The sequence below is a fragment of the Drechmeria coniospora genome, chromosome 03, assembly GCF_001625195.1.
Source record: "Drechmeria coniospora strain ARSEF 6962 chromosome 03, whole genome shotgun sequence".
Classification (NCBI taxonomy): Eukaryota; Fungi; Ascomycota; class Sordariomycetes; order Hypocreales; family Ophiocordycipitaceae; genus Drechmeria; species Drechmeria coniospora.
In genome coordinates this window covers 467,157-611,335 of record NC_054391.1, presented here as the reverse complement: position 1 = coordinate 611,335, position 144,179 = coordinate 467,157, and the positions used below count along the sequence as shown (strand labels likewise).

The 144,179-nt window shown below is 49.7% G+C and overlaps 16 protein-coding genes and 1 pseudogene across 16 annotated transcripts in view; 10 read left to right on the top strand and 7 right to left on the bottom strand.

Annotated features, from left to right (window-relative positions):
- DCS_06024 (uncharacterized protein) overlaps positions 1-1,732 on the bottom strand; it is a gene marked incomplete at both ends in the record, with an annotated part of 2,046 nt that extends 314 nt beyond the window's left edge. The window contains one exon of the mRNA XM_040803316.1: positions 1-1,732. This exon is cut by the window's left edge and continues 314 nt beyond it. Within this exon, the coding sequence (XP_040653420.1) occupies positions 1-1,732 (1,732 nt within the window).
- Positions 1,733-2,233: 501 nt separating this feature from the next.
- On the top strand, positions 2,234-2,644 carry DCS_06023 (uncharacterized protein; the record flags this gene model as incomplete). The annotated part of the gene is made up of 1 exon (XM_040803315.1): positions 2,234-2,644. One exon carries the CDS (start codon positions 2,234-2,236, stop codon positions 2,642-2,644), a length of 411 nt encoding a protein of 136 aa, XP_040653419.1.
- Positions 2,645-2,666: 22 nt separating this feature from the next.
- DCS_06022 (uncharacterized protein) lies at positions 2,667-5,391 on the bottom strand (the record flags this gene model as incomplete). The annotated part of the gene is made up of 4 exons (XM_040803314.1): positions 2,667-2,881; positions 2,928-3,215; positions 3,266-4,729; positions 5,283-5,391. 4 exons carry the CDS (start codon positions 5,389-5,391, stop codon positions 2,667-2,669), a joined length of 2,076 nt encoding a protein of 691 aa, XP_040653418.1.
- A 2,189-nt stretch (positions 5,392-7,580) lies between these two features.
- On the bottom strand, positions 7,581-21,953 carry DCS_06021 (uncharacterized protein; the record flags this gene model as incomplete). Its single annotated transcript, XM_040803313.1, has 1 exon — positions 7,581-21,953. The coding sequence occupies one exon, from the start codon at positions 21,951-21,953 to the stop codon at positions 7,581-7,583; it is 14,373 nt and encodes a 4,790-aa protein (XP_040653417.1).
- A 4,420-nt stretch (positions 21,954-26,373) lies between these two features.
- Positions 26,374-28,495, bottom strand: DCS_06020 (uncharacterized protein; the record flags this gene model as incomplete). Its single annotated transcript, XM_040803312.1, has 3 exons — positions 26,374-26,548; positions 26,587-28,281; positions 28,338-28,495. The coding sequence occupies 3 exons, from the start codon at positions 28,493-28,495 to the stop codon at positions 26,374-26,376; spliced, it is 2,028 nt and encodes a 675-aa protein (XP_040653416.1).
- Positions 28,496-29,760: 1,265 nt separating this feature from the next.
- On the top strand, positions 29,761-30,045 carry DCS_06019 (uncharacterized protein; the record flags this gene model as incomplete). Its single annotated transcript, XM_040803311.1, has 1 exon — positions 29,761-30,045. One exon carries the CDS (start codon positions 29,761-29,763, stop codon positions 30,043-30,045), a length of 285 nt encoding a protein of 94 aa, XP_040653415.1.
- Positions 30,046-31,388: 1,343 nt separating this feature from the next.
- DCS_06018 (uncharacterized protein) lies at positions 31,389-32,733 on the top strand (the record flags this gene model as incomplete). The annotated part of the gene is made up of 4 exons (XM_040803310.1): positions 31,389-31,486; positions 31,540-31,818; positions 31,961-32,388; positions 32,438-32,733. The coding sequence occupies 4 exons, from the start codon at positions 31,389-31,391 to the stop codon at positions 32,731-32,733; spliced, it is 1,101 nt and encodes a 366-aa protein (XP_040653414.1).
- A 36-nt stretch (positions 32,734-32,769) lies between these two features.
- DCS_06017 (uncharacterized protein) lies at positions 32,770-33,659 on the top strand (the record flags this gene model as incomplete). The annotated part of the gene is made up of 3 exons (XM_040803309.1): positions 32,770-33,076; positions 33,163-33,287; positions 33,384-33,659. 3 exons carry the CDS (start codon positions 32,770-32,772, stop codon positions 33,657-33,659), a joined length of 708 nt encoding a protein of 235 aa, XP_040653413.1.
- A 1,194-nt stretch (positions 33,660-34,853) lies between these two features.
- On the top strand, positions 34,854-35,192 carry DCS_06016 (uncharacterized protein; the record flags this gene model as incomplete). The annotated part of the gene is made up of 1 exon (XM_040803308.1): positions 34,854-35,192. The coding sequence occupies one exon, from the start codon at positions 34,854-34,856 to the stop codon at positions 35,190-35,192; it is 339 nt and encodes a 112-aa protein (XP_040653412.1).
- Positions 35,193-50,283: 15,091 nt separating this feature from the next.
- On the top strand, positions 50,284-53,165 carry DCS_06015 (uncharacterized protein; the record flags this gene model as incomplete). The annotated part of the gene is made up of 7 exons (XM_040803307.1): positions 50,284-50,557; positions 50,798-51,049; positions 51,302-51,847; positions 51,929-52,069; positions 52,184-52,237; positions 52,316-53,107; positions 53,158-53,165. 7 exons carry the CDS (start codon positions 50,284-50,286, stop codon positions 53,163-53,165), a joined length of 2,067 nt encoding a protein of 688 aa, XP_040653411.1.
- A 2,497-nt stretch (positions 53,166-55,662) lies between these two features.
- On the top strand, positions 55,663-57,687 carry DCS_06014 (uncharacterized protein; the record flags this gene model as incomplete). Its single annotated transcript, XM_040803306.1, has 4 exons — positions 55,663-55,753; positions 55,811-56,002; positions 56,053-56,335; positions 56,400-57,687. 4 exons carry the CDS (start codon positions 55,663-55,665, stop codon positions 57,685-57,687), a joined length of 1,854 nt encoding a protein of 617 aa, XP_040653410.1.
- Positions 57,688-68,957: 11,270 nt separating this feature from the next.
- On the top strand, positions 68,958-82,946 carry DCS_06013 (annotated as a pseudogene).
- A 7,640-nt stretch (positions 82,947-90,586) lies between these two features.
- Positions 90,587-100,084, bottom strand: DCS_06012 (uncharacterized protein; the record flags this gene model as incomplete). Its single annotated transcript, XM_040803305.1, has 11 exons — positions 90,587-90,637; positions 90,800-90,859; positions 90,917-90,970; positions 91,028-91,081; positions 91,133-92,524; positions 92,576-92,643; positions 92,836-92,857; positions 92,909-93,190; positions 93,242-93,523; positions 93,575-93,856; positions 93,908-100,084. 11 exons carry the CDS (start codon positions 100,082-100,084, stop codon positions 90,587-90,589), a joined length of 8,724 nt encoding a protein of 2,907 aa, XP_040653409.1.
- Positions 100,085-120,780: 20,696 nt separating this feature from the next.
- Positions 120,781-122,196, top strand: DCS_06011 (uncharacterized protein; the record flags this gene model as incomplete). The annotated part of the gene is made up of 1 exon (XM_040803304.1): positions 120,781-122,196. The coding sequence occupies one exon, from the start codon at positions 120,781-120,783 to the stop codon at positions 122,194-122,196; it is 1,416 nt and encodes a 471-aa protein (XP_040653408.1).
- Positions 122,197-127,544: 5,348 nt separating this feature from the next.
- On the bottom strand, positions 127,545-127,877 carry DCS_06010 (uncharacterized protein; the record flags this gene model as incomplete). The annotated part of the gene is made up of 1 exon (XM_040803303.1): positions 127,545-127,877. One exon carries the CDS (start codon positions 127,875-127,877, stop codon positions 127,545-127,547), a length of 333 nt encoding a protein of 110 aa, XP_040653407.1.
- Positions 127,878-129,682: 1,805 nt separating this feature from the next.
- Positions 129,683-136,465, top strand: DCS_06009 (uncharacterized protein; the record flags this gene model as incomplete). The annotated part of the gene is made up of 2 exons (XM_040803302.1): positions 129,683-136,150; positions 136,217-136,465. 2 exons carry the CDS (start codon positions 129,683-129,685, stop codon positions 136,463-136,465), a joined length of 6,717 nt encoding a protein of 2,238 aa, XP_040653406.1.
- A 289-nt stretch (positions 136,466-136,754) lies between these two features.
- DCS_06008 (uncharacterized protein) lies at positions 136,755-143,272 on the bottom strand (the record flags this gene model as incomplete). Its single annotated transcript, XM_040803301.1, has 3 exons — positions 136,755-136,814; positions 136,960-143,065; positions 143,130-143,272. 3 exons carry the CDS (start codon positions 143,270-143,272, stop codon positions 136,755-136,757), a joined length of 6,309 nt encoding a protein of 2,102 aa, XP_040653405.1.
- Positions 143,273-144,179: the final 907 nt, after the last annotated feature.

The following is a 144,179-nucleotide window of genomic DNA, read 5'->3' as shown; positions in this document are numbered from 1 at the left end:
GCTGGTTCCGGTGGCGACGCTCCATGTCGCCGACGTCGCCCTGCAGGCTCGTCGTCCGGTCCAGCGCCGAGGCGAGCTTGGCCTCGAGCGTGGCGATGGTGCCGTCGCGGGATTCCACCTCCTTCCGCCGCTCGTCCTGCGTCTCCCGCGCCTCCCTGCCCTCCTCGTCGAGGCGCTCGACGAGCCGTTCGAGCTCGCCCATGTCGCGGACGTAGCCGTCTACGGCCCCACGGAGACGATGGTTGGCGACCTCGAGAGCCTCGACCCGTGCCTCGCCGTCGCCGATGCGCTCCTCCGCCTTGGCCAGCTCACCCCGGAGGCCGTCCATGGCCGACACGCGCGCGTCGAGCTGTCGGCGGAGGCACCGCTCAATGTCGTGGTACTCGTCAATCGTCGCCTCGTCCTCCCGCTGCCTCTTGGCCATGGTCCGGAGCCGGCCGAGCAGCAGGTCGAGCACCTCGGCCCCGTGCGCCGTCAGCGGCAGCGCAACCTCGCCGGGCGTGAGGTACTCGAGCTCCAGCCGGGCCGTGCGGAGACCGGAGCCGAGGGAGGCAATCATGTCCCCCGCGTCGTCGCCCGGAAAACCCAAGGCCGCAATGGACGCGCCGAGCCGGCCGAGCTTGGCCGTGCCGTCGCTCATCGTCCGCACGAGCGCCTCGACCCGCCGCTCGAGCCCGTCGAGGGGTGCGTCGAGGCCCGGCGACGGCGTCTCCTCGGCGGCCACGACGGACGAGAGCCGTTGCGTCAGGCGCGCGCCGAGGTCGCGGTACGACTCGAGCGTCGCCGTGAGCCTCGAAACCTCGAGCATTAGCGACGCCGTTTCCTCCTCCAGCAGCTGCTGCCGCGTCGCGTCGGCCAGCGACTGGCTCGTCTGGACTCCGGCCTCGGGCGCCGTCACCGGCGGCGTGCACCGTCCGAAAAGGGGCGTCGCCGGGCTCGTCGCGGGGGGCGTCGGAAACGACGACAGCGCCCTCGACGGTGTTTTGCACGGCGTGCTCGCCGTCAGGTGGGCCATGGTGTCGTCGCCAAAATCGTCACCGTCGTCGGCCGTCGTGTCCATGAGTTCATCGGCCGTCACATCTATAAAGTCGTCGGAAAAGGGGTCGCGCGCTGCCAGAGTCCAGTCGTCGCCGTCGTTCCTCACCTCCGGCCGCCGGCCGAGCGCGTCCTCGAGATGCTCAATCTGCTGCTCGAGGGACCAGATGCGCTCCGTGTCGACGACGACTGTCGCGTTCTGCAGCTCGTATATCTCGCGATCCCGTGACTTGACCTCGGCTCGGAGCTGCTGGATCTCCTCTTGGGCCCGCCTGTCGCCGCGCTTCCTCTGCTCCTCGAGCTTGAGGAGCAGCGTCCGGAGGTTGCCGCGACGCACTCGCCGTTCGACGCGCCCGTCTGCCGTGTGGTGCAGGTCTCGGCCACGACCGCTGCTCTGGGCCGCCGCCCTTTCTGTCGACGCCGCAGGCCGGCTCCGGGTGGGCGTCGAAGCGCGTTGCCGTTTTGGTGTGCCGAGGGACGTCCGCCGAACCATGGGCGTCAGGCCGCTCGACGTCGACTCGGTTCCGTTTGCCGTCAGCGAGGGCCCCGGATCCGAGAACCGGACCGTCCTCTTCTGCCTCCGCGGCGTCCGGATCAACGAGGCTGGGCTGGCTGGGACGGTGTCTTGCTCCGCCTCGTGGCCGACATGGCTGCGACGTGGCCGCCGAAGGGCGATCGGGAGCTCCGTGTCGGCCATCGGGTGATTCGATCCTCTGCTGGGACGATGAGAAGAAGGAAGAGGCCGAAGTGAAGAGGGAGAGGATGACGCAGCTGTTCGTCGGCAAGAGCGGCGGAAAGGTATAGTATATAATTAGTGGCGAGTGGACGAGACCGAGTCGTGCGGGTGCTGGGAGGAGGATGAGTTCGGTGGAGAGGTTTGTTTACACATTTCCGCATGAGGCTTAGCGCCCGCTCGCGTCCGGGGTGGCCCGGCCCAGTGGGTCTCGGCCGAGCCGCAGCCAACCAACCGTTGCGCGCCGACCGGGGTGCCGAGGCGCCGGGATTCACCCGCGCCCCACAATTGTCGCCGGGGTGGGTCGGAGGCACCGTGAATCGCCGGCTGTGAATCACGGCAGAAGATTCACGCCGTGCCAGGTGGCCTGATGCCAGCAGACGGGACATTTTTGTTGTTTTTTTGATTGCTGGCGCCGTGGCGCTCGACTGGCTGGCGACGAGAAATGCACCTGTATCGACAACGATGACGACGGCAACGTCAACGACGACAGCTACGACGACTACAACGATAGTTGCAACAACGATAGCTACAACGATAGCTACAACGACAGTTGTAACAACGGCAACGACGACAGCTACAGGAACGATAGCTACAACGACAACGACAGAGACAGTTATAACGACTATAGCTACAACGACAACGACAACGACAACGACAACGACAACGACAGTTAATGAGAAGGACAGCTACAACGACAGCTACAGCAACGACAAAGACAACGACAAAGACAACGACAGCAACAACGACAACGACAGCTATAACGACAACGACACCAACGACAGCTACGACGACAGCGACGACGACAATGACAACCTGGACCAGCATCAAGCCTCAAAACAGAGACTCAAAGCAGAAATATGCACAAGTACGTGACAGCCAAAGAGCGGCTTCAATTTCACATGCTGATCCCGCTGGTATGGATTGTTTGAATCACACCCCGCAACCACTCGACCCGTTCTTCGAAGCCAACCAACCCCCTTCGGCTCTCCGGATCCTCCATTTCCTCCTTTGTTTCCCCCCATGCGTCACCCTCTGTTTCCTTGCAACCATTCACCCGACCGGCTGCGACTTGCTCCGTCATGTACGCAACAACATACCCATGGGATAACCCTAACCTGTCACGACAGCAGCGAACCCTCCAGCTTCCAGGTCCAACTTCCCCTGTCGAGCCGATAGATGAGCAGCTCCTCCTTCGAGGCGGCAAACACGACGCCCTCGTCCGTGGTCGACAGCGCGCGAAAGGCAACCTCGGTCTTGATGCCGGCCCCGTCTTGCCGAGCCGCCCCCGCCGCCACATGGCTTTCCTTGATGCTGCCGTCGGCGTCGAGATGGACGAGGCTCGTGTCGTACCTTGCCTCCTCCTGCCGGCCGGATCCGCCGTCGAGCCGAACCCACCCGAGCTGTCTCGGGGCCGGGCCGAATCCGAGCCCCCTTCCCGTCTCGTCTGTCGGTCGTGAGCGGCCATCTTCTCGTCGTGTCCGGAGAGTCACTCACCCTGCAGCGTCTCCGTCTCGCGGCACCGCAAGTCCGCCCCGGGGGGTGGCCAGTTGTTCACGGAGCACGCCCAGGCCACGACGCCAGCCTCGCCCCATATCGCCATGAGCAGTCGCCGTTCGCTTCCCTCCTCCGCACCGACCGACGCCGGCGTCGACGGCCAGTCCCCGGCGAGGGAGAAGCGGGCCAGGTCCGTCTGGCCAGGCACGGCCGTCGGCATCGAGGTGACGTCAAACGCCTCCCAGAGGCCCTCGCCCTCGGGCCTGTCCGTCGCGACGAGCCGCATCGTCTGCTGCGCCGTCTCGTACGCGAGCACGAGCAGCCGCTCCCCTCGCCGCCCCCCGGGCGAGTGCCAGGCCGCGGAGAGGGGCGAGAACTCGTCGGGGATGACCGGCCCGTGGGCCGTGACGAGGTCGCCCATCCTCCACCTGCCGGCGGCGGCCTTGACGAGGTGGACGACGGCCCCCTTCGTGTCGAGGAAGAAGAGATGGACGACGCCCGATTCGCCGGCGACGGCCGCGAGAGACGTCCCGTGCTTGGCGTCGACGAGTGACGAGCCGAGCTTGTCGCGAAGCCGGCTGTGCGTCTTCTCGGTGCCGGCCACCCACTCGGTGACGACGAGCTCGCTCTTTTCATCCTGCCAGACGACGAGCCGGCGACGAAGCTCGACGTTTCCGTGCGCAACGTAGACGGATGCGAGGCAGGACGTCTCCGATGGCGTAAACGGAACAAAGGTTGGCTCGACCGCCTGCGTGCTCGCGAGAGAGCGCGTTCGAGCTGCCGAGGTGGACGCTGTCCATGTCGACGCCGAGGGCGAGGACGGCGCGGCGGATGCGGTTGGGCCACCTTTGTTGTTGTGGCTCGTCAACGGTGCAAGAATCGAGCGCAGAGTTTCAATCTTGGCCGTTTCGTTGACCGGCGGCATCGGCCCTCCTGTCTCCGCAGACGAGGAGCTGTGGCTCGAAGACGAGGAGCTGTGACTTGAAGACGAGAAGCTGTGGCTCAAAGACGAGGAGCTGTGACTTGAAGACGAGGAGCTGTGACTTGAAGACGAGGAGCTGTGACTTGAAGACGAGGAGCTGTGGCTCAAAGACGAGGAAGCTGCTGGCGTCGTGGACGTGTGTGTGGACGTGGACGCCTTTGGCGACGTCGTCACCGCTGCCGTGGCCAGCCCCGACTTGCCAGCGTCTGTTTCTGCTGCCTTGTCGAAACGTGCGACTTGATCCCGGCGTAGCACGACGCCGAGGACGACGGCGCAGATGGCCAAGACGGCCAGCAACGTGGCCAGGCTGGCCCAGAAGAACCAGGGACGGCGATACCACGGCGTCGGTGCTGGTCCGTCCGAATAGTAGTAGTTGTTGCTAATCATCTCTCGCCCCGGCTGCATCGGACTCTTGCGATAGTTTGGGGGCGGCGTTATGGGGGACAAGCCGCCATTGTTCGCCATCTCCTCCTTGATCTTTGCTGTCGACGATGAATCGATTCGGCCGAGTGGATGAGAAGAGGAGCGAAAGCGTCCCCGAGACAGGCGTCGTCTACCGTTGCCATATTTATATCCTCGTTTCGATATCGGAGTGACGAGGTTCCACCATCGCCCTCGTCATCGGTTTATGCAGAGTCGGCTGAAACAACGAAGCCGTCGTTGTTTGCGTGTACCGACCGTCGACACGGGGTCGCATGATGACCCCCCCGTGCGACGCGCCAGCGGCTCGGCCAGAAGCCATGCGTCACGCTTCACAAGAGATGGAACATCCGTGTGCCGTTGCCAACACCACGCCGGCGTGCGGCCGAAGCACAGAGGCTCACGCCTCGTCATGAGAGCAACGACGGTATTCACGGTGCGAAGAAATCGGAACACGACCTTTGCCGCAAGACTGTCCACCATGGAGCTGGAGGACGTGCTACGCATGCCCGAATTGCACCATCACGACGTTTCCAGCGATGAGCGACGAACCATGGAACCAGACGCCGTCACTTTGTCGTCGATTTGCAATAAACGGCACGCAGTGGCACATACGGACCGGACCGGCATCTCCAAATGCAGTGGCCGTAGTGGACAGAGAACCTTCTCGAGACGACTCCATGGCCCGGGGCGTCATGACCGCTTTCCGCGTCGTAGCGGTCATGACGGTCGAGTGGCGTGGTGCAGAGGAGCTGGCCATCAAGGAGAGACCTCACACGATCCCAACCGGACCGTTTCTCGCCAAGGAGGGCGGAGATTTGTCCGCACGGCCACCTTGTACCATGGTGAAGGGTTGACGTGGTACATGCGTTGGACAGTGGTGGAGGCTGTGAGGCAACATGACGGGCCAGAATCGCTCCCGAAGACGGTGCGGAAATAAATACATCACGAACCAACAATGCATTGTCCACGCTGCCGGCGAAAGCGACATGGATGGATTCGTTACCCGCCAGGAATTTGACGGATGCGGCATCTGATCTGACCGGACCTAGTCACTTCGAAGCCGGCATCCCTTGACGGTGGTTACTGTGCGCAACTACTCCGTACTGGTTGGGAATCTGTGCGGCCAACCGATCCACGCAACCCATGGCAGCCAAGTCCATGCATTACGAGTACGGTACCGGCTCAGACCGACAGAGGAAAGGGGCGGCGGCTGGTTCCAACGTGAAGCTGTCGTGATGGATACCAGAACCGATCGAATGAGTTTCGGGCACAGCCTAAAGGAGAGTCAACTTGGAACTGTCCAACGGATCGGCAACTCTCCAACAGGACTCGGACTTGAGCGCAGAGATGAGGGGGTTACGGACGAGGCTACGGAACTGGCTACATCGTAGCTCACACAGGGGCCGCAAGTGCAGAGATGATCAGCAGCAAGATGGAAAAAGGAACGGTCATGGCCAGGGCGGCATATCCGGGACACGTACAGAAAACGTCGACTCAGAGGAGCAGGCGATCAAGTGGACGACAGAAACGGGAGCGGACATTTTGCAGCGAAGCAATTCATCCATTGACCGCACCCTACATTGCCTGGCAGCTAATTAATAGGCCTCTTCGGAGCTCGCCCAGAAACTACCAACGGTGATCCGAGGCATGAGCATGGAGAAATCAGCGCTGGCCGACGGTCCACCAGACACTTTACTCCGACAGAGCTGTGATGAACCCAACGATTGCTACCTTGGTCACGGTTCCAGCTACGTTGGAGCCACAAAGGCCTGCACAATCCACCGGAGGATTTAACCCACCGGAGGATTTAACCCACCGGAGGATTTAACCCACCGGAGGATTTAACCCACCGGAGGATTTAACCCACCGGAGGATTTAACCCACCGGAGGATTTAACCCACCGGAGGATTTAACCCACCGGAGGATTTAACCCACCTTGTCCGGCTGTACAAGTAAAGCGAGTCTAGATGATATACCTAATAGTACTGGCTTGAAGCATGCAAAGGGGATGATCCTCCCACCCATCCGAGCAATCAAAGCATTTCTACCAGTCTGGCTTGAAGCATCTAAAGGGGATGCTCCTCCCGCCCATCAGAGAGATCAAAGCATTTCTACCAGTCTGGCTTGAAGCATCTAAAGGGGATGCTCCCACCAACCCGAGCAATCAAAGCATTTCTACCAGTCTGACTTGAGTTTCTTGACTGGCCGTCTTGTAGGACAAGAGCGTCATCGTGGAATGGTATAGTCTGAGAGCAATGTCCGACGCAAGAGCGTTGAGTAGGAACTGGCGGAGACGATACGTACAAATGCCTCTGCTGAAGTACTGGTGACTGATGAGGGGATCTACGAGTTTGATTGGATTGCTCTACTACATGGCATATCTGGTATATCTGGTACGTCTGGTCGTTTGGTATAATTGGTACGTCTGGTATGTCTGGTATGTCTAGTACGTCTAATACATCTAATACATCTAATACATCTAATACATCTAATACATCTAATACATCTAATACATCTAATACATCTAATACATCTAATACATCTAATACATCTATGATAACCGACTCATGGGTCTGGAAAATTGCCTTGATGGCGTGACTCGTTCGCACAACACACACAATGCCTCCTGGGTTGGAGAACACACACAATGCCTCCTGGGTTGGAGGCAATGGGGAATCCATCCGCTCCATTCAAGTCACTGCAAACGAAAGGCACACGGAAATTACATGATTCATTCATACTTCAAGCGTGTACTAGATTACACGCCACAATGTAGGCTGAGATTCATACCAAGAAAATGACATTACATTCGTCAAAATAAAATTCTTCATTACGCATAATCAAACGGATAACCCCTGATATCGAGTCGCTTCACAAGGCTGTGGTATAATAATGGGACATGACAAAGCCCTAAGGCGTGTCTGTTGCGGTCGGAAGAACGCTAACAGTGGTAATGTTCGGATTCGATGCGTCGATGCATCTCGCTCCGTCATTGTTTTGTGTTGTTTGATTCGTCGTCGACACAAGTTGAAGCGGCCCATTGTTGACGATATCAATGCTGTAAATATTTCCAGAGACGTTGTCGGAACCGTAGAGGTAGCCGTTGTTTGATCCGTAGACGGCTCCAATGGTATTTCCAGCAACGCTCCCCAGGTTCTTGATGATCGTCCAGGTATGGGTTGTCAGGTTAAACTGAGCAAGATTGATAAACGTGCAGGATGAGCCGCATCCGACGAATCCGAAGCCAAACGCGTACATGGCATTCCCACCACCGGGCACGTACGCTATGTCGCTCACTTGGAACGTAGCATGGCGAGCTTGTCCCGAAGCCACGACGGTTCCAAAGGTGGGCAACAGGTTACTGGACAGGTCGATTTCAGACCAATCGTAATTCCCTTCCGGCAAGGAAGCCGTTCTTGCACCACCAAGGACGACGTAGCGACCGCTGGGTAATATATCCCCCGAATTGGAGCTCTGGTACGGGATGTTGTACGGCAATGGCTGAACCTGACCGCCAGCTCCGATTCGAACCAGTTGTCCTCCGCGAGTGGCTCCGTAAATATAATTGTCCTGAGAGTTGAATCCAATGGAATTGATGAATCCAATGCCAGTATCTCCGGAAACGTTTCCGCCCAGAAGATTTAGTTGACCCGTGGCCAGATCCACGCCAAACAGTTGGATGGGCGCGTTGTCGTTGCTCTTCTGAATCAAATACCCGGATATGGAACAGTTGAGAGGAGGAGGTGGTGTTTGCGTAACCACTACAACGACACTTGTGGTGCAAGGATGCGTGCAGCCCACACTGGGGTTGACGGTTGTTGTGGTACGGGTAAATCCAGAAGTTATTGTTGTAGTTAGCACAACATCCATGGGCTGAGTGATGACGATGGTGGAGGTGCATGGATGCGTGCAGCCAGCCGAGGGAGGAATCGTCGATGTTCCATAAACGGCCCCGGCGGTGATGGTAGTCGTCGTAGCGACATCTGACGGCTGGGTAATGATGACGGTAGAGGTGCATGGATGCGTGCAGCCTGCCGTGGGAGCGACTGTTGTTGTTCCATAGACGCCTCCGGTGGTGATGGTAGTTGTGAAATACACATCTGCCGGCTGGGTAATGATGACGGTAGATGTGCACGGGTGTGTACAGTCGGACGTGGGAGCGACTGTCGTTGTTCCATAAACGGCTCCGGTTGTGATCGTAGTAGTGAAATATACATCTGATGGCTGGGTAATGATAACAGTAGAGGTGCAGGGATGCGTGCAGCCGGCCGTGGGAGCAATCGTCGTCGTTCCATATACCGACCCGCTGGTAATTGTAGAGGTGAAATACACATCTGACGGCTGGGTAATGATGACAGTAGAGGTGCATGGATGTGTACAGTCGGACGTGGGAGCGACTGTCGTTGTTCCATATACAGCTCCGGTTGTGATGGTAGTAGTAAAATACACATCTGATGGCTGTGTAATGATGACGGTAGAGGTGCATGGGTGTGTGCAGTCCGATGTAGGAGCAATCGTCGTCGTTCCATATACCGACCCGCTGGTAATGGTAGAGGTGAAATACACGTCTGCTGGCTGCGTAACGATGACAGTAGAGGTGCATGGGTGTGTGCAGTCAGACGTAGGAGCAACCGTTGTTGTGCCATAAACGGCTCCGGTGGTGATGGTAGTAGTGAAATACACATCTGACGGCTGGGTAATTATGACGGTAGAGGTGCATGGATGCGTGCAGTCGGATGTAGGAGCAATCGTCGTCGTTCCATAGACTGACCCACTGGTAATGGTAGAAGTGAAATACACATCTGCTGGCTCCGTAACGATGACGGTAGAGGTGCATGGATGTGTACAGTCAGACGTGGGAGCGACTGTTGTTGTTCCATAAACGCCTCCGGTGGTGATGGTGGTTGTGAAATACACATCTGCCGGCTGAGTAATGATAACAGTAGAGGTGCATGGGTGTGTACAATCAGACGTAGGTGCAACCGTCGTTGTTCCATAAATGGCTCCAGTAGTGATAGTAGTAGTGAAATACACATCGGCTGGCTGAGTGACGATGACGGTAGAAGTGCATGGGTGTGTACAATCAGACGTGGGAGCGACTGTCGTTGTTCCATAAACGGCTCCGGTTGTAATGGTAGTAGTAAAGTACACATCTGATGGCTGAGTAACTATGACAGTAGATGTGCACGGGTGTGTGCAGTCAGACGTGGGAGCGACTGTTGTTGTTCCATAAACGGCTCCAGTAGTGATGGTAGTTGTAAAGTAAACATCTGATGGCTGGGTAACTATGATTGTAGAGGTGCATGGATGTGTACAATCAGATGTGGGAGCAATCGTCGTTGTTCCATAAACCGATCCGCTGGTGATGGTAGTAGTGAAATACACATCGGCTGGCTGCGTAACAATGACAGTAGAGGTGCAAGGGTGAGTACAATCAGACGTGGGAGCGACTGTCGTTGTTCCATAAACGGCTCCGGTTGTAATGGTAGTAGTAAAGTACACATCTGATGGCTGAGTAACTATGACAGTAGATGTGCACGGGTGTGTGCAGTCCGATGTGGGAGCAATCGTCGTCGTTCCATATACCGACCCGCTGGTAATGGTAGAGGTGAAATATACATCTGCTGGCTGAGTAACAACGACAGTAGAGGTGCATGGGTGTGTGCAGTCGGATGAAGGAGCAATTGTCGTTGTTCCATACACGGACCCAGTCGTGATGGTAGTTGTAGTAGCAACATCAGGCGGCTGGGTGATTATGATTGTAGTCGGGCAGTTACCAGCACATCCAGCTGAAGGTGGTATTGTAGTCGTACCCGGCAAAGGCCCCGTGATCGTCTGAGTGACATATCCTCCAGTCACGGTAACGATGATACTAGTAGGACAGGAACTAGAGCATCCAAGAGATGGCGGGATTGTACTTGTGCCAGGATTCGGCCCGAAGATTGTTGTTGTGACAAAGCCCCCAGGAGTTGTAACGAACGGGGGAGCAGTTGTGTTATCGCATGAGTACTGGACTAGATATGGGTTATTCGTCGGCTGGTTACTAGCAATAACACTGCCGTTAGGATTAACGATACTAAAGGTCCAGGTACCTCCATTCTGTGCCTGGCCGTAAAAAAATCGAATAGGTATGTAGGTATACTCCGGAACAAAAAAGCTAAAGAGGGCACTGCCGGCAACATGAGCGGGCTGATTATAAATAGCTTTCGCATCGGCGTTGGCATCGGTCCAACCAGAATAAGCTTTTGGACCAGTCCACAAGTAGACAGCATCGTCAACATTAGTAATACTAATATTATACACGCCAGATATGCAAGAAAAGAGGTATCCGTAATGGTTGATGGCAAAATTGAATAGTTTGAATATGACCGTGGAATTGTAGATAGGTCCAGTTGGTGCAGTAACGTAGTTGCCCCCTACGTAGTTAGTAGTACCTACGTAAATTGGCGTCACATTTTTGAAAGACTCCGGGCTGAATGAGGAGTAGGTTGCGTCAACATTTATTGCAGAGTTATTATAATACGCCCAGGTAAACCCAAGATTGTTACAGGGTACTGGAGCAGAACATATAGTTGGAGTCTGGACAATAACGGTTCCTGCATTGGTGCCACTAGGCGGTGACGTAATGGTTGTAGTTATAGTACCGGTCCATGGCTCAGTAGTAGTAACATAAACGGGAGTCACAGTGACGATAATACTAGTAGGACAATTGCCAACACATCCAGGGGAAGGTGGAATAGTACTTGTACCGGGATCGGGACCAATTGTCGTTTCCGTGGTATAACCTCCCGTAACTGTGACAATAATACTGGTAGGGCAATTACCAACACACCCAGGTGAAGGCGGAATGGTACTTGTGCCAGGATCGGACCCAAAAATGGTTTCTGTAACATATCCTCCGGTAACTGTAACAATAATACTGGTAGGGCAATTGCCAACACACCCAGGTGAAGGTGGAATAGTACTCGTACCAGGATCGGACCCGAAGATCGTCTCCGTAACATAACCGCCCGTAACCGTAACAATGATACTGGTAGGACAGTTGCCAACGCATCCTGGCGAAGGTGGAATAGTACTGGTACCAGGATCGGACCCAAAGATAGTTTCGGTGACGTACCCACCAGTAACAGTAACAATGATACTAGTAGGACAGTTGCCAACACATCCAGCAGTGGGCGGAATAGTGCTTGTTCCAGGGTCCGATCCGAATACAGTCTCGGTAACGTAGCCACCAGTGACGGTAACTATAATACTAGTAGGACAATTGCCAACACATCCAGCGGTGGGCGGGATGGTGCTTGTTCCGGGGTCTGATCCAAATACAGTTTCTGTAACATAACCGCCAGTAACGGTTACTATAATACTGGTAGGACAGTTGCCAACACATCCAGCAGTAGGTGGAACTGTGCTCGTACCAGGATCCGATCCAAAGACGGTTTCTGTCACGTATCCGCCAGTAACGGTAACAATGATACTAGTAGGACAGTTGCCAACGCATCCGGCGGTAGGTGGAATGGTGCTTGTTCCTGGGTCTGATCCAAAGACGGTTTCCGTAACGTAGCCACCAGTAACGGTAACAATGATACTTGTAGGGCAGTTGCCAACGCATCCAGCGGTAGGTGGAATGGTGCTTGTGCCAGGATCCGATCCAAAGACGGTTTCCGTGACATACCCGCCAGTAACGGTAACGATAATACTGGTAGGACAGTTGCCGACGCATCCAGCAGTCGGTGGAATTGTACTCGTACCAGGGTCTGATCCGAATACGGTTTCTGTAACATAACCACCAGTAATGGTGACAATGATACTAGTAGGACAGTTGCCGACGCATCCAGCAGTAGGTGGGATTGTGCTGGTACCAGGATCTGATCCAAAGACAGTTTCTGTAACATAGCCGCCAGTAACAGTGACAATGATACTGGTTGGGCAGTTGCCAACGCATCCGGCAGTAGGCGGAATGGTACTTGTTCCTGGATCCGATCCGAATACAGTTTCCGTAACATAGCCACCAGTAACGGTTACTATAATACTGGTAGGACAGTTGCCAACACATCCAGCAGTAGGTGGAACTGTGCTCGTACCAGGATCCGACCCAAAGACGGTTTCTGTCACGTATCCACCAGTAACGGTAACAATGATACTAGTTGGACAGTTACCGACGCACCCAGCGGTAGGTGGAATGGTGCTTGTGCCTGGGTCTGATCCAAAGACAGTCTCTGTAACATACCCGCCAGTAACGGTAACAATGATGCTGGTAGGACAGTTGCCGACGCATCCAGCGGTAGGTGGGATTGTACTTGTACCAGGATCCGATCCAAAGACAGTTTCCGTAACGTACCCCCCAGTAACAGTAACAATGATACTGGTTGGGCAGTTGCCGACGCATCCAGCGGTAGGTGGGATTGTGCTGGTACCAGGATCTGATCCAAAGACAGTTTCTGTCACGTAACCACCAGTAACGGTAACTATGATACTGGTAGGGCAGTTGCCAACACATCCAGCTGTAGGTGGAATTGTACTCGTGCCAGGGTCTGATCCAAAGACGGTTTCTGTAACATAACCACCAGTAACGGTGACAATGATACTTGTAGGGCAGTTACCAACGCATCCAGCGGTAGGTGGAATGGTACTTGTGCCAGGATCCGATCCAAAGACGGTTTCCGTGACATATCCGCCGGTAACGGTGACAATGATACTTGTAGGACAGTTGCCAACGCATCCAGCAGTAGGTGGAATTGTACTCGTACCAGGGTCTGATCCGAATACGGTTTCTGTAACATAACCGCCAGTAACGGTGACAATGATACTAGTAGGACAGTTGCCAACACATCCAGCAGTGGGCGGAATGGTACTTGTTCCGGGGTCCGAACCAAAAATCGTCTCAGTAACGTACCCGCCGGTGACGGTGACAATAATACTAGTAGGGCAATTGCCAACACACCCAGCAGTAGGCGGAATGGTGCTCGTTCCAGGGTCTGATCCAAAGACAGTCTCCGTGACGTAGCCACCAGTAACAGTAACTATGATGCTAGTAGGACAGTTGCCAACGCATCCAGAAGTAGGTGGAATGGTGCTTGTTCCGGGGTCCGATCCAAATACAGTCTCCGTAACGTAACCACCAGTCACTGTGACTATAATGCTGGTAGGATAGTTGCCAACGCATCCAGAAGCAGGGGGAATGGTGCTTGTTCCTGGGTCCGATCCAAATACAGTCTCGGTGACGTACCCTCCAGTAACGGTGACAATGATACTGGTGGGGCAGTTTCCAACGCATCCAGAAGTAGGCGGAATAGTACTTGTTCCAGGGTCCGATCCAAAGACGGTTTCCGTGACATATCCACCAGTAACAGTAACAATAATACTGGTAGGACAGTTGCCAACACACCCAGAAGTAGGCGGAATAGTGCTCGTTCCTGGGTCGGATCCAAAGACAGTTTCTGTTACGTAACCACCAGTAACGGTAACTATGATACTGGTAGGGCAGTTGCCAACACATCCAGCTGTAGGTGGAATAGTGCTCGTTCCTGGGTCGGATCCAAAGACAGTTTCTGTTACGTAACCACCAGTAACGGTAACTATGATACTGGTAGGGCAGTTGCCAACACATCCAGCTGTAGGTGGAATAGTGCTCGTTCCTGGGTCGGATCCAAATACAGTTTCCGTCACATAACCACCGGTAACAGTAACAATGATGCTGGTAGGGCAGTTACCAACACACCCAGAGGCCGGTGGGATAGTACTCGTACCAGGATCGGATCCAAAAACAGTTTCTGTAACGTATCCGCCAGTGACGGTGACAATGATGCTGGTAGGGCAGTTGCCAACACACCCAGCCGTAGGTGGAATTGTACTGGTACCAGGATCCGACCCAAAGACAGTTTCGGTAATGTAGCCACCAGTAACGGTTACAATGATACTAGTAGGGCAATTGCCAACACATCCAGAGGTGGGTGGAATGGTGCTTGTACCTGCTTCTGATCCAACTACGGTTTCCGTAACGTATCCACCAGTAACAGTAATGATGATGCTGGTAGGACAGTTACCGACACAACCAGAAGTAGGAGGAATGGTGCTTGTCCCAGGGTCGGATCCGAAAACGGTTTCCGTCACATATCCACCTGTGATTGTAACAATAATACTCGTCGGGCAGTTGCCGACGCATCCAGAAGTCGGAGGAATAGTGCTTGTTCCTGGGTCCGATCCAAAGACAGTCTCGGTAACATAGCCGCCGGTAACAGTAACAATGATGCTAGTAGGACAGTTGCCGACGCATCCAGAAGTAGGCGGAATGGTGCTTGTTCCAGGATCGGATCCAAACACAGTTTCCGTGACGTAGCCACCTGTAACGGTAACTATAATACTATTAGGACAATTGCCAACACACCCAGCGGTAGGCGGGATGGTGCTTGTTCCGGGGTCTGATCCAAATACAGTTTCTGTAACATAGCCGCCAGTAACAGTAACAATGATACTGGTTGGGCAGTTGCCAACGCATCCGGCAGTGGGCGGAATGGTACTTGTTCCTGGATCCGATCCGAATACAGTTTCCGTAACATAGCCACCAGTAACAGTTACTATGATACTGGTAGGACAGTTGCCAACACACCCAGCAGTAGGCGGAATTGTGCTTGTGCCGGGTTCCGTGCCGAATACAGTCTCTGTAACATAGCCACCAGTGGTGGGGGTTATCAGACTGATACTGTCAGTGGGATTGAAGTCAGACTGCGTAGCAAACGGTTCAGTGACAATTATCGTCGTGGTGCAACTTGACAAACAACCCGATGCTGGCGGAATCGTACTAGTTCCAGGCAAAGGACCAAATGTTGTCTCGGTGATGATGTCGCCTGTAATGGTGACGACAATTCTTGTTGGGCAGTTGCCTGTACATCCCGTGGCTGGAGGAATGGTGCTTGTGCCCGGCACTGAACCGAATGTTGTCTCCGTAGTGATAGCGCCTGTGACGGTCACGATAATTCTGGTTGGGCAGTTGCCAGTACATCCGGTGGCCGGAGGAATAGTACTGGTACCTGGCACGGGACCAAGTGTTGTCTCTGTAACTATATCCCCTGTGATGGTAACAACAATTCTCGTAGGACAATTGCCAGTGCATCCGGTGGCCGGAGGAATGGTGCTTGTACCAGGAACTGGGCCAAACGTTGTCTCTGTGGTAATAGCGCCTGTAACGGTCACGATAATTATCGTTGGGCAGTTTCCAGTACATCCAGTAGCAGGAGGAATAGTACTGGTACCTGGCACCGGACCAAGTGTTGTCTCTGTAACGATATCGCCTGTAATAGTAACAACAATTCTTGTAGGACAATTCCCAGTGCATCCCGTGGCTGGAGGAATGGTGCTCGTACCAGGCACTGGGCCAAATGTTGTCTCTGTAGTAATAACTCCTGTAACGGTTACAATAATTATAGTGGGACAGTTGCCTGTACATCCAGTGGCTGGCGGAATAGTACTGGTACCTGGAACTGGACCAAGTGTCGTCTCTGTAATAATATCACCTGTAATGGTAACGACAATTCTCGTAGGACAGTTCCCAGTACATCCTGTCGCCGGAGGAATGGTGCTCGTGCCAGGCACTGGACCGAATGTCGTCTCGGTTGTGATGGCGCCAGTAACAGTAACGATGATTCTTGTAGGACAGTTGCCAGTACATCCAGTGGCTGGAGGAATAGTACTGGTTCCTGGAACTGGACCAAGTGTCGTTTCTGTAATAATTTCACCTGTAATAGTGACGACAATTCTTGTTGGGCAGTTGCCAGTACATCCCGTGGCCGGAGGAATCGTGCTTGTTCCAGGAACTGGTCCGAATGTTGTCTCTGTAGTAATTGCACCTGTAACGGTCACAATAATTCTCGTCGGGCAGTTTCCAGTACATCCGGTCGCTGGCGGAATAGTGCTGGTACCAGGAACTGGACCAAGTGTGGTTTCTGTAATAATGTCACCTGTGATAGTAACGACAATTCTAGTTGGGCAGTTTCCAGTACATCCCGTGGCTGGAGGAATAGTGCTCGTACCAGGCACTGGACCGAGTGTTGTCTCTGTGGTGATAGCTCCTGTAACAGTTACAACAATTCTTGTTGGGCAGTTGCCTGTGCACCCAGATGAAGGTGGAATGGTGCTCGTACCAGGCGCAGGACCAAAGGTTGTTTCTGTAACAATGTCACCTGTGACAGTAACTACGATTCTCGTTGGGCAGTTGCCTGTGCAGCCTGACGATGGTGGGATAGTACTTGTACCAGGGACTGGACCAAATGTTGTCTCTGTGGTAATAGCTCCTGTAACGGTCACGACAACCCTTGTTGGACAGTTGCCTGTGCACCCAGATGAAGGTGGAACAGTGCTCGTACCAGGCGCAGGACCAAATGTCGTTTCTGTAACAAAGCCGCCAGTCTCGGAAACAGTATCCGTGGTAGACGTGGGGAAGATTAGAGTAATGCTATCTGTTGGATTGAAGTCGGACTGCGTTTCAAAGGGGACAGTAACAATTATTCTCGTCGTGCAATCTGATGAACATCCAGATGGTGCCATTGTGCTAGTTCCAGCCGAAGGACCAAACGTTGTTTCCGTTATAATTGCGCCAGTCACGGTAACAACTATTCTCGTCGGGCAGTTGCCTGTACACCCTGACGCGGGCGGAATGGTGCTTGTCCCTGGGACCGGTCCAAATGTTGTTTCTGTCATAACGTCACCTGTAAAGGTAACAATAATTCTAGTTGGGCAGTTCCCTGTGCATCCAGACGACGGCAAAATCGTACTCGTCCCTGCCGTCGGTCCCATTGTGGATTGCGTGATGACTCCAGTGGTCGGCAAAGTTACAATGATGGTTATGGGGCAGTTGCCGACACACCCTGATGATGGCAATATCGTACTAGTTCCGGCTGTTGGGCCAAAGGTGGATTCTGTAATGGCACCCGTGGTGGGAACGGTTACAACAATTGTCGTAGGACAGTTTTCATTTCTTCGTACAATGCCACGGCGGCGCATTAAATCTGCATCGGGACATTCGGAATTCGTCGGTAATATTGTACTCGTTCCGGCTGATGGTCCAAACGTAGACACTGTTACTATGATTCCTGTTGCCGTGACGATAATTCTCGTCGGGCAGTTGCCGGTACATCCTGATGATGGTGGAATAGTGCTGGTACCAGGCGTCGGGCCAAATGTGGTTTCTGTAATGATGTCACCTGTAATTGTGACGATGATTCTTGTTGGGCAGTTGCCTGTACAGCCGGCGGACGGTGGAATCGTGCTCGTACCAGGTGCTGAACCAAATGTGGTTTCCGTAATGATTAGGCCAGTTACTGTTACGATAACCCTAGTCGGACAGTTGCCCGTACAGCCGGCCGAAGGTGGAATCGTACTCGTACCAGGTGCTGGACCAAATGTAGTTTCCGTAATGATCATGCCGGTTACTGTAACGATGATTCTGGTCGGGCAGTTGCCTGTGCATCCGGATGATGGTGGAATCGTGCTAGTACCAGGCGTAGGACCAAATGTTGTTTCCGTCATTACTGCTCCAGTAATGGTAACAATAATCCTTGTCGGGCAGTTGCCTGTACATCCGGATGATGGTGGAATCGTGCTAGTACCAGGCGTAGGACCAAATGTTGTTTCCGTCATTACTGTTCCAGTAATGGTAACAATAATCCTTGTCGGGCAATTGCCTGTGCAGCCAGCGGAGGGAGGAATAGTACTCGTACCAGGTGCTGGTCCAAAGGTCGTTTCCGTAATGACCATGCCGGTTACTGTCACGATAATCCTAGTCGGGCAGTTGCCAGTACAACCGGCAGATGGAGGAATAGTGCTCGTACCAGGTGCTGGTCCAAAAGTCGTTTCTGTAATGACCATGCCGGTTACTGTTACGATGATCCTAGTCGGGCAGTTTCCTGTGCATCCCGCTGATGGAGGAATCGTACTTGTTCCAGGCGATGGACCCAACGTGGTTTCTGTAATCATTCCGCCAGTTACTGTGACGATAATCCTTGTCGGGCAGTTGCCTGTACAGCCAGCGGAAGGTGGAATGATACTTGTGCCAGGCGTTGGTCCAAATGTCGTCTCCGTAATGATCATGCCAGTTACTGTAACGATGATCCTTGTGGGACAGTTGCCTGTGCAACCAGCGGACGGGGGAATAGTGCTTGTACCAGGTGCTGGTCCAAGGGTGGTTTCCGTGATGATCAGACCTGTCACCGTCACAATGATTCTAGTCGGGCAGTTGCCTGTGCAGCCGGCAGAAGGCGGGATAGTACTTGTACCAGGCGCCGGACCAAAGGTCGTTTCCGTAATGATCATGCCAGTTACTGTAACGATAATCCTAGTCGGACAGTTGCCTGTGCAGCCGGCGGATGGAGGAATAGTGCTCGTGCCAGGTGCTGGACCAAAGGTGGTTTCCGTTATGATCATGCCGGTTACTGTTACGATAATCCTAGTCGGGCAGTTGCCTGTGCAGCCAGCGGGAGGTGGAACAGTGCTTGTACCAGGAGTTGGCCCAAGCATGGTTTCCGTAATCATTCCACCAGTTACAGTGACAACAATCCTGGTTGGGCAGTTGCCAGTACAGCCAGCGGAAGGCAGAATTGTACTTGTACCTGGCGATGGTCCAAACGTCGTTTCCGTCACGATCATGCCCGTCACGGTAACAATGACTCTAGTTGGACAGTTGCCTGTGCAGCCAGCTGATGGAGGAATCGTACTAGTGCCGGGTGTTGGACCAAAGGTCGATTCCGTAATGATCATGCCGGTGACTGTAACTATGATCCTAGTCGGGCAGTTTCCAGTGCAGCCGGCGGCCGGAGGAATAGTGCTCGTACCAGGTGATGGTCCAAAGGTCGTTTCCGTAATAACCATGCCGGTTACTGTCACGATAATCCTAGTCGGGCAGTTTCCTGTGCACCCCGCCGGTGGAGGAATCGTGCTAGTTCCGGGCGTCGGACCCAAGGTGGTTTCTGTAATCATACCACCAGTTACGGTGACAATGATCCTCGTTGGGCAGTTTCCTGTGCAACCGGCGGAAGGTGGAATTGTGCTTGTACCGGGCGCTGGGCCAAAAGTCGTTTCCGTAATGATTCTTCCTGTCACGGTAACAATGACTCTAGTCGGACAGTTGCCTGTGCAGCCGGCGGAAGGAGGAATAGTACTTGTGCCAGGCGCTGGTCCAAAGGTCGTTTCCGTAATGATCATGCCGGTTACCGTCACGATAATCCTAGTCGGGCAGTTGCCTGTACAGCCGGCAGAAGGAGGAATAGTACTCGTGCCAGGCGCTGGACCAAATGTAGTTTCCGTGACGATCATGCCGGTTACTGTTACGATAATTCTAGTCGGGCAGTTGCCTATGCAGCCTGCCGAAGGGGGAATTGTACTGGTGCCGGCTGTCGGGCCAAGCGTGGTCTCCGTTACCATTGCTCCAGTTACGGTAACGATAATTCTGGTTGGGCAGTTTCCTGTACAGCCGGCGGAAGGAGGAATAGTACTTGTGCCAGGCGCTGGTCCAAAGGTCGTTTCCGTAATGATCATGCCGGTTACCGTCACGATGATCCTAGTCGGGCAGTTGCCTGTACAGCCGGCAGAAGGAGGAATAGTACTCGTGCCAGGCGCTGGACCAAACGTCGTTTCCGTAATGACTCTGCCAGTTACGGTGACGACAACTCTAGTTGGGCAGTTGCCCGTGCAGCCAGCGGAAGGCGGAATAGTGCTTGTACCAGGCGATGGACCAAGAGTGGTTTCGGTGATGATCATGCCCGTTGCCGTAACGATAATCCTAGTCGGGCAATTACCTACACAGCCTGCCGATGGAGGAATTGTACTGGTGCCAGGTGTTGGGCCAAAGGTGGTTTCTGTGACCATTCCGCCAGTGACTGTGACGATAATCCTGGTTGGGCAATTGCCTGTACAACCGGCAGAAGGTGGGATTGTGCTTGTTCCGGGGGCTGGACCAAAGGCTGTTTCTGTAATGATCCGGCCCGTTACTGTAATAATGACTCTGGTCGGGCAATTGCCCGTGCAGCCCGCCGGTGGAGGAATTGTGCTAGTACCAGGTGCTGGGCCAAAGGTGGTTTCGGTAATCATTCCACCAGTTATAGTAACGATGATTCTGGTAGGACAGTTGCCCGTGCAGCCGGCGGATGGTGGGATCGTACTCGTCCCTGGCGCTGGACCAAACGTCGTTTCAGTGACGATTCTTCCCGTTACAGTAACGATCACTCTGGTCGGACAGTTGCCTGTGCAGTCGGCTGGAGGAGGAATCGTGCTTGTACCAGGCGCTGGGCCAAACATTGTCACTGTGATGATCATGCCGGTAACCGTAACAATAACTCTAGTCGGGCAGTTGCCTGTGCAGCCTGCGGATGGAGGAATCGTGCTCGTCCCTGGCGCTGGACCAAACGTCGTTTCAGTGACGATTCTGCCAGTTACTGTAACAATCACTCTAGTCGGGCAGTTGCCTGTACAGCCAACGGGAGGTGGAATAGTGCTTGTACCAGGAGTTGGCCCAAGCATGGTTTCCGTAATCATTCCGCCAGTTACCGTAACAATGACTCTGGTCGGACAGTTGCCTGTGCAGTCGGCTGGAGGAGGAACCGTGCTCGTACCAGGCGCTGGACCAAACGTTGTTACTGTAATGATCATGCCGGTAACCGTAACAACAACTCTAGTCGGGCAGTTGCCTGTGCATCCTGCTGGCGGAGGAATCGTACTTGTCCCGGGCGCCGGACCCAAAGTGGTTTCCGTAATCATTCCACCCGTTATGGTAACAATAATTCTGGTTGGGCAATTGCCTGTACAACCAGCCGAAGGTGGAATTGTACTTGTGCCTGGCGCCGGACCAAAGGTCGTTTCCGTGACTATTCTCCCGGTCACGGTAACAATAACCCTGGTCGGACAGTTGCCTGTGCAGTCGGCTGGAGGAGGAATCGTACTTGTACCAGGCGTTGGACCAAACGTTGTTACTGTCATGATCATACCAGTAACTGTAACAATAACTCTAGTCGGACAGTTGCCTGTGCAGCCAGCGGAGGGAGGAATTGTGCTTGTACCAGGCGCTGGGCCAAAGGTAGTTTCCGTAATGATTCTGCCCGTTACAGTGACGATTACTCTGGTCGGACAGTTGCCTGTGCAGTCGGCTGGAGGAGGAATCGTGCTTGTACCAGGCGTTGGACCAAACGTTGTTACTGTCATGATCATGCCAGTAACTGTAACAATAACTCTAGTCGGACAGTTGCCTGTGCAGTCGGCTGGAGGAGGAACAGTGCTTGTACCAGGAGTTGGCCCAAGCATGGTTTCCGTAATCATTCCACCAGTAACTGTAACAATAACTCTGGTCGGACAGTTGCCTGTGCATCCTGCTGGCGGAGGAATCGTACTCGTCCCAGGCGATGGTCCAAACGTCGTTTCCGTAATGATTCTTCCTGTTACGGTTATGATAATTCTTGTCGGGCAGTTTCCCGTGCATCCTGACGATGGCAAAATTGTACTCGTTCCTGCTGTCGGTCCAACTGTAGATTGTGTAATGACTCCAGTAGTAGGCACAGTTACAATAATCGTCGTAGGGCAGTTGCCAATGCATCCTGATGATGGCAAAACCGTACTAGTTCCGGCTGTTGGGCCGTATGTCGATGTCGTGACGACGCCTGTGGTGGGAACGGTCACAACAATTGTCGTTGGGCAGTTTTCGTTTCTTGGTACAATGCCACGGCGGCGCATCAAACTTGCATCAGGACATTCGGAATTCGTTGGCAGTATCGTACTGGTTCCAGCTGATGGTCCAAACGTGGATACTGTTACGATCATGCCTGTAACGGTGACGATGATTCTAGTCGGACAGTTTCCTGTACACCCGGAACTTGGACGGATAGTACTTGTTCCAGCTGTCGGTCCAACCGTTGTTTCGCTAATCATTCCACCAGTTACCGTAACAATAACTCTAGTCGGACAGTTTCCTACGCAGCCAGCGGAAGGTGGAATTGTACTTGTCCCAGGCGCCGGACCAAACGTTGTTTCTGTGACAATTCTCCCAGTTACCGTCACGACAATCCTCGTTGGACAATTACCTGTGCAGCCAGCGGATGGAGGAATGGTGCTCGTGCCAGGTGCTGGACCAAAAGTCGTTTCCGTAATAACTCTCCCAGTCACCGTCACAATGATTCTCGTTGGACAATTGCCTGTACAGCCGGCGGATGGAGGAATCGTACTTATGCCAGGTGTCGGACCAAGTATAGTTTCCGTAACGATTCTGCCAGTCACTGTAACAATTATCCTGGTAGGGCAATTACCTGTACAGCCCGCCGGTGGGCGGATCGTACTCGTCCCGGGTGCTGGGCCAAAGGTAGTTTCTGTAATCATTCCACCAGTTACGGTGACAATAACTCTGGTTGGGCAGTTTCCTGTGCAGCCAGCGGATGGTGGAATCGTACTCGTCCCTGGCGCTGGACCAAAAGTCGTTTCTGTAATGAATATTCCTGTTATGGTAACGATGACTCTGGTCGGGCAGTTGCCTGTGCAGCCTGCCGAAGGAGGAATTGTGCTCGTACCAGGTGCTGGACCGAATGTCGTTACCGTAATGATTCTGCCGGTTACCGTAACAATGACTCTGGTCGGGCAGTTGCCTGTGCAGCCGGCAGATGGTGGAATCGTGCTCGTCCCTGGCGCTGGACCAAACGTCGTTTCAGTGACGATTCTGCCAGTTACTGTAACAATAACTCTAGTTGGGCAGTTTCCTGTGCAGCCAGCCGATGGAGGAATCGTACTCGTCCCTGGCGCCGGACCAATGGTAGTTACCGTAATAATCCTTCCCGTAATGGTGACGATGACTCTAGTCGGGCAGTTGCCCGTGCAGCCAGCCGATGGAGGAATCGTGCTCGTACCTGGTGCCGGACCAAACGTCGTTTCTGTAACGATTCTGCCAGTTACTGTAACAATCACTCTAGTCGGGCAGTCTCCTGTGCAGCCAGCCGATGGAGGAATCGTACTCGTCCCTGGCGCCGGACCAATGGTAGTTACCGTAACGATTCTGCCAGTTACTGTAACAATCACTCTAGTCGGGCAGTTGCCTGTACAGCCGGCGGAAGGAGGAATTGTGCTTGTACCAGGTGCTGGACCGAACGTTGTAACCGTAACGATTCTGCCCGTCACGGTAACAATGATCCTCGTAGGGCAGTTGCCTGTACAGCCAGCAGAGGGAGGAATTGTGCTCGTACCCGGCGCCGGTCCCAACGTTGTTATCGTAATGATTCTACCGGTGACTGTAACAACCACTCTCGTCGGACAATTCCCTGTACAGCCAGCGGAAGGAGGAATGGTGCTTGTACCCGGTGCCGGACCAAACGTAGTTTCCGTCACAATTCTACCCGTGACTGTAACGATGACTCTGGTTGGGCAGTTTCCTGTGCAGCCAGCCGATGGTGGAATCGTACTCATCCCCGGTGCTGGGCCAATGGTCGTTATCGTGACAATCCTTCCCGTGATGGTAACGATGACTCTGGTCGGGCAGTTTCCTGTACAGCCAGCGGAAGGAGGAATCGTGCTTGTACCGGGTCTTGGACCGAATGTTGTTACCGTTGTTATTCTGCCTGTGACCGTAACGATGATTCTAGTTGGGCAATTGCCCACGCAACCAGCCGAAGGAGGAATCGTGCTTGTACCAGGCGTTGGGCCAAACGTTGTTACTGTCATGATCATGCCAGTAACTGTAACAATAACTCTAGTCGGACAGTTACCTGTGCAGCCGGCGGATGGAGGAATCGTGCTCGTGCCGGGTGCCGGACCAAACGTTGTTTCCGTCATGATTCTACCAGTAACCGTGACGATGATTCTGGTTGGGCAGTTGCCTGTGCAGCCAGCAGAAGGAGGAATCGTGCTTGTACCAGGTGCTGGACCAAACGTTGTGATGGTAATGATTCTACCAGTCACGGTAACAATTATTCTAGTCGGACAGTTGCCCGTGCAGCCAGCAGAAGGAGGAATCGTGCTCGTCCCGGGTGTTGGACCAAACGTTGATTCCGTCATGACTCTGCCTGTTACCGTAACAATCACTCTTGTTGGACAGTTGCCTGTACAGCCTGGAGACGGTGGAATTGTCGAGGTGCCAGGTACAGGCCCAAAGATGGTGTCAGTAACCATGCCGCCCGTAATTGTGACGATGAATTTGGTAGGACAGTTCCCGGTGCATCCAGCACTTGGGAATATCGTACTAGTGCCAGGTGTAGGACCAAACATGGTCTCCGTGACCACCCCGCCAGTTATGGTAACAATGATAACAGTTGGGCAACTTCCAACACATCCAGACGATGGCAGAATTGTACTCGTACCTGCACTTGGTCCCAAGACGGTTCTCGTACTGAACCCCCCGGTTTGGGTGACTTCCGGAGTCGAGGAAGGCTCCACTGTGCTTATGCTGAGTGTGGGATTTACGTCGGACTCTGTAATAATCTCCGCCGTTATGGTTACAATAACCCTTGTAGGGCAGTTGCCTATGCATCCAGGAGATGGCGGGATTGTGCTCGTGCCGGGCACAGGTCCAACAGTGGATTCTGAAATAATTTGGCCCGTGACTGTTATGATGATCCTCGTTGGACAGACACCTCTACATCCAGGCGATGGTGGAATCGTACTGGTGCCAGGCGTATTCCCAAATGTCGTCTCGGTAATGAAGCCGCCGGTTTGAGTAATGATAATTCTTGTGGGACAGTTCTCCGTGCAACCGGCTGGTGGCAGCACTGTGCTTGTACCAGGGACTGGTCCGAATGTCGTTTCGGTAATGAAGCCGCCAGTGTGCGTGATGATAATTCTGGTTGGACAGTTCTCCGTGCACCCTGCTGGTGGTAATACCGTACTCGTACCCGGCACTGGTCCGAATGTCGTCTCCGTTATATAGCCGCCTGTGTGCGTAATGATGATTCGCGTCGGACAGTTCTCCGTACAGCCGGCAGGTGGCAAGATTGTACTCGTACCAGGGACTGGTCCGAATGTCGTTTCGGTAATGAAGCCGCCTGTTTGCGTAATGATGATTCTTGTTGGACAATTCTCCGTACATCCCGCGGGCGGCAATATCGTACTCGTACCTGGGACTGGTCCAAAGGTCGTCTCGGTGATGAAGCCGCCTGTGTGCGTAATGATGATTCTTGTTGGACAGTTCGCCGTACATCCTGCAGGTGGCAATATCGTGCTTGTACCCGGAACTGGCCCAAAGGTTGTTTCGGTGATGAAGCCGCCTGTTTGCGTAATAATGATTCTTGTCGGACAATTCTCCGTACATCCCGCGGGCGGCAATATCGTACTCGTACCTGGGACCGGCCCAAAGGTCGTCTCGGTAATGAAGCCACCGGTTTGTGTAATGACGATTCTTGTCGGACAGTTCTCCGTACATCCCGCAGGTGGCGGTATCGTACTTGTGCCCGCGACTGGTCCGAACGTAGTTTCGGTAATGAAGCCACCAGTTTGTGTAATGACGATTCTTGTCGGACAGTTCTCCGTACATCCCGCGGGTGGCAGTATTGTACTTGTACCAGGGACTGGTCCGAATGTCGATTCGGTAATGAAACCGCCGGTGTGCGTGATGATAATTCTTGTCGGACAGTTTTCAGTGCAGCCCGCGGGTGGCAGTATCGTGCTTGTACCTGGAACCGGCCCAAAGGTTGTTTCGGTGATGAAGCCGCCAGTCTGAGTGATGACAATCTTTGTTGGGCAATTTCCCTTGCAATCAGCAGGTGGCAGTATCGTAGCCGTACCAGCAACGGGCCCAAAGGTTGTTTCCGTCGTGTAGCCACCCGTCAAGGTAACGATGACGGAAAACGGACAATTTCCATCGCATCCAGACGAGGGTGAAATCGTGCTCGTTCCTGGTGTTGGTCCAAAGGTGGACTCGGTAACGTAGACTGGCGTTTGAGTAATCACAATTCTGATCGGACAATACCCGGTGCAATCAGGCGGAGGGTAGATGGTACTCGTTCCCGGCACATCTCCATAAATCCTCTCCGTGTTCAAGCCACTATTCTGCGTCACGATGATTCTAGTCGGGCAATATCCGGTGCATCCCGGGGAGGGCATCACGGTACTCGTTCCAAGCACAGGTCCAAATACTGTTTCCGTGAGAAGCCCCTCGTTCAGCGTGACGACAACTCTCGTCGGACAGTAACCAACGCATCCCGCGGAAGGTGGTATGGTACTGGTTCCGGCCAATGGTCCAAATGTGGTCTCGGTGCTGATGCCGACGTGTTGAGTCACGATGACTCTAGTAGGACAGTAACCCGTGCACCCGGACGAGGGAAAGATTGTGCTCGTACCCGGTACCGATCCAAAGGTTGTTTCGGTTTGGATGCCGCCAGTTTGAGTGACGATGATTCTAGTGGGACAATTCCCAACGCATCCGGGAGATGGCGGGATGGTGCTGGTGCCTGGCGTCGGTCCAAAGGTGAACTGCGTCGTGTAACCGGCCGTTCGGGTGACGATGACCTTGGTAGGACAGTCTCCAGTGCAACCGGCCGAAGGGGGTATGATGCTCGTGCCCGGGGTAGGTCCAAATACCGTCTCCGTCCTGTAACCGGCTGTTCGGGTCACGATGATTTGCGTAGGACAGTCACCGACACAACCAGCCGAGGGAGGTATGGTGCTCGTGCCAGGGGTAGGCCCAAACACCGTCGCCGTCCTGTAGCCGGCCGTCCGGGTGACGATGACTTTGGTGGGACAGTAACCGGTACAACCAGCCGAAGGCAGCACGGTGCTCGTGCCCGGGACAGGTCCGAATACCGACTCGGTCACGAGGCCGGCGGTTTGCGTCACGATGACCCTCGTAGGGCAGTATCCGGTGCAGCCAGGCTCGGGAAAGATGGTGCTCGTGCCCGGCACAGGTCCAAACGTCGACTCCGTCACGAGGCCCCCGGTTCGAGTGACGATGATCTTGGTGGGACAATACCCTCTGCACCCGGGCGGCGGCGGTTGCGTGCTCGTGCCGGCAACTGGCCCCCAGGTCGATTCCGTCACGAAGCCGCCGGTCTGAACGACGATGATCCTCGTAGGGCAATGCCCCGTGCATCCAGGCGATGGCAGGACGGTCATGGTTGTGGGCGTAGGCCCGAAGATGGACTCCGTCACGTACCCCCCGGTTTGCGTCACGACCACCTTGGTAGGGCAGAATCCCACGCATCCAGGAGGTGGTCGTATCGAGCTCGTGCCGGGCGTCGGTCCGTACACCGTCTCCGTCAGGTGGGCACCAGTGATGGTGATGATGATGCTGACGGTACAACCGGTCGTGCATCCTGGCGGCGGCGACACCGTACTCGTACCCGGTACCGGTCCCGAACTGATCAGTGTCGTCGTGCGTGTGACGGTCAAGGTCGATTCCGGCGTGAGAACCAGCACGGTTCCGGTTTTGTCCGTGCCAGACGGCGGCAACGATACCGTAACTGTACGGCTGTTGGTCGCAGCGGCGGTGACGGTCGTGTACGGACCGGTGAACTCGCCGGTTCTTCTCGGCCGAAGGACGATGACGGTGCCGGTGGCTCCATCACCCGTAGTAAGTATCGTTATGGTCGACGGCGTGCTGCCCGTGCCGATGCCGGTGACGGTCGTGAAGAATGCCGTCGTCGCATCCGCGTATGTCGTGTACGTTCTGGGGGCAACGTTAGCATGACGGTGCCGGGAACCGAAGGGGCGGGCATGTCATACCGAGCATGCTGACTCTGCAATGTCGTGCCGGAACATATTATTTCAAAAGGCTGGTAGTCGACAAACACCGTCCCGAATCGGTTGATTTGCTCGACTCCTCGGACCAAGTTGATGAACAGATGAACGAAGGCTACTATGGCGAACCGTTGCGCATTCATGGTCTTTTTCGAAACGGAATGCATGAATGAGGAAAGGAAGTAAGAAGATACTTCGAATGGGCCAACTTTACTTTCATGTATACATAGCGTTATGGTCAGTATGCATGTAGATGTTTTACCGCATGGATGATGGCCAAGTCACGGAGTGTGGTAGCTGACAAGCCGTATGTAGGTGCGTTGATCGGTAGAGTTTGCCCTCGGCAAATGTATATAAAGAAGCAAAACGACAACCGAGAGCCTAGAATATAGTTTTTTAGGACAACTGCGTGGGCAAAGCGATGAATGCTTGGTTCGTTAGGCCCATCAGATCTTTACCCTGCCGTGGCATAACTCCACAAAGCTAAAGAAACACGCCTTATCGAACCATGGGAGGACGGGAGAGCGGTAACCAGATCTGGGCAGCGTCGAGATCGTATCACCTAGACGGGGAAGGCCGGTCGAGGACCCTAGAGTAACGCAAGCGCAGCGGGCAGTCCAGTAACGTCGCACATGAAAGCCTAATTCTTCCCTAACCTGTTTGCCGGCCTCGAGGGCGCGAATGCTTGGTCGGCGCGAATCATCGCTGGCAGAGCATGCCGAACGATACGGCGACACTGGTCGACCGGAACTCAAAATGCAAGCGGTGTCGAAGGAAGGGGAGTCTTGCCGGAAGTGAACTTTCGAGGCCAGCCTGTCGAGGCCAGCCTGTCGAGGCTCCGAGATGGAATTTCGAAGCCAACGTCTCTAGCATCGGTGCAGTATGCGACTGAAACAGGTTGCGACGAAAGCGGAAAGGTGCCCTCGAAGAGTGCTAGGAAGGCCTGCTAGTGGGAGATAGTTTTGCATCTAGGACGGCGATGAAGGAGGCGGGAGTATGATTAGCAAAACCTTGTCGTCGGGCGCACGCCACGCCTTCCACCACACAGGTCGCCGTCGATAGTTTGGACAATAAACAAGCAGCAGGGGACTGAGCCGACGGGAGAAGCGTGGACGGTGCGGCGGGCAATTGTGTCCAACTCGAGAGGCAGGGCGCATGCCTTCGATTCCGGATCGCCCCCAGCACGGCCAATTCTTGATATAAAGTTGGCAGAGCGCCGTACGGTTCCTCGACGTTGCGGCGACGAAGGGGGGGTGACGGACATCGCGGCACGGATGGTCAAGTCTCGGAGGAGCAAAGCACCGCCTCGCATCGCCCGATTGCCACCGGCGTAACCCACGCCGACAGGTGCACAATCTCGGCCGAGGTCACCCTACCGGTGGCAGCCGGCTTGCAGATGCATCACGTCATGGTTCCCACGAACTCGGGGGTTGGCACGGTCAATTTGCCATTCCACCGGACCGGGCAGAGTTTTGGTCGTCGGCGGGCATCCTGTCTGGTCGTCGGCGACATCCAACCGGTGCCGAACGGCTCGCCGTGCGTTGGGTTATTCGAGGAGAAAACCAGAGCCAACGACGCGTCGAAGGGCGCACCCACTCCCGACCGACCTCGCGATGCATCGTCATCGTGGTCGAAAGCGCACCAGGTAACCTCGTCGGCAGCCGGAAACCCAAAGACTCGGGCTCCTATGTGAAGCCTCGCGACGCTGCCTCGGGATGGATTGTCGGTCCGACACCCTTGGCCCGTCTCGCCATCACGTCACTCCGGCGAGCGAGGACGCGCAGCCTTGACGGTGCCCACGGGCAGCATCGCGTCGAAGCTCGCCGCCGCCCATTGGTCGGCCGTGGATGCACTGGATGCGGGCCAGGATTATTGGGGCGGCATCGGAGCCCAGATGCTGCCCGCTCGGCTTCGATGTGGTCCGAGGTGGCAGGCGAGCGAGGCTGACCTGGACCTTTCCACGCCGATGCTCGAGGCAAGACGAGGGCGACCGAATGAGCAGCGGGCATGCCATCGGCAGACCACCCTCCCGGAACCGTGGGAGGCGGTGTATGCCTAGTGAGGAACATGCGTATCTGTACTTGCTTGCACACGTCAGAGGGTCACCTCTGCTCCGTGACAAACACACGTCAGAGGGTCACCTATGCACCATGACGAGGGCAGCGGTCGGAGGCACAGGTGATGGATGCCAGCACGGGAGATGAATGCCAGCACGGGTGATGAATGCGAGATGACAGCTCGTACGCTACCGCACGCCAGCCGTTCGTTCTAGGCCAAGCCACGGGGGGTGAGGAGCTCGGTCGACGCCATTTCCTGGGCCCATGGATGGAATAATCGCGAGGTTAAGTTGGGAGGGGGGCGGTGGGGAGCACGGAGAAGCGTATTATACATGCGAGTAGGGAGTACATACTTGTAGTAAGTAGATGCAGGTATGGGGTATGGAGTAATGCCGTGTTATGCATGCAGGCAAGTAAGTACATGTACGGAGTACACGTACCGGATTAGTTTACACACACAAGTACTTGCTGGTACGGGGCGCTCATGTACGGAGTACGTGCGAGTACATGAAAAGGACGAAGCATCGCAGGGTGTCGCATGGCAGCGCACATGTACACAGAGGTACACAGAATGTAGGGAGTACGGAGGACGGGTTATGGAGTTATGTTACTCAGTAATACCGTGTCGCGGTACTCCGTACACATGCAAGTACTTAGTACATGGCAGTACTCCGTACGACGTACTCCGTACTCTGTACGTGTTGTAGTATACGCCCTACAAGTACATGCAGGTACATGTCAGCACGGCGGCGTAATAGAAGTACAGTATGCATGCAAGTACATGGGTATACGGAATACTTGCAATCCCGCGCTGCACCATGCCTGCAAGTACAAGTAGGTGCAAGTACATGGAAGCACAAAGTACTCCGTACGTACTCCGCACAACGTAGTATGTGCTTAATACGTACATGCACTGCGACGCACATGCAAATAACGAGTACATGTTGAGCACGTGCTTCCTGCACTGCAAGTACCCATCATGACATTGACCGCGAGCCGCAGCGCCGCAAGTATGGTGTCGCAAGTACCCCGGCAAGATAGGTACATGCGTGGCAAGTACTTGTGCATGTACTTACTGTAAGTACTTACTCGACCTGTACTTGTGCTGTACCTACATTACGTAAGTACAGCACAAGGACGATGGCCAATGACCGGGAGGTGCAGATGCCGCCCCGCCCAGATAGCCGCATCCCTCCACGATCTCTCAGCCGTCACTCCACAGCCTCGACCCATCCACACCCCCTCATAGATGCCTTTACCGTCTCCCCACCGTCCCCCTCCGCCGTCCCCCCCTGTCCCTCCCCTCGAGAGCAAGTCGACGGCTCGCGGCGGCCGCCATTCGTCGCGGAGGGCCGCATCGTCGAGGAAGCGCAGCAGGTCTGCCGCGCGGCTTCGTCCAGGACCGACGGGTGCGTTCAACGTCGGCAAAGGGCAGGCCGGCCGCGCCCGAGCGACACGCCGACGCCGTCGCGCATCCGAGGACTTTGAGCATCGTGCCGACGGGCAGAAGAAGTGACGGCGACGGCGACGGTGCCGACATCCGATGCCAAGGGGGTGGGCCGCGTCGATGGCCGAGTACCGCGACGATGCAGGTGCCGAGACCGCAGCCCTGCCTGGGCCCTCGTTGGACTCTAGCCTCCGACGCGCACTGCAGGCGGGGGTGACCGAAGACGCTGGCGTGCCCTCGCTCCCACGGGCCAGGAGACCGGCGGTCACGCTGCAGGTGTCGCGGCGTCGGGCCAGGCACCTGTCTTGGCCTCGTGGAGCCAAGCCTCGGCTGGCGGCCGACCCAGGAACGTGGACGAGAGGAATAAGGTACATGCCTTCTGGCCCGGCCGACAAGGCTACGGCGCATTTGGGCGTGGGGTGCGAGCGTGTCGATGGCGGCCCTGCTTGCTCCCCCCCCGCCGTCCGCATCAGGAGGCCGGTCCTGTCCCTCTTCCCGCGAACCAACGGCCGGCCGCGAGGTGGCCGGAAAAGTAAAAAAGAGCGGGGACGAAGCCGAGGATGCGGCTTCTGGAATGCTAGTCGAGGGAAGCCGATCTAGGCTCACCCCTGGTCGGGCAAGCAAGGTTTCGATGCGCCGCGCCGCGCCGGTGTCCACGGCCAAGACGGGGAAGATTCGATGCCTCTCATTGGCCACGTCCGGCAGCCTCGCGAGCCGGCGACTTGGCCACCGGGCCCCCTCTCCTGCGTCGTGGCCGACCCGGCAGACCCAGGAGGGCGGTAGCTCGTCGGCCGAACGAATGACGGCCTACACTTTGGCGTGCAAGACGTCCGTGTACGCCATCCCGGATGGAACCACCGCCGCTGGCGCCCCCTGAGGGGAGAACGTTCGCGCGCCGCACCGCCATATAGAGATGCAGATGAGAGGCGAGGGATGCGGCACGGCGTGCGAGAGGTGCAGCATGGCAGGGGAGAAACCCAACGACGGCCAGGGCCTGGCGAGGCGGGAGGAACCGGTGCCCTCGACCCCGAGCGGCGATGAGAAGCGAGCATCGACGGTGACGGAATGGAGCGGCTCGTGCACAGCTTCGTTCGAGAGGCGACACGCCGACACCTCTCGCCCTGCAACGTCCATCATCGACATTGTCGACATTGGCATCGTCGACATCGGCATCATCAACATTGACATTGTCGGCATCTGCACCGTCCGTCATAGGTATCGTCGACATTGGCATGGTCAATATCGGCATAATCAATATCGGCATCATCAACATTGACATTGTCGGCATCTGCACCGTCCGTCATAGGTATCGTCGACATTGGCATGGTCAATATCGGCATGGTCAATATCGGCATCGTCGACATCGGCATCGTCGACATCGGCATCGTCGACATCGGCATCATCAACATTGACATTGTCGGCATCTGCACCGTCCGTCATAGGTATCGTCGACATTGGCATCATCATCATCTGCATCGTCAATTTCGGCATCGTCAATATTGGCATCGTCTGCACCTGCATCGTCAGCCATCTGCACCGTCTGTTTCGACAACATCGGCATCATTCTCATCGGCACCGTCAACAATGCTCAACATCTGCATTGCCAACGTCAGCATCTGCATCGTCAACATCGGCATCATCCTCATCTGCATCATCCCCATCTGCATCATCCTCATCTGCATCATCCTCATCTGCATCATCCTCATCTGCATCATCCTCATCTGCATCGACACCATCTGCACCGTGTGCAAGGGTGCTGTACCGTCGCCGATTCGGCATGACGTGGCCAGCCGCCCAGCGTAACGAGGGTGAGACGAAAGGTGCCCGGCCTCGCCTCCGTCTCGAGGCGCGCCCATGCTCGTTGTCTGCACGTCCGTCGTCGCCCAGATGCTCGAGCGTGTGCGTGCTCGGCCGTCGTGTCGTATCGTATCGTGCGTCGTCGTGCCGTGCACGAGGCTGCTGGAGAATTCCATGCCCACAGCTTCGGTGCAGGACACGTCCGAGTAGGTGAGCTCGCTCACGTGCAGTCGTCGTCATCCTCCGTACTCGAGCTGTGCTGACGCAGCAACGTTCCGGCACCGTGCGAGAGTACGAGGCGCCGTTGGCCGGACTGTGCGTGGACATACCTGCTGCCCCGGCCATGTCGTGCGCCGGAGCTGGCCGGGAGCGGCGACGGCCCTCTGTGTTTTATTTTGCGCAATATTTCGTGCCATATTTTGTCTCGCGCCGTGGTCTTTTTCTCATGGAACTGCGCTCGAGGAAGCATCCTCCGAGCCTACGGGTGGGTGGTGGTGCGCCGCCAGCTGGTGTCTCCGGAGCCCAGCCGTCGCGCACCGTCGCCCCGCGATATTCGCACGGACCGGTGACGTGACGCAGCCTGGCGGGCTTCTGCCTGAGGCAAGCGTGGCAGCTGTCGAGCCTGTCCGCTGCGCAGCACCTGGAGGGGCGAGGCGAGGGCAGCCGCGGTTTCTTTTGCACCGACTTGCCCGCATCATGCCTCTCGTGCATTCGTGCATGTCGATGATATCCTCGGCCTTTCACAATAGCCCGTCAATGTCGCCTCGACTCGCCCCTGGCGGTGGCATGGGAATCAAGTGGAGTCGCCGGCAACGTTATCGGCGGTCATGCTGCCTAGAGGCAATGCCCGCCTATTGGGATGCCCGCCTATTGAGATGGACCCCGGCATGTGCAAGTACTTGCTCGAATGTACTTACGGTAAGTACTTGATGGTTCGGCTCCCCGTGCAAGTGGAAGCGGATCCGATCCGGAAACCAACCAATCGGCGTCGATGTGGAGTGGAGCGGCTTATGCCAGAAAGGCGAGCGCATCGTTGTAAGAGAACTCCAAATATGCACTTATCGCGGCCTGCTCCGACTATGCACTTACTCGACCTCCGACTATGCACTTACTCGACCCAAGTACTTACTCCATCCATGCACGTAGTGCGACCTGGCAACAAGGTTTCCTCCGCCTCCCCACCTCCGCCACCCATTACGCATGCCCGCCCCAAGGTCGCCGTCCCATCCCATCGTGCCACGGACACGGTCGGCGTCGTGTCATGTGCCTCGTGCCCTGCGTGCCGGCATCGAGCGTGCGACGGATCGCCTTGGCACGGCCGACGTCGAAGCCTCCGAGCACCGTGCCGAACCGACTCGTCGTCGGCCGTCGATCGGACAGGATGCTTCAGCTCATGAATTTTGCCTCGGCATCGAGACCATGATTCGGCGATATACGATGAAGACCACTACGTTTGGAGCATCAAATCCGTGCATGTCAGTCGTCAATGGGACAGGATGCTTCCAGCTCATGAATTTTGTCTCGGCATCGAGACCATGATTCGGTGCCGATATACGATGACGACCACTACGTTTGGAGCATCAAATCCGTGCATGCCAGCCGTCAATCGGACAGGATGCTTCCAGCTCATGATTCGGTGCCGATGAACGAGGATGAACACTTGATCGAATCCATGCATGCCAGCCGTCAATCGGACAGGATGCTTCCAGCTCATGATTCGGTGCCGATGAACGAGGATGAACACTTGATCGAATCCATGCATGTCAGTCGTCAATCGGACAGGATGCTTCCAACTCATGAATTTTGCCTCGGGTATCGAGACCATGATTCGGCATCGAGACCATGATTCGGTGCCGATGAAACGATGTCGACTACGTATGGAGCATCGAATCCGTGCTGCCAGCTGCCGAACGGACAGGATACTTCCAACCCATGAATTTCGCCTCAGCATCGAGACAATGATTCGGTACCGATGAACGATGACGACCACTACGTATAGGGCATCGAATCCATATATGTCAGCCGTCGATCCGACAGGATTCTTCCAGCCCATGAATATTGCCTCGGCATCGGGACCATGACAATTCGGCGCCGATGAACGATGACGACCACTTTACGTGTGGAACATCGAATCCATGCATGTCAGTCACCGATCGGACAGTATGCTTACAGCTCAAGAAATTTGCCTCGGCATCGAGACCATGATTCGGTGCCAGACTACGATTCGGTGCCGATGAACGATAACGACTACGTATGGAGCATCGAATCTGTGCATGCCAGCCGCCAACGGACAGGATGCTTCCAACCCATGAATTTTGTCTCGGCCTCGAGACCATAAATTCGACCTCGAGATCATGAATCGGCATCGAGACCATGATTCGGCGCCGATGATCGATGACGACCACTCCAGGCATCGAGCATCATATCCGCGCATGCTCGTGGGGAAATCGGCAAAACTCGGCAGCATACTACGCTCCGAATCATAAAGGACCTACCTTGCACGTTCCGGTGCGAAACCGGGCTCCGGACAAGCACGGCGCCGACGGAGACGGTCACCACTTCGCACCAAGAGGGGCACGCTTATTCCGACACAATGATACGGTTCGAAATAGGTCCATGAATGAAAGTGCAAGGAAATGGCATCATCATCATGCCAGGTCATGTACCTTGCTGCATCGTGCCGCACCGTGTCATCGGCACCCGCTCCAGTCGGATCGAGAGAGTCGACGCGACACATCTTGCTCCGTCGTTGTTGATGGACGATTGACCTGTTTGTGTGACGAGTTGCATCGGTTCGTTGCCAACAACGTTCAGCTGGTAGATGTTGCCAGAGTTGTTGTCCAAACCGTACAGCGCCTATCGCGTTGCCTCCGATGCCACGACAGTTCCAAAGTTGGCCGATGAGCTGCTGGATAGGTCCATCTGCGACCAGAGGTGATTGCCTTTGGGGAATCCACCAGCATTGGTTCCGAGCACAATGTATTGGCCGTTGGCATCGATATCTGCAGCCTCGATATTTGTACATGAAAGTGACCAGTCGAGAGATCTACTCCATATAGTTGGATGGCTGCATTGCCATTATCCGTCTTCTGGATCGGATATCCGGACATGGAGCAGTCCAATGGCAGGGTGCGGTTGATGATTAGATCGATTGTATCGATTCATCTTGCTCCATTGCTGATTGCCGATTGACCTGTTTGTGCAACCAGTTGCATCGGCCCATTGTTCACAACGTCCAGTCGGTAGATGTTGCCGTAATCATTATCTGATCGGTAGAGAGCCGTCACTTGTTCCGCACACTGCCCCTATTGCGTTGCCTCATGCTGCTGGACTTTTAATAATACTCCAGGTATGAATCGAACTTGGCAAGGTTTGTGCTGGTGCAAGTGGAAGGGGGGGCGGGATTGCACCCAACAGCTCCGATGCCAAAGGTACGCATGGAATTCCCACCTCCTGGGACATGACCTATGTTGCCGACTTGGAATGTAGCATGACGAGCTGTTCCTGAAGCTACAACAGTTTCAAAGTTGGCCGATGAGCCATCAGACAGGTCTAATTGCGACCAGTGGTGATTTCACTCGGCAGATCCACCAGCATCTGACCCAAGGACAATATAGTGGCCATTGGGATCGATATCCGCAGCATTAGTATTCGTATATGGAAGATATAACCTCCGTTCCTCTTCTCTATACAAGTATTAATGTGGATTTCAGCTTCACCACCCGCTCCGATTCGTGCGAGTTGACCGGCCCGTGTGGCTCCATGGATATAATTATCTTTCACATTGAAACCGATATCATTGATAAACCGTGTACCAGGAGCAACGTTGGCATTGATCATGTTTACGTGCCCCAATGCTATATCAATGCAAAACGATTGAATGGGGGCGCTGCCGTCATCTGCCTTCTGAATCGGGTAACCAGATATTGTGCAATTGAGTTTGGGTAGTGGTGTGAAAGTAGACGTCACGACAATGCTCTCCGTACAGGGAATGGTACAGTCGGGAGGTGGACTGATGGTAGATGTGCCGGGAAGGTTTCCCGAAACTGTCGTGATGATGACGATAGTTGTCAGTCGAGCAACAATGATGGCTGTCGTATGGGGGTATGCAATCCGACAAAGGAGAGGTCGTGCTCGTTCCGGGAGTCGTCCCAACGACTGCAGTGGTGGTGGCAGTACCTGGAGGCCGCGTCACTATGATTGATGTAACGCAGTTCACGGTGCATCACGACAATGGTAGTTATTCAGTTGGCAGTACAACCTGACGGTAGTGGAATCGTACTGGTGCCTAGGGCAAGGCGGCCAGTAGCAGCAACAATAATGGTAGTAACCCAGTTGCAGCCTTGTTTGACAACAGTAGAGCAGTATCGATGCCGTTGAAAGAAACCATCCTGCCAATGTTCGATGGAAACGTTATGTCAGCTTGGGTTGGAACGCAGGGATAACGCTCCTTTAACATCCCCAACCTCCTTGCTGCAACGCATAGAGCAAAGTAGCTGGCTGTATGATCATGCGAACTTGACATCAAATCTCAGCAATGACCGATTGGTTGTCCGCAGATTTCTTTGGCTGCCTATCCCGAGAGACTCGGAAATCAATCAGCAGCCATGGAGCAAGGCGGTCGTTTGATGATTTTCGTTTGGATTCGAATGGAATGGATGGTAGCTGACCATGTGTTGGCAGCATTTCAACCGATGCCTACCCTGCGCTGACGGGCACATTGTACACCGTTTCTCTCGTACGAGGGGGCATTTTCCGGCCTCGCTTGATTTTGCGAATTACAGAATCTCTCGTTCGCTCAAGACTCTTCGGCGCCAATTCGGATAGTTGTTTGCGTTGTGTGCCTGTACCCTGTCCAGGTCAACCCTATGTACATGGCATTGTCGTCGTGGTATCTCCTCACGCTTCGTACGCAGTATGCGCCGTTCTGCGCCTGGGCCAAGAGCACAAGGTTTTCTCACGCAGAAGCGCCAAGACCTTTCGCGCATGACGACGACAAGACGATGGAGGCTGTATACCAAGTCGGAACACGCCGTGTCCTTCCATTTCCGAATGCCAATGGGCGATGCCACTACGCTGCAGCAGCACGTAAGCGGGTAATCCGCTGCCTATAATTGGTAGCCTTCGGGATGCTGGTAGTCGACGGTCCTCTCGTCATGCTGCTTCGCCGATGAGCCAGTACCGGTCATGGCATTCCATACCGCTGCGCCAACGTTGCCGTAGGTAATCTTCGGTAAATCGATAACCTCTCCTTTGCAACTGGCCACCTTCCTGCGTGAGAAGACCAAGGTTGACTTCTCCGAGCGGTCCCCTGCTAACTGTTGCAAGGTCGGTATCTTCTTTGGTAAATGGCCGGCTTCGACCTGAGTAGCAATCGCCTGAAGACCCGATAGCATGACTGCCCGTGAATGGACCATTGCGCCGCCCCTGCAATGGTTGTAAAATACGACTTTGAAATCGATTGTCAAACTGGTCCTTAGGCAGGTCCTGCTCCTGCTCGCGTTTTTATAATGCATCTGTCATTATTGCCACGTAACTCGCTGCTGCAAGTAGGTGCCTCTTACAGCGATTTACATCAGAGTCTGTGTTTTCGACGTCGGAGGCCGGAGCTGTCTCATCGGGACAGGAGTTGGATTCGTACCTCGTTCGATCCGTTCTCAGCGACCCTCATAATTGCAGGACATTGATCCATACCTAGCGAGAGTTGGGAAAATGCTTCCATTATTTAACCCCCGTTGCTTTAGGCCATGGTCCCCGTTATCAGTTGAAAGGTATCCCACGAGTACGGTCATGGTTTGCAGCATACCTGCTGCGTTCAAATAGGCAGCAGCCATAGTCTACAGGGTTTCGTCAAGTCGTGTGCAGAAAGGGTACATTGGTCAGATAACCTGCCAATAGACCTCTGTCGACTTGCAGTTGCCGTTCCTTTCACCTCTAGCATAGCAGCCAGGCGCTGCAGAGCAGTCTAGGGCCGTCAAAGCAGTTGGCTTTAGTATTATGGCTCGCGCTGGACTGTGGTTTGGTTCCGCCGACGTAAGTGTGACCATTTCGTACTGCCGGGTCGGCCAGGCCTTGTTGTTGCTGATTCTGTGCCCATTGCTGTAGTGCGGCCGCGCTGCTGTGTCATTTCGATAGTCGCTGCGGCTTTGCGAGGTGGATTCCTGCTCGGAATGCTCTATTATCTGTTGAAATTGCTGGTCCCGACCTCGTCCTCCTTTCAGCTCCTCCTATCCGACTCCGACTGACCATTTCCGTGCCGTCCAGATCCCAAGTATGAAGCGGAGGTTTACGTTTTCGATGTAAACTACCATTCTAGGACCGACAGTGCCCTTTATCATGTGCTCGTTGTGGTCCATAATTCTGCCCTTCTCTCCCAATGTACCGAATAAAGGTCATCGCTCCTCTTGTTGATTTTGCCCAAAGGTCGTTGGGGGTGCCGTCCGGCTTTGCTAAATAGCACCGCTATTCTTATGACCTAGTTCTTTTGAGATCCGAGCAGTCACTGCTTTGTATGCACTACTGGCATACGGTCTGACTGGTCTTCCTACCGGGGCGATGCTTTCTCTCCAATAGCTCCCCTGCTGAATCAATGGACAATACTACGAGCGGAGGTGGCTAGGACACTCCAACAGTCATTTTGGTACGGGCGGTACCGGTAAGAAAGACGTCATCGTTGGCACCTATCATGTCGGTCGTGACTGAGACGTATGCCTCTGGATGTAGCAAGGAGAGACTAGAATAATGTGACAGGTGTAGGGGTGAATGTCGGCAGACTTATACGAGTATTCAACATCATGGAGCCACCTGAACTGTATATGTTGTAGAAGAGGCTGCTTCTTTTGGGCAATATTTTTCCCATGGTTCTATATGTAGCCTACATATATCTCTTCATTCGAATCTGGTACTCTTGTTGATCCATCCACAGCATGGCTTTCTTCGGCTGCATCGGGCTATCGTGATCAAAAACGACATTAATGCAATGCCTCTAAATTATTTGCAAGGTGGGGCCCAAGTTATTCGAGGCCAACAGCATTGTATTCTTAACCCTAGGGTCTGTCGCTGAATGGAAATGGCTGCATTTTGGAGTGGGTGTTTGGCCAATGGATGGACTGAAAGACATCATCGTTGGTATCTATCACGTCGGTCGTAACTGAGACGTATGCTTCTCAATGTAGCAAGGAGAGACTAGAATAATATGACAGGTGTAGAGAAACATGCCCGTATCCAGGGTCTTGACGATGGCAGATTCCATTCGACTTTGTTATTGCCGACTTTGATACAGCAGAAAGCCGAGTATCGATGGAATATATCCTTTGGTCATATCTATATACATGACATGTCGAGAAAAGCCCAACAAGGCCGCTCGTGAGCAATGGGAAGGGGAGTAGCGATTTGAAAGGCTAGATTAATACACGTTGGTAATCTGATCAATCCTCATTGCGTTGTCAGGCGAAATAGCGATGGGCAAGGCGCAGGACAATAAGCAAGTGGTCGTAGGAGCAGACTATATAGTTTGAATATATTCGTATCCGTGTTAGCCCTAGCCTCATATATTTTTACAGTATACATTCCGCCGTGGACACAGCAGGTAAAAGCGTGCACCGTGATGCATCGAATTACGACCATAAAACGACTTTGCCTTGAATATTCTTTCATGGTCGCTGACGGTGCTTGACTGAGAATAGTAGCGCCCATCTTTCGGGACCATAATGCCTTGGATCTCTAACAAACGACTCTACAGCGGCAACATCAAGCTTGTTCGGCATAGAAGCAACAAGTAACGGTAATACGCAACAAGTAACGGTAATACGTTGATTTATCCACTTTGTCAAGACGCCCTCCTCAGTCCCATTTCGTGAACTGGAGAGAGTCGAACAAGAATGACCGTGTCAAAGGTGACAGTCTCAATCCACGCCTTGCGCAGTTATCCCCGTGCGCATGGCGCAATGGCACAATTTCGGCTTCCTTAATACAGTGTTTTGGTCAGCTTGGGCATCAAGCTGCCAACTTCGCCTATGCTGATGCGACCGTCGTCTCTTTTGATCCGTATTGACATCTGAACGACCGATGATTGAGTCTGATCCGATCCAACGGATTCATGGCACTCAACCCCACACCCACCCTAGGCACCTTGGGCGAAATACAATAACTGTTCCTCAAGAAGCATCATCACGAGCCGTGCAGTTTCAACAAAGGCCGCCGGCGCCGTGGCAGATGCAACCCCACAAGGTTCCTGCTGTTAATACCGCTGCTCTTACAGAGTTCGATAGCTCAGCCGCAAACCGGAACCTCCGGTATACAAGGATTATCAGTCAAATACAATGGTACTATAGTATGACAGAAGATGCAACCGCGAGAGCCGGCCAGGTTCGAGCCACGAACCTTACCGACAGGCTACAACAAATTTATCGCGAGATGCCCCATATTCCCCGACATTGCCAGACAAAGCCATGTCTGACCAGCAGGATATGGGCATATAAGAAAGCCAACCCTGCTGCCGCTGCCATTGGCGTGGTTGTTGAGTGGTTGTTGGCGGTAATGTGCTCCGTACATTCATCTCTAATGCTTCCGCCATCGCCGCTACAGATGCCCAGACGGCACACGGCATCTGGGCCTCGGTGCAGAATAATAGAACGTATACAAAGGCAGATACAACAGTCATGGCAAAAGTGCCATGTCTTACGCAAGTGGCGGCACAAACAGAAAACATAGTTTGAATAGCTTCGCAACCGTTGTCGTTAATACCCTTCTAGCGCCTACCTTGACGGGGTTGACGGGGAACCTAAATAACTGCACAAACTTCGAGGGCCAATGACCGGGGGCCTATCAGGCCTAATCGAGTTACGACACCGCGGAACAAGGGGCATAACGCCGCCGGATTAGGGTTATCCCATGGTCTGATTCCATCCCGTTGACTAGGGCCCTATACAGTACATTTGTTCACCACGCTAGTTTCGTGGGTCGACGCCCCCAACAATGAGACATGTATTTAGGTATGCCGAAGATATGCTTGGATTGGTCCTAATGTACGGAGTATGCGGAACGATACTGTGCAGCCTGGCATACTTCTGTACGGCACGTACTGCCTGCTCTGTGTGTGCGTGTATTAACTGGTTCCTGGGCTCCATACGGCATCGAAAATGTAGCGAGCCCAATAATGGTAGATATATGTTTACCGGATTACTGGTATTCGGCATGTACCTTGCCTGGCGATCGAGCCACGCAACAACATAACAAACTTGACCGATAGCAAGTACATGGACAAGCTGATGATATGATGAGCACAATGGGATGTGAACTGTGCAAGTACGAGTAATGGTGGAGTCAAGAGACAAAGTTTAGCCGGTGTAGGTTGTCAGTAAGGGGACGAACGGCCCACACCTCCGTTGACTGAAAGCAGGTAAACCGCAACTGCTTCGTACTGTATGAATCTTTACGAAGCCTACGGAGTATGGTCAAGGCAGATTTACATGTTCATGTGGTTCATGTACCTAAAAGTAGTGCGGGCCACATTCCGGGCGTAACGCCCCCTGACAATTTAGTCAACCTTGGCGTCCATGCAGATTGCATGCCACAACCTGGAACCGTACCAATAGATCCAGCAGGCGTGTCCACTGAGGCAAGCTCGGAAAAAGGCTATAGTGAGTGGGGTGGCAAAAGTGTCGATTCACTTGTCATAGTAGCGGTACCAAAATTCGTCACTCTGTTTAGTGACTGATATCGAGTACAAGCTGGAACAACTCCCTCGCCTCGGCGACAGTAGAATGACGATAATGAGTATACATATTTAGAGTGTTGATCTTGGGGAAAAAGGGGGATGCTGTGATATTTCTGGGAGCAGACCCTATGCGCGACCTACAACACTATTAGCGTAAAAAATGTGACATCCGATGGGCCTGTTCCGGTGCCCAATGATTAGCTACCATCTCACTGGTTCAAGATCACCTTTGCTGGTGTCGGTAGGTGTTCGATGTAAGGTGTTCGTTGTACGCTGTTCCGTCCGAACTTCTGCACCTCCATATCGGTTCAGTGGCAATCCTATGGAGCACCTCGTGCCATCTCACAAGAAGGCTGCACGCGCGAGCATGTGCGACTCCTCTGACCAGAATGTGTTGCTGTCGCAGCAGAGTCTTTGTCAACGAGCTCACCAAGGCCAGATGGTGTTTGTGCCTGCGCGAGTACATGGATGCCACCCGTTGTGGTAGGAGCCATCATGATCAATCAAGATGCTTCCACATTCTCCGTCCTTTATTGTGATCAGCACTCCTGTTCGAGAGCACAACAACAGTGTTCTTCTGTGACATTTGGGACCCCGGCAAAAACAAGAAAATAGAGGCAGCGGGGGCGGGCGGAAGAGGGGAGATTGCTGCTGAAGAAGTCAATAACCATTGCCTCAAATAGCATCGATGACAAGCAAACTATGACATGGCAGGACTGGCGCAACGTATAATAGCTCCTTCATACGAGGACAGAATCCTGAGTCTTTCCAAAAAATCACCTGCGCCGGCCGTACAAGCAACTGCTCGTTGTCGATGCTACAACCGGTCAAGGAAATACAATGGGCGAGTTTGCCGAACTGCCCATTGCGTCAAAGGCATTAATAGTAGGATAATGCACAGCGAGGTGGCAATATTAGATGGATAATTACGAGAAATGGGGGAATATTCCGAGAAGGGGATAGCCTAAGATCTGCCGTTCAACCACCGTATCAATTATGCAGATCGGCAGACTCCTTGTAGTGGGCTTTACATAGTGGTAGGGAGACTCACATTCCAAAGAAACCGACGCCGTCAGGTACTATTTGGCCCGTCAAGATGGAGAACCTATGGCCAGTGATAGGGCAGGTAGCTTGGCAAACTTGAATCGAGGTACTCGTCTAATTAATAGTTAGGCATGATGTTAATATGGGCAAACCAAAGTTTGTGAGCAAATATGACGTGTAGTTCCCGCCGGAACTAGCAAAAAGTAACTTTAGCGATCCGTGATCCACATATAATAGCACTGTGGCACATCACTGGCGTCTTGACGCGTTCCGCCTTCTTTTAATTCTCAGCAGTCCGATGTTCTACTTGCAATTACTATCATTCTGAAAACGCCTGTGTGTAGCTCGCTCGCTGCCATTCTGTGTCACTGGTTGAGACCAGAGGACTTTGATATTGTGTTTTTTCTCATAAGTCCCAGTGTTGCTTTTAACGCTTCTTGAGCCAAGCCAAGAAGGAACTGTCAAAGTTCAGGACTCTTTGGACGTGACCAGAAACCATTCGATTCTAATACTTTCGTCCATAGTCGATCTCCAATCTCTACACCATATGGGACTTGCAGTTCTGCATTTCCAACATGATCCGTCCTTGGCTACAAAGTATAGCACTCTGCTCCGGCCTCCTTGGTCTCGGGTTCAGCAAACGCCATATCTGTGACCAAGGACTTGTTGTTGTCGAATACCAACCATTACAAGCAGTATGCTCTGGTGTGACAAAAGAAGAGGTCATCTTCCGGTATATCCCCTCCACAGAACTCAAAACGCAGATAACATTAACCAGTACGCAGGACTTATACCAACTGCATCGCAGCCAGCATTACGGTGCAGTCAACGACGACTGGGCCAATCGCCGGAACGACAACAATTCTACCACCGCCTGACTGCACTTCGAGTTGTGTCGCGACCGTCGTCGTAACAGTAACAGGCGGATACATAACTGAGACAACATATGGCCCGACACCTGGAACGAGCACTATCTTGCCACAACCAGGATGCACGACAAACTGTATCACATCCATCATTATCACCGTTACCGGCGGATATTTAACAAAGACTACGTATGGCCCGATCCCTGGAACGAGTACAATCCCACCCGATGTGGGATGCAGGTCCAACTGCGTTACTACGATTATTGTGACCCAAACAAAAGTTCGGACGGTTACAACGGGGACGACTACAACAGCACAGCCGACTGATACAGCTATAACGACAACCATACAGGGTACCCTACCGGGGACGTCAACTCTTACTCCGCCTCTTGACTGTACACATCCATGCACGACGAGTATCATTGTAATCACAACACCAGGACAGCCACCAGATACAGCTGTAACGACCACAATGCCGGGAACGTCGCCTGGAACGACTACTATAAACCCACCAGTAGACTGTACGCATCCATGTACGACAAGAGTTATTGTAATCACAACACCAGGACAGCCTCCAGATACAGCTGTGACCACCACGATACCGGGAACGTCGCCGGGAACGACTACTATAAACCCACCAGTAGACTGTACGCATCCGTGTACGACGAGTATTGTTGTAGTTACAACACCAGGGCAGCCGCTGGATACAGCTGTAACGACGACGATACTGGGAACATCGCCGGGAACTACCACAATAAATCCACCAGTGGACTGTACACATCCATGTACAACGAATGTCATTGTAGTCACGACACCATCGGTGCCACAAGATACAGCTGTGACGACCACGATACCGGGAACGTCGCCGGGAACGACTACGATTAATCCACCTGTAGACTGTACGCATCCGTGTACGACGAGTATTGTTGTAGTTACAACACCAGGGCAGCCGCTAGATACAGCTATAACGACCACGATACTGGGAACATCGCCGGGAACGACTACGATTAATCCACCTGTAGACTGTACGCATCCGTGTACGACGAATATTATTGTAGTTACAACACCAGGGCAACCGCCGGATACTGTCGTAACAACTACCGTGCCAGGCACATCCCCTGGAACGTCTACAATTACGCCACCGGTTGACTGCACCCATCCATGCACGACAAGTGTAATTGTCATTACCCTACCCACCCAGCCGCCTGATGTAGCCGTGACAACAACAATCTCAGGAACATCACCGGGAACTTCCACCATCACGCCGCCGGTTGACTGTACACGTCCTTGCACAACTAGCATCATCATAGTAACAATACCAGGACAACCGCCAGACACGGCCATAACCTCCACTATCCTGGGCCTGACCCCAGGCACGTCCACCATTACACCACCAGACGACTGCACGCATCCATGCACGACTTCCATCATTGTAACGAGGGCCTTGGGGCTACTACCAACTGCAATAACCACAACCGTACCGGGTACCGTGCCAGGGACCAGTACGATCACGCCGCCGGAGAATTGTATCCCTCCATGCACAACGATAATCATCATAACGACGACACCAGGGCAACCGCCTGATGTTGCCGTCACGACTACCATACAGGGAACTGCACCCGGGACGTCAACCATCACTCCGCCACCCGACTGTACACATCCATGCACCACAAGTATTGTTATAATGACCACGCCGGGACAGCTGCTTGATACCGCTGTGACAACTACCGTACCTGGTACTGTGCCTGGGACCTCTACCATCACACCGCCCATTGACTGTTCCCATCCATGCACAACAAGCATTATTGTAACTACAACGCCTGGGCAGTTGCCAAATACAGCGGTCACCACTACAATAGTAGGGACATCTCCAGGTACAACTACAATAAACCCACCAGTTGATTGTACGCGGCCATGCACAACAAGCGTCATTATCATAATCACAACCAGACAGGAGCTCGATACTGCTGTTACAACTACCGTAGTGGGCACCTCGGCAGGGACATCAACAATTTTGCCGCCGATGGACTGTACCCATCCGTGCACGACCAGTTTTATTGTTACGACTACCAACGGCCAGCCACTTGATACAGCCATTACAACGACAATCCTGGGGACATCACCGGGAACTTCAACAATTACTCCCCCACTTGACTGTACCCGCCCATGCACAACGAGCATCATTATCATCATTACGCCGGGGCAGCCACCCGACACTGCCATCACTACAACTATACTGGGTACGTCTCCTGGAACATCTACGATCGTACCGCCGGTGGACTGTACCCATCCGTGCACGACAAGAGTTATTGTTGTCACTACACCCGAGCAGCCGCCTGATACGGCGGTGACAACTACAATACTAGGGACATCACCAACAACCTCTACAATCACGCCACCAGTTGACTGTACACATCCATGTACCACAAGTATAATCGTTATTTCAACGCCTGGCCAGCTGCTTGATACGGCCATAACTACTACAGTGACAGGGACACGTCTCGGAACGTCAACCATTACTCCACCAGTAGATTGCACGCATCCATGTACAACAAGTATTATTGTGACGACAACACCAGGTCAGCCGCCCGATACAGTAGTAACAAGGACAACTTTGGGAACATCACCAGGAACATCTACAATTGCTCCACCAGTTGACTGTACTCATCCATGCACAACAAGTATAATTGTTTTCACTACACCAGGTCAACCACCAGATACTGCTATCACGACAACAATATTGGGCACATTGCCAGGCACATCAACAATCACTCCTCCTGTAGACTGTACGCATCCTTGCACAACGAGCGTTATTGTTACTATAACACCTGGGCAGCCACCTGATACAGCAGTAACAACTACGATTCCTGGAACGTCTCCTGGAACCTCAACAATCACTCCACCAGTTGACTGCACTCATCCATGCACAACAAGTATAATTGTTTTCACTACACCAGGTCAACCACCAGATACTGCTATCACGACAACTGTACCAGGCACGATTCCAGGCACATCTACGATCACGCCACCAGTTGACTGTACACATCCATGCACAACAAGTATCATTATCGTTACCACCCCAGGGCAGCCGCCAGATACAGCGGTAACAACTACAATTCCCGGAACATCACCAGGAACGTCGACAATCACTCCACCAGTTGATTGCACTCATCCATGCACAACAAGTATCATTATTATTACCACCCCAGGGCAGCCACCTGATACAGCGGTAACGACTACGATTCCTGGAACGTCTCCTGCAACATCTACAATCACGCCACCAGCTGGCTGTACTCATCCATGCACAACCAGTATCATCGTTGTTACTACCCCAGGCCAGCCGCCTGACACAGCAATTACTACAATTGTACCTGGTACCATTCCAGGCACGTCTACAATTATACCCCCACTAGACTGTACACATCCGTGCACAACAAGAATTATTATTACTACTACGCCTGCACAACCATCCGATACAGCGGTAACGACTACAATACCAGGAATATCTCCTGGAACCTCGACAATTAATCCCCCAGTTGATTGCACTCATCCATGTACAACAAGTATCATTGTTATTACTACACAAGGACAGCCGCCTGACACCGCTATCACTACAACTGTATCCGGATCGATTCCAGGTACATCTACAGTTACACCTCCTATAGACTGTACGCATCCCTGCACAACTAGTGTTATTGTTACTACAACGCCTGGGCAGCCGCCGGATACAGCAGTAACAACTACAATTCTGGGAACATCACCTAGAACATCTACAATCACGCCACCAGCCGGCTGTACTCATCCATGCACAACAAGTATCATTATAATTACTACCCCAGGACAGCCACCCGATACTGCTATCACATCGACAATGCTCGGTACATCTCCGGGAACATCTACAATTACACCTCCGATAGACTGTACACATCCGTGCACAACGCGTATTATTGTAATTACAACGCCTGGGCAGCCGCCTGATACAGCAGTAACTACTACGATTCCGGGAACGGCTGCACTAACAACTACAATCACTCCACCTGTTGATTGTACTCACCCATGCACAACAAGCATCATCGTTATTACTACCCCAGGCCAGCCGCCTGATACAGTGGTAACAAGTATGGTTCCCGGAACATCTCCAGGAACGTCTACAATCCCTCCACCAGCTGGCTGTACCCATCCATGCACAACAATTATCATTATAAGTACTACCCCAGGTCAGCCACCTGACACAGCAGTAACAACTACAGTGCCAGGAACATCTCCTGGAACCTCAACAATCACCCCACCAGTTGATTGCACTCATCCATGCACAACAAGTGTTATTGTTATTACTACCCAAGGACAGCCACCTGACACTGCAATCACTACAACTGTACCTGGCACCATTCCAGGTACATCTACAATTACACCTCCGTTTGGCTGTACACATCCTTGCACCACGAGCATTATCGTTACTACAACACCCGGGCAACCACCTGATACAGCAGTAACCACTACGGTTTCAGGAACGTCTCCTGGAACCTCAACAATCACACCACCAGTTGACTGCACTCACCCATGCACGACAAGCATCATCATTGTTACTACCCCAGGCCAACCACCTGATACTGCCATCACCACAACTGTACTTGGAACAATTCCAGGAACATCGACGATTACGCCTCCTGTAGGATGCACACACCCGTGCACCACAAGTATTATTATTACCACAACGGCTGGGCAGCCACCTGATACGGTGATAACGACTATGATTCCAGGAACATCTCCAGGAACCTCAACAATCACTCCGCCAATTGACTGCACTCATCCATGTACGACACGTATTATTATTGTCACTACACAAGGACAGCCGCCTGATACTGCTATCACTACAACTGTACCTGGATCGGTTCCAGGTACATCTACGATTACACCCCCTGCAGACTGTACACATCCATGTACAACTAGCGTTATTATTACTACAACACCTGGGCAGCCGCCTGATACAGCAGTAACGACTATGATTCCAGGAACATCTCCTGGAACGTCTACCATCACGCCACCAGTTGACTGTACACACCCATGCACAACAAGCATCATTATCGTTACCACCCCAGGGCAGCCACCAGATACAGCTGTAACAACTACGATTCCCGGAACATCTCCAGGAACTTCTACAATCACTCCACCTGTTGACTGCACTCATCCATGTACAACACGTATTATTATTATTACTACACAAGGACAGCCGCCTGATACTGCCATCACTACAACTGTATCTGGATCAATTCCAGGTACATCTACAATTACACCTCCTATAGGCTGTACGCATCCTTGTACAACTAGCGTTATTGTTACTACAACACCTGGGCAGCCGCCTGATACAGCAGTAACCACTACGGTTCTGGGAACATCTCCTGGAACATCTACTATCACGCCACCTGTTGATTGTACTCATCCATGCACGACAAGTATTATAATTACTACTATTTCAGCACAACCAACTGACACTGCTATCACTACAACTATACCAGGCACGATTCCAGGCACATCTACGATCACGCCACCAGTTGACTGTACACATCCATGCACAACAAGTATCATTATCGTTACCACTCCAGGGCAGCCGCCAGATACAGCGGTAACAACTACAATTCCCGGAACATCACCAGGAACGTCGACAATCACTCCACCTGTTGACTGTACTCATCCATGCACAACAACTATCATTATCGTCACTACCCCAGGCCAGCCGCCTGATACTGCCATCACTTCAACAGTTCTAGGTACGTCTCCTGGAACATCAACAATTACTCCGCCGATAGACTGCACACATCCGTGCACAACTAGCATTATTGTTACAATAACGACTGGGCAGCCGCCGGATACAGTGATAACGACTATGATCCCGGGAACATCTGCAGGAACGTCTACAATCACGCCGCCAATTGACTGTACGCATCCATGCACAACGAGTATCATTATCGTTACCACCCCAGGGCAGCCGCCAGATACAGCGGTAACGACAACGATTCCAGGCACATCTCCTGCCACAACTACCATCACTCCACCAGTTGACTGTACTCATCCATGCACAACAAGTATTGTTATTATTACTACTCCAGGCCAGCCTCCTGATACTGCAATTACTACAACTGTACCTGGCACAATGCCAGGAACATCAACAATTACACCTCCTGTAGACTGCACACATCCGTGCACAACAAGTATTATTATTACTACAACACCTGGCCAGACGCCTGATACAGCAGTAACCACTACGATTCTGGGAACCTCTGCAGGAACGTCTACAATTACGCCGCCGGTTGACTGTACACATCCATGCACGACAAGCATCATTATCATTACCACCACAGGGCAGCCGCCTGACACAGCGGTAACGACTACAATTCCGGGAACATCGCCGGGAACATCTACAATCACACCACCGGCTGGCTGTACTCATCCATGCACAACAAGTATCATCATTGTTACAACCCCAGGCCAACCACCTGATACTGCCATTACTACGACTGTACCTGGTACTATTCCAGGCACATCTACAATTATACCGCCTGTAGACTGTACGCACCCATGCACTACAAGGATCATTGTTACTACAACTCCTGGCCAGACGCCTGATACTGCTATAACTAGTACTGTAGCGGGTACCATTCCTGGCACATCTACGATTACTCCCGCAGTTGACTGTACGCACCCATGTACCACAATCATCATCATTACTACAACTCCTGGCCAGCCACCTGATACTGCTATAACGACAACTGTACCAGGAACAATTCCAGGTACATCGACAATTATGCCTCCTGTAGACTGTACGCATCCTTGCACGACAAGCATTATTATTACTACGACACCTGGGCAGCCGCCTGATACAGCAGTAACGACTACGATTCCAGGAACATCTCCTGGAACCTCAACAATCACTCCACCAGTTGACTGCACTCATCCATGTACGACGCTTGTCATTGTTATTACAACCCAAGGGCAGCCACCTGACACTGCTATAACAACAACCGTACCTGGCACAGTTCCTGGAACATCTACAGCTACGCCTCCTGCAGACTGCACCCATCCATGCACAACAAGCATTATTGTAACCACAACACCTGGGCAACCGCCTGACACTGCCATAACTAGGACGGTACCTGGAACGATTCCAGGTACATCAACAGTTACACCTCCCGCAGACTGTACTCATCCGTGCACAACAAGTATTATTGTCACCACTACACCTGGACAGCCACCCGACACAGCGGTAACGACAACGATTCCAGGCACATCTCCTGCCACAACTACCATCACTCCACCAGTTGACTGTACTCATCCATGCACAACAAGTATTGTTATTATTACTACTCCAGGCCAGCCTCCTGATACTGCAATTACTACAACTGTACCTGGCACAATGCCAGGAACATCAACAATTACACCTCCTGTAGACTGCACGCACCCGTGCACAACTAGCATTATTGTTACTACAACGCCTGGCCAGCCGCCTGATACGGCAGTAACAACTACAATTCCAGGAACATCACCTGGAACATCTACAATCACGCCACCAGCCGGCTGTACTCATCCATGCACAACAAGTATTATTATAATTACTACCCCAGGACAGCCACCCGATACTGCGATAACGACTACCGTTCCTGGCACGGTTCCTGGGACATTTACAATAACGCCTCCTACGGATTGCACACATCCATGCACAACGAGTATTATTGTCACTACAACGCCTGGCCAGCTGCCCGATACTGCTGTGACTAGTACTGTATCTGGTACTATTCCTGGCACATCTACCATCACACCCCCAGTAGACTGTACGCACCCATGTACCACAATCATCGTCATTACTACAACTCCTGGGCAGCCACCTGATACTGTTATAACGACAATCGTTCCCGGCACAGTTCCCGGGACATCTACTGTAACACCTCCCGCAGACTGCACCCATCCATGTACAACAAGAATCATTATTACTACAACACCAGGCCAGCCACCCGATACCGCAGTAACAACTACGATTCTGGGAACATCAGCAGGAACCTCTACAATCACGCCACCAGCAGGATGTACTCATCCATGCACAACAAGCATCATTATTTTTACCACTATAGGGCAGCCACCCGATACTGCCATTACTACCACTGTGCCGGGAACAATCCCAGGTACATCGACAATTACACCTCCTGCAGACTGCACTCATCCTTGCACAACGAGCGTTATTGTTACTACAACACCTGGGCAGCCACCTGATACAGCAGTAACCACTACGATTCCAGGAACGTCTCCTGGAACCTCAACAATCACTCCACCAGTTGACTGCACTCATCCATGCACAACAAGCATCATTATTATTACCACACCGGGGCAGCCACCTGATACAGCGGTAACGACTACGATTCCAGGAACATCTCCTGCAACATCTACAATCACGCCACCAGCTGGCTGTACTCATCCATGCACAACAAGTATTATCGTTATTACTACCCCAGGCCAGCCACCTGATACTGCTATAACGACAACTGTACCTGGCACAGTTCCTGGGACATCTACTATTACACCTCCACCAGATTGCACCCACCCATGCACAACAAGCGTTATTATTACTACTACTCCAAGGCAGCCTCCTGATACTGCTATCACTACTACTGTATCCGGCACGATTCCAGGTACATCTACAATTGTACCACCCACGGATTGCACCCATCCATGCACAACGAGCGTTATAATTACTACAACTCCCGGCCAGCTTCCAGATACTGCCACAACTACTACCGTACTGGGTACAATTCCAGGCACATCTACAATCACACCACCTGCAGATTGCACCCATCCGTGCACAACGAGCATTATTATTACAATAACACCTGGTCAGCCACCTGACACCGCAGTAACTACTACAATTGCCGGAACAAGTGCAGGAACGTCTACCATTACTCCACCAGTAGACTGTACACACCCTTGCACAACCAGTATTATCGTAACGACGACACCAGTGCAACCTGTCGATACTGTAGTAACAACAACTGTTGTTGGTACGAGCCCAGGAACGAGCACTATTACTCCATCTGCTGGTTGTACACACCCTTGCACTACTAGTATCATCGTCACGATAACGTCATTGCTACCCCCAGATACAGTAGTAACGACGACTGTACCTGGTACCTTACCAGGAACGTCCACCATTACTCCACCAGCAGGCTGTACACACCCTTGCACTACTAGCATTATCATAACAACAACACCATTGCAACCGCCAGATACAATAGTTACGACGACCGTATCTGGCACATTGCCAGGAACATCTACTATTCCGCCTCCAGCAGGTTGTACACACCCATGCACAACTAGTATTATCGTAACGATAACATCATTACAAGTACCTGATACAGTTATTACCAGCACTGTCACTGGTACCGTACCAGGAACGTCTACTATTACACCACCAGCGGGCTGCACACACCCATGCACTACTAGTATTATCGTAACGATAACATCATTGCAACCACCTGATACAGTTGTAACCACCACCATTACTGGTACATTACCCGGAACGTCTACTATTACTCCACCTGCTGGCTGTACACACCCATGCACGACGAGCATTGTAGTTACAATAACATCTTCGCAACCACCTGATACAGTTGTAACCAGCACTGTCACTGGTACCGTACCCGGGACATCTACCATTACTCCACCGGCGGGCTGTACACACCCATGCACAACAAGCATTGTAGTTACAATAACATCATCGCAACCACCTGATACAGTTGTAACCAGCACTGTCACTGGTACCGTACCAGGAACGTCTACTATTACACCACCAGCGGGCTGTACACACCCATGCACAACGAGCATTGTAGTTACAATAACATCATCGCAACCACCTGATACAGTTGTAACCAGCACTGTCACTGGTACCGTACCCGGGACATCTACCATTGCTCCACCGGCGGGCTGTACACACCCATGCACAACGAGCATTGTAGTTACAATAACATCATCGCAACCAACTGATACAGTTGTAACGACGACAGTAACTGGTACATTGCCTGGAACATCTACTATTACTCCGCCAGCTGGCTGCACACACCCATGCACAACGAGCATTATAGTCACCATTACATCATTGCAACCACCAGATACAGTTGTAACTACAACGGTGTCTGGTACATTGCCAGGAACGTCTACTGTTACTCCACCGGCTGGCTGTACTCACCCATGCACAACAAGTATTATCGTAACAATAACATCATTACAACCTCCCGATACAGTTGTAACTACTACTGTAACTGGTACATTACCCGGAACGTCCACCATAACCCCGCCAGCAGGCTGTACACACCCCTGTACAACAAGCATTATCGTAACGATGACATCATCGCAACCGCCTGATACTGTTGTGACTACGACTGTATCTGGTACATTGCCAGGAACGTCTACCATTACTCCACCGGCTGGCTGTACGCACCCTTGCACAACCAGTATCATCGTAACAACGACCCCATTACAACCTCCAGATACAGTAGTTACAACTACCGTGTCTGGTACATTACCGGGAACGTCTACTATTACCCCGCCACTTGGCTGCACACATCCTTGTACAACTAGCATCATCATTACGACAGTAGCACAACCCCCTGATACAGTAGTTACCACAACCGTATCCGGTACTCGTCCTGGAACGTCTACCATTACTCCACCGGCAGATTGTACGCACCCATGCACAACCAGCATTATCGTAACGACAACACCATTACAGCCTCCAGATACAGTAGTCACAACCACCGTATCTGGTACATTGCCGGGAACGTCCACCATCACACCGCCAGCAGGCTGTACACACCCATGCACAACCAGCATTATCGTCACAACAACACTACAGCCTCCAGACACTGTAGTTACAACTACTGTATCCGGTACCCGTCCGGGAACGTCTACTATTACCCCACCGGCAGGCTGTACACACCCATGCACGACGAGCATTATCGTAACAACAACACTAGCGCAACCTCCAGATACAGTAATCACAACAACCGTATCTGGTACGTTGCCGGGAACGTCTACTATCACTCCACCGGCAGGCTGTACACACCCCTGTACTACTAGCATTATCGTAACAACTACAATACCGCAACCTCCAGATACAGTAACTACAACCACTGTTTCTGGCACTCTCGCTGGGACATCCACCATTACCCCGCCGGCAGGCTGTACACACCCGTGTACAACAAGCATTATCGTAACCGATACTACTTACCAACCGCCCGATGTTGCTATTACTACAACCATCGCTGGTGTTAGCTCAAGGACCTTTACCGTTACTCCAGCAACAAACTGTATACATCCATGCACAACTAGGATTTTTGTTATTACCGTACCCCCTCCCCCTCCGACGGCAACAACTACAACTGTAATCGGTACGATTCCCGGAACCTCTACCATAACCCCACCAGGAGGTTGTACCGCTGGGTGCACAACAACTATTATCGTAACGGCATCATGTTTAGCACCATCAGGCTCAACTACACTATCTGCCATAGAATCAACCGGTACTACCACGACTTGGACGATTCCTACATGTGTTAGAAACCTATACTTCGAGGTCCTCGGTGGTGGAGGTGGTATGTCCGTAAATGGTGTCACTGGGGGCCGAGGGGCATTGATATCTGGTCATGTCCCAGTAACGCCCGGGCAGTCGATATTCGCTGTTGCCGGCGGCATGGGCGGCACTGGTCCCTTTATTAATAATTCTACATCTCCCCCGGGAACAAGTTGGTACGGAGATGGCGGAATCGGTATGCATTGCTCTGGCGGCGGCGGCGGTGCCTCTGCCTTGTACCTGGATAACGTCTTACTTACTGTTTCGGGTGCGGGTGGAGGTGGGAATACTGCTGTGTCCAGCACTGCAGACTCAAGCAACCCTTTTGACTTTCTTCTCCTTGGCGGTACATCGCGCGGTAATGCTGGAGAGATGGGCCGGGTTACATACTATACCTACACTGATAGGTCTCAGAATATCTCTGTAGTTTATGGCGGGGATCCTGGAACTGTGTTGAATCCAGGTGCTGGAGGTTTGTGGAGTGGTAACTACACCTTGGCTGTAGGCGGCAATGCTGGAACGGGCCACGTTGGTGCCGACGGCGTAGTAGTTGCCAGTTACCTGGCCACCGATGGCGGCGGATCTGGAGGCGGTGGCGGCGGTTACTTCGGCGGCGGTAGCGGAGCATCTCTTTACTACGATACGCAGAATAACGTCAGCGATCGTTGGGCTATTGGGGCGGGTGGTGGTGGCGGATCGAGCTTTCTGTTGAACACCGTGCTCAATCCATCACAAGGCCTCCCCCCAGTACTTGCCGCAATCGCACCCGGATATGTTATAATTTCCTTCGACTGAGTCACCTTATCTTATGAAAGCAGCGGAGATCAAGGTTTACTATACATATTTAACATTTCTAGTCGCTTTATCTTCGTAGACTCCGAGCTACAAACTAGAACATTAGGTATGCCATTTTTCGCAATTCAAAACTATTGCAAACCAAGCAGACCTCGACCAGATGATTGCCGTTGCGTAATATCAGTGTAGGTAGCTTAGCTAGATACTCCTTGTAGCAATGCATTTGATCGACTTTAAGTACGAGCTGGTCGTCATTGTCCGGTCTTATTCGCGTGTGATGCCTGTGTATTGATAGTAACAGTAGCTCTATGTGTATCTGTGTGTTGTATGTATATAGTGGCCAATAGTAGACTAGGATCACGTGATCGTATGGGGCACGATCACAGAGAGGATAAAAGTGGCCGCTCAGGGGCAGCCTCTTTTCCCTCCTTTCGTACCAAATTGAATCCATTGAAAGAGATCTCTTGTTACCAGTTTCCCCCAGAACCGAACCAACACTAATCAGTGCTGTGTGTAAAGAACAGCGCAGATTGGCAAGGCTTGAAGAGGATCACGATACTACTACCCGTTTCCTACCATAGAAGCCTGGTAGCAGTACGCGACTAAAAGGGTCAGATTCACCGGGTATCCGTTCGTAAATTCAGCAGACGGGCCTGATACCTAGAGTTTGATTGCTACAACAAGATAAAGACTATCTTTTCGTCTACACCTCAGGCCATTAGATATATTTACCTTGTGCCTAGAGACCTATTTACTAGATTTCTAGGAGTGTCATATCACACAAACCAACAATCCCAGTACGACCGTACATCATTGCCTCCGATTACCCCGCACCGAAATACGTCATAATACTGCACAACCCGCAATAAGTGTACGCTTCCAACAAGGACACGTAACCCACTTCCCCACTCGCTACAGTACCAGTACAACAAGTCAGAATAAAACTACAATACAGAAAAACAATTAAAAACAAATACAAATAATAAAAACAATAAATACAATAATTACAATGGATGCATCAAGTGACTACCAACGGTCGACACCAGAAGACCAGGAAAGAATAATGGCATACGTTTTGGAGGGTGCAGATTGCGATCAGACAATGGCAAAGCTAATAAAGGCCGAATATATCGACATTGACTTAGTCCCTGATAAGAATGCATCAGTACCATTTTTAAACACCTATGCTATTCGAGCTATTGCAAGTTACCGACGGAACAAGAAACTATCAACAGAAGCAGCATATATCGATTTCCAGACAGATTTTAAGGACTGGACTATAGATATGTTTGAACGCCTCCATGTTACGGTAAGAAAACTACTCCGAAATGCATTACGCTATAACGGTATATATACAGGCACGATGCGCGCAGGTATATCCCGTCAGCTAGTACAGGTAATTAACAGTACAGATTTAATGGAATGGGATATTAAGGATCTAAAGAGCTGTCTTATTGATTGCTCACCTTACTTTAGGGACGTTATTAATGAAACAATTAATAATAGCAATAACCAAGAACTATCGACTATTATTGTTAATAACCCAAGTCGTAATACAGTAAGTAACTCAGCTAACAGTACAGTACCACAAACCCCCGATTCAAGGGATACAACAAGACAATCGACCGTACAACCGACCGATAATACACAGTACGATACTGTACGACCGACCGAGAAAACACAATACGATACATCGTACCGATTCCGAACAGCAGATACTACAATTCCAACAAATACAGCAAATACTACAATTCCAACAAATACAGCAAATACTACAATTCAACAAAATACAATTCCAATAAATACCACAAACCAAGAAAATAACAATAAATCAATACCACCAGTATTGCAAATTTACCGCGGACAGAATGAGGGAATTGACTACCGGAATTTTATTCAATTCCAGATGATATGGAAATCGGAACATATGTTTTCTGGACAAATGTATGATATATTGGACGATAAAGTTAAGTATTTCCAGCAGATATGTAATACAATTGGAATACGACCAAGCCAGTATCATACAGTATTTACAGAGATACTGAAAGGAGACGCACATATCTGGGCTATACAGAATATACAACAAGAATGGACTTTTGGACAAATGTATGATGCACTGAAACAGGAATTTGAGACAGAAATTAGGTTCGAAGAATATTACAACAAATGGTCAACAATTACATTTGCAGCAATTAGGGACCAGGAAGAAAATACAGGTAAAGACCTACAGGATATTCTACGAATGGTAATACAGAGGATACAAATATGCCAACGGGCATTAGGCCAGGAATTCTTAGGAGAACGTCCATTAATTGCTACAATAACCCGTGCATGTAAACCAGTACCAGAATTAGCACAAGCATTTATAAAACCAGCTAAGACATTCCAGGAATTATATGCAGATTTACGTACTTCAATACAAGCATATAAAGAAAATCACATACAACAAGGAAACTATTTTGTTGATCGGAGATATAATAACAATAACAACTACCGTCACCAAGGTAGTAGGCAAGGCACCTACCAAGGCACCTACCAAGGTAGCAAGCAAGGCACCTACCAAGGTACCGACCAAGGCACCTACCAAGGCAGCAGCCGAGGCACCTACAAAGGCACCAATCAAGGCACCTACCAAGGCATACCAAATAGGCCACAGCAAAGGTGGAAGAAAAAGTGTTATATCTGCAACAAGACTGGGTGCTGGATGCGGAACCATACATTAGAGGAACAACAACAAGCCATTAGTCGATGGAAACAAGACCGTAAATTCTCAGGCAATAATACACAACAGTTCGCATTATATCTTACGGAATACGAAGGTGGACTAGATAATGACGATAGTGACGAATGCACTACAGGTACTGTAACACCCGAAGATACAGCAATTATACAGTACAACGATTAGGTTCAGGATTCCTTCTTAATACAAGCGTACCTAACTACCCAAGCAGCATACCATGCACTACTAGGCAAGGTACCTCCTCCTAAGACTACAGATACAGTAGTCCAGGTACAACACTTCCTTATCGACAGGTATTCAGACCATCAATTCCAAGGCATCCTTCTAGATACAGGAGCAGCAGAACACTCAACTGGAGGGTATAACCAATTTCGGGCACTGCAACGAGAAACTATATTACAACTTGACCAAACACGTGTAGGGGAAGTAACTGTACAATTTGGAGATGCAGAACCAATTAAATCTATTGGTACTGTTAAAGTCAATACACCAATTGGTGTAATAACATTCCATATTATGCGAACCAAAATACCGTTCCTACTATGCCTACGAGACCTAGACCGACTAGGGGCATATTTTAATTCTCAGAAGAATAAAATCGTTAAATATACTGAGACCGGAAAGATTACAATACCAGTAACTCGGAAATGGGGACATCTATGGTTTTCACTAAGACCGGAAGAAAACGCAGCTATCTATTTAACAGATATACAAATACGTCAAATACACCGACGGTTTGGGCACCCATCAGTTGCTAAATTATACAATTTATTGCAACGTTCCGGTAACGATGTCGAATATGACCGGATTGCATTAATGAACAAATTCTGCCAATATTGCCAAATCAAGGGGAACGCACCTACCAGATTTAAATTTACGTTAAAGGACGATATGGAATTTAACTATAACATTATAGTAGATGTTATGGACCTGGATAGCAATAAAACCCTTTATGTGGTAGATGCCGCAACAGCATTTCAGGCTGCAAGATTTCTACCCGATATGACTCCACAGGCTACCTGGGAGAAGTTACGAGAATGCTGGATTGATACATACTTAGGACCTCCTGATATACTAACTACAGATGCGGGTACTAGTTTTACTGCATCTGCATTCCGGGCAGAAGCACGATTAATGGGAATCATATGCCACCAAGTACCGACAGAGGCACATTGGTCAGTTGGTAAAATTGAACGGTACCACCGACCACCACTACGCCGGGCCTACCAAATTATAGGTAAAGAACTAGGAGAATTGGCTACAAAGGAGGCCGTATTACAAATGGCTGTAAAGGCTGTAAATGATACTGCAGGACCTAATGGCCTAGTACTAACACTCCTTGTTTTTGGTGCTTTACCAAGACTACATATGGATTCACCACCTTCAGCAGGAACGGTAAAACGTGCAAAGGCTTTAGATAACGCAATACGGGCACTACGGGCTATGCAGGCTAAGACGAAGGTAAATAGTGCATTACAGGCCCGTAACGGTCCCGATACTACTGCAGTACTACCATTATTGTTACCAATTGGTAGTAACGTTCTAGTATACCGTACGGCTAAAGGGTCAGAACGGGCGGGATGGACCGGACCTTACAAAGTCATGGGTGTTGATGACGCTAATATTCGTGTGGATATCGGTACTAAGATATCGACCTTCCGGAATAGTTGCGTTAAACCGTATTACGAAGACTCTAGTACGGTAGAGGCAACCGATACACCAGTTACCGCAACTACTACCCGCCGTAATGCAGATACACCAGTTTCAGCAACTACACCGGTGGCTACAACCACTACCCGCCGTAACCCAAATACACCAAGTACTGCAACTAGTACTATACACCGTAACCCAAATACACCTAGTACTGCAACTAGTACTATACACCGTAACCCAGATACACCAAGTACTGCAACTAGTACTATACACCGTAACCCAGATACACCGAGTACTGCAACTAGTACTATACACTGTAAGCCAAATACACTAGGTACACCAGTTACAGTACCTACTATACGTCGTTACCCTCTACGGACTACACGGCAGCAAATATCCTATAACAAGGATTTTGCACAGCTATTTGCTACTACACAGGTACTGGATATGCATAATACGTTCCTATCGCAAAAGGAACACAAGGATAGGGAATTATCCCTACAGTTACGTACACAGGGCAAGATTACCATTGCCGGCGAACCGTTTGAGTTATCTGATGCTACTGAAATCGATAGCCTTATTGGCCGTGGTATTATTATACCTATCCAATTCGACCCTACGGCACATAAGACCCGAATCTTTGGCCTGCGACTAGTACGGGAAATAAAGGATAAGGCTACTGATGTTCCATTTGAGAAATCCCGACTAGTAGTACAAGGCCATAGTGACTACGATAAACGGTTTATTTTAACACAGTCTCCGACTATCCTCCGCTATAGCCAGCGCCTGATATTGGCTATTGCCCCAATGCTATAGCAACATTACGGATTCCAACTAGCACTACGGGACATTACGCAGGCATATACCCAATCGGCTACACCATTATACCGCGAAATCCTAGCTAGACTACCTCGGGAAATTAAAAATAGGTACCCAGAGGGTACTATATTCCGCGTTATGCGACCATTATACGGGATCCCAGAGGCCGGAGCATATTGGTTCCTTACGTACCAGAACCACCATAGGGAACAGCTAGAAATGGATCAAAGCAGCTACGACCCATACCTAATGGTATCACGTCCCGATAATACAGCTATTGGTATTATAGGCATGCAGACTAATAATACAATACAACTGGGTAATAATGCATTTATGGAAAGAGAGGACCACAATATTACTGCAAAGCCGAAGACAATACTAACAGATAGATCCGTTAAGGATTTTAATGGTCTGCAGATTAGTATTGAAAACGGCACTATCAATACACGCCAGAAAGGTCAGGCAAATAACCTTCAACTAGTCGATGCAGATAATCCCGACCGCAACCAGCAATATATCCAACAACGGGTACGTAGAGCCTACCTAGCCTCAATTTGTCAACCAGAGGCAGCAACGGACTATTCGGTAGCAGCACAGGCACAATTACCTACCGATAGCGATATTATTGCACTTAACAAACGCATACAATGGCAATTAGACCATAAGGACCGTGGACTACGATTTTTACCATTAGCCATAACGGACCTTAAGATGTTTATATTTGCGGGTGGATCATTTGCCAACAACCAAGACTTGACCTCCCAGATTGGCTATATTATTGTATTGGCCAACGAAATTGAACACACAGATGAGCAGTTCAAAATACAGGGTAACATTATACATTGGTCATCCACCAAGTGTAAACGAGTTACTAGAAGTGTACTTGCTTCCGAGATATACGGTACAGTATCGGCACTGGATATGGGCTATGTATTAACCCAAACAGTCAATACTATTGCTAGCCGACTACAGATACCAACTATCCCCCTTATTATGTGTACGGACTCGTATTCGCTCTACGAATGCCTAGTTAAACTAGGATCAACAACCGAGAAGAGGTTAATGATTGACATTATGGCAATACGACAGAGCTACGAGCGACGGGAGATATCTGAAATCCGTTGGATTAACGGTAGCGATAACCCAGCCGACGCAATGACAAAGGTCCAGCCTAACAAGGTACTGGAACGGCTAGTATCTACGAACCAGATAGATATACGTATCGAAGGTTGGGTCGATAGGGAGTAGAAGGAGCAGGTAGGATTTAAGCACTTTTTAAAGAGCTACCTGTGTGTATTGTATGTATATAGTGGCCAATAGTAGACTAGGATCACGTGACCGTATGGGGTACGATTACAGGAAGGATAAAAGTGGCCGCTTAGGGGCAGCTTCTTTTCCCTCCTTTCGTACCAAATTGAATCCATTGAAAGAGATCTCTTGTTACCAGTTTCCCCCAGAACCGAACCAACATATTCCATTTGTGGGCAGCACCTTGGAGGATTAGGGGCCAGGAATGGACATGAAAATGAAAGACGCACCCTCCGAGAACATCCCCGCAGAGGACGCACGGCGAACGAGATTGAACGTCGATACGGAGCGTGTCCCGTTCAGGTGCTTCCCCTCGGAGGACCCTGAGGACATTATTTGAGGACACCCCATTCTTGTTCATTCCTGAAGTGGATCTTATATAGGTATCGATGGACAATGTGAAATTGGCAACGCTTGTGAATAGCGAGTCGAGGGTATCAAATCAACTCCATTGGTTTTTTCCAGGTTGGGGCACAAGGTTAGCGAGGAGCGTTTTGACTTCCCGGAAAATAAATTACGAGTATTATCATTGGCATTGTTACTTTCTCCGTTGTGATAACTACTCTTGATTACTTGACCCGTCCTTCCAACATCCCTAGGCGCCATTGTCTTGCGCAGGTTGGGCTCCTATCTTCAGGATCGACTCAGGCGTCCAACTCGTAGGCCATCAGTGAAAGAAGAATTTACTTGTAGCAACATTCTTTTGATTCCATAACCTGACGCGACATGCTGCTAGTGATATTATTTGCTCCTCTTATCTGTATACTTGGTATATCATACTAAGTCGTGACCTCTACAAAATAGCCTCCTCATCACCAAAGTAATACTACTGCCTACACTTCCTGAACTGGTCGCGCTGCTTGTGTTGCCTGAGGAAAATGACATCGTTAAATTCGATCCTTAAACATTCTCAAGACAGATGCTTTAGCTTGGGCATGGTTCATATACAGAGGCTGGATGAGGGTGAATGCAAAAAGGCGTGTTTGTTATAGCAGAACCACGCTACGCGGCAATTACCTTCCTCCTACCTTTGCCTTGTAGTTTGCCATAGCTAGATGATGCAGTCTATCGCTAATTAAATATGGTCCCGATTACGAGAGAAGAATAAGAGGGAGCCCATTCATAGTGATTATTGGGTCTCACGGCCCGTATCGTTAGCATGAGCAGATGATGTTTAGTGGTACAAGTAGAGATCTTGCGTAAACTCTAGTGCTCCGAAGTTTAACACGCGTCTTTGGAATTATGCACTCGTAGCGCAACTGCTGGTGGAATTACGAACCTATGGTACCTTTACTCATACAGAGTTACGGAGTAATACTCGCTAATTAACAAATCTTCTCAAGCCCGCCGAACCTTGTGTTGCCCATGCCAAATTAGGTCATGACTCTTGGGATAATCGCCGACATCCTGGGACTAGGGTGGCCCTCAAGTACTCCGTACCTACAGTAGGTTTACCCCTTACCTCGGCCGGGACCATTCTATTGGGAGAGTTTGGTGCGGGCCACTCTTGTTCTTTACAAGTACGGAACGTCCACATGCAAGCTAGTACTTCGTTGTTGGTGCTCCTGTATTGCACAGTGCATGTAGGGGCCCTCCCTTTGTAGTGGTGAGCATGGTGTACATTTACCGAAAACCGGTGATGGGTTATGGGATTATAGAGCATATTTCCTTCCCGTTTGTGAGAACTAACCGGCAGGCCATGAGTAACAATCGCATGCAGTGTGTCTAGGGAAACGAACTGTTCGCTGCTACTCCTTGGTACTGCTCAGATGCATTGGAGTATATTGGAGTATTACGGGCCATGTGGCATAAATTGAACCAAAAAGCACAACTAGTGTGCCATGGACGCGGTTGACTGCAAGCACAGGTACCAACCCGCGGGGGAGGAGAGAAAGAACAAATAGCGTTGCCGACGATATCGTAGCTTTCTCTAGTGTTCTAGTGTCGCGGGCAGCTCGAGCAGATTCAAGGCGTTGGATTATCACATAGCAAAACCTTTTGTCACGTAATTTCACTAGCGTCACAATCGTTCAAATCTTAAGCAAGCCCAAATGTGATATGTCGTCAGAGTCCAACCATCCATTGGCACAAGCCCATGATCGGAACAGGTTAGTTCGAACCAGGTGTTCAAACGCCGAGGCTGCGGAGCAGATGCGCTTTCTTCTTAGCGCACTCGCACAAGGAGTCGTGTTGGTTAGTTCTTCTATTCTGTAATATATCGATTTCTCCCGTCTCCAAGTTGATCAGAAATGACCGCCCAAGACTCCACCGACTAGAGACAATGGCTTCGTAAGTACAAGCATTACACGTAGGCGGAATTTGTGAGTGGTTCTCTCGTGGTGTTGTGAAATCATGCATGCCGCACCATACAACTTGCCGACCAGCAAACCTCTGCAACAGCTATTTCGATCTGTTGGGGGGGGGGGGGGGGTGATCGCTGGAAACTGCCTTACCTGTCCTCGACCGACGAACGCCCATATGCAAAATGGCCGGCTTCGGTAGAGCCTTCCATCAAGACATGTCGTCCACTTACCCACGTATACACCCACATGAGGGACCGTAGGTGTGCACGGTCCCGTGGATTGTTCTCGCCATGCTGCCATCTTCATTCATAATATGAAAAACGAAAGCGAATAGGCGTAGGGCGGCTGGTTTCGATGTTCCTCAACAGTGCTCCGAGCTGCAAGTACGCTGACACACCTGACGTTATTCAACAAGTGTGGGGGGGATAAGTCGGAGTTGAGAGACTCGGTGTCCGGAGTACTGCTGCCCGTTTCTTGCCTAACTGACCTCGGTTGCCCCAGTCTTTATTGTCCCGATTTACCCCTGATATGAAATCTAGGACATGTAGCCGTTGGCCCTCAATCAAGGGGTGGAAGGGGTGGGGGGGAGGGGGGGACGTAATCGTCTCCCACTTGCCGCGTCATGTTCATCACGGTAAACTTAAACTTTCTCGAAACAGAGCACCTCTGCTTCATTCGTCAAATAAACGGAGATGGTGGAATATGTGGAACTGGTCTCGCAAACCAGAAGCCGCTAAGTTGTGCTTGGCGCCACGACAAGCCCTTGTGCCTCGATTTCGTTCGACCCCCGCTTCGTGTCTAACTACGCAAGTGCTTGTATACGGGGTAATACACTTGGCAGTGCAGTTTTCACGTGGTAAATACCAAGGTGCCGCAGCCTCCCGTATACAAGCTGGGACTGATTTGGACACACGAATGTGTTACGCCAAGTGAACGGATCAATCCGCATCAAGCAGGGGGAGCAGCATCTCCGGTACGTCATGTCCTACGGGTTGCAGCATCAATTCCTTGTCTGCCGTGTTTTCCGGTCTTTGATAAAACGAGTTATGAAGTTAAAAAGAGACCTATCTGACCTCTAACGTTGAAAAATGACCTCTTCAGTGTGAATTGTTCAACTCCGTCCATCAAGGATCCTGAGAAACTCTCAAATATATGCGGCACTACGATGTAGACAGCCTGAAGAATCGTCAGGGTGATGAATGATGAGTGGTGATATCTACCTGCCATAGGGTCTGTAGATGGTTGGAAATGAAGCACACGTAACAAACGACACTGGCAAGATGATGGCATAAATGCAGTCATTCTATGTATGTGCATGAATTGGTACCCTGTCCTGATCTAGTGATGGCTAAAAAGATGAGAATGACCTGTCATGTCGTGTGAGTTCCGGCACAACCAGTTCGATCGATTTGGGCGCTAGGATGGCCAACAGAGCTCTGAAATGGATGGCGGATGCCGCTTAATGCCAGGCACCCTTGATGTGACCTAAACCATTTCAGGTCGCCATATTTCGCAGCTTTTTGGGGATGAGCACACACCTTTACAGCTACTCCGGTGCTCAGTGAGGCCAGAAATGATCACTTTGTAGGCCCGCAGATTGCAACGCCACATTGAACAATTGGTACGATTAACCCGGGAGGAGGATAGTGTCCTGTCCTGGTATGATAATGTTGAATAATGCAACGAGCGCGGGTTAAGCAGTAACTCGAATGAAGAACCCAATGGCGAGAGCATTCAACCCTCAGAGGCTCAACAACCTCTCTGCAGGATGGCACGACTCCCATCTACTCGAATCTGGAAGCATGACGCATTTATAGGTGTCCCCAGACTCATGACGCCATCTCAGAATATATTGGTAAGAGGTACATAGCACGGATTGGCTCCAGGTCCAGGGGGGTCAGCTGCTGGCATTGAGCAACTAGCTACGCAGCACATTATGGATGAACCTGACACAATTGACTAGTTCGCATTACCCCTCTATAGCACGAAGTTAAATTACCTTGATCTAGGAAATTATAAAATCGGGGCTGCTGCGTACGATGGATAGTCTGTACAGTACTCAGTGAAAAGCCAACTTGACAGTCGACTCGCATTCTTTTCCATTCAAGTCAAGTCGAGGGAAATGGGGAACGAGTGTCTGCCCCATTAACAACAGTCAGCCCAGGTGATAACTCACAGGAATCGGAAACGTGAGGATTCCATACAAGCAGAAATCATTGTCACACTGTCTTAGCATGGTTACAATGCCGTCCATCTTAATACAGTTTCTGGCGGCCGTAAGCATATGCTTCAATGGATGCTCTGGGGAAGTTCTAGGATGCAACAATAAACATGTTCATGTCGAATACCAGCCTCTGAAAAACATCTGTTCAGGTAGTACCCTGACATATACTATTTCTCGGTAGGTCTCAATCAAGTCAGAATTGAAGAGGAATGCCCGTAACTAGACTCTAATCAAGTATTTCAGCACGTTTACAACTTGCGCGATTCAACCTTTTGCAACATATGTAACCACATCGCAGGCATGGAGTGGCACTGTTGCCACGACAAGGACAGTGCCACCAAGCGGCACAGCACCTGGGACCGTCATCGTAGAGACTCCCACCGGTTACATAACCACGTCTGAGCCATGGACGGGGACGTTCGTTACAACGAGGTCTGTACCGCCGTCCGGTACTGTACCCGGGTACATCATTATCCAAACGCCAACAGGATATGTCACCACGTCCGGAGGTTGGACGGGTACGTTATTGACTACTAGAACGATACCTCCGAGCGGTACGGTTCCAGGCACTATTATTGTAGAAACCCCTACAGGATACGTCACTGCTTCAGGTGGCTGGTCCGGTACGTTGCTGACAACCAGGACAATACCACCAAGCGGTACTCTGCCAGGTAGTATTATTGTGGAAACGCCCACTGGCTATGTAACTACGTCGGGGTCTTGGACGGGGACATTTTGGACAACTAGAACGATTCCACCCAGCGGTACGGTACCAGGAACCGTTCTCGTCGAAACACCTACAGGTTATGTCACGACATCGGAGGCCTGGACTGGTACATTTTGGACAACTAGAACGATACCACCAAGCGGCACAGTCGCAGGCACAATTATTGTCCAGACACCTACGGGATATGTTACAAGATCGGGAGGTTGGACTGGTACAGTTCTAACAACCAGGACTATACCTCCAAGCGGTACAGTACCAGGCACAATTCTTGTCGAAACGCCCACGGGATATGTTACTGCATCAGGAGATTGGACGGGCACAATTTTGACGACAAAAACTATCCCACCGAGTGGTACTGTGCCAGGTACTATAATTGTTGAAAGGCCAACTGGATATGTCACGTCGACAGCTGCCGGAACTGGTACAGCATTAACAACAAGGACTATACCACCGAGTGGCACTATGCCAGGTATAATTGTTGTTGAAACCCCTACAGGATATGTAACTGTATCAGAGTCTTGGACGGGCACTTTTTGGACAACTAGAACGATCCCGCCAAGTGGCACAGCACCAGGTACAATTATTGTAGAAACGCCTACGGGATATGTTACCGCATCGGGAGGCTGGACTGGTACAAAGTTGACAACTAGGACGATACCTCCAAGCGGTACAGTGCCAGGTACAATTATCGTCGAAACGCCTAAAGGATTTGTAACAACATCCCAGGGATGGACAGGAACATTGTTGACGACAAAGACTATTACAGCGAGTGGTACCAATCCAGGGTCAGTTATCATCGAGACACCATTGGGATATGTGACCTCAACTGGAGCATGGACGGGAACAGTTCCCACAACAAGAACTATTCAGCCTACTAGTACTGCTGCTGGAACGATCCTCGTCCAGACTCCCGAGGGCTATGTAACAACAACACAGCCATGGACCGGCACGTTCGAAACAACTAGAACTGTCCTCCCCAGTGATTCGTTGCCTGGAAGTGTTATTGTTGAAACACCTACGGGATACGTGAGTGTAACATCAGGCTGGACTGGGACTTACGACACAACAATTACCATACCGCCTAGTGGAAGTATTCCGGGTACTATTATTGTTGAAACACCAACAGGATATGTTACCGTATCGGGAGGTTGGACTGGTACGATATTGACAACTAGAACCATACCGCCCAGCGGTACATTGCCAGGTACAATTATTGTCGAAACGCCCACCGGATATGTCACCAGTACCGGAGGTTGGATTGGTACAATTCTAACAACAAGGACAATACCTCCAAGTGGGACTATACCGGGTACTGTTCTTGTTGAAACGCCAACGGGATATGTCACCGCATCTGGAGGTTGGACAGGAACAATTCTTACGACAAGGACTATACCTCCTAGTGGAACGATACCGGGTACGATTATTGTTGAATCGCCCACTGGATACGTGACTACATCAGAATCATGGACTGGTACATTTTGGACAACCAAGACAATCCCTCCAAGTGGTAGCAATCCAGGCACTATTATTGTCGAAACTCCTACAGGATACGTGACTACATCGGAACCCTGGACTGGTACGTTCTGGACCACTAGGACAATACCGCCAAGCGGTACTATACCAGGTACTATTATTGTCGAAACACCTACAGGATATATCACTACATCGGGGGGTTGGACAGGAACAGTCCTTACGACGAGGACTATACCACCAAGCGGTACTGTACCAGGTTCGATCATTGTCGAAACGCCAACAGGATATGTTACAACATCAGGCGGTTGGACAGGTACAGTACTTACAACAATAACTGTGCCACCGAGCGGTACATTACCGGGATCAATAATCGTCGAAACGCCCACTGGATACGTAACTGCATCTGGAGGCTGGACCGGAACAGTTCTCACAACGAAGACTATACCGCCTAGTGGTACGATACCGGGTACTATTATTGTTGAATCACCTACAGGATATGTGACGACATCAGAATCTTGGACAGGAACATTCTGGACCACTACCACAATTGACCCAAGTGGGACAAGACCAGGCACAATCATCGTCCAAACTCCTACTAATTACGTTACTACGACAGAGCCTTGGACGGGAACGTATTGGACGACTCGAACTATACCGCCAAGTGGTACAATACCAGGGTCAATTATTGTCGAAACGCCTACAGGGTATCAAACCACATCCGGAGGTTGGACCGGGACCGTTTTGACCACTAGAACTATACCGCCAAGCGGCACTATACCGGGAACAATTATCATTGAAACGCCAACGGGATTTGTTACGACTTCTGGTGGTTGGACAGGTACTGTATTGACAACAGTCACTATACCACCGAGTGGAACGATCCCAGGCACCATTATCGTAGAATCTCCCACGGGATATGTGACTACTTCTGGAGGCTGGACAGGTACTGTTTTGACAACTAGAACCATACCTCCCACAGGCACAATTCCAGGTTCAATCATCGTTGAGTCTCCCACCGGTTATGTAACTACATCAGAGTCCTGGACTGGCACATTTTGGACAACTAGGACCGTCCCTCCAAGTGGTACCAATCCCGGCACTATTATTGTCGAAACTCCCACGGGATACGTAACTACGTCGGAACCTTGGACTGGTACCTTCTGGACCACTAGGACAATACCGCCAAGCGGTACTATACCGGGTACCATTATTGTCGAAACACCTACAGGATACATAACTACATCGGGGGGTTGGACTGGAACAGTCCTTACGACGAGGACTATACCACCAAGCGGTACTATACCGGGTTCAATTATTGTTGAAACGCCAACAGGATACGTTACGTCATCAACAGGCTGGACCGGAACAGTATTGACAACCGTCACTGTTCCTCCAAGTGGTACGATACCAGGTTCTATTATAGTTCAAACACCAACGGGATATGTATCTACATCGGGAGGGTGGACAGGCACGGTATTAACAACCAAAACCATACCGCCAAGCGGGACAGTACCAGGCACCATAATTGTGGAAACTCCCACGGGCTATGTAACGACATCAGTGCCTTGGACTGGTACGTTCTGGATAACTACAACTGTCCCCCCAAGCGGAACGAATCCAGGCACGGTTATCATAGAAACACCTACAGGATACGTCACTACGTCGGAGGCTTGGACCGGCACGTTCTGGACAACCAAGACTATTCCTCCGAGTGGTACTACACCAGGAACCATCATTGTACAAACGCCTACGGGATATGTCACTGCGTCTTCTGGTTGGACTGGTACGTTCTTAACAACCAAGACGATCCCCCCAAGTGGTACAATACCAGGTACTATTATTGTAGAGACGCCGACGGGACATGTCTCTACATCTACCGCATGGACAGGTACATTCTGGACGACCATTACTATTCCCCCAACTGGAACAATTCCAGGCACCATTATCGTCGAAACTCCAACGGGCTATGTCACTGCATCTTCAGGATGGACCGGCACATTCTTGACGACTATCACGGTTCCCCCAAGTGGCACTATACCGGGAACCATTATTGTTGAAACACCAACAGGATTCGTAACTACATCAACGGGTTGGACAGGCACAGTTTTGACAACTCAAACTGTTCTACCAACGGGTACTATACCCGGTACCATTATAGTAGAGACACCAACAGGATATGTTTCAACATCTAGTGCTTGGACTGGTACGTTTTGGACAACCATTACTATTCCTCCAACCGGGACCATTCCAGGAACTATTATTGTTGCAACACCAACAGGATATGTCACTACGACCATACCATGGACTGGCACTTTTTGGACAACTGTTACTGTACCTCCAACTGGGACAGCACCAGGTAGTATTATCATCCAGACACCTACAGGATATGTTGTTACATCCACTGGTTGGACCGGTACGTTCTTGACAACTGTGACAGTGCCCCCAACCGGGACTATTCCCGGTACTATTATAGTAGAAACACCCACAGGATATGTCTCAACATCTAGCGGTTGGACAGGTACGTTCTGGACAACTGTTACTATTCCTCCAACTGGGACAATTCCAGGAACCATTATTGTTGTAACCCCAACAGGATATGTCACGACGACCATACCATGGACTGGTACATTTTGGACTACCGTTACTGTTCCTCCAACCGGAACAACACCAGGTAGCATTATCATACAAACGCCGACTGGGTATGTTGTTACATCCACCGGTTGGACAGGTACATTCTTGACAACTGTTACGATACCACCTACCGGAACTATACCCGGTACCATCATCGTGGAAACGCCAACAGGGTATGTTTCAACCTCTACTGGTTGGACAGGCACGTTCTTAACAACTGTGACGGTACCTCCTACTGGAACCATACCTGGGACCATAATTGTAGAGACACCAACAGGGTATGTCTCAACATCTAGCGGTTGGACTGGTACATTCTGGACAACGGTTACTATCCCTCCCACTGGGACGATTCCAGGCACCATAATTGTTGTAACACCAACAGGATATGTCACGACGACCATACCATGGACTGGTACATTTTGGACCACCCGTACTGTACCTCCAACTGGGACCACACCGGGCAGTATTATCATACAAACGCCGACCGGATATATTCTCACATCTACCGGTTGGACCGGTACCTTTTTGACGACTGTTACAGTACCGCCCACTGGGACAATTCCAGGTACTATAATTGTGGAAACCCCAACAGGACATGTTTCAACATCTACTGGTTGGACTGGTACATTTTGGACAACTGTTACTATTCCTCCAACTGGGACAATTCCAGGAACAATTATTGTGGAAACTCCAACAGGATACGTAACTACGACCATACCATGGACTGGTACATTTTGGACCACCCGTACTGTACCTCCAACTGGAACTACACCAGGTAGCATCATCATACAAACTCCCACTGGGTATGTCGTCACATCTACCGGTTGGACTGGTACATTCTTGACAACTGTAACAATACCACCAACTGGGACAATTCCAGGTACCATAATTGTAGAAACCCCAACAGGATACGTTTCAACATCTACGGGTTGGACAGGAACCTTCTTAACAACAGTTACAGTACCTCCCACCGGAACTATACCCGGTACTATTATCGTTGAAACGCCAACAGGATATGTCTCTACATCTACTGGTTGGACTGGTACTTTTTGGACTACCATTACTATTCCTCCAACAGGGACGATTCCAGGCACCATTATTGTTGCGACACCAACAGGATATGTTACTACTACGATACCATGGACTGGTACATTTTGGACTACCCGTACTGTACCTCCAACTGGTACCACACCAGGCACTATTATCATTCAGACGCCTACTGGATATGTTGTCACATCTACAGGTTGGACAGGCACATTCTTAACAACTATTACAATACCACCCACTGGAACTATACCCGGTACTATTATCGTAGAAACTCCGACAGGATACGTGTCAACATCTACTGGTTGGACAGGTACGTTCTTGACAACTGTGACAATTCCTCCTACTGGAACTATCCCCGGTACAATAATAGTAGAAACACCCACAGGATATGTCTCAACATCTAGCGGTTGGACGGGCACGTTCTGGACAACTGTTACTATTCCTCCAACTGGGACGATTCCAGGCACCATTATTGTTGTGACCCCAACAGGATATGTCACGACAACGATACCATGGACTGGTACATTTTGGACTACCGTTACTGTTCCTCCAACTGGAACAATACCAGGTAGCATTATCATACAAACGCCGACTGGATATGTTATTACATCCACCGGATGGACAGGTACATTCTTGACAACTGTTACGATACCACCCACCGGAACTATACCTGGCACAATTATTGTGGAAACACCAACTGGATACGTTTCAACATCTACTGGTTGGACTGGAACATTTTGGACAACGGTTACCATTCCTCCCACTGGGACGATTCCAGGCACAATCATTGTCGAGACTCCAACCGGATATGTGACTACGACGAAACCATGGACCGGTACATTTTGGACGACCGTTACTATACCTCCTACCGGGACTATACCGGGTAGTATTATTGTCGAAACGCCAACTGGATATGTCATGACATCCACAGGCTGGACAGGTACGTTCTTAACAACTGTAACAATCCCGCCCACTGGGACCATACCAGGGACCATTATTGTGGAAACACCAACAGGATATGTTTCAACATCTACTGGTTGGACTGGTACATTTTGGACAACCATTACTATTCCTCCGACTGGGACGATTCCGGGAACAATTATTGTTGAAACCCCAACGGGATACGTCACTACTACTGTACCGTGGACCGGTACGTTCTGGACAACTGTTACTGTACCTCCAACCGGGACTACACCGGGGAGTATTATTATACAAACGCCGACCGGATATGTTATCACATCTACAGGCTGGACAGGTACGTTCTTGACAACTGTAACAATACCACCCACCGGGACTATACCCGGTACTATTATTGTAGAAACGCCAACCGGATATGTCTCTACGTCTACTGGTTGGACAGGTACATTTTGGACAACTATTACGATCCCTCCAACCGGGACAATTCCCGGTACCATTATTGTCGAGACCCCAACAGGATATGTCACTACTACGATACCATGGACTGGTACATTTTGGACTACTATTATCGTGCCCCCAACCGGGACTATACCGGGTAGTATTATTGTTGAAACGCCGACCGGATATGTCATCACTTCAACGGGTTGGACAGGTACGTTCCTGACAACCGTAACAATCCCACCTACTGGGACTATACCAGGTACAATAATTGTCGAGACACCAACTGGATATGTGTCCACCTCCACTGGTTGGACTGGTACATTTTGGACAACCATTACCATCCCTCCAACCGGGACAATTCCCGGGACTATTATTGTCGAAACACCGACAGGATACGTTACTACGACGATACCATGGACTGGTACATTTTGGACCACTATTACTGTACCCCCAACCGGGACTATACCGGGTAGTATTATCGTCGAAACGCCGACTGGATATGTCATAACATCCACGGGTTGGACAGGTACCTTTTTGACGACTGTTACAGTACCACCCACCGGAACTATACCCGGTACTATTATCGTGGAAACGCCAACCGGATATGTGTCTACCTCTACTGGTTGGACGGGTACATTTTGGACAACAATTACCATTCCTCCAACTGGGACAAATCCCGGTACTATTATCGTCGAGACACCAACAGGATATGTTACTACTACGATACCATGGACTGGTACATTTTGGACTACTATTACTGTACCCCCAACCGGGACTATACCGGGTAGTATTATTGTTGAAACGCCGACCGGATATGTCATTACATCAACGGGTTGGACAGGTACATTCTTAACAACCGTAACAATCCCACCTACTGGGACTATACCAGGTACAATAATTGTCGAGACACCAACTGGATATGTGTCCACCTCCACTGGTTGGACTGGTACATTTTGGACAACCATTACCATCCCTCCAACCGGAACAATTCCTGGCACCATTATTGTCGAGACACCAACAGGATACGTCACTACGACAATACCATGGACTGGTACGTTTTGGACTACCGTTACCGTACCTCCCACTGGAACCATTCCGGGAAGTATCGTTATTCAGACGCCCACTGGTTATATTATGACATCTACTGGCTGGACTGGCACTTACTTGACGACCGTAACTATTCCCCCGACAGGAACTATACCAGGTACAATCATTGTAGAAACACCAACAGGATACGTTTCAACATCTACTGGTTGGACTGGTACCTTTTGGACTACAATTACTGTGCCTCCGACCGGAACCATACCAGGTACAATAATTGTTGAAACACCCACAGGGTATGTCAGCACCACTATTCCATGGACCGGTACGTTCTGGACCACCGTTACTGTACCCCCAACTGGGACTACACCTGGAACTATCATTGTGCAAACGCCGACTGGGTACGTTCTTACATCGACTGGTTGGACTGGTACGTTCTTGACAACTGTAACAATACCTCCCACCGGGACTATACCCGGTACTATTATTGTAGAAACGCCAACCGGATATGTCTCCACATCTACTGGTTGGACCGGTACCTTCTGGACAACCATTACAATCCCTCCAACCGGGACAATTCCCGGTACCATTATCGTTGAAACCCCAACAGGATATGTCACTACTACGATACCATGGACTGGTACATTTTGGACTACTATTACTGTACCCCCAACCGGGACTATACCGGGTAGTATTATCGTCGAAACGCCGACTGGCTATGTAATGACATCTACCGGCTGGACCGGTACGTACTTAACGACCGTTACCATACCTCCTACTGGCACTATACCTGGTACAATCATCGTGGAAACGCCAACAGGATACGTCAGTACAACAGTTCCATGGACAGGCACCTTTTGGACGACCATTACTGTACCTCCTACCGGGACCATTCCGGGCACAATTATCGTGGAATCCCCAACTGGATATATCAGTACAACCATTCCCTGGACTGGGACATTTACTACAACCGCAACTATTCCACCTGTTGGCACCACTCCTGGGACGATTATTATTCAAACTCCTACTAGTCCAATTGCGACAAATTCTTTCGTAACCACTACGCAGCCATGGACTGGAACAGTAACCACGACTGTTACCATCCCCCCTATCGGGACCACCCCAGGCACTGTAATTATAGAAACACCAAACAGCTTCGTCAGCACAACGCGACCTTGGACTGGCACCATTACTACTACTGTCACCATTCCACCAATCGGGACTACACCGGGCACAATTATTATTGAAACTCCGACGAGTCCGGTAGGTACAGGTAGTTTCATGACAACAACCCAACCGTGGACTGGTACGTTTACGACAACCATAACTATACCACCTGTTGGGACTACTCCCGGTACAGTTATCATCGAAACACCGACGAGTCCACCAAGTACAACTGCTTTCATAACAACAACGCGACCGTGGACTGGAACGTTTACGACAACTACAACAGTTCTGCCTATTGGGACGACTCCAGGCACAGTTATCGTTGAAACACCGACGAGCCCGGCAAGTACCAATGGTTTCGTAACGACAACACAACCGTGGACTGGTACGTTTACGACGACCATAACTATTCCGCCTGTTGGGACAACTCCAGGCACAGTTATTGTTGAAACACCGACGAGTCCAGGAAGTACCATTGGCTTCATGACATCAACGCAACCGTGGACTGGTACGTTCACGACCACTATAACTATTCCACCTGTTGGGACTACTCCGGGCACAATTATTATTGAGACGCCGACGAGTCCGGCAACTATGACTGGCTTCGTAACAACAACACAACCGTGGACTGGTACCTTCACAACTACTGTAACTATTCCACCGATTGGCACTACTCCTGGCACGATTATTATTGAGACTCCGACGAGTCCGGCAACTATGACTGGCTTTGTAACAACAACACAACCATGGACTGGAACGTTTACGACCACTATTACAGTTCCGCCTATTGGCACTACTCCAGGCACGATTATTATTGAAACTCCGACAAGTCCGGTAAGTACAGGTAGTTTCATGACAACAACGCAACCGTGGACTGGTACCTTTACAACTACTGTAACTGTTCCGCCGATTGGTACCACTCCTGGTACTATTATTGTTGAAACTCCTACAATTCCAGTGGGTACGGGTAGTTTCATGACGACAACTCAGCCGTGGACTGGTACCTTCACAGCCACTGTCACTATTCCGCCGATTGGCACTACACCAGGTACAATAATTATTGAAACGCCGACGAGTCCGGCAACTCTGACTGGCTTTGTAACAACAACACAACCGTGGACTGGAACGTTTACGACCACTATAACAGTTCCGCCTGTCGGGACTACTCCGGGCACGATTATCATTGAAACACCGACGAGTGCGGCAACCATGACTGGGTTCGTAACAACAACGCAACCGTGGACTGGTACGTTTACGACCACTATAACCATTCCGCCTGTTGGGACTACTCCGGGCACAATTATTATTGAGACACCGACGAGCTCGGCAAGTACAACTGGTTTCGTAACAACGACGCAACCGTGGACTGGTACCTTCACGACCACTGTGACTGTTCCGCCCATTGGTACTACCCCAGGCACGATTATCATTGAAACACCTACGAGTCCGGCAAGTACGAATAGTTTCATAACCACAACACAGCCGTGGACTGGTACGTTTACGACAACTATAACTGTTCCGCCTGTCGGGACTACTCCCGGCACGATTATTATTGAAACTCCGACGAGTCCGGTAGGTACAGGTAGTTTTATGACAACAACGCAACCGTGGACTGGTACCTTCACAACTACTGTCACTGTTCCACCGATTGGCACTACTCCTGGCACAATTATTATTGAAACTCCGACGAGCCCTGCAACTATGACTGGATTTGTAACAACAACGCAACCATGGACTGGAACGTTTACGACCACTATTACAGTTCCGCCTGTCGGAACTACTCCGGGCACGATTATCATTGAAACACCGACGAGTCCGGCAACCATGACTGGCTTTGTAACAACAACACAACCGTGGACTGGAACGTTTACGACCACTATAACAGTTCCGCCTGTCGGAACGACTCCGGGCACAGTTATCATTGAAACACCGACTAGCCCGGCAAGTACAAGTGGTTTCGTAACTACAACGCAACCTTGGACTGGTACCTTTACAACGACACTAACTATTCCGCCTGTTGGGACCACCCCAGGTACTGTTATTATTGAGACACCCGAAAGTTTTGTTAGCACAACCCAACCGTGGACTGGTACTTTCACTACTACCGTGACTGTTCCACCAATCGGAACTACTCCTGGTACTATTATCATCCAAACACCGACAAGCGCGGCAATGACAGATAGTTTCGTCACAACAACGCAACCATGGACTGGAACTGTAACCACTACCATCACCGTTCCTCCTATTGGGACGACTCCGGGTACTATTATTATCGAGACACCAAACAGCTTCGTCAGTACAACCCAGCCATGGACTGGTAGCTTTACTACGACCATAACTGTGCCACCTGTTGGAACTACTCCCGGGACGATTATTGTTGAAACACCAACTAGCTTAGTATCCACAGATAGCTTTATAACAACAACGCAGCCTTGGACTGGTACTTTCACTACAACATTAACGGTTCCGCCAGTGGGTACTACTCCAGGTACAGTTATCGTTGAGACACCAAATAGCATAGTAACTACAACGCAACCATGGACTGGTACCTTCACAACTACTATTACAGTCCCCCCGGTTGGTACAACGCCTGGAACTGTTATTATCGAAACACCCCAGAACATTGTAACCACAACCCAGCCCTGGACTGGCACCTTCACTACCACCATCACCATTCCGCCAGTTGGTACTACTCCAGGTACCGTCATTGTAGAGACGCCTGACAGCTTCGTCACTACAACGCAACCTTGGACCGGGACCATAACTACAACCATTACTATACCACCCGTTGGTACCACGCCAGGAACTATTATAATTGAAACGCCTACTACTTTGGCAACTTCGGATAGCTATATTACAACAACAAGTCCTTGGACTGGCACCTTTACCACGACCATTACTGTGCCACCGGTTGGTACCACTCCTGGAACTGTTATTATTGAGACTCCACAGAGTATCGTAACTACGACCCAGCCATGGACAGGTACATTCACCACTACTATCACTGTACCGCCTGTTGGAACTACGCCTGGTACGGTTATTATTGAAACTCCTGAGAATATCGTGACCACGACCCAGCCATGGACTGGCACATTTACCACGACTATCACTGTACCGCCTGTTGGCACCACTCCTGGAACTGTAATTATTGAGACTCCTCAGAGTATCATAACCACAACACAGCCGTGGACTGGTACATTTACCACGACTATCACTGTGCCGCCTGTTGGCACCACGCCTGGAACTGTTATTGTTGAGACGCCGAATAGCTTTGACACTACGACGCAGCCTTGGACCGGTACGTTTACCACAACTACTACCGTTCCACCAGTTGGTACCACACCTGGAACTGTTATCATTGAGACTCCCCAGAGTATCGTAACTACAACCCAACCATGGACTGGTACATTTACCACGACCATTACTGTACCGCCTGTGGGAACCACGCCTGGAACTGTTATTATCGAGACTCCTCAAAGTATTGTAACAACAACACAACCATGGACTGGTACATTTACCACAACTATCACGGTTCCGCCCGTTGGCACCACGCCTGGAACTGTAATTATTGAAACTCCCGAGAGTATGGTAACTACAACTCAGCCATGGACTGGTACATTCACCACGACTATCACTGTACCACCAGTTGGAACCACTCCCGGAACTGTCATCATTGAGACTCCTGAGAGTATCGTAACCACAACCCAGCCTTGGACTGGTACATTCACCACAACGATAACTGTACCACCAGTCGGTACCACTCCAGGTACTGTTATTATCGAGACTCCTCAGAGTATCGTAACGACAACGGAACCTTGGACTGGTACCGATACGTCGACCACGACAGTTCCGCCAATCGGGACTACTCCGGGTACTGTCATCATTGTAACACCTGTGGGAACCGTAACTATAACGCAACCATGGACTGGATTGGGCACCAGCACCACAACTGTTCCCCAGGTTGGAACTACTCCAGGTACCGTTATTATCGAAACTCCAATCCCGGTATCGCTCTTCTTTGATCAAAATTTATATCAGCCTGCGGCATGTTCAATCACTCCCGTTACGGTATCAGCCCGCCGCACAGGCTCCCCTGCGTCTGGTATCCCTATAACAGTGACCCTTCCAGCCGGGTACACCTTCCCAGGCCCAACAAACGTATACGTGGCCAACTCAAACGCAGCAGGAGTAATAGTCCTGCCTGTGATTGATCCTCCATCGGCTGGATCGGCTGCAGTGACAATGACTGCTGACGGCGCTGGTGTTATTGTTTCAGATACCGCTTCGTTAATTTCCGATGCTGAAACTTACGACCTAAACTACTCCGTCGTCGGCAACAACATGGCAGTTGTCCACAATGATGGCTGTGCAGACTTTTCGGGGCCAATTTATGCGTACTGCTCAGCGTTTCTTTACCCTTACGACAGTGAAGCAGTTATTGTTGATGGAGTTACTGGTAACTTGGGGCTGTTTCCGGGCATCGTTCCAGCAATCTATAACGTACAATACGTACTTGGAACGAAAAACATTCCTGTCGGTGGCTCCATCTCGATACCAATAACTGGTTGGACGGCTCCGAATGGTTATGGTGTCAGATTGGCTTCGGCTTCACCATATATATATTCGAACACTACAGCTGTAATTTTAAGCGTTGGGGCCATACTATCTGACGCTTCGAATGTCATTTCCCATACGATTGGATCTGCTGGGATAACTGTTTATGGGAACTGGGACCCTGTGAACATGTTGTATCAAATTCCTGGCTAGGGCAATCCGGTCTCATGGAGTACGTTGCATGAAATATTCATTACTACAAAGTTTGGGGAATGGTTGGATATGATTGAGAGATAGAGTATCACAATGCACCTGAGGAGTATGGCCACATTGTGGAAGGTAGAAAATAATGTTTGTAATGCTAGAATGATTTTACTAAGACGTATCATAATTTGAATCCTGTTCACCGACGTGATACTAGTTTAGAGAGGTTTCCTAAGGCATAATGCGAGTAAAAGGCCCCATTTGGTCCAGAGAAAGAACAAGATAGATATAGGAGGCAAGGCAGAGTTAGCAAGTGGCAATAAGCACCATGATTGGAACCGTTCTCGATCCACGCTACAGTCCCAGTAGCTACCGCGAGGGGTGCACAGCAATCCCCGCTGCGGGGGAGGGTTCTCACCCACCCGTAGTATAACGTGCGCAGCACACGCGTACTAGAGCATGCGTAGTTGTATATATATGCGAGCGTCGCCAAACAGGCGGACGCCGAGAGGAGGCATAGTACGTTTAATACAACGATTCGACCAGCCCCTGCCCAACTGAGCCGGCCCTGTAACAACTACTATAGCATCTAGTCTATCACCCAATACTGAGGCGTTTGTCGCGCATCTAGCCACAGAAGTTGACGATAGGGAGATGGCCAGGGCACAGTGTGCGATCAGAAACCTAAGCCAGCAGTTGGGTAAGACACGGCCTCGTATCTGCAATTAAAAAAAGCCTGTATCGGAGCGTTTACATTTGACCCCCGACGATATATCGTGTACCTTTATGGCAGGTTCTCAAAAATCTTGGCCCAAAACTTGATGTTAGCACTATGGAGCACAGGGATTATGGTGGTTAATGCAAAATGTGTGTTATATGTATATAGTGGCCAATAGTAGACTAGGATCACGTAATCGTGTGGGGTACGATTACAGAGAGGATAAAAGTGGCCGCTCAGGGGCAGCCTCTTTTCCCTCCTTTCGTACCAAATTGAATTCATTAGAAGAGATCTCTTGTTACCAGTTTCCCCCAGAACCGAACCAACACAAAATATAATGTATCTGCGAGTTCTCGTACTGCGAAAGCTGGAATTAGTTCGAACATCGCCCGCCGTAGAAGACAACATTGTATATTGCATAAATATAGAGTATAATCATACTTGTTAAATTAATATTTTATACTTGGGACTTATATATACCTTCGGCTTTTTGGAGTAATACAAGTGCCTCCGGTATCGTCAACAACCTCGCTTGCCCGCTTTATTTTATGGGTTCGCAATAGCATAGAGTTCGGACAATATCGCTGAATCCGGCACTTAGCACGTTTCCAACTCTTTCAAAACTCCGCTGGCCACTTAACAGTAGTCTCCCATAATTCAGGACAGTGATCCCTTTAGCATTAGGTTGGCGCTAAAATGTAGTAGTACGCCAGAACCTACCTTTAGCGTAAACGCTACGTTACTATAGTCACTAGACAAAAGTAACGATTCAATTTTGGTAGCGCTACCACGACAAAGTTAATCGACACTTATGCCACCCCACTATAGCATTCCGACGGAGTTCGTAAAATTTCAAAACCTTCCTTCATCCCCAGGCTGGGCGCCGAGCCGAGCCCCCCAACCCCCCGCCCCTCCTCTGTCCCTCGCACACATCTGTCGTAGAAGGGGCTAATGGTATGGAACTGTTTACTTCGTATAGGTACACAACAATTAGAACACTGTACAGATACAGACTCACGGCACACCAAGCTGTCGCTACAAGCAGGGCTCTGCACACAGGGTGCAATAACACTGTTGCCTCTTCGACGCGCAGCGGCACCGTTAAAGGTATCGCGAAACCGAATAGCACCGTCGTTGGCCACGTCTGCTGGATGCAGGCCGCCGCTTGATGGCCGTACTTCGGGGAAAAGAAAGATCCTCCAAGGATCAGATAATCTATATAGGGCTAGGAAAGGCCTCAAGTCAACTCGTACTGCGGCTACACGTAGTTGTACATAGTTCGAGAGAGCGCAAGACCAGAACGCAATGTCAGAACTTGTCGGGGAGTGGGAGAGAGGTCTAAAGCCGATACTGCACGTATTGCAGTAGCAGCAGCTAGCTAAGACGCGATCCACCTCTGAAAGTCATGGGCAGGGCTGGTAATGCGTTAAGTCAAACTTGTCAAGCCGGTGTCGATTTAGACTTTTGACGACTTTAGCCAATGTTTATGGAGGCGATCTACTGCAGAATACGTTGGACTGTTTTTTTGCCGCTATGGGCAGTCGTCTTATGTACAACCTGGCATAGCTGACCCATAATTAAGCAGGCAGAGAGAAGGCATAGTCAATAGCAACTTTACAAGTACGGCGCAAGCATAGCGCTACCTGTAATTGTCAGTAACTTCCCAGGCGGCCTGTAACTATACATAAAGCCTGCTTCATGATCTCATTGCCTCGGACGAAAGGAACGAACCTCCTCCATTGCGAAGATGTCTTGTTTCGGAAACTCATATACCTTAAGGCTATATATTCATTGCAGTGGCAAGAACGATGGCATTAACTGCAGGGGTATCCGCTGAGAACAGGAGGTCAGGCAGCTGCATCGGTATCCGTTTCTGCCTTGGACACGACTCTCGTCACCGAATGTCACAGGAACATCTTCCCATATTGCTTACATTCCTGCACGCTGCTAACTGTAATTTCGTTAAGCTGGCTATCGTTTCGCTAGCCAGGATGTATATACGTACCGTACCACTAGCCGAACCATATTTGGAGAAAGGCCGCCGTTTGTAGTTGAAGTTAGACAGATCGGAGATGTATCGTAATTTTTACATTTTGGTAATAAGCCTCATTGCAGCCTACTGCGCAAGTGCTGGTAGTGCAGGGTTAGCGAAGGGGCTTTATAGTGCACAAAGTATATTATTCTTTGCTCGTATGAGTTCACATCCTTTGCTTAGAATTGGCAAGTCGTAATGCTAATGATCCACCCTTGGGTGGGTCGGATCTGTCATAAACCTTCTTCTCCACACTCCATTACTTTCTCCGAAAATACCTAACACTAAGTACACTCCGATCAAAAACAAACCGAGCACGGATGAGAATAGCAAACGAGATGTAGGTGCAATGATAAGCACGGTAAGTGCGAACAACTGGCTGGTATAAGAATCTTTCATTCCTAAAGGCGAACAATACGTTTACGCAATAGGAACGAGAATACCAAAAAAAAAGCTGCTCCTCTCGTATTGTTTATCTGTTGTACTTGGATTGTACTGAATATTTATTGCCAAAAATGCAGGTACGGGTGAAATGCGCCGCGGTAACTTGCAAGCAACAAAGGACTGGTAAGTCTGTGCTGCATCTCTTACCGAATACGGCGCTACTATAGCTAGTATGTACATACAAAGAAATTTAGCACCAAACCGAAGAGCAACATTGCAATGATACGAGTACGGCTCCATGTGCTGTTCCCAGATCCAAATGTTTTGAATGCTTAATCACCTTGTCAGACTGTTCAGTATTGTACTTATACTTCCCGGCAATCGAGCATCCGCTATTTAGCGTTTTTTACAATAATACGCTATCCCCTTTGCTATCAAGGACAAAGATTTGGGCATATTGTAGGTTTCCGACGGCGAATAGTCAAATGTTTAAACTATAGTCTCTGCCCGTATGCCCTACCTTAGCTGTATATGGCTGGCTGACTGGCGGGGCCAAGGATCCTTGGCCTTGCTGTCCTGGGCCTTGCCACATTCGGAATCTCGGTATCTCGGTTCTTGCACTCTAGGCCATGAAGGCAGGTATCAGGACATTGGTAGTTAATGCAGTGATCGAGGATGTAGTGACAGCCGTACAGCAAAAATGCGGCTCGCGAGGCGCGAGTATCCATGCTATAGGGATATCTTGGGAGAACCAAGCAGTTTGAGGGCTTCATCCTATGGGGTGGTGACTACGTATAGTATCGTAAGTGTATCGTTTCTGGACATAAAGGGTGGGGGAACGAGCGGGATGTTAGTCTATTGGTCGAACCGACTTTTTATTGGCGCCTGAACACATTACCGTCAACCAGTACCTGCACCCCACCCAAAACCATCAAAACCATCAATAATACTGTATATACTTCGTCAAAGTGACCTGGACTATGATTACGAAATCGCAACCCGTGCGATTACGTAGGGGATAAATAGGTCATGTCACCGCAACCTCCTTTTCCCCCCTTCGTACCTGATTGAATCATTGAAAGATATCTCTTGTTACCAATTTTTCCCAGAACCGAACTAACAAATACGATAAAGTTAATAAAAAAACAGTCTTCACATCATACTAACTCCCTAAACATCAGTCTTGTCAACTTATTAATTCTTTTCAAACATGATTTAATACAATAATACAAGCCGTAAAATCCTACATTCGAAGCCTTAATCCTTCACAGAATAATCATTCCAACGAAGCGGACAGGCCATTTTCTCGTAGATGAAGATGTTATACCTTAAGCAACACATAGCTTTGATATTCTATTTCTGCAGCATTGGCTCTAGTCTACATATTGCGAACCAAGATTGTAATGCTTTTGTCGAGTTCTTACCAGTTCAGTATATCTGTTCCGGAAGTACGTTGCACAGAATAAATACCCGGTAAGATATTGCAAGCTTGAAATAATTCTAAAAGACATTCTACATACTAACTCAGCCCTTCAGGACATATACAGATTGCTCTGAGCAGCCTCCAGTCGATTATCTTACAACGACTATTGCCTGGACCGGTACGTTCACGACAACAGAAACTATTTCATCGCGCGGAACGAACCCGGGCAAGATTATTGTTAAAACACCAAGTGCATATCAAACAACAACGGAAGGATGGACCGGAACGTTTACATCAACTAAGACTGTGCTTCCTAGTGGAACGAACCCGGGTTATGTAATAATACAAACTCCTATCGGGTACGTTACAACAACGGAAGGATGGACCGGAACGTATACATCAACCAAGACTGCACCTCCTAGTGGAACGAACCCGGGATATGTAATAATACAGACTCCTATAGGGTACATTGCAACAACGGAAGGATGGACCGGAACGTATACATCAACCAAGACTGTACCTCCAAGTGGAACGAACCCGGGATATATAATAATACAGACTCCCATCGGGTACGTGACAACAACGGAAGGATGGGCCGGAACGTATACATCAACAAAGACGGTGCTTCCTAGTGGAACGAACCCGGGATATGTAATAATACAGACTCCTATAGGGTACATTGCAACAACGGAAGGATGGACCGGAACGTATACATCAACCAAGACTGTACCTCCAAGTGGAACGAACCCGGGATATATAATAATACAGACTCCCATCGGGTACGTTACAACAACGGAAGGATGGGCCGGAACGTATACATCAACAAAGACGGTGCTTCCTAGTGGAACGAACCCGGGATATGTAATAATACAGACTCCTATAGGGTACATTGCAACAACGGAAGGATGGACCGGAACGTATACATCAACCAAGACTGTACCTCCAAGTGGAACGAACCCGGGATATATAATAATACAGACTCCCATCGGGTACGTTACAACAACGGAAGGATGGACCGGAACGTCTACAACAACAAAGACGATGCTTCCTAGTGGAACGAACCCGGGATATGTAATAATACAGACTCCTATAGGGTACATTGCAACAACGGAAGGATGGACCGGAACGTATACATCAACCAAGACTGTACCTCCGAGTGGAACGAACCCGGGATATATAATAATACAGACTCCCATCGGGTACGTTACAACAACGGAAGGATGGACCGGAACGTATACATCAACCAAGACTGTACCTCCAAGTGGAACGAACCCGGGATATATAATAATACAGACTCCCATCGGGTACATTACAACAACGGAGGGTTGGACGGGGACTGTTACAACGACAACGACTGTTGCTCCTAGCGGAACGAAACAGGGCGTTGCAATTGTTCAGACACCTATCGAGTCTACAATCTACGGTTATTTAACAACTACAGAGGGATGGGCCGGTACATTTACAACAACGGTGACGATTTCTCCTACTGGGACAAAATCAGGTATTCTTGTTATTCGAACACCAACGGGGTATCCTACAACAACAGAGGGATGGACCGGGTCGTTTACAGCAACAAAGACTGTACTTCCTACCGGAACCAGCCCTGGTAAAATCATTATTCAAACCCCTATCGAGTATAGCAGAAGTACCGAGGGGTGGACAGAGATATTTACTACGACAAGGACAAATGAACCAAGCGGTACGATACCAGGTGTCATTCTCGTTCAAACACCAATCGGCTATATAACAACAACTATATCGTGGACTGGGTCGTTTACTACAACATCAACTATTCCAATTAGCGGGAAAAGCCAAGGAAGTATTATCGTTCATACACCGGTTACTACTGCGTTGGGTATTATAACCTTGACGAGACCGTGGACTGGAACGTTTATAACAACGGAAAGTATACCTCCAGCTGGGACGGTTCCCGGCTCAGTAATCGTCCAGACACCGACAGGTTATGTGACAATTACAGAGCCCTGGACTGGTACTTTTTGGACAACTACAACTATACCTCCAAGTCAAACGGCCCCAGGAACTATTGTTGTCCAAACACCGATAGGATATATAACATTAACCAGTGGTTGGACTGGTACAGTTTGGACGACATTAACCATACCTCCAAGTAGTACGTTTCCGGGTACTATTATCGTCGAAACCCCTACGGGTTATGTATCCACAACTGTTCCAGGAACTGGTACTCTACTAACAACAAGGACAATTCCACCATCCGGTACCAATCCAGGGACAATCATAGTCCAAACTCCAAGCATTCCTGTAGGGGGTGGGATTACTACAGTTACTACTTTAGGTATAATTCCAGGAACATCAACAATCCCACCATATCTCGGATGCACGTCAAACTGTATAACTACTGTAGTGGTTACAGCTACTGGAGGGGTAAAAACAATAGTAACAACAGGTCCTACGGCAGGCACATCAACGATCTCCCCACCCCCTGGATGCATATCTGACTGTATTACCACGATTATTGTCACAAATACTGTTGGAGGGACAACAATAGTAACTACGGGCCCAGCTGCAGGGACATCGACAATCCCACCACCTCCTGGGTGCACCACGAACTGTTTTACAACTGTAATAGTAACGGTAGGTATTGGTGCTACTACAATAACGACTACTGGCCCAATAGCAGGAACATCTACAATCCTACCGCCTCCCGGTTGCACAAGTAACTGCTTCACAACATTTATCGTAACAGCGGGAATAGGAGAGACGACAATAACAACACTTGGGCCGTCGCCTGGTACAACAACGATCCTTCCACTACCTGGTTGCATAACGAATTGTATTAAAACTATTATTGTTACAGGAATTGCAGGAGGAACGACAATTACTACTACAGGTCCAACTGCAGGCACATCGACAATCCCACCACCTCTGGGGTGCACAAAAGACTGTTTTACAACGGTAATTCTTACAGTTGCCGTAGGTGAAAGTACAATAACTACAACAGGTCCAACGGCAGGAACCTCAACGATTCTGCCACCTCCATCCTGTAGTACAAATTGCTTTACAACAATAATTGTAACAATGCCAGTTGGAGGAACTACAATTACCACCACCGGTCAGATAGCCGGCACATCGACAATCCCGCCACCTCTGGGATGCACAACGAACTGTTTTACAACAGTAATTGTTACCGCTACAGTTGGGGGGATTACAGTTACTACTACAGGCCCAACAGCAGGCACATCTACAATCCAACCACCTATAGGCTGTAGTACAAACTGCTTTACTACGATAATTGTAACAGTACCGGTTGGAGGAACTACAATTACAACTATCGGTCCAACAGCAGGGACATCGACAATCCCACCATCACCAGGGTGCACGACGAACTGTATTACAACAATAATTGTAACAGTACCAGTTGAAGGAACTACAATTACTACTACCGGTCCAACAGCAGGAACATCAACAATTCCACCATCACCAGGGTGCACAACGAACTGTATTACAACAATAATTGTAACAGTCCCAGTTGAAGGAACTACAATTACTACTACCGGTCCAACAGCAGGGACATCAACAATCCCACCATCACCAGGGTGCACGACGAACTGTATTACAACATTAATTGTAACAGTACCAGTTGAAGGAACTACAATTACTACTACGGGTCCAACAGCAGGGACATCGACAATCTCACCATCACCAGGTTGTACAACAAACTGCATTAAAACTGTAGTAGTCACAGTAACTGCGGGAGGAACCACGATATTAACTACTGGCCCAACAGCAGGCACATCAACAATCCCGCCACCTCCTGGTTGCACAACCAACTGTTTTACGACAATTATTGTTACTGCTGCAGTAGGAGCTACGACGACGACGACATTTGGACCGACACCTGGTATATCTACAATCCCGCCGCCCCTTGGTTGCGTAACCAACTGTATTACAACCATAGTGGTAACAGCAACTGCAGGAGGAACCACGATAGTAACTACTGGTCCGACAGCAGGCACATCAACCATTCCACCGCCTCCAGGATGCACGATAAACTGCTTTACTACTGTTATTGTTACAGCCACCGTCGGAGGAACTACAATTACAACAAACGGTCCAACGGAAGGGACATTAACCATCCCGCCGCCTACAGGATGCACTACAAGCTGCTTTGCTACAATAATAGTAACTAGAACAAATGGAGCAACCACGATGACTACCACCGGCCCAACGGCGGGAACAACAACAATCCCACCACCGCCTGGATGTACAACCAATTGCATCACAACTGTTATTGTTACTGGAACGCCCGGAGGAACGACACACACAACGACTGGTCCGACAGCAGGCACATCAACTATCCCACCACCAGCGGGTTGCATAACGAACTGTTTCACGACGATAATTGTTACGATTCCTGTGGGAGGAACTACGATAACGACCACTGGTCCAACCGCAGGTACATCGACCATTCCGCCGCCTCCCGGATGCACAACAAACTGCTTCACTACAGTCATCGTTACAGCCACAGCGGGAGGAACCACAATAACAACAACCGGTCCAACGGCAGGCACATCGACCATCCAGCCACCTCCTGGATGCACAACCAACTGCTTTACCACTATTATCGTCACGGCAGCTGTAGGGGCAACGACAACTACTACGTTGGGACCGACAGCTGGTACATCAACGATCCCTCCGCCCCTTGGTTGCACAACCAACTGCATTACAACCATAGTAGTTACGGTAACGGCAGGAGGAACAACGATAGTAACCACTGGCCCAACAGCAGGCACATCGACGATTACACCGCCTCCTGGTTGCACAACCAATTGCTTCACTACAATTATTGTCACTGCCGCTGTTAGCGCCACGACGACGACGACGACAGGACCGATACCTGGCACATCAACAATTGCACCACCTCCTGGATGCACGACAAACTGCATTACAACCATTATTGTTACAGGAACTCCAGGGGGCACAACTATAGTAACTACAGGACCGACGGAAGGCACATCAACAATTCCACCGCCTCCGGGTTGCACGACAAACTGTTTTACAACAGTTATTGTTACAAACACGGTGGGAGGAAGTACAATTACAACTACCGGTCCAACAGCTGGCACATCGACGATCCAGCCGCCTCCTGGTTGCACAACCAATTGCTTCACTACCATCATTGTTACTGCCGCTGTTAGCGCCACGACGACTACAACTACAGGACCAGTACCTGGCACATCAACGATTCAACCGCCCCCTGGATGCACAACAAATTGCATCACGACTATCATTGTTACAGGAACGCCAGGAGGCACGACGATAGTAACTACGGGCCCAACGGCAGGCACATCAACAATCCCACCGCCTCCTGGGTGTACGACAAACTGTTTCACAACAGTTATTGTTACAAATACAGTAGGAGGAACTACAATTACAACCACCGGTCCGACGGCGGGTACATCTACCATTACGCCACCTCTTGGTTGCACAACGAATTGCTTCACTACCATTATTGTTACTGCAGGTGTTGGGGAAACGACCACGACGACAACAGGACCGATACCTGGTACGTCAACGATTCCGCCACCTCCTGGATGCATAACGAACTGCATCACGACTATCATTGTTACAGGAACGCCAGGAGGCACGACGATAGTAACTACGGGCCCAACGGCAGGCACATCAACAATCCCACCACCTCCTGGGTGTACGACAAACTGTTTCACAACAGTTATTGTTACAAATACAGTAGGAGGAACTACAATTACAACCACCGGTCCGACGGCGGGTACATCTACCATTACACCACCTCTTGGTTGCACAACGAATTGCTTCACTACCATTATTGTTACTGCAGGCGTTGGGGAAACGACTACGACGACAACAGGACCGATACCTGGTACGTCAACGATTCCGCCACCTCCTGGATGCATAACGAACTGCATCACGACTATCATTGTTACAGGAACGCCAGGAGGCACGACGATAGTAACTACGGGCCCAACGGCAGGCACATCAACAATCCCACCACCTCCTGGGTGTACGACAAACTGTTTCACAACAGTTATTGTTACAAATACAGTAGGAGGAACTACAATTACAACCACCGGTCCGACGGCGGGTACATCTACCATTACACCACCTCTTGGTTGCACAACGAATTGCTTCACTACCATTATTGTTACTGCAGGCGTTGGGGAAACGACTACGACGACAACAGGACCGATACCTGGTACGTCAACGATTCCGCCACCTCCTGGATGCATAACAAACTGCATCACGACTATCATTGTTACAGGAACGCCAGGAGGCACGACGATAGTAACTACGGGCCCAACGGCAGGCACATCAACAATCCCACCACCTCCTGGGTGTACGACAAACTGTTTCACAACAGTTATTGTTACAAATACAGTAGGAGGAACTACAATTACAACCACCGGTCCGACGGCGGGTACATCTACCATTACGCCACCTCTTGGTTGCACAACGAATTGCTTCACTACTATTATTGTTACTGCAGGCGTTGGGGAAACGACTACGACGACATTAGGACCGACACCTGGTACATCCACGATCCCTCCGCCACTTGGTTGCACAACGAATTGTACTACAACCATTGTAGTGACAGCAACTGCAGGAGGAACCACGATAGTAACTACTGGCCCTACAGCAGGCACATCAACAATCCCGCCACCTCCTGGTTGCACAACCAACTGTTTTACGACAATTATTGTTACTGCCGCTGTAGGGGCGACGACAACTACGACATTAGGACCGACACCTGGTACATCCACGATCCCTCCACCACTTGGTTGCACAACGAACTGTACTACAACAATTGTAGTGACAGCAACTGCAGGAGGAACCACGATAGTAACTACTGGCCCTACAGCAGGCACATCTACAATCCCGCCACCTCCTGGTTGCACGACCAACTGTTTTACAACCTTTATAGTTACTGCTACGGTAGGAGCTACAACGACAACGACATTAGGACCGACACCTGGGACATCCACAATCCCGCCGCCTATTGGTTGCACTGCAAACTGTATTACGACTATCGTAGTGACAGCGACTGCAGGAGGAACTACAATAACAACAACTGGTCCAACAGCAGGTACATCAACAATCCCGCCGCCTTCTGGTTGCACAACCAACTGTTTTACAACGATTATCGTTACCGGCGTTGTAGGGGTAACAACAACAACTACATTGGGACCGACACTTGGTACATCTACGATTCCACCGCCCCTTGGTTGCACAACGAGCTGTATTACAACTATAGTTGTGACAGCCACTGCAGGAGGGACTACAATAACAACAACTGGTCCAACAGCAGGTACATCGACAATCCCGCCACCTCCTGGTTGCACAACCAACTGTTTTACGACAATTATTGTTACTGCTACTGTAGGAGCAACAACGACGACGACGTTAGGACCGACACCAGGAACATCTATGATCCCGCCGCCTCTTGGTTGCACAACCAACTGTATTACAACCATAGTAATAACGGTAACTGCAGGAGGAACTACAATAGTTACTACTGGCACAACGGCAGGCACATCAACAATCCTGCCGCCTCCCGGTTGCACAACCAGCTGTTTTACAACGATAATTGTTACGGTCCCTGTCGTGGCGACAACGAGGACGACTGTCGGTCCAACTGCTGGTACGTCAACAATTCTGCCGCCTCCTGGGTGTACAATCAACTGCATTACGTCTATCATCGTTACAACCCCCCCCAACTTGAGCGCCACGACGACAACGACGGTAGGCCCGACAGCGGGTACGCTGACGATCCCGCCGCCCCCTGATTGCACAACAAACTGCGTAACGAGTATTATAGTTACAATCCCTCCAAACCTGAGCGCCACGACGACAACAACGGTTGGGCCAACTGCCGGTACATCGACAATCCTGCCGCCCCCTGGATGTACGACCAACTGCGTAACAAGCATCATAGTTACTATACCTCCGTCCTTGAGCGCCACGACGACAACAACGGTTGGGCCAACTGCCGGAACATCAACAATCCCACCGGCCCCTGGCTGCACGACAAACTGCGTAACGAACATTATCGTTACTATCCCTCCGGACTTGAGCGCCACGACGACAACAACGGTTGGGCCAACTGCCGGTACATCGACAATCCCGCCGCCCCCTGGATGTACGACCAACTGCGTAACAAGCATCATAGTTACAATAACTGGGGGTGCAGTGACGACAACGACTGTAGGCCCGACAGAAGGCACGTCTACGATTCTACCACCCCCTGGATGCACAGCAAACTGCGTTACGACAGTAATTGTAACCGCAACTGCAACTGTTGGAGCCACAACGACGACAACAGTTGGTCCGACGGCCGGCACATCGACGATCTTACCACCCTCAGGATGCACAGTCAACTGCATGACGTCTATTATAGTTACAATCCCTCCTAACTTGAGTGCCACGACGACAACAACACTAGGTCCAACTGCCGGTACATCGACAATCCTGCCACCCCCTGGGTGCACGACAAATTGCATAACCAGCATTGTAGTCACAATCCCACCTACCTTGAGCGCTACGACGACGACGACGGTAGGTCCGACTGCCGGAACATCAACAATTCCACCGGCCCCTGGTTGCACGACGAACTGCGTAACGAACATCATAGTTACTATTCCTCCTGACTTAAGCGCCACGACGACAACAACGGTTGGACCGACTGCCGGTACATCGACGATCCCGCCGCCCCCTGGATGTACGACCAACTGCGTAACAAGCATCATAGTTACAATAACTGGGGGTGCAGTGACGACAACGACGGTAGGCCCGACAGAAGGCACGTCAACGATACTACCACCCCCTGGATGTACAGCCAACTGCGTTACGACTGTAATTGTAACCGCAACTGTAACCGCAGGGGTAACGACAACGACAACAGTTGGTCCGACTGCCGGAACATCAACAATCCCACCGGCCCCTGGTTGCACGACAAACTGCGTAACGAACATAATAGTTACTATCCCTCCGGCCTTGAGCGCCACGACGACAACAACTGTTGGGCCAACTGCCGGTACATCGACAATCCCGCCGCCCCCTGGATGTACTACCAACTGCGTGACAAGCATTATAGTTACAATAACTGGGGGTGTAGTAACGACAACTACTGTAGGCCCGACCGTAGGAACGTCGACGATTCTACCACCCCCTGGATGCACAGCCAACTGCGTTACGACAGTAATTGTAACCGCAACTGTAACTGCTGGAGTAACGACGACGACAACAGTTGGTCCGACGGCCGGTACATCGACGATCCCGCCACCTCCTGGTTGCACGACCAACTGCATAACGTCCATTATTGTCACGATACCTCCTGTCTTTAGCGTAACAACAGCAACAACATTAGGTCCAACAGCCGGCACGTCGACTATCCTACCGCCTCCCGGATGCACGACGAACTGCATAACTAGCATTGTAGTTACAATTCCACCCACCTTGAGCGCCACGACGACTACGACAGTAGGTCCGACTGCTGGTACATCGACGATCCTACCACCTCCCGGATGCACGATCAATTGCATAACGTCCATTATTGTCACGACACCCCCTACCTTAAGCGCAACGACGGCAACAACACTTGGTCCAACAGCCGGTACATCAACGATCCTACCACCCCCTGGATGTACAACCAACTGCATAACGTCCATTATCGTAACAACGCCTCCTACTTTGAGTGCTACAACAACAATAACAGTTGGTCCGACCGCTGGTACATCGACGGTCCCGCCGCCCCTTGGATGCACGACCAACTGCGTGACAAGGATCATAGTTACAATAACTGGGGGAGTAGTAACAACAACAACGGTGGGCCCGACAATGGGCACGTCTACGATTCTACCACCCCCCGGATGTACAGCCAACTGCGTTACGACAGTAATTGTAACCGCAACTGCAACTGCTGGAGCCACGACGACAACAACAGTTGGTCCGACGGCCGGCACATCGACGATCCCGCCACCTCCTGGTTGTACGACCAACTGCATGACGTCCATTATTGTTACGACGCCTCCTGTCTTTAGCGTAACAACAGCAACAACATTAGGTCCAACTGCTGGTACATCAACAATCCCACCGTCGCCTGGGTGTACGACCAACTGTGTAACGTCCATTGTTGTAACGACACCTCCTACCTTTAGTGCAACAACATGGACAACAGTAGGCCCAACTGCCGGTACATCGACAATCCCACCGCCCCCTGGATGCACGACCAACTGCTTCACGTCCATCATCGTAACGACGCCTCCTACGCAGGGCGCAACAACTTCAACAACGCTAGGTCCAACCGCCGGTACATCAACCATTCTACCACCTCCTGGATGCACGACCAACTGCATTACGTCTATTATTGTTACAATACCCCCTACCTTTAGCGCAACGACGGCAACGACTCTTGGTCCAACTGCCGGTACGTCGACGATCTTACCGCCTCCTGGATGCACGACCAACTGCATAACGTCCATTATTGTTACAACGCCTCCCACTTTGAGCGCTACAACAACAACAACTATAGGACCGACCGCTGGTACATCGACGATCTCGCCGCCTCCTGGATGTACGACCAACTGCGTAACAAGCATTATAGTAACGATAACTGGGGGTGCGGTAACTACAACAACGGTAGGCCCTACAGAAGGCACGTCGACAATCCCACCATCTCCAGGATGCACGGCCAATTGCGTAACGACGGTGATTGTTACTGCTACGGCAACTGCGGGAGCGACTACAACGACTACATTAGGTCCAACAGCCGGTACATCAACCATTTTACCGCCTCCCGGATGCACAACCAACTGCATCACATCCATCATTGTTACAACGCCTCCTACTTTAAGCGCAACAACATCGACAACACTAGGTCCAACTGCCGGTACATCAACGATTCTACCACCTCCTGGCTGTACGACGAACTGCGTCACGTCTATTATTGTAACAATACCCCCTACCTTTAGCGCAACGACGGCAACGACTCTTGGTCCAACTGCCGGTACGTCGACGATCTTACCGCCTCCTGGATGCACGACCAACTGCATAACGTCCATTATTGTTACAATGCCTCCCACTTTGAGCGCTACGACAACAACAACTATAGGTCCGACCGCTGGTACATCGACAATCCCACCGCCCCCTGGATGTACGACCAACTGCGTAACAAGCATTATAGTTACGATTACTGGGGGTGTGGTAACGACGACGACTGTAGGCCCCACAGCAGGCACGTCGACGATCCCACCAACCCCTGGGTGCACAGCGAACTGCGTAACGACAGTAATTGTTACCGCAACAGCAACTGCGGGTGCTACTACAACGACTACATTGGGTCCAACAGCCGGTACATCAACCATCTTACCGCCTGCTGGGTGTACGACCAACTGCATAACGTCCATTATTGTTACAACGCCCCCTACCTTGAGCGCAACAACAACAACAACACTGGGTCCAACTGCCGGTACATCGACGATCCCACCACCCGCTGGATGTACAACCAACTGTATAACGTCTATTATTGTTACGACGCCTCCAGCCTTAAGCGCAACAACATCAACAACAGTAGGCCCAACTGCCGGTACATCGACAGTCTTGCCGCCCCCTGGTTGTACGACAAACTGTATAACGTCCATTATCGTTACAACGCCTCCTACGTTAGGGGCAACAACAACAACAACTGTAGGTCCAACTGCCGGTACGTCGACAATCTTACCGCCCCTTGGTTGTACGACAAATTGCATAACGTCCATTATTGTTACGACGCCTCCTACCTTAGGAGCAACAACAACAACAACACTCGGCCCATCTGCCGGTACATCGACGATCCTGCCGCCTCCTGGATGTACAACCAACTGCGTGACGTCCATTATTATTACCACGCCTCCTGCCTTAAGCGCAACAACATCAACCACACTAGGTCCAACTGCTGGCACATCGACGATCTTGCCGCCCGCTGGCTGTACGACAAACTGCATAACGTCCATTATTGTTACAACGCCTCCTGCTTTCAGCGCAACAACATCGACGACAATAGGTCCGACTGCTGGTACATCGACTATCTTGCCACCTCCAGGATGTACAGTCAACTGCGTTACGTCCATTATTATTACAACGCCTCCTGCTTTCAGTGCAACAACATCGACGACACTAGGTCCGACTGCTGGTACATCGACTGTCTTGCCACCTCTAGGATGTACAGTCAACTGCGTTACGTCCATTATCGTTACAACGCCTCCTGCCTTAAGCGCAACAACATCAACCACACTAGGTCCAACTGCTGGCACATCGACGATCTTGCCGCCCGCTGGTTGTACGACAAACTGCATAACGTCCATTATTGTTACAACGCCTCCTGCTTTCAGCGCAACAACATCGACGACACTAGGTCCGACTGCTGGTACATCGACTATCTTGCCACCTCCAGGATGTACAGTCAACTGCGTTACGTCCATTATTGTCACAACACCTCCTATCTTTAGCGCTACAACGCGAAGAACGCCAGGCCAGACGGCTGGGACATCGACAATTGTACCGCTTCCGGGGTGTACAACCAATTGCATTACGTCTGTCATTATTACAACGCTTATTCCTGATACAGCCATTACAACTACTGTCCCAGGTTCCGCGGATGGCACCACAACTATTACGCCGCCAGTAGGCTGTACCCATCCGTGTACTACAAGTATTATCATTACTACTGAGACGCCTTGCGTTACGCCCAACGTTACATATCTAGTAGCAAACAATAATCAGATACGTGTCAGAAACGATGGCTGCATCCCATTCTCGGGACACCTTTATGCATACGTTGCAGTCTTTCACTTCCCATACTACTCTGCTGGAATCTTAATTAATGGAGGTGCTCCCGCAGGGGGTGCCAGTGTCAAAGGAGGCTATATTGTTGCGCAGTACGACCTTGGGGTACGGAACATCCCTATAAACGGCGTCATCACGTTTCCTTTGGCAGGTCGACTCGGTCCACCTCCGGCTCCGGGTGGTAGTGAAAGTACTACTTCCGGGGCTACGTCGATGGTACAAACCGGTGCATACACCTGGTCAGTGATTAAGAACGTAGTGCTAAGTGTCGGAGAACTTGAGAACCTGGGTACAAATGTTGTTAATCATACGTCCGGAAGCAATGTAGTTACGGTATGGGGAACAGACGATTTCAGTCCAGGTTGGAACTTGCCGTATTAGTCAACTAAATAGAATGGAATAAACTATGAATTTACGTGCTATACTATTGGTTTCCAAATTAACCATTACGGTTGAATTGATCTATCATTCGCTATGTAGAAAATTGGTTGCGTAGTCAAATGTAAAGCCAGTGATTTGTTAATTGGAACTGATCTTATTGAGGCTTCAACTACTGCCCTTGTCATGGCCACCATTGAGTTTGGCGGGCAAGCTGATGCAGCTTTACGGTCTGGAAGTATCGAAGCTAGAGAGGTCTCAAGAAGTGACGTAATCTCCCTCGTCGAATCCTATTTTCCGACGTAATACTAGTTTAGAGTGGTTTTCCCTGGTATAATGCGAGTAATAGCTCCCCTGCCCCTCCTCCCCCGTTTGGTCCGGAGAAAAGAGAAGGACTGATGCGGTATGCAGGAAGCGGCCATTATCTGTGTGTTGTGTGTAATATTAATATATAGTGACCAATTGTAGACTAGGATCACGTAATCGTGTGGCGCACGATTATTACGGAGAGGACAAAGGTGGCCGCATGAGTGCAGCCTCTTTTCCCTCCTTTCCGTACCAAATTGAATCCATTAAAAGAGATCTCTTGTTACCAGTTTCCCACAGAACCAAACCAACATTAAACATATATTTACAGGGGATGCAAATACATGGGCTCTACAACATATAAAACCAATTGGACCTTCGGACGAATATATAATGCATTAAAACAAGAATTTGATACACAAATTACATTAAACGAGTATTTTATCGAATAGTCAACAATTACATTTACATCAATTAAGAACCAATAACAAAATACAGGCAAGAACCTACAGGTAGTCCTACGGATCCTATTACAACGGATACATCTATGCCAACGGGCATTAGGTTCTGATTTTTTAGGAGAAAGTCTACTAATTGCCGCAACAATCCGTGCATGCAACTACGTACCAGAATTAGAACAGGCATTTACAAGACCGACAGCGATATTCAAGGCATTATATGCCTATTTACGTACTTCAATACAGGCGTATCGAGAAAAATATACATTACCAGGGAACTATTTTGTTGACCGACGATAGAACAACAATCGCAACCAAGGCACCTACCAAGGAATACAACAAGGCGGGCAACTATAACGGTAGAAGAAAAAGTGTAATATTTGTCGTAAGACTGGCTGTTAGATGCGGAACCATACGATCGAGGAACAACAACAGGCTATTAATCAATGGAAAGGGGACCGTAAATTTTCGGGTAATCAATCCTAAACAACCATTTTCGTTATACCTTACGAAATTTGAAGGCGGACCGGATGACAACGATAGTGACGAATATGATACGGACACCGATACATCCGACAAAAAGGCGTTCGTACAATATAACGACCAAGCCTAAGATGCCTTTTTAATACATTCGTTTCTTACTACCCAAGCTGCTTACTACGCCAAAACAGGAAAAGTACCACCTCCAGAGACAATAAAGACAGTATACGCGTACTAGCGCTTGCGTAGTTGTATGTATGTATACGCGAGCGTCGCCAAACAGGCGGACGCCGAGAGGAGGCATAGTACGTTGAATGCAACGAAACGACCGGCCCCTGCCCAATTGAGCCGGCCCCGTAACAACCACTATATCATCTAGCCTATCACCCAATACTGAGGCGTTTGTCGCGCATCTACCTACAGAAGTTGACGATAGGGAGATGGCCAGGGCATAGTATGCGATCAGAAGCCTAAGCCAGCAGTTGAATAAGACACGGCCTCGTATTTGCAATTTAAAAAAACCTGCATCGGAGCGTTCACATTTGACCCTGTCGATATATCTTGTACCTTTGTGGCGGGTTCTCAAATTTTTTGGCCTAAAACTTGATGCCAGCACTATAGAGCACAGGGATTGTAATGGTCAATGCAATATATAATGTATCTGCGAGTTCTCGTGCTGCAAAAGCTGGCATTAGTTCGAACATTGCCGGCCGTAGAAGACAATATTGTATACTGCCTTAATATGGAGCACAATCATACTTGTTGAAAGGTTGCGTGCCATTTAGTATTTCATACCTGGGACTCGTGCACACCTTCGGCTTGTTGTTGTAATACAGGTGCTTCCGGTGTCGTCAACGACCTCGCTTGTCCGCTTTATTTTACGGGGTTCGCGAAAACATCGGCTTTTAGAATGTTTCCAACCGCTTCAAAACTCCACTGGCCATACTGCAACAGCAGTCTCCCATAATTCAGGAGAGTACGGAGTAATCCCGTTAGCATTAGGTCGGCGCTAAAATGTGGCAGTACGCCAGAACCTACCTTTGGCTCATCGCTAATTACGGTATTACCGTACTTGCCAAGATGCGAATTGCCAGCATGCCGACGGAGTTCGTGAAATTTTAAAACCTTCATCCCTGGGCTGGGCGCCGAGCCCACGCCCAGCCCCCTCCCCCCCTCTGTCCCCCACACATTTGTCGTCGAAGGGACTAATGGTGTGGTACTGTTTACAACTACACTACTCCGTACAATGTAAACACTGTACAGGTAGACTCATGGCACACCAAGTTGTCGCTACAAACAGGGCTCTGCACACAGGGTGCAGTAACACTGTTGCCTCTTCGACGCGCGGCGGCACCGTTGTAGATATTGCGAAACCGAATAGCACCGTCGTTGGACACGTCTGCTGAATGCAGGCCGCCGCATGATGGCCGCACTTCGGGGAATCGGCCGTCAGTAATGCAATATTATCTGCCGACGATCAGGCCCCCGCAATCTACCAAAGAAAGGACACATTATCCAAGGATCAGATGATCTATATAGGGCTGAAAAAGGCCTCGAGTTAACTCGTACTGCGGCTACACGTAGTTTTACATGGTTCGAGAGACCGCAAGATCAGAGCGCAATTTCAGAACTTGTCGGGGAGTGGGTTAGAGGTCTATAGCCGATGCTGCACTTATTGCAGTAGCAGCAGCTAGCTAACACACGATCCACCTCTAAAAGTAAACATATTAAGCCGGTATCAATCTAGACTCTTGACGCCTTCAGCCAACGTTCATAGAGGCGATTTACTGCAGACCACGTTGGACTGTTTTTTGCCGCCATGGGCAGTCGTCTTATGCACAACCTGGCATTGCTGGCCCATAAGTAAGCAGGTAAAGAGAAGGCATAGTCAATAGCAACTTTCCAAGTACGGCGCATGCATTGCACTGCTTGCAATTGTCAGTAACTTCCCAGGCGGCCTGTGACTACATATGGAGCCTACTTTACGATATCGTTGCCTTGCACGAAGAGAACTTCATGCATTGCGGAGATGTCTCGATTCGGAAACTCATATACGAAAGGCTACGTGTTCATTGCAGTGGCCAGAACGATGACATTAACTGTAGAGGTATCCTCTGAGAACAGGAGGTCAGGCAGCTGCATCGGTATCCGTTTCTGCCTTGAACACAAGTCTCGTCGCCGAATGCTCCGGGAACATCATCCCACATTCCTCACATTCATGCACGCTAATAACTGTAATTTCGTTACGCTGGCCGGTATGGGATTAGGAGATATTAGACCTTGCCAGCGCCACGACAAACATATCTAGCGTATTTTACTGCGCAAGTACTGGTAGTGTAAGGGTAGCGAAGGGGCATTATAGTGCACAAAGCATATTCTTTGCTCGTAAGAGTCCACATCATTTGCTTAGAATGGGCAAGTCTTAACGCCAAATATCCACCCCTAATTGAGTAGGATCTGCTATTGACCCACTTCTTCTCCATACTCGGTTCCTTTTCTCCGAAAATACTGTACACCAAGCCCAATCCGATTGATGACAGACTGGGCACGGTACTTAATATACTTAAAAATGCAAACAAGATGTGGGTGCACATAATGAGCACGGTAGGTGCGAGCAGCCGGTCGGTGTTCTTAAGAGCCTTTTATTCTTAAAGGCGAATAATGCATATATACAACAGGAACGAGAGTATTAAAAATTGCTGCTCCTCTCGTATTGTTTATCTGTTGCACTTGTATTATAAAGAATATTAATAGCCAAAAACGCAGGGAAGGGGGAAATGTGCTGTAGTAACGTGCAAGCACCAACAGACTGGTAAGTACTTACGTACTGCAGCTCTTACCGAGTACGGCGCTGCTACAGCTAGTAGGTACATACTAAGGAATATAGCACCAAGGCCACGAGCAATATTGCAGTGTTATACGAGTACGGCTCCATACACCGCTCCCAGTTCCGAGTCCTCTAAATGCTTAGTTACCACTTGCAATTTGCAAGAGAACAGTTAAAGGTATATTGTACGGACTAGGGAATAAACCAGGTTGTTAGGAACAGCGTAATGGGAACCAGTTATTAACTGGGTAAAAAAATGCGATCTTGCAACGGATGCAATACAGTTGTAACAGTAAGTGTGTGGTTTCAATGTATGGGGTACGATTACAAGAATGCAGTGCGATTGACTAGCTAAGAAATTTGCGGGAAGGAAAGGACTATTTGTTTTCAGAATGTAGTGCCTCGACTGGTAACGACCGTATAGCTTGGTATATAGTTGACGGCTTCTTCCGATCAATCCATTGCTCCGTGTATTCCGCGATTTAGAACCGTTCGATCAGCCGCTACGGATAACCTGTTAGTTTATTCGGTCAGGAACTCTAAGTGGCCAGTTGGTCAGTGCAACTGGTTGGTGGAATAGTCAGTTGACAGTTAGTAGTGCATTCGGTTGACTGTTGGTTGCTTGTTTCTGCAATCCACTTGGCGCTACTGATAATTACTAGTTGAACTCTACGAGTAGTGTGGCTGCTTTAGTGCTGTTGCACGATGCTGCTGGTAGCAGTGCAGTGCGGGGTTGTTCCCACTCGGTAGTATGATCAGCTGCTTGGCTGGTAGTATGTTGGTGGATGCCACTGGGTCGCTGGTCGATGTGAGTAATAGATCGATGGTAAGTCGTAGGTTGACGTAAACTCGTGGGTTGACGTAGAGTCGCAAGTCGATGTGGAAGTAGTTGCCTTGGTTCTACTTGTACAGTGTGTGCAATAGTAGTGTTCTGGCCGGTTGTAGTACTGCAAGTAGTAGGGACACATAGCTCCGGCCCTGGGCAGTTAATAGGATAGTATCCTATTGGGTAGTCTTACTAGTGTAAATACTAGTGTTTTTAACATTACCTTGTCTGATTCTTCGGTATCGTACCTATATTTCCCAGCGATCGTCCATCTGAAATTTAGCGTTTACTACATTAGTACACTATCCTATTTGCTATCAATGACATGACAATGATTTCGGCACATTGTATGTTTCCGACGGCGAAGGGTCCAATGTTTAAACCATAGTCTCTGCACGCATGCCCTGCCTTAGCTGTACGTCGCTGGCTGACTGGCGGGGCCAAGATCCTTGGCCTTGCTGTCCTGGGTCTTGCCATGCGGGGCCTCGTTATCTCTGGTCTTGCTCTCTGGGCCTTTAAGGCAGGTACCAGGACTTAGTGGTTCATGCAGTGACCGATTTTGTAGTGAACTCTGTACAGAAAAACTGCAGCTAGCGAGGCGCGAGTATCCATGCTATAGGGATGAGTATTCCTAATTATACGAACCGTTATCTTTATTCTCACGACTTTTCGCCTAGCGCCCCACAACGCCCCGCTATATAACTTTAGCGCCTATGCAGTACAAAAAGATACAAGTAATTATCTTGAGTATAATTCTTGTTGTTCCTCAATATCTTCCTCAATGTCTCTCTAGATTCCATCAATACCTCGCCTTGTTGGAAGAGGCTGTACAAAGTTACATCAGCCAACTTATCATCAAGACGGTCGGTTTCAGCCTTATCCCAATCAATATACGCCGTCATTTCTTCCCTAGTCCAATCTCTAGTACCAGTGTGCTTTTTACATTGCTTTACCATTTGCTTCCAATCAAGGCACCAATTATACATAGCTTTAGTATACCGTAATGGTAGGTTTTTAGCCTTCCGGTATTTCTGGTTTGTCCTATTGCTTGTATGCTCTTGCATTTGGTACCAAGTATTTCTATCCGTAATATATCTCTGATAGATAGCCAGTGGGTTATCAAACTGTAGGACTGGGGTTACTGTAGCTGCTGTAGTTGCTGCAGCACCTTGCCCGTTCGTGCCGTAGGAGTATATATTCCGAATAAATATAGCGTAAAATTCGTCCTTGGTATTCCGAGTAAAAAGTGTTTAGCTTTTCTCATCTACAGTTAAATTCAGCCTTTGCTTCAGTATATACTACATCCTGCCACATTATGAATATATTTTTAGGGCCATAACTATTGAGGTCTTGGTTATTACTGTTAGCTAGGCTATTACTGTGACTGCCGGAACCGCTGTGACTACTGGGGCCGTTGTGACTAGCCGGGCCGCTGCTTGACTGCCGGGACCGCTATAACTGCCGGGACCGCTATAACTGCCGGGTTAGTTGTAACTAGCCGGGCCGCTATTGTGATTACTGGGGCCGTTGTGACTAGACAGGCCGTTGCTATAATAGCTCAAGTTAACAATAGAGTGAATATCCATTTTGAACTGTTGTATTTCTATATGTATCATTTTGTGTTGCATTGGCGCTAACATTTTATTGCGGCGCGTTGTGGAGCGCTAGACGAGAAGTCGTGTGAATAGAGAAAACGGTTCGTATAATTAGGAATACTCATAGGGATATCTTGGGAGAGCCAAGCATTCTAAGGACTTCCTCCAACTGGGTGGTGACTACGTAGTATCGCAAGTTTATCGTTTGTGGACAGCAAAGTCCTGTAAAGGGTGGGGGAACGGGCGACTGAACAGTTCTGCAATTCGAAACAGTATTGCAACGGTACTACAGTTATAGAAGACAAGCTTCTTCTTCTTGGTGAGGAAATTGCAGGCCAGACCTTAAAGGTTAAGAGCCGTAAGGCTGCTCTCGATATAGTACAAGAAGATACAAAACTAGCCTAGCGATCGGTTCGTATATACGACACTAGTGTGTAGTGTATTATATAGTGACCGAGGCAGGTCAAGGCGGGGTTAAGCGGCTAGGCAAACTAGGGTTACGTATTCGCAACCTTGCGACCAACTGGGGGATAAGTAGGACGCGACAGCGCAACCTCCTGTGTCCTCCCTTTGTACCAGCCAGATTGAATCATTGAAAGAGATCTCTTGTTACCAGTCACCCCCAGAACCGAACCAACATTAGTACTATTAAAGATCTTTATCGGTCGCAAAAAGCCCTTGGAATGAATATACATCTATCGACGCGCGAGGTTAATGTACGAGAGTTCTTAAAGTCCTTGCAACGCCGGGATGCAATTCGGGATAAGGAAAACTATATCGATAAAAGGCCACCAAACACTCCTAAATGGTTATTCTGGGACTGAATTTGAACGAATCTGCCATGAAATTTAGGCCCATAGTGGTATTTCGACTGAATGTTATTTTCGGACTCTTGTTGATTTTCTTTTCGGCCATCATTTACTTACTCGAGGCAGCGATCGCTGTAATGCAGAGATTTCAAACTTATTTACCGTTGAGTTTACTAGGGAAGGATGAACCCGGTGTATGCCGCTTATCTTTACAACTCAGGCCGGCAAGCAAAATCAGCACGGAAGGCATTAGACTGCAGGTGCGTATTGCAATAGGAACCCGCTTATCGGTATCCTAGGCGGCCTTGCGTTTTTACTTTTTGTATCGTTGGGACCTAGGTAACGGGTTGTTTCCTAATTTCCAGCAACGGTCTTTATGGTACGATATCCGGATGATAAAAGGTACCGACAGTACAGCAGCCTTCTCGTATAACTCAAAACGAGAGTGGGTTATAAAGGCTTTCAGCTATACTAGTATTGCATCGCGGAAGAAAACGCACATTGGCCGTAGCTTGGGCGCAAGAATAGTAGAGCTAAAAGGTATGGGCGATGGTTAGATACGCCGCGCCGGTCAATGGAATCAAGAGCAGATAGTTCGCTATTACCTAAACTCACTACCTCGTAAGTTTATGCGTACCATGGCCGACCACCAGCCGCAAATGTGTACCTTTGAGATACGCCGTATAATTATAATACCACTTTAAGTATTGCTATTGATGATCTGGCCCAATCTAGATAATTGGCAAGGGCGTTTTGGTCTAGGTGCTGGACAGGAAAATGATCTTGCAGGAATAGGGCTAACGAACCTGTTTTTCTATCTACAGGAAGTTATTTTACAACATTCCGCTATTTTAATGAAGGAATACTCCGAAAGCGCTATTCGGAACCATTTAGTCTTCTGACACACAGCGTATAAAATCTTCGCATTGTAGCTATCGGACTTTCTTCTCGAAGAATAGCAGCCTAATCATCTTGCTATTTTCGAGCAATGCCAGTCCTTACATACCACCTTCAACAAATTAACGCTTGGAATAAAGTAAGGGTTACTAGGGTTAAGACGGAAATAAACGAGCAACTATAAGCAATTAAAACATAACTCTCAGAAGCCTAGTTACTTCCCTTGTCTAATAGCTTCAATCTACAGCTGACAGCTAGAGCGGCTACCGAGGCGTCTACTGGAGCAGCTGCTACAGCGGCTATGTCGGAAGAGGCTATAAATATAACGGAGAAGGGTTGTTTTTTATCAGCAGGGTCGAGTATCTGCAGTAGCCGTGCTAAAAGCCCAATTCCAGCAATCTTGGTAGCATCCGATACGATTGTCGTTAGGTCGATACCACCACCCCAGTATCAAAGGTGCCGCGCAGTTAAACCGGTTAAGGCGCTCTGGAGCGAGTGGAAAGTTGGCCTACGAGACGGACCTTCTATTAACGACCTCGATAATAGATGCCACAGTCAATACCGCGCAGACTGTTAAACGGAATTGCAGTTGTACTCGTTGCGGCGTGAGGTTTTTTGGAAATTAGAGGGTTGCAAAGGCGTATAGGTGCACAGGCTGCAATGTATACTGATAACTTGCAATACGAACAGACCGGCCGAGCACTTGACTTACTTTGTGAATTACTTTGCGCAAATGGAAAATCGCAAATTATACGATAGAATAGCTAGAAAAATGCAATATCTCCTGCTGCACGCCCAACTGTGGATAAGGGTGGATATTAACGGCCGCTAAGCGTACGGACGGAAAATAGCGGTGGCGCTTCACTCAGCCATTGAATCAGCCACCAAACCCCCGCCGTGGATATCCTGTGGCTATTTAATCTAACTACACCTTATTTAGACAATGAGATAAGTGGTCTGATTTTGAGTTGAATTACTGGCCTTATAGGTAAGGTTTGTATAGGGGGGATAGAAACAACTGCTGTTCTAGCTATGCCCTATTTAAACGATAAGGTACGTGGTCTGATTTTGAGCTGGATTGCTTGCATATAGCTACAAGTAAGGTTTGCGAGAGGGTAATAGAAACAACTGCTAGTATAACTACGCCTTATTTAGACGATGAGGGAAGTGGTCTGATTATGAGCTGAATTGCTCGCCTACTGGCAAGGTTTGCGGGTAGGTAGTAGAAACAACTAGTATCAGCAGACTAACTCTACGAACTTATAGACAATAACAGTCACAATATTTGACTGTTCATTGGGGGTTTAAGCTTTGTTAGGTATTACTTTAGGGTATTATCATAACTCTAAGTCTAGAACCCTTTTATATAGGATGAGCATGTATTATATCGTACGAGATGAACCTAATCCGATAGTAAATTCTTTGGTAATGGATCCCTGCGTATAAAGACTGGTCACATTTGACATTACACGGAGTAGTACTATATATAATGCAGATAGATTAAATAAGCAAGTAGCAGGCTAGGGAGAATAAATATTCAGGACATATATCAGGATACCATCTACTAAGAAATATACTTGAGAGAGGATCTCACACTACAATGCATGCTTTACTAATACTATATAACGACCTTGTTCAATAAAAACATTTTATTGTACATACCCTATTTCTATTAGGTATTTATTTTGAATAGTATTACATCGTTATATTTTTATTATTTGCTTTCGACCTAATTTTTTCCATATACTACCCAAGAACCCTCATTTTTGCACTCCTATTCAGAGCGCATTATGAATATCAGAAGCTTAGCAAGATTCACCCTCTTTCTATTGTATGCAAATCTTGCTTACGGAGTAGTATACGATAATACAGGGACAGTACTTGTTGAATTTCAGCCCTTTGAAATATTATGCTCTAGCGCAATAATAGAGAGCCATAGTATTCGGTATGATATTCTTACGGTAGATATCCGTCCTTATAGAATGTTAATACTAAGCGGGTATTAGAACGTATACTTTATATCCAGGTCCAAATAATTTTATAGGACCATTCACTACGATTACAGGCATCGGTACAGGTACCGTACTATCTACGATATCTTTGAATCCAACGGGAACAGGGAGAACCGGGACGATTATAGTACTAGAGCCAAGTACAATAGAGGAAACATTTACAGGACCATATACAACTATTACTGCGGTTGGAACCGGTACGAGTACTATTACACTATTACTGCCACCTTTTAGTACGGATAAGATAGGGACAGTTGTCATTATCGAACCGCAATCAACATTTACCGGCCCGTATAAAACCATTACGAGTAAGGGAACGGAATTAATAGGGTCGACTTTTACACAAGCACCAAAAGGAACCTTTAAGACAGGAACAATCGTCATTGTCGAGCCAACATTAGTAGGGTCTCTAACTGGTGGATATACTACTGAGACGAAATTTGGACCAACGCCTGGCACCAGTTCGATTCTACCACCAACTGGATGTATAAATTGTCCTACTACTATTATTGTAACTATAACTCCTAATATACTGACCCAAGTTACAAGTGGACCCGTAGAAGGAACAAGCACGATATTTCCCCCACCCGGATGTAGAGGCAGATGCCGTACAAGAGTAGTTGTAACGGTTATAGTCGAGTCGACTATTGGCCCTACGCCAGGTATAAGCACGATTATACCACCTCCTGGATGTACAGTAAACTGCAGAATAAGAATTATTGCAACAGCTACAGGAGAATATACAACTGAGACTACGCATGGACCGGTAGCAGGCATAAGTACCATACTGCCTTCAGCTAAATGTATAAGCAGCTGTCTAACAAGGACTATTATAACGGTGGGTACTACAGATGCTATATCAGAAACCATATACGGGTCAACGGATGGTACAAGTACTATACCGCCTTCGGCTGGATGTGTAGGTAACTGTCCTACAAGGATTGTTATAACTATCGGTACTACAGGCATTATAACAGAGTCTACTACAGGGCCAACACCTGGAACTAGTACTATCTTGCCTTCTGTCGGGTGTGCTGGAAACTGCCCTACTAGAATTATTGTTACTGTAGGTCCTACTGGCGGTATAACCACCGAATCAACCTATGGACCGACAGCTGGAACGAGTACAAGATTACCATCAGCAGGATGCATTGGCCATTGTCCTACAAGAGTAATAATTACAATAAGTACGACAGATGCAATTACAGAATCTACCTATGGACCAACGGCCGGGACTAGTACAATTCCACCACTACCTGGGTGTATCGGCAACTGCCCTACAAGAATTATTGTAACAGTAGGTACTAGTGGTCTTGTTATTGAATCTACCTACGGACCGACAGACGGTACAAGTACGATACCACCTTCGACTGGATGTGTAGGTAATTGTCCTACGAGGATTGTTATAACTGTCAGTACTACAGGCGTTATAATTGAGTCTACAACAGGACCTACACCGGGAACCAGTACTATTTTTCCTTCTGCTGGGTGTACTGGAAACTGCCCCACTAGAATTATTGTTACTTTAGGTCCTACTGGCGGTATAACCACCGAATCAACCTATGGACCGACGGCTGGAACAAATACAAGATTACCATCAGCAGGATGCATTGGCTATTGTCCTACAAGAGTAATAGTTACAATAGGTACGACAGATGCAATTACAGAATCTACATATGGACCAACGGCCGGGACTAGTACAATTCCACCACTACCTGGATGTATCGGCAACTGCCCTACAAGATATATTGTAACAGTAGGTACGTCTGCCCATTATTATAGTACCGTTACGACCTATGGTCCGACTGCTGGTACAAGCACGATTCCTCCGTCATCTCCATGTATATCAAACTGCTATACGCAAATAATCGTTACTATTACAGGCGGTTTTAGTACTACAAACACCTTCGGACCTACTCCTGGTACCAGCACGATACCACCACAATCCGGATGTACGCTTAACTGTTTTACAACAATTATAATTACACAGGCTACTACAGATATTGTTACACGATCAACAAAAGGACCAACTGAGGGAACCAGTACGATTTTTCCATCTGCAGGATGTATTGGGAACTGTCCGAAAACAATTATTATTACTATCCCGACAACAGGAGGCATTTTTACATTAACTACATTTGGACCAACCGCTGGAACAAGTACAATATTGCCAACAAATTCTGAATGTCCCGATAATGCTCTAATGCGCCGCAACAACATTATACCAAGAAATGAGGAATGCCAAACAACAATAATTTTGACTATTGCTACAACGAGTATTGTTACACAGTTCACAACCGGATCAACAGCTGGTACCAGTACTGCTCCACCTTTGTCCGGTTGTACATCAAACTGTTATACACGAGTAATTATAACTGTAGAACCTACTGGAGGTTTTATAACTGAAACTACATATGGTCCAACTACTGGCATAAGTACAATTCTACCATCCACCGGATGCACCGGATTCTGTCCCACTAGGATTATAGTTACCACCACAGGCGGCTTTAGCACTATTACAACGTTTGGCCCAACCGTTGGGACGAGTACTGTTCCACCAACATTTGGATGCACAGTAAACTGTTATACACTAATTATTGTAACTGTAGCACCTACCGGAGGTTTTATAACTGAAACTACCTTTGGGCCAACAGCTGGGACTAGTACTATTATACCCTCTTCTGGATGCACCGGATTCTGCCCTACAAAAGTTATTGTTACAGCTACAGGCGGATATAGTACTACTACGACGTTTGGTCCAACTGCTGGCACAAGCACCATTCCACCAACATCAGGATGTACAGGAAACTGCTATACACAAATTATTGTAACTGCAGTATCTACTGGAGGGTTTATGACTGAAACTACCTTTGGTCCAACTGTTGGGACGAGTACTATATTACCGTCTTCGGGTTGCACCGGATTCTGCCCAACCAGAATTATTGTTACAGCTACAGGTGGTTATAGTACTATAACAACGTTTGGCCCAACTGCTGGTACAAGCACCATTCCACCAACATCAGGATGCACAGTACACTGCTATACACAGATTATCGTAACTGTTACACCTACTGGAGGTGTAATTACTGAAACCACTCTTGGTCCAACTGTCGGGACTAGTACTATTTCCCCCTCTATTGGGTGTACCGGATTCTGTCCCACTAGAATTATCGTTACAGCTACAGGAGGCTTAAGTACTATTACAACGTTCGGCCCAACAGCCGGGATGAGCACTATTCCACCAACATCAGGATGCACAGTAAACTGCTATACACAGATTATCGTAACTATTACACCTACTGGAGGTATTATAACTGAAACTACTCTTGGTCCAACTATTGGGACCAGTACTATTTTCCCCTCTCTTGAATGTACCGGATTCTGTCCTACTAGAATTGTCGTCACGGCTACAGGCGGCTTAAGTTCAATTACAACGTTTGGCCCAACTGCTGGGACAAGCACCATTCCACCAACACCAGGATGCACTGTAAACTGCTATACACAGATTATCGTAACTGTTACACCTACTGGAGGGGAAATAACTGAAACAACTCTTGGTCCAACTGTTGGGACTAGTACTATTTTTCCCTCTCTTGGGTGTACCGGATTCTGTCCCACTAGAATTATCGTTACAGCTAAAGGCAGCTTAAGCACTATTACGACGTTTGGCCCAACGGACGGGACAAGCACTATTCCACCAACATCAGGATGTACAGTAAACTGCTATACACAGATTATTGTAACTGTTATACCTACTGGAAGTGTAATAACTGAAACTACTCTTGGTCCAACTGTTGGGACTAGTACTATTTTCCCCTCCCTTGGGTGTACCGGATTCTGTCCCACTAGAATTATCGTTACAGCTACAGGCAGCTTAAGTACTATTACAACGTTTGGCCCAACAGCCGGGACAAGCACTATTCCACCAACATCAGGATGCACAGTAAACTGCTATACACAGATTATCGTAACCGTTACACCTACTGGAGGTGTTATAACTGAAACTACTGTTGGTCCGACTGTTGGGACTAGTACTATTTTCCCCTCTCTTGGGTGTACTGCATTCTGTCCCACTAGAATTGTCGTTACAGCTACAGGCAGCTTAAGCACTATTACAACGTTTGGCCCAACAGCCGGGACGAGCACCATTCCACCAACACCGGGATGCACTATAAACTGCTATACACAGATTATCGTAACTTTTACACCTACTGGAGGTGTTATAACTGTAACTACTCTTGGTCCGATTGTCGGGACTAGTACTATTTTCCCTTCTCTTGGGTGTACTGGATTCTGTCCCACCAGAATCGTCGTTACAGTTACAGGCGACTTAAGCACTATTACAACGTTTGGCCCAACTGCTGGGACAAGCACCATTCCACCAACACCAGGATGCACTATAAGCTGCCATACACAGATTATCGTAACTAATACACCTACTGGAGGTGTTATAACTGAAACTACTCTTGGTCCGACTGTTGGGACTAGTACTATTTTCCCCTCTCTTGGTTGTACTGGATTCTGTCCCACTAGAATTATCGTTACAGCTACAGGCAGCTTAAGCACTATTACAACGTTTGGCCCAACAGCCGGGACGAGCACCATTCCACCAACACCGGGATGCACAGTAAACTGCTATACACAGATTATTGTAACTGTTATACCTACTGGAGGTGTTATAACTGAAACTACTCTTGGTCCGACTGTCGGGACTAGTACTATTTTTCCCTCTGTTTGGTGTAATGGATTCTGTCCTACTAGAATCATCGTTACAGCTACAGGAAGCTTAAGTACTATTACAACGTTCGGCCCATCAGCCGGGACAAGTACCATTCCACCAACACCAGGATGCACTATAAACTGCTATACACAAATAATCGTAACTGTTACACCTACTGGAGGTGTTATAACTGAAACTACTTTTGGGACAACTGTCGGGACTAGTACTATTTTACCATCTGATGGGTGTACTGGATTCTGTCCCACCAGAATTGTCGTTACAGCTACAGGCAACTTAAGCACTATTACAACGTTTGGCCCAGCTGCTGGGACAAGTACTATTCCCCCAACACCAGGATGCACAATAAACTGCTATACACAGATTATCGTAACTGTTACACCTACTGGAGGTGTAATTACTGAAACTACTATTGGGCCAACTGTTGGTACTAATACTATTTTCCCCTCTCTTGGGTGTACCGGATTCTGTCCCACCAGAATTATCGTTACAGCTACAGGCAGCTTAAGTACTATTACAACGTTTGGACCAACTGCTGGGACGAGCACTATTCCACCAATATTAGGATGCACTGTAAACTGCTATACACAGATTATCGTAACTATTACACCTACTGGAGGTATAATTACTGAAACTACTCTTGGGCCTACTGTAGGGACTAGTACCATTTTCCCCTCTCTTGGGTGTACTGGATTCTGTCCCACTAGAATTATCGTTACAGCTACAGGCGGCTTGAGTACTATTACAACGTTCGGCCCAACTGCTGGGACAAGCACCATTCCACCAACATCAGGATGCACAGTAAACTGCTATACACAGATTATCGTAACTGTTACACCTACTGGAGGTGTAATTACTGAAACTACTATTGGGCCAACTGTTGGTACTAATACTATTTTCCCCTCTCTTGGGTGTACCGGATTCTGTCCCACCAGAATTATCGTTACAGCTACAGGCAGCTTAAGTACTATTACAACGTTTGGCCCAACTGCTGGGACGAGCACTATTCCACCAATATTAGGATGCACTGTAAACTGCTATACACAGATTATCGTAACTGTTACACCTACTGGAGGTATTATAACTGTAACTACTCTTGGTCCGACTGTCGGGACTAGTACGATTTTCCCTTCTATTGGGTGTACTGAATTCTGTCCCACCAGAATCGTCGTTACAGTTACAGGCAGCTTAAGTACTATTACAACGTTTGGCCCAACTGCTGGGACGAGCACCATTCCACCAACACCAGGATGCACTGTAAACTGCTATACACAGATTATCATAACTGTTATACCTACTGGAGGTGTCATAACTGAAACTACTCTTGGTCCGACTGTTGGGACTAGTACTATTTTCCCCTCTCCTGGGTGTACTGGATTCTGTCCCACTAGAATTGTAGTTACAGCTACAGGCAGCTTAAGTACTATTACAACGTTTGGCCCAACTGCTGGGACGAGCACCATTCCAACAACATCAGGATGCACTATAAACTGCTATACACAGATTATCGTAACTGTTACACCTACTGGAGGTGTTATAACTGAAACTACTCTTGGTTCGACTGTCGGGACTAGTACTATTTTCCCCTCTCTTGGATGTACTGGATTCTGTCCCACTAGAATTATCGTTACAGCTACAGGCGGCTTAAGCACTATTACAACGTTTGGCCCAACAGCCGGGACAAGCACTATTCCACCAACATCAGGATGCACTATAAACTGCTATACACAGATTATCGTAACTGTTACACCTACTGGAGGTGTTATAACTGAAACTACCATTGGTCCGACTGTTGGGACTAGTACTATTTCTCCCTCTCTTGGGTGTACTGGATTCTGTCCCACTAGAATTGTCGTTACAGCTACAGGCAGCTTAAGCACTATTACAACGTTTGGCCCAACAGCCGGGACGAGCACCATTCCACCAACATCAGGATGCACAGTAAACTGCTATACACAGATTATCGTAACTGTTACACCTACTGGAGGTGTTATAACTGAAACTACCATTGGTCCGACTGTTGGGACTAGTACTATTTCTCCCTCTCTTGGGTGTACTGGATTCTGTCCCACTAGAATTGTCGTTACAACTACAGGCAGCTTAAGCACTATTAGAACGTTTGGCCCAACAGCCGGGACGAGCACCATTCCACCAACACCGGGATGCACTATAAACTGCTATACACAGATTATCGTAACTGTCACACCTACTGGAGGTGTTATAACTGTAACCACTCTTGGTCCGACTGTCGGGACTAGTACTATTTTCCCTTCTCTTGGGTGTACTGAATTCTGTCCCACCAGAATCGTCGTTACAGTTACAGGCAGCTTAAGCACTATTACAACGTTTGGCCCAACTGCTGGGACGAGCACCATTCCACCAACACCAGGATGCACAGTAAACTGCTATACACAGATTATCGTAACTGTTACACCTACTGGAGGTTTAATTACTGAAACCACTCTTGGTCCGACTGTCGGGACTAGTACTATTTTACCCTCTCTTGGTTGCACCGGATTCTGTCCCACTAGGATTGTTATTACTGCTACAGGCGTCTTAAGCACCGTTACGACGCTTGGTCCAACTGCTGGTACGTCAACGATCTTACCGCCTCTTGGATGTGTGATTAACTGCGTAACGTCCATTGTTGTAACTGTTATACCTACTGGAGGGATAATAACTGAAACCACTCTTGGTCCAACTATCGGGACTAGTACTATTTTCCCCTCTATTGGATGTACCGGATTCTGTCCCACCAGAATTATGGTTACAGCTACAGGCGACTTAAGTACTATTACAACGTTTGGCCCAACTGCTGGGACAAGCACCATTCCACCAACACCAGGATGCACTATAAGCTGCTATACACAGATTATCATAACTGTTACACCTACTGGAGGTGTAATAACTGAAACTACTCTTGGTCCGACTGTTGGGACTAGTACGATTTTCCCTTCTCTTGGGTGTACTGGATTCTGTCCTACTAGAATTGTCGTTACAGCTACAGGCAGCTTAAGTACTATTACAACGTTTGGCCCAACTGCAGGTACAAGCACCATTCCACCAACATTAGGATGTACAGTAAACTGTTATACACAGATTATCGTAACTGTTTTACCTACTGGAGGTGTAATAACTGAAACTACTATTGGTCCGACTGTCGGGACTAGTACTATTTTCCCCTCTCTTGGTTGCACCGGATTCTGTCCCACTAGGATTGTTATTACTGCTACAGGCGTCTTAAGCACCGTCACGACGATTGGTCCAACTGCTGGTACGTCGACGATCTTGCCGCCTCTTGGATGCGTGATTAACTGCGTAACGTCCATTGTTGTAACTGTTATACCTACTGGAGGGATAATAACTGAAACCACTCTTGGTCCAACTCTCGGGACTAGTACTATTTCCCCCTCTATTGGATGTACTGGATTCTGTCCCACCAGAATTATCGTTACAGCTACAGGCGGCTTAGGTACTATTACAACGTTCGGCCCAACTGCTGGGACAAGCACCATTCCACCAACACCAGGATGCACTATAAGCTGCTATACACAGATTATCGTAACTGTTACACCTACTGGAGGTATCATAACTGAAACTACTCTTGGTCCGACTGTTGGGACTAGTACGATTTTCCCTTCTATTGGGTGTACTGGATTCTGTCCCACTAGAATTATCGTTACAGCTACAGGCAGCTTAAGTACTATTACAACATTTGGCCCAACAGCCGGGACGAGCACTATTCCACCAACACCAGGATGCACTGTAAACTGCTATACACAAATTATCGTAACTGTTGCACCTACTGGAGGTTTAATAACTGAAACTACTCTTGGACCCATAGTTGGGACTAGTACTATTTTACCCTCTCTTGGTTGCAGCGGATTCTGTCCTACTAGGATTGTTGTTACTGCTACAGGCGTCTTAAGCACCGTCACAACGCTTGGTCCAACTGCTGGTACGTCGACGATCTTGCCGCCTTTTGGATGCTTGATTAACTGCGTAACGTCCATTGTTGTAACTGTACTGCCTACTGGAGGTGTAATAACTGAAACCACTCTCGGTTCAACTGTCGGGACTAGTACTGTTTTACCCTCTCTTGGATGCACCGGATTCTGTCCTACTAGGATTCTTGTTACTGCTACAGGCGTCTTAAGCACCGTCACAACGCTTGGTCCAACTGCTGGTACGTCGACGATCTTGCCGCCTCTTGGATGCGTGATTAACTGTGTAACGTCCATTGTTGTAACTGTACTGCCTACTGGAGGTGTAATAACTGAAACCACTCTTGGTCCGACTGTCGGGACTAGTACTATTTTCCCCTCTCTGGGATGTACTGGATTCTGTCCCACTAGAATTATCGTTACAGCTACAGGCGGCTTGAGTACTATTACAACCTTCGGCCCAACTGCTGGGACAAGCACCATTCCACCAACATCAGGATGCACAGTAAACTGCTATACACAGATTATCATAACTGTTACACCTACTGGAGGTTTAATTACTGAAACCACTCTTGGTCCGACTGTTGGGACTAGTACTATTTTCCCTTCTCTTGGGTGTACTGGATTCTGTCCCACTAGAATTATCGTTACAGCTACAGGCAGCTTAAGTACTATTACAACGTTTGGCCCAACTGCTGGGACGAGCACTATTCCAGCAACACTAGGATGCACTATAAACTGCTATACACAGATTATCGTAACTGTTACACCTACTGGAGGTGTTATAACTGTAACTACTCTTGGTCCAACTATCGGGACTAGTACTATTTTCCCCTCTCTTGGTTGCACCGGATTCTGTCCTACTAGGATTGTTATTACTGCTACAGGCGTCTTAAGCACCGTTACGACGCTTGGTCCAACTGCTGGTACGTCAACGATCTTACCGCCTCTTGGATGCGTGATTAACTGCGTAACGTCCATTGTTGTAACTGTACTGCCTACTGGAGGTGTAATAACTGAAACGACTCTCGGTCCAACTGTCGGGACTAGTACTATTTTACCCTCTCTTGGGTGCACCGGATTCTGTCCCACTAGGATTGTTGTTACTGCTACAGGCGTCTTAAGCACCGTCACAACACTTGGTCCAAGTGCTGGTACGTCGACGATCTTGCCGTCTCTCGGATGTGCGATGAACTGCGTAACGTCCATTATTGTAACAACGCCGCCTACTTTGAGCGCTACGACAATAACAACCATAGGACCCACTGCCGGTACATCAACGATGCAGCCAATCCCTGGATGTACAACCAACTGCATAACTTCTATTTTTGTTACAATGCCTCCTCCCTTAAGCGCAACAACATCTACAACAGTGGGCCCAACTGCAGGTACTTCGACTGTCTTGCCGCCTCCTGGCTGTACGACCAACTGCATAACGACCATTATCATCACAACGCCTCCTACATTTGGGGCAACAATAATATCCACGCTAGGCCCAACCGCCGGTACATCGACGATTTTGCCATCTCCCGGATGTGCAACCAACTGCTTTACGACCATTATTGTTACGACAACTCCTACTTTGAAAGCAACAACAAGGATAACACTTGGCCCAACTGCCGGTACGTCGACGATCCTCCCGCCTGTTGGATGTACAACCAACTGTGTAACGTCCATTATCATCACGACACCTCCTACCTTGGGCGCAACAACGATATCCACACTAGGGCCAACCGCCGGTTCATCGACGATCCTGCCAACACCCGGATGTACAACCAACTGCTTAACGACCATTATTGTCACGACACCTCCTATTTTGGGCGCAACAATATTAACGACACTTGGTCCTACTGCTGGTACGTCGACAATCTTGCCGCCTGTTGGTTGTACGACAAACTGCATGACGTCAATTATTGTTACAACACCTCCTACGTTAAGAGCAACAACAAGGATAACACTCGGCCCAACTGCCGGTACGTCGACTATCCTACCGCCTCCTGGATGTACAGCCAACTGCGTAACATCCATTATCATCACGACACCTCCTACCTTGGGCGCAACAACGATATCCACACTAGGGCCAACCGCCGGTTCATCGACAATCCTGCCAACACCCGGATGTACAACCAACTGCCTAACGACCATTATTGTCACGACACCTCCTATCTTGGGCGCAACAACATTAACGACACTTGGTCCTACTGCTGGTACGTCGACAATCTTGCCGCCTGTTGGTTGTACGACAAACTGCATGACGTCAATTATTGTTACAACACCTCCTACGTTAAGAGCAACAACAAGGATAACACTCGGCCCAACTGCCGGTACGTCGACTATCCTACCGCCTCCTGGATGTACAGCCAACTGCGTAACGTCCATTATCATTACGACACCTCCTGCCTTGAGCGCAACAACATCAACTACACTAGGTCCAACTGCTGGCACATCTACGATCTTGCCGCCCGCTGGTTGTACGACCAACTGTATAACGTCCATTATTGTCACAACGCCTCCCGCTTTCAGTGGAACAACATCGACGACACTAGGTCCGACTGCCGGTACATCGACAATCTTGCCACCTCCAGGATGTACAGTTAACTGCGTTACATCCATCATTATTACAACACCTCCTATCTTTAGCGCTACAACGCGAAGAACTTCGGGCCAAACGGCTGGGACATCGACAATCGTACCGCTTCCAGGATGCACAACCAACTGCATTACGTCTATCATCATTACAACGCTCATTCCTGATACGGCTATTACAACTACTGTTCCAGTTTCCGCAAATGGCACGACTACTACAACGCCGCTAGTAGGCTGTACTCATTCGTGTACCATGAGTATTATTATTACTACTGAGACGCCTTGCATTACGCCCAATATTACTTATCTAGTAGCAAATAATAACCAGATACGTGTTAGTAACAACGGCTGCGTCCCATTTACGGGACATCTTTACGCATACTTTCCAGTCCTACATTTCCCATACAATGCTAATGGCGGACTTTCTATTAATGGAAGTACTTTCTCTTCGCCTGTCATTTTTTTAAGCTGGCAGGTAATGGAGTATGACCTTGGGATACATAACATCCCCATCAACGGCGTTATTACGTTCCCTTTGCAAGCTGGAGTAAATAGTGCCTCTCCCACTGTCTTTACGTCGATGGTACAAATTAGTGGATACAACTTCCGAATTTATAGGAACATGGTACTAACTGTCGAACGCCTAAGTACAATTGTTAATTATACGCCTGGGAGCATTGGATTTACGATGTGGGGATCAAGTGGCAGTGGGGAGGATAGCAACAATAATCTTCTTTGGCCGTAGTGTGGGCTCGGCCCGAACTCCTGCAAGGCTTAGGTTACGGTTAGGGAGCCACTACTTGTCGCGGCTTCTCGAGTCGGATAGGAAACCCTAAGCTTGTGAGTGCGGGGTGGGTGAAACAGGTACCGTTTTGCGGGCGGCGGGGACGAAAAGATAAGTACTCGGGGTTGAAATCGTCGAGTCGGAACGGTGCAGTCGAAAAGATCGGCAACGGCGCGGTCTGCAAAGTGTAGACTAGGATTAACGTAATCGTGCCCGGCATGATTACGAAGGGGATAGAAGTGGACGCATAATTGCAACCTCTTTTTCCTCCTTTCGTACCAAATTGAATCCATTGAAAGAGATCTCTTGTTACCAGTTTCCCCCAGAGCCGAACCAACAACCTTAGACTGGTACCGATACGGCGACTACAACAGTTCCACTAATCAGGACTAGTACTGTTATTATTGTAACACCTGTAGGAACCGTTACTATAACGCAACTATGGACTGGAATAGGCACCAGCACTACAACTGTTCCCTGTATTCGAACTACTCTACGTACCGTTATTATCGAAACTCTAATCCCGGTATTACTCTTCCTTGACAAAAATCTATATCAGCCTGCGGCATGTTCAATCACTCCTGTTATGGTATCAGCTCGCCGTATAGGCTTCCTTGCGTCTGGCATTCCAATAACAGTGACCATTCCAGCCGGATACACCTTTCCAAGCCCGACAAATGTATATATGGCCAACTCAAATGCAGCAGGAGTAATAGTCCAGCCTGTAATTGATCCTCCATCGGCTGCATCTGCTGCAGTGACAATGACTGCTGACGGCGCCGGTGTTGTTGTTTCAGATACCGCTTATTAATTTACAATACTGAAACTTACTCTTAGTTGATTTCCTCTGCCTTCTTCCTCCTAATTTCAGGTCGGGGCAAGATAGGTTATGTACAATTATTCTAGTTACACCTGTAGAGACCGTTTCCTCATTCTCTTTCAACTTGGGCATCGGCTGCTTATCCTACAAACAGCCTCTGACTGTTAGTTGTGTGTAGCTGAATGATGTTGGTGATCCTATTGTTGAATTATTGATCTAGCCTTGCAGCAGACTTTTCTGGCTGGTTGTTGCGGCTTGCGTTAGCCTTTATCGCTAGCGGGTGGGCTGATTGATATGGCTCGTAGTGTATTCACTACACTGCTTTTAGTGTAACCACTATAGCATAACTATTATGAATTCATACTCAATATACTGTGTATCAGCCCATCTTCTGACACTGGTAATGCGGAGAGTCAAACTTGTCAAGCAGGTGTCGACTTAGACTGGATTAACGCCCTCAACAAATGCTAATGGAGGCGATCGATCTACTGCAGGACACGTTGGAATTTTTTAATTTTTTTTTTGCCGACATGGGCAGTCGTCCAATGTACAACCTGGCACGTCTGGCCCATAAGTAAGGGGGCAGAGAGAGAAGGCATAGTCAATAGCAATTTTACAACTACAGCGCATGCATAGCGCTGCTTGTAATTGTCAGTACCTTCCCAGGCGGCCTGTGACCATATATAAAGCCCACTTCACGATCTTATTGCCTCTGACGAAAAGAACCTTCTCCATTGCGAAGATATCTTGATTCGGAAACTCATTTACCTTAAGGCTACATGTTTATTGCAGTGGCCGGAACGATGGCATTAACTGTAGGGGTATCCTCTGAGAACAGGAGGTCAGGCAGCTGCATCGGTATCCGTTTCTGCCTTGGACACAAGTCTCGTCCCCGAATGTTCCAGGAACAACATCATCCCACATTGCTCACATTCCTGCACGCCACTAACTGTAATATCGTTATGCTGGCCAGTATGGATATACGTACCGTACCACTAGCCGAACCATGTTGGGAACAAGGCCGCCGTTTGTAGTTGAAGTTAGACCTTGGTGGCGCCAAGACAGACAGATCTATTGTACTTTCTACATTTCGGTAATAACCTTTATTGCAGCGTACTGCACAAGTACTGGCAGTGCAAGGTTAGTGAAGGGGCATTATAGTGCACAAAGTATATTCTTTGCTGGTACGAGTTCACATCCTTTGCTTAGAATGGGCAAGTCGTAATGTTAATGATCCACCCTTAGTTGGGTCGGATCTGTTATAACCTTCTTCTCCATACTCGGTTGCTTTTCTCCGAAAATACTTGACACTAAGTACACTCCGATCAAAAACAGACCGAGCACGGATGAGAATGGCAAACGAGATGTAGGTGCACATTATAGCGAACAATACGTTTAGACAATAGGAACGAGAATACCAAAAAAAAAAGCTGATTCTCTCGTATTGTTTATCTGTTGTGCTTGGATTGATGTGTGTGTATATATTGACCAAGCTATATCACTGCGTGGGCAAAGTGACCTAGACTAGGATTCCGTAATCGCAACCCGTGCGATTGCGTAGGGGATAAGTAGGTCGCGTTACCGCAACCTCCTTTTCCTCCCTTCGTACCAAATCGAATCATTGAAAGACATCTCTCGTTACCAGTTTCCCCCAGGACCGAACCAACAATAACTCTATAACTGCCATTTGTGTATCATGCCTTGGCCTCGTTGTAGCTAGTTGGCCAATTTTATCAATGTAGGAGGCTTCTGATAGCCAAATTAATTGTTGTTCCCTATCTCTGATTATCTCGATACCAAGGAACCACTGTAGGTTATTCCCCCTGTAAGCTGGTACTTATGCTGTAACTGCTGTACTACTGAGTCTACATCTGATTCATCCTTGTTATGGTAGACAAGGACTATATCGTCAAGATAAAAGAATATAATAATCCGACCGTATGTTAGGCAGCAGGGCTCGTGTGGTATGCTTTTGAACCCGATTTTTCGCAATGTACTTGTTAATTCGCGGTGCAAATTCATGATTAGTCTAGTGCTTGATGCCATATCTTATCGGTATGATATCTAGTATTGTTCACCGTAGCAGTTGAGCCTGCAAGTATTACTCGCAGCATCGACGGTGATAGCAACTTGCCCTGTCGCAGTTACCGGCTCTGTAAAACATAGGGTGCGGTAATCCGTATAGTAATCTGTGCCTGTACACCACGAAGGTCTGTATACAGTGCTGTCTAACACGTCACCATCTATTCCACATAGGCCAGGATGTCCGCTGGGGACCGTAGATGGTCCCAGGCCATAAGACACGCAACACATTTCCCAGATTGGTGTACCTGCTCCTGCTAGACCTGAACATAACTTAGAAGTCATGCTCGCACACGGCGTTGCCCATGCGGTCAACCCTTCACCTTGAAAAGTATTCCATAGACCTTCGTAACATGGAGATAGTAGTGCTGCTACAAACCGAATTTGGGTCTCGCCACCGCGGGCGTAATGTCTTACATTAAAACTATATCTAGTGCAGAAGGTGTTTGAAAATGTGGTGGATGTGTACAGTCCGGTTGGCGTACATTCTGGTAAGCCGTATAAGCTAGTATGTGTCGAGTATATAGTAGTCGTGCTACCACTCTGGCATGTTATTAATTTATACACGGTTTTTACCGTACCTATTTCATCATCGGCCGGTCCAATGATCCCCATGTCAGTTTCGACAGTTTGACAGGATTGCGCAACGACATTTTGGAAGATTGCCGACGAGGTCAATAGATTAATGAAAAACTTCTGAGGTCTGGTCATGTTTGTGATTTATGTTGAAAGCCTACTCTATGAGATTGTAATTGTCAGATGTTTGGTGGTATAAAATACAATAACTTCTGAAAATACAATAACTTCTGTTACTGTCGAACGGATTGAAGATGTGAAATGTCTTGATTGAATAATCTATTGATTGATTACCTCTGCTTCCCAATCTTGGTTGGGCCAGGCAGGGTATATCCTTTTATTCTAGTTTACCTAAAGGGACTATGTCCTTCCTCCAAGTAGACTCGTCTTATTTTGACTTATCTTAGTCCAATGTGGCTGGCATTGTATATCCACCACACCACTTCCAGTATATTACTAAAGTGTAAACAGTATAGACTCACACTTATTATACTGTATAACAGCCGATCTTCTGACAATAACAGCCGATCTTCTGACAATATCAGCCGATCTTCTGACACGAGTAATACCTGAAGATTGCCATTACGGCGAAGGCGCTTGTTACGAACCAACCGCAGCTGGAGGAGCCGGCCTGCTTAAAGACCAGGGAGGTAAGATGCGGGGAAACAAATATTACGAACCAACCGCAGCTAGAGGAGCCGGCCTACTTGAAGGCCAGGCCAGCAAGACGCAGGGAAACTATGCACAAGAGTGGAACCTATTACGTGCTCCCGCGTACTTGCTATTACAACTGTACCAAAGACCTTTGATCACCATGCTCCGTCTGATTACTATGATCATTACTAATTACAGTGAGCAAGGCGATCAAAGCAATCCTAATAACACCCTTAGGGTTTCCTTTTCGACTTAAAAAGCCGCGCTACCTAGTGGCGTACTGCAGGACCAGTTCCTTGAATTAGGACTGTCCATCTATGCCAGCTCGGCAACAATCAACCCTTACGGCCTGGGTGGCCGGCGTACGACCGAGTGTGGCCCGCTCTCCGAGCCGAGCATAAACTCTCCCTCGGAGGCGGGCACGCGTCTGAAGTGGCGCCGGAACTACGCTTCCCGTCCGGGCCTCTTGAACGCGCCGTAACGGAGCGGCATCACCATGTCCGGACACTGGCAGGTGTCCTGTTCCGCCTCGGGGTCGGCCACACAGTATATCGTCTGCGGCTGGAAGCACTGGTAGCACACCGTCAGCCTCGGCATCCAGGGCTTCCGCCCAGACGCCTTGATCGCAATGCTCTTGGCGTTGATCAAATCCCAGCGATAGGGGCAGGCCTGGCACGTCGCGTCCCCCGCCATACACCAGGTCCAGTCCTCTAGTTTGTCCATCATCTGTCTAATAACCGCCCGCGCGAAGTAGTGCATGGTAAGGTAGAGGGCCATAGCGTCGTCATAGGTGTCGCTGCGGCCCCCGGGGCTCTACATACTCTCGAGCACAACAACAGATTCGCTTCGGCGCCCGTTGCGGCCGGCCCGGCCCGATTCCTGGCAGAACTCCACCAGGCTCTCGGGCGCGCCTATGTAGAGGACGATATAGGTTACTTGCCCTATATCCCACTTGTTATGCGTACTGATTCATAATCACTATACGAGTGTCTCGTTAAACTGAGATCAACATTAGAGATAGGTTAATGATTGACATTATGGCAATGCGACAGAGTCACGAGCGACGAGAGATATCAGAGATCCGTTGGATCAATGATAGCGATAACCCAGCCGATGCAATGACAAAGATGCAGCCAAATCGATGGAACGGCTTGTATCTACAAACGAGGTCGATGTACGGTCGACAGGGGGTAAGGGGCAAGTAGGATTTTTCGGGCATTTAAAGAGCTGCCTATGTGTGTATATATTGACCAAGGCAAGTCAATTGTATATAACCTACCTGGCGCCGACCTGAAATTAGGAGGAACAAGGCAGAGGCAATCAACCAAGATTCAATCTACAGTATACCCCTTTCATCTCCAACCCATTCTAACAATCCCATAACTAGTAGTACTGTTTACACCAACTTCACTATAATATTACTACCAAACTTCAGACAGTACTCCGTACAACAACTCGAATACGCCAAATTCTGTAATTGGTACTCTGTACATATATATACATATGGACGAAAAATGGAAAATATCACTATACAAGTACGGAGTACTCCGTAAATAACCCTTAATATTGCATACATGTGTACACCAATGTTTGCCAACGGTGCCGGCAGCAAGTTCACCGTGTGCTGCCAGGAGCCATATGGCTATGCTCAGCCTGGCCTTCCTACCATCGATAGGAACACGGCGGAGCGTATCCTGCCGCTGTCCACCTAGAGTCTGATAGCCCGTCGTTGCCAGTACCGTTTGCCGGGCCCAGTATCGGCTCGTCTCGTTAACGGCCTTGTCCCGCTCTATCAGTCCTCCGCGACAGATAAGCATCGACAGGAAGGAAGACGGTTACGCTGTATAAGCATGTAACCATCGCATCCTTGGCCCGAGCGGTAGATGCGTTGTCGAATAACAAAGGCTGGTCCAAACAGTAATGGTATCAATAAGCAACCATTGCCCCTTGTCACCCCTCGTCTCGACTAGTATGGCAACATGGCCAACACACTATCGCCAAAGTCATCCGTTCCATATATGTTTGCTATATTGCTTCCGTTCGTGTGAGCAATAACGTTCGACCCGCCGGCCACAAGCGTTCCAACAGTAACGACTATATTCCTAGTGGTTGAAAAGGTGTACGGCGCGACGGAGACCATCGATGTGTTCCCCCTTATTTGACCGATATTAGTCGGACCGGTTCGCCCTGCTAAAGGAAACGTAATGACGCCATTGACAGGAATGTTCTGTACGCCAAGATCCCACTCCACAACGATGTAGCCTCCAATGACAGAGGAAGGGTTCGGCGGAGGACCTCCGTTGACAAAGATTCCGGCCGAGTAGTACGGGTAGTGGAAAACGGAAACATACACGTAAAGGTGTCCCGAAAATGCAACGCAGCCGTCGTTTCTGATGCGGATCTGGTTGTTGTTGGCCACGAGATATGTAACATTAGTCGTTACGCAGGGTGTCTGAGTGGTAATGACAATGCTTGTCGTGCACGGATGGGTGCAGCCGGCTGGCGGCGTAATGGTTGACGTGCCATCCGCCGTGCCGGGAACCGTGGTCGTAATCGCCGTATCGGGGATTCGTGTTGTCACAATGATGGACGTGACGCAGTTGGTTGTGCATCCGGGAGGCGGCAGGATTGTTGACGTGCCCGCCGTCTGGCCAGGAGTCGTTCGGGTTGTAGCGCTAAAGGGGGGAGGCGTCGTAACGATGACAGACGTCACGCAGTTGACCGTACATCCAGGAGGTGGTAGGATGGTCGACGTGCCGGCCGTCGGACCCAGCGTCGTCGATGTCGTTGCGCTGAAGACGGGAGGCGTCGTGACGATAATGGACGTCACGCAGTTGACCGTACATCCGGGGGGCGGTAGGATTGTCGATGTACCGGCAGTTGGACCTAGCGTTGTCGACGTTGTCGCGCTGCGGGGAGCAGCTGTTGTAACGATGACGGACGTTATGCAGTTGACCGTGCATCCAGGAGGCGGTAGGATGGTCGATGTACCGGCCGTCGGACCTAGCGTCGTCGTCGTTGTTGCTCCTGCAGTTGGGGGCGTCGTAACGATGATGGACGTCACGCAGTTGACCGTGCATCCGGGAGGTGGTAGGATTGTCGACGTGCCGGCCGTCGGACCCGGTATCGTCGATGTCGTTGCACTAAAGACAGGAGGCGTCGTAACGATAATGGACGTTACGCAGTTGACCGTGCATCCAGGAGGCGGTAGGATCGTCGACGTACCGGCCGTTGGACCCAGCGTAGTGGACGTAGTGGCACTGAAGCCGGGAGGCGTTGTAACAATAATGGTTGTTATACAGTTAGTCGTACATCCAGGAGGTGGCAGGATCGTCGATGTACCAGCCGTCGGTCCTAGTGTTGTTGATGTCGTTGCGCTCAAGGTAGGAGGCATGGTTACGATAATAGACGTCACACAGTTGGTTGTGCACCCGGGAGGCGGCAGTATCGTCGACGTACCGGCTGTTGGACCTACTGTTGTTGTCGTCGTCGCGCTCAAGGTAGGAGGCGTTGTGACGATAATGGACGTTATGCAGTTGACCGTACATCCAGGGGGCGGTAGAATGGTCGACGTACCGGCCGTGGGACCAAGCGTCGTTGTTGTTGTTGCCCCGGCAGTAGCAGTTGCGGTAACAATAACTGTCGTTACGCAGTTGGCCGTACATCCAGGAGGTGGCGGGATTGTCGACGTGCCTTCTGTTGGGCCTACTGTTGTTGTCGTTACCGCACCGGCAGTTATCGTCACTATAATGCTCGTCACGCAGCTCGTCGTGCATCCAGGGGGTGGCGGGATCACCGATGTGCCAGCCGTCGGACCTATCGTCGTCGTCGTCGTAGCGCTCAACGTAGGAGGCGTTGTTACGACGATGGTCGTAACGCAGTTGGTCGTGCATCCAGGAGGCGGCAAGATCGTCGACGTACCGGCCGTCGGACCTAGCGTCGTCGATGTCGTTGCGCTCAAGGTAGGGGGCGTCGTGACGATAATGGACGTTACGCAGTTCGTCGTGCACCCGGGCGGCGGCAGGATTGTGGATGTACCGGCCGTCGGACCTAGCGTTGTCGTTGTTGTTGCCCCTGCAGTTGCCGTTGCAGTGACAATTACTGTTGTTACGCAGTTGGCCGTGCATCCAGGAGGTGGTGGAATCGTCGATGTGCCTTCCGTCGGGCCTACTGTCGTTGTCGTCACGGCACCGGCAGTTACCGTAACGATAATGCTCGTTACACAGTTGGTCGTGCATCCAGGGGGCGGCGGGATCGTCGACGTACCGGCAGTTGGACCTACTGTTGTCGATGTTGTCGCGCTCAAGCTAGGAGGCGTTGTAACAATGATGGACGTGATGCAGTTGGTCGTGCATCCTGGAGGCGGTAGGATCGTCGACGTACCAGCTGTTGGACCTACAGTCGTCGTCGTCGTCGCTCCGACAGGAGCCGTAACGATAACGGTTGTGAAACAGTTTGTCGTGCATCCGGGAGGTGGCGGGATTGTCGATGTGCCTGCCGTTGGTCCTGTAGTTGTGATTGTCGTTCCTCCTGGTGTTGCCGTGACAATGATGGTTGTGATGCAGTTTGTTGTGCACCCAGGAGGCGGAGGAATCGTTGACGTCCCAGGTATTGGCCCTGTTGTCGTCGTCGTCGTTTCCCCAACACCTGCAGTGACAATAATTGTGGTGAAGCAATTCGTTGTGCAACCAAGGGGCGGTGGGATGGTAGATGTACCCGCCGTCGGGCCGGTGGTTGTAATTGTTGTTCCTCCAACTGTAGCTGTAACTATGACTGTCGTTACGCAGTTTGTCGTGCACCCAGGAGGTGGTGGAATCGTCGACGTGCCTGGTATCGATCCTGTCGTCGTTGTGGTTGTAGCTCCCACAGCAGCGGTAACGATAATAGTAGTAAAGCAGTTCGTTGTGCAACCAGGAGGCGGCGTAATCGTCGACGTTCCTGCTGTCGGACCGGTAGTTGTTATCGTTGTTCCCCCTGGAGTTCCAGTAATAATGATTGTAGTGATGCAGTTGGTTGTGCATCCAGGCGGTGGCGGAATCGTTGATGTACCAGGTATTGGCCCCGTCGTTGTAGTCGTCGTGGCGCCGACACCGGCAGTGACAATGATGGTGGTAAAGCAGTTCGTTGTGCAACCAAGAGGTGGCGTAATAGTAGATGTACCTGCTGTCGGACCAGTAGTTGTTATCGTAGTCCCTCCCACTGTATTTGTAACAATAACTGTTGTAAAACAGTTTGTCGTGCACCCAGGAGGTGGTGGGATTGTTGATGTGCCTGCTGTCGGGCCCGTAGTTACTATTGTCGTGCCTCCTGGTGTTCCTGTAACAATAATAGTTGTGATGCAGTTTGTTGTGCATCCAGGGGGCGGTGGAATCGTTGACGTGCCTGGTATTGGCCCCGTTGTTGTAGTCGTCGTGGCGCTGACTGCGGCAGTAACAATGATGGTAGTAAAGCAATTTGTTGTGCAACCAAGAGGTGGCGTGATAGTAGATGTGCCAGCTGTTGGACCTGTAGTTGTAACCGTAGTTCCTCCCACTGTATTTGTAATAATGACTGTTGTGAAACAGTTTGTTGTGCATCCTGGAGGCGGCGGGATCGTTGACGTTCCTGCTGTTGGGCCTGTAGTCGTTATCGTCGTTCCTCCTGGTGTTGCCGTAACAATAATGGTTGTGATGCAGTTTGTTGTGCACCCAGGTGGTGGAGGAATCGTTGACGTGCCAGGTATTGGTCCTGTTGTTGTCGTTGTTGTTTCCCCGACACCTGCAGTAACAATGATAGTAGTAAAGCAGTTCGTTGTGCAACCAAGAGGTGGCGTGATGGTAGATGTACCCGCCGTCGGACCGGTGGTTGTAATTGTAGTTCCTCCTACTGTATTTGTAACAATGACTGTTGTGAAACAGTTTGTCGTGCACCCAGGTGGCGGTGGGATCGTTGATGTGCCCGCCGTCGGGCCCGTAGTTACTATCGTCGTGCCCCCTGGCGTTCCTGTAACAATAATAGTTGTAATGCAATTTGTTGTGCATCCGGGCGGCGGTGGAATCGTCGACGTGCCAGGTATTGGTCCCGTCGTTGTAGTCGTCGTGGCGCCGACACCTGCAGTAACAATAATAGTAGTGAAGCAATTCGTTGTGCAACCAAGAGGTGGTGTGATGGTAGATGTACCTGCTGTCGGACCAGTGGTTGTTATCGTAGTCCCTCCCACCGTATTTGTAACAATAACTGTTGTAAAACAGTTTGTCGTGCAACCCGGAGGCGGTGGAATTGTTGATGTGCCTTCCGTCGGTCCTGTAGTTACTATAGTTGTGCCCCCTGGAGTTCCTGTAACAATAATGGTTGTGATGCAGTTTGTCGTGCATCCAGGAGGTGGTGCAATTGTTGATGTGCCAGGTATCGGTCCCGTTGTCGTTGTCGTTGTTGCTCCAACAGCAGCAGTAACAATGATTGTTGTGAAGCAATTAGTTGTGCAACCAGGAGGCGGCTGGATCGTCGATGTGCCTGCCGTTGGGCCGGTAGTTACTATTGTAGTCCCTCCCGCCGTTGCCGTTACTACTATTGTTGTAATGCAGTTGGTTGTGCAACCAAGGGGCGGAGGGATCGTCGATGTACCAGCTGTCGGTCCCAACGTAGTAGTTGTCGTTGCCCCTACAGCTGCCGTAACGATAATGGTGGTAAAGCAGTTGGTTGTGCATCCAGGAGGTGGCTGGATCGTCGATGTGCCCGCCGTTGGACCGGTTGTTGTTATTGTAGTTCCTCCAGCTGTGGCTGTAACGATGACTGTAGTGAAGCAGTTTGTTGTGCATCCTGGTGGCGGTGGGATTGTTGACGTGCCTTCTATCGGACCAGTAGTTGTGATTGTCGTTCCTCCCGGCGTTCCCGTGACAATGACAGTCGTGATGCAGTTGGTTGTACATCCAGGAGGTGGTAGAATTGTTGACGTACCAGGTATCGGTCCCGTCGTCGTCGTCGTCGTTGCCCCGACGGCAGCAGTAACGATGATTGTAGTAAAGCAGTTGGTTGTGCAACCAGGCGGTGGTTGGATTGTCGAGGTGCCTGCCGTCGGACCAGTAGTTGTTACCGTAGTCCCTCCCACTGTGTTTGTAACAATGACTGTTGTAAAACAGTTTGTTGTGCACCCCGGAAGCGGTGGGATTGTTGATGTGCCTGCTGTTGGGCCTGTAGTTACTATCGTCGTGTCTCCTGGCGTTCCCGTAACAATGATAGTCGTGATGCAGTTGGTTGTGCATCCAGGAGGTGGCGGAATTGTTGATGTACCAGGTATCGGTCCCGTCGTCGTCGTCGTCGTTGCCCCGACGGCGGCAGTAACAATAATTGTAGTAAAGCAGTTGGTTGTGCAACCAGGCGGCGGTGTAATTGTCGACGTGCCCGCTGTTGGGCCAGTGGTTACTATCGTCGTTCCTCCTGCCGTTGCCGTAACCACTATGGTTGTGATGCAGTTTGTGGTGCAACCTGGTGGTGGCGGGATCGTTGATGTGCCTGGACTTGGTCCCAACGTTGTTGTTGTCGTTGCACCTACACCTGCGGTGACAATGATTGTCGTGAAACAGTTGGTTGTGCAACCAGGCGGTGGTTGGATCGTCGATGTGCCCGCCGTCGGACCAGTAGTGGTAATAGTAGTTCCTCCAGCAGTTGCGGTGACAACTATCGTGGTGATGCAGTTGGTCGTGCATCCAGGAGGTGGTGGGATTGTTGACGTGCCAGCCGTTGGCCCTAAAGTCGTCGTTGTTGTCTCTCCCACACCGGCGGTGACAATGATGGTTGTAAAACAGTTGGTTGTACACCCTGGTGGAGGTTGGATTGTCGATGTTCCTGCTGTTGGACCAGTTGTCGTAATTGTAGTCCCTCCGACTGTTCCCGTCACAATTACTGTTGTGAAACAGTTCGTCGTACAGCCCGGAGGTGGCTGGATCGTTGATGTGCCGGCAGTTGGACCGGTTGTTGTTATTGTTGTGCCTCCAACAGTTGCTGTAACGATAATGGTTGTAAAGCAGTTCGTTGTGCACCCAGCAGGTGGTGGGATAGTTGACGTGCCTGCCGTTGGGCCAGTAGTGACAATTGTAGTTCCTCCCGCAGTTGCCGTCACCACTATGGTTGTAATACAGTTGGTGGTGCATCCAGGTGGTGGCGGGATCGTTGACGTTCCAGGAGTTGGCCCCAATGTCGTTGTCGTTGTTTCTCCCACAGCGGCGGTAACAATAATTGTAGTAAAACAGTTGGTTGTGCATCCAGGAGGTGGTTGTATTGTCGATGTGCCTGCCGTCGGACCGGTGGTGGTGATTGTTGTACCTCCAATCGTTACTGTAACGACAATCGTGGTGAAGCAGTTGCTGGTGCACCCAGGAGGTGGCGGAATCGTAGACGTTCCGGCTGTTGGGCCAGTAGTTACTATGGTGGTTCCTCCTGCAGTTGCCGTCACCACCATGGTTGTAATGCAGTTCACTGTGCATCCAAGGGGCGGAAGAATCGTCGATGTACCAGGGGTCGGTCCCAATGTCGTTGTTGTCGTTGCCCCTACGGCGGCGGTAACGATGATTGTAGTAAAACAGTTGGTGGTGCAGCCAGGCGGTGGTTGGATAGTTGATGTGCCTGCTGTCGGGCCAGTAGTTACTATTGTAGTTCCTCCTGCGGTGGCTGTAACGACTATAGTTGTAATACAGTTTGTGGTGCATCCAGGTGGTGGCAGGATCGTTGACGTTCCAGGAGTTGGCCCCAATGTCGTTGTCGTTGTTTCTCCCACAGCCGCGGTAACAATGATTGTGGTGAAACAGTTGGTTGTGCATCCAGGAGGTGGTTGGATGGTTGATGTGCCTGCCGTCGGACCGGTGGTGGTGATTGTTGTACCTCCAATCGTGAGTGTAACGATTATGGTGGTGAAGCAATTCGTTGTGCACCCAGGTGGTGGCGGAATCGTAGATGTTCCGGCTGTTGGGCCAGTAGTTACTATGGTAGTTCCCCCTGCCGTGGCTGTTACCACTATCGTCGTAATACAATTATTTGTGCAACCCGGAGGTGGCGGGATCGTTGACGTTCCCGACGTAGGTCCTAATGTTGTTGTTGTCGTCGTTCCTACAGCGGCAGTGACGATAATGGTAGTGTAACAGTTAGTAGTACAACCCGGAGGTGGTTGGATTGTTGATGTGCCTGCCGTCGGGCCAGTAGTTACTATTGTAGTTCCTCCTGCAGTTGCCGTCACCACTATGGTTGTGATACAGTTTGCCGTGCAACCAAGTGGCGGAGGAATCGTCGATGTACCAGCTGTCGGTCCCAATGTCGTTGTTGTCGTTGCCCCTACGGCTGCGGTAACGATTATTGTGGTGAAGCAATTGGTTGTGCACCCAGGAGGTGGTTGAATTGTTGACGTGCCTGCTGTCGGGCCAGTAGTTACTATTGTAGTTCCTCCTGCAGTGGCTGTAACGACTATAGTTGTAATGCAGTTGGTAGTGCATCCAGGTGGTGGTGGGATCGTTGACGTTCCAGGAGTTGGCCCCAATGTCGTTGTCGTTGTCTCTCCCACAGCCGCGGTAACAATGATTGTGGTGAAACAGTTGGTTGTGCATCCGGGTGGTGGTTGTATTGTCGATGTGCCTGCCGTTGGACCAGTTGTGGTGATTGTTGTACCTCCAATCGTTACTGTAACGATTATGGTGGTGAAGCAATTGCTGGTGCACCCGAGAGGTGGCGGAATCGTAGACGTTCCTGCTGTTGGGCCAGTAGTTACTATAGTAGTCCCCCCTGCAGTTGCAGTTACGATAATAGTCGTAATACAGTTTGTGCAACCAGGTGGCGGTGGGATCGTTGATGTACCAGGAGTCGGTCCCAATGTTGTTATTGTTGTTTCTCCCACACCTGCTGTGACGATAATTGTTGTAAAACAGTTGGTTGTGCAGCCGGGAGGTGGCGCAATTGTTGACGTCCCGGCAGTTGGGCCGGTAGTTGTTATAGTTGTTCCTCCCACAGTGTCGGTAACAATTATGGTGGTGAAGCAGTTGGTAGTGCAGCCCGGAGGTGGCTGGATAGTCGAGGTGCCTGCTGTTGGACCAGTTGTCCTTATAGTTGTTCCTCCGTTGGTAACAGTAACAATAATTGTCACAACACAGTTAGTCGTGCAACCAGGAGGAGGCTGCATTGTCGAAGTACCAGCCGTTGGCCCTGTGGTTGTAATTGTCGTTCCTCCACCTGCCGTAACGATAATTGTAATAATGCAGTTAGTCGTACATCCGGGTGGTGGCATAATCGTTGATGTCCCAGCGGTAGGACCGGTAGTTGTTATAGTTGTTCCTCCCACAGTGTCGGTGACAATAATAGTGGTAAAGCAGTTGGTTGTGCAGCCGGGAGGTGGCTGGATAGTTGAGGTACCTGCCGTTGGACCAGTGGTCTTTATGGTTGTTCCTCCGTTGGTGACAGTAACAATTACCGTCACGACACAGTTGGTTGTGCAGCCGGGAGGAGGTTGCATAGTCAAAGTACCTGCTGTTGGGCCAGTAGTTGTAATTGTCGTTCCTCCACCAGCAGTGACAATGATTGTAGTGAGACAGTTTGTCGTACACCCGGGGGGTGGGAGAATCGTTGAAGTACCAGCAGTTGGACCAGTTGTTGTGATCGTTGTACCTCCAACAGTGTCGGTAACAATTATAGTGGTAAAGCAGTTGGTTGTGCAGCCGGGAGGTGGCTGGATAGTCGAGGTGCCTGCTGTTGGACCAGTAGTCTTTATTGTAGTTCCTCCGTTAGTGATGGTAACAATTATTGTCACAACACAATTGGTCGTACATCCAGGAGGAGGTTGGATTGTTGATGTACCAGCTGTCGGGCCAGTGGTAGTAATTGTCGTGCCTCCTCCTGCTGTAACGATGATTGTAGTGAGACAGTTCGTCGTACATCCTGGCGGTGGCAGAATTGTTGATGTCCCAGCGGTAGGACCAGTAGTTGTAATTGTTGTACCTCCAACAGTGTCGGTAACAATTATAGTAGTAAAGCAGTTTGTTGTACAGCCGGGAGGTGGCTGGATAGTTGAGGTGCCTGCCGTTGGACCAGTCGTCTTTATCGTTGTTGGGCCTCCATTAGTAACAGTAACGATTATTGTTACAAAACAGTTCGTCGTACATCCAGGAGGAGGTTGCATCGTCGAAGTGCCTGCTGTGGGCCCAGTCGTTGTAATTGTCGTTCCTCCTCCTGCAGTAACGATAATTGTAGTGAGACAGTTCGTTGTGCATCCTGGAGGTGGCAGAATTGTAGACGTGCCGGCCGTAGGACCGGTAGTCGTAATCGTTGTACCCCCAACAGTGTCGGTAACAATTATTGTGGTAAAGCAGTTAGTTGTGCAGCCGGGAGGTGGTTGGATGGTTGAGGTGCCCGCCGTTGGACCAGTGGTCTTTATAGTTGTTCCTCCGTTGGTTACAGTAACAATTATTGTCACGATACAGTTGGTTGTGCAACCAGGAGGTGGTTGGATTGTCGAAGTACCAGCTGTTGGGCCAGTGGTTGTGATTGTCGATCCTCCACCTGCAGTAACGATTATTGTGGTAAGACAGTTTGTCGTGCACCCGGGAGGTGGCAGAATCGTCGATGTGCCGGCTGTCGGACCAGTTGTTGTAATTGTTGTGCCTCCAACAGTGTCCGTAACAATTATGGTGGTGAAACAGTTGGTTGTGCATCCCGGAGGAGGTCCGATGGTCGATGTACCTGCTGTTGGACCAGTTGTCTTTATTGTCGTGTCTCCAATAGTTGCTGTAACAATGATCGTTGTGAAACAGTTCGTCGTGCACCCAGGAGGCGGATGGATCGTGGAAGTGCCTGCAGTTGGGCCAGTAGTAGTGATTGTCGTCCCGCCACCAGCCGTGACAATGATTGTAGTAACACAATTCGTTGTACATCCTGGAGGGGGCAGAATTGTTGATGTTCCGGGAGTAGGACCAGTCGTAGTAATTGTTGTACCCCCAACAGTGTCGGTAACAATTATGGTAGTAAAGCAGTTTGTTGTGCACCCTGGAGGAGGCCCAATAGTTGATGTGCCTGCCGTTGGACCAGTTGTCTTTATTGTCGTGACTCCAATAGTAGCTGTAACAATAATGGTCGTAAAGCAGTTCGTCGTGCATCCAGGGGGTGGCTGGATTGTCGAAGTACCTGCTGTTGGGCCAGTGGTCGTGATTGTCGTTCCTCCGCCAGCCGTGACAATGATTGTAGTAACACAGTTCGTCGTACATCCGGGAGGCGGCGGAATCGTTGATGTTCCTGGAGTAGGGCCAGTAGTTGTTATCGTTGTACCTCCGACAGTGTCGGTAACAATTAACGTGGTAAAGCAGTTCGTTGTGCATCCTGGAGGAGGTCCTATGGTTGATGTGCCTGCTGTTGGACCGGTAGTCTTTATTGTTGTATCTCCAATAGTAGCTGTAACAATAATGGTTGTAAAACAGTTCGTCGTGCATCCAGGAGGTGGCTGGATTGTCGATGTGCCTGCTGTTGGGCCAGTGGTCGTGATTGTCGTTCCTCCGCCCGCTGTAATAATGATTGTAGTGAGACAGTTAGTTGTGCATCCTGGAGGTGGAGGTATCGTTGATGTTCCTGGAGTAGGGCCAGTAGTTGTAATCGTTGTACCTCCAACGGTATCGGTGACGATTAACGTTGTGAAGCAGTTGGTTGTGCATCCCGGAGGAGGTCCGATAGTTGATGTGCCTGCTGTGGGACCAGTAGTCTTTACTGTTGTTCCCCCAACAGTTGCTGTTACAATAATTGTTGTGAAGCAGTTCGTCGTGCAACCAGGGGGTGGCTGGATTGTGGAAGTGCCTGCAGTTGGGCCAGTGGTTGTGATTGTCGTTCCTCCACCAGCGGTTACAATGATTGTAGTGAGGCAGTTCGTCGTGCATCCTGGAGGTGGTGGAATTGTTGATGTTCCTGGAGTAGGACCAGTGGTGGTAATTGTTGTACCTCCAACAGTGTCGGTAACAATAAACGTAGTAAAACAGTTCGTTGTGCATCCCGGGGGCGGTGCGATGGTTGATGTGCCAGCCGTAGGGCCTGTTGTTCTTACTGTTGTTCCTCCAGCAGTAGCCGTCACTACTATTGTCGTCATACAGTTTGATGTACATCCGAGTAATGGTGGAATAGTTGAAGTTCCTGGGATGGGACCAAAGGTTGTTACTGTAGTAACTCCACTCAAAGGCGTACCTGGAGTCTCGACTATAATTGTGCCCGGATTGGTACCGGACGGCGAAATTGTTCTTGTTGTCAAAACGGTACCGGTTCCTGGAATCGTCGTGGATACGTATCCTGTTGGCGTTTCAACAATAAGTGTTCCTGGGATTGTGCCGCTCGGGGGAATGGTTCTCGTTGTTAAAATTGTGCCAGTCCAGCCTCCGGACGTAGTTACGTATCCTGTAGGTGTCTCTACAATAATGGTACCTGGATTCGTACCACTCGGAGATATTGTCCTAGTTGTCAGAACTGTGCCCGTCCCGCCTGCCGAGGTGGTCACATATCCTGTAGGTGTCTCTACAATGATGGTACCTTGATTAGTACCGCTTGGTGGTATAGTCTTAGTTGTTAGAATTGTGCCAGTCCAACCTGCGGATGTGGTGACATATCCTGTAGGTGTTTGCACGATAATAGTACCTGGATTAGTGCCACTTGGGGGTATGGTCTTTGTTGTCCAAAATGTACCCGTCCAAGACTCCGATGTGGTTACGTATCCCGTAGGGGTTTCCACGATAATGGTACCTGGATTAGTACCCGTTGGGGGTATAGTCCTCGTTGACCAAAATGTACCCGTCCAAGGCTCCGATGTAGTTACGTATCCGGTAGGAGTTTCTACAATAATGGTACCTGGATTGGTACCACTTGGGGGTATGGTTCTAGTTGTGAGAACCGTGCCTGTTCCACCCCCTGATGTAGTTACATATCCAGTGGGCGTTTCGACGATAATTGTTCCTGGATTGGTGCCACTTGGTGGTATAGTTCTAGTTGTCAAAACTGTGCCTGTTCCACCTCCAGTTGCGGTAACATATCCTGTAGGGGTTTCCACGATAATTGTGCCTGGATTAGTGCCACTTGGGGGTATGGTTCTAGTTGTGAGAACCGTGCCTGTTCCACCACCTGATGTAGTCACATATCCAGTAGGTGTTTCGACGATAATTGTTCCTGGATTGGTGCCACTTGGTGGTATAGTTCTGGTTGTCAAAATTGTACCTGTTCCACCTTCAGTTGCGGTTACATATCCTGTAGGTGTTTCGACAATAATAGTACCCGGAACAGTACCGCTCGGAGGTATAGTTCTAGTTGTCAAAACTGTACCAGTCCCACCACCCGTTGTTATTACATACCCTGTCGGTGTTTGGACAATAATGGTGCCTGGTACAGTTCCGCTTGGCGGTATGGTTGTAGTTGTCCAAAAAGTACCAGTCCAGGGCTCGCTGGTTGTTACGTAACCGGTCGGTGTCTGAACGATAACAGTACCGGGAACCGTTCCAGCTTGTGGAATGCTTTCAGTAGTTATAAAGGTTCCAGTCCACGCTCTTGTCAATGTTACGATACCTAATGCGGTGGTAACTGGTGTTTTAACAATGATGCTACCAGGACTTGTCCCGATTATCGGAACGGTTGATGTCGTAGTAAACGATCCAGTCCACGCTACGGTTGTTGTTGTAAAGCCGATTGGTGTCTGAACGACAATTACACCAGGAACTGTGCCGCTTGGTTCATTTGTCCTCGTTGTAGTAAATAACTCGGTCCAACCCTCTGTCCTGCTGCTATACTCGATAGGGGTTTGAATGATTACTTTTCCAGGGGTTGTTCCGGTAGGAGGAACAGTCTTTGTCGTTGTAAACAATCCGGTCCATCCCTCTGTTGTCTTGGGATATTCCGTAGGTGTCCGAATAATAATAATGCCTGATTTTGTTCTGGTAGGAGAAATAGTTTCTGTCGTCGTAAACGTACCGGTCCACCCCTCCGTAGTTCTCGTATAACCGGAGGGCGCAGACTCGATAGGTGTCTGAACAATTATGCTTCCCGGGTTCGTCCCGCTAGGAGGAACCGTCTTTGTTGTCGTTAAAGTGCCGGTCCATTCCTCTGTTGTCGTTGTATATCCGAGGGGAGTCTGAACAATGACACTTCCCCCATTTGTTCCAGTAGGAGGAACAGTCTTTGTTGTTGTAAACGACCCCGTCCATCCTACTGTTGTCTTTGGATACTCCGTAGGTGTTCGAATAATGATGACGCCTGATTTCGTTCCAGTGGGGGAAAATGTTGTTGTTGTCGTAAACGTACCGGTCCACCCCTCTGTTGTTACGACGTACCCGGTAGGAGTCTGAATTATTATCCCTCCCGGACTCGTTCCACTTGGAGGGACGGTCCTGGTTGTGGTATACGTTCCAGTCCATCCCTCCGTCCTGGTGCTGTAGGTAATGGGTGTCTGAACGACGACACCACCCGGGTTCGTTCCACTAGGAAGGACCGTCTTGGTTGTCGTAAACGTTCCGGTCCATCCCTCCGTCCTGGTGCTGTAAGTAATGGGTGTCTGAACAACGACACCACCCGGGTTCGTTCCGCTAGGAAGGATGGTCCTGGTTGTGGTATACGTTCCGGTCCACCCCTCCGTCCTGGTGCTGTAGGTAATGGGTGTCTGGACGACGACACCACCCGGGTTCGTTCCACTAGGAAGGACCGTCTTGGTTGTCGTAAACGTTCCGGTCCATCCCTCCGTCCTGGTGCTGTAAGTAATGGGTGTTTGAACAACGACACCACCCGGGTTCGTTCCACTGGGAAGAATGGTCCGCGTTGTTGTAAATGTTCCTGTCCATCCTTCCGTCGTTGTTTGATACCCAGTTGGTGTTTGAATAATAATCCTGCCCGGGTTCGTTCCGCGAGGTGGGATTGTTCTGGTTCTCGTAACCGTCCCGGTCCAGGCGATAGTCGTTGTGAGGTAGTCGGCGGGAGGCAGATCAGCGCAACCGGTGTACGTCCTGATTGGGTAGGGTTAGTATCTCGACGTCTTCCCAGAAAGTATCCAAGCCGAAGAAATCTTACCGAGTGCTCACACTATGCAAAGTACTTCCGGAACAGATGTACTGAACCGGTAAGAATTCGACAAAAGCATCACAATGCTTGCTATCAAGACTTAGACTGGAGCCAATGCTACAGAGGTAGCATATCAAAGCTACGTATCGCATGACATGGAACATCTTCTTAAACGGAGAGAAAACGGCCCATCCTCGATACTGAGATAATTATTATGGTGAAAAGGTAGGTTTGCACAATGGTATGCCAAGGATTATATTGCGGGTTAAGTATTTTCTATAGAACGAATGTTACCATGAGGCTGCTTTCATTCTGCATTAAATTGATCGTATTAAGGTTTGGGGCGGTGTGTAGTTACGGTGTGATGGTTGAAGGAGGTATGCTACGGCGCCAACACAGACTATTGGGCTAAACGGCCAATACGCCGCTCGTTCCGCCACCCTTTACAGGACGGACTGCGCGGTCCACACACAGTACACTTCTGGTGCTATATCGTCGGTTCGTCCAATTTGGGAGCGGGCCCTGAAACTGCCTAGGTTCAGGGCAAGCAACCTACGGCATGGATACTCGGCCCTCGCCAGCCGCAATTTTGCTGCTCGCCTTCCACTACGATGTCCATCACATCAAGCATCAATGTCGAGACGACCACCTACAAGGCCTAGGAGAGCAAGGCCCGAGATGGCAACGGCCAGGATAGCAAGGCCAAGGACACCAAAGCCGCAGATCTTATTAGGACACCGAAGTCGCAGATCTTAGCCCCCCAAGTCGGCCAGCCACTTGCGACCAAGGTCGGTTGTTAGGGCACACTTAATGTTTGAATATGCGACCTGTCGCCGTCTGAGACCCACAAGGTGCTGAAATAGTTAAGTTATCCTCGATGGCCACGACGATGGCGTTTTCGTTACGGCAAACGCTAAAAGGCGAATGATCGAACGCCTGGAATTGTGGGTACGACAACGAACCGTCCGACTAGGGTTGGAATTAATAGTTTGGAATTAGAAACAGTCCCGAGAGCCGCACTCGCACAGTGCCGCCGCCATATTGTCCTTGGCCTTTGGT